Below are 144179 nucleotides of genomic sequence, written 5' to 3'. Positions count from 1 at the left end.
TAGGTTTACGTTAAAGTACGTTAGTGATTCCTGAATGTCTGCATTCCTTCGAATAGCAGACAGAATAAAGTAGGCTACTGACATATACTGTTTCCTATATACAGCGCCACGGCAAAAGAAATGATGTTTTAACTGAGTTGTGACTGTGAGTCTGAATTGAAAAAGAATTCATAGAGCGTAACTTGACAGCACATAATGGGCTTGTCCGTGCTGGTCGCACATATCTACGATTTGTGAACAGATTAATCAAACGCGCCGGTTCTTTTTAATGAATAGAGCGAATGACTCACTCACCGCAAGTCATTTATATATATCAGGATCTCTACTTTAATGTTTAAGGCTATATGTGGTATCATTTAGGCTACTGTCAAATGCAATTACATTTGTTTTGTAAATGTTTCATCTCACAATTTTTTTTTTATATGTTATAAAACTGCTTCTGCTCAGATAACACTGATGGGTTTAGGGGCCATTTACAAGACACCGTTTTAAACTAAAAATGGAAAACTTTTTGTGCGTTTTTTTGGCCGTTGAGTTATACAACAACTGTTTTGTGAAAACGTGCGCATACGCATTACATGTTCAGTTTATAGGCGTGTAATGTTTCTTTACAAAGTGGCATCGCCAACTTCTGGCCTGGCATGCATAATACAGCGTTTTTAGTCATTTTCACAATCATTTTGACAATATTGTTGTCTGTACGCGAAAAACACAAAGGAAAAACGTTTCTGTTTTTAGCACATCGTTGTTGTGTAAATGTCCCCTTAGTTTTGTATGAATGTCCAGATATTCTTTATCCATTTTCATTGTTGCTCATTTATCAGACCATTGAGCTCTGCTATTTTACACCTCTCAAAATAGAGAAGCTAAATGACAGAGAAAAAACCCACAGAGGAGTTCCCCTTTTTCAATCCATTTCATTTAAGTACAGTGTTCTTGTTGACTTCAGCTTGAGCAAATGTGTGAACGCTAAAGTGTTAACGTGGCTTTGCACATTATTCCCCGATTTTATTAAAAGTATCACCATGTGTGGCAGCAGAACTGAGAGACCTCAAATGAACGAGGCTCTATCAGGATCTCTACTTTCAGCATGCAAAATGATTCTCAAGTGTAATCATATACTGTCAAATGCAATTGGGTGTGTTTTGGAAATGTTTAATCCTGCAAAAAAAAAAAAACAACAGCAGTTTTTCAGCACATATCATGATATAAAACTGCTTCTGCTCAGATAACACTGAAGGTTTAGGGGCGTCTAACTGACTTTTTTTTTTTTGTGAGTTGGTTCACAATCTCTGTTGAACAGACCAGTGGGTTTGCAAGCTGTAATGCTGATAGCGCTTGATTTGCAAGTGTTTGTGCTAAAAACACTGTGTTTAAAAGTGGTGCATCCGTTCAGTGAATTTGTCCTGAAATGCATGCATAAGTTTTGCTGATCTTTTCTGATTTTGCTATGGATTATTTGAAGGAATATCAAATATGCCTGCAGTTTAAATATTCCTTTTGAATGTGGCCAGTCTTTTTCACTTGACCAGACTATATAAATGTCCTACTCAGCATTATACTCTTTCAGCATGTTCTTGGTGAGACATTGTCCTGTTGGCCACATGAAGTAAATTCATCACAGTATCTTTGGTCCCATTTGTCTTGAGGTGGCAGCCAAGGACAAAAATATGATGGTTTATGACCTCTAACAGTAAACATAAAATTGCGCAGCCTCTGAAATGGTTTGCTGTCCAGTGTGCTTGGCCATCGGTACGTGGCGCATGGAACACCATACAGCATTTTGAAGAGCTTTTTGAAACTTTGATTCAGAAAGAACTTTATTACTAAATGCATTGAACAAACCTGGAAGTACACTAGATAATATCTCTCTCTCTCTGCTAGTTCTCTTTCTCAGTTAACATGCGCCTTGTCACAAGCGTATAAGTTAGGGATGCACGATGATATCGGCACAATATCGGTATCGGCCGATAAAAGCTTTAAATGACCATCACGGCATCGGCCGATATGAATATTTCTGCCGATGAGCCTTGCCGATAGGGTGGCGTGTTTCCTATGTGCACGTGACGACCGTGAACATAGCACCAGCAACTTAAACTTCCAACATGTGGAGGCATTTCGAGCATGGGCGTCAGTTTGGTTTGAAATGTGCTGGGGACAGAGACGCTTTCGCAAGTGTGCTGGCTACAATGACACAGTCATTTTTTTTTCTCTTTCGTGCAGGTCATGTTTTGAAAGACGATGTCCTGTAGCTTACTAATGTAAGCTCTCCAAGCTACTATGCTCTCCACAGAGCATAAAATATTTATTTTATTTTATTTTATTTTTCGTGTTCGCATTTATGAGGAAAAACAGTGACAGGACGTGAGCGCTCTGAAAGCGGCACTAAAAGAGACTGCTTTAAAACTTTGACAGAGACCTCAAACAGAAAGCACAAAGCCTTTCTAAGTGAATTTCGTTTTGTATTAATTGTATCTTAATTTTAATCAATGTTTCATCAACCAATTGCCTGGATTTAATAAATAATAAGTAAAGCAGATAATATAGATAATAGATATCACGACAAGGAGGCGCCCGCGATTGAACTGGAGCTAGTCTCATAAATGAAACGAAACTCAGCATAGCCTACTTGCCTCACAGACCTGAGAAATATATCTATTATCTACAGAACGCTTGAAATCATATTTTTAAACAGAACAATTCAAAACGAAAGAAAACTATGTAATCCGAAATGTGCATTTCTCTCTGGCGCGTTTACTACTGCGAAGATCGCGAGTCATCGTCAACTTCATCTTTGCAGCCGACACAGAAAACACTTTGTCATAAAATATCTCCTTGCTATATTTGACATATTCATAATCATTACTTTTGCGGTTCTTTTTGACAGCTTTTAGTTGCTTTATTGGCAGCGCCACCCTTACATGTTACATGAACACGTCACCACCGCATCAGCACCGAAAACAGGGAAGCATTTGGTAGACCTGTTCAAGTAGAAGATGTAGCCTATATTTTTTATTTGAAAATGTATTTTTATTTATTTTACTCCTAAGGACTGAAGTTTGAAGTCTGAACTTAAAAATAAAATGTGGCACTGGCATATCATTTATTCTCCAAGTGAAATAATGTACTTATTTTTCAGGGGTGAATGTCTGTCTACATTTGTAAAATTATACATTTATGGTAGAATCAAATGTTGTTTTGTTTGTCTTGTGTATTGCCTTATCTACAACACATGAGTGTAATATGGTAAAGGTACTGGAGAGAGACTTGGATTTCTCTAAAGTAAAATTAAAGTGTAAATATATCAGGGGGAAAATGTGTATATATATCGGTATCGGCATCGGACAAAATTAGTTTGAAAATATCGGCACATCGAATATCGGCCAAAATGCAATATCGTGCATCCCTAGTATCAGTCATCTACATAACTCATAAATCACAATAACTGATCAAATAAGGCGGGACAAAAATTTGCTTTGGCGGCCTCCAAAAAATGTTCATTGCAGGAAAAACCCTGATCTATTGCCTTGGCTACCGTGCCGACCGGCTAAACACTAGTGGCCTAAGGCTATGTTTGCCTTGGCTACCTTGCCTTCTGGCTTAGCACTAAAAATGCATGCTATTTGTTCTCATGAACAACAGATATAATGTTGCAATCTGATATAATGTTGCACACCGCAAATACTCACAACGCAACCAAATACAGAAATGCGCTGCAAATAGCACAGGCCACAATGGAAATGTTTCATGGGGACCCACAACAAGTGACGAACCTGGCTGGGACATGCTTATTGTTCAATGTCTACTCATCAGTGGTGTTGTCGATGACCTGAAATATGAGTTTTTTTGTTTATTTTAACATCCTGAACATATGTGTCTTGCAAGTATTTGCAGCACGTTTGCAGTGCGTTTCTGTATTTGGTTAAGTTGTGCACAAAGCCCATCTTATGTCTGAATGGGCGCAGATCTTCACAAAAGAATCTTCTGTGAGTGGTATGTAAGTTATTTCCCCTCAGGCAGTAATGGGGGGAGGGGGGTCTGACTGTCATTTTGCTGTGAAGGAGGTCATTTTCCTCCAATTACCTCCTAGAGTTGGTGGTCTAAGTATGTAAATAAGGCAGAGAGAAACACGAATCATGTGATCTGTGTTTTTGACTCCATATGGGATTGAGACTGAGAGAGTAGAGTAATAAGGTCTCTAGTGCTCCACTAACCTGCTGTGCAGCAGAAACCAGACAGACTCCAGACAATGCCTTTTCAATATGCTTTAATCATGGCTGGGAGGATCTCAAAACAATTTCAGATAGAATCCCCCCTGACATAGAGTACAACAGTTTTATATAGAAGAAGTGCATGACAGGTGACATGATTCATTACATCATTTTTCTCTAATATGATTGGTCTTCATATGTATAATTATCTGTTACTAGGTAAAAGTGAATTAGCTGTCTAGTTGTTTCCTCTTTTGTTATATTCAGACACATTTTGGCCCAAGTGTTGGGCACTGCTTCTCAACTGCTTCTTCCAGACTGTTTTGCTGTCTTGATTTGGGTTTAGAATTAGGATTATTAATATTCTATATATATATATATATATATATATATGTATGTATGTGTGTGTGTGTATATACAGTATGTATATATCTTTCTTTCAAAATTTTATTCAAGTCATTTTGCCTTCTGCAATTTTGTTTGTGTATTTATTTATTTATATATTTAGCTTTGAGTAATATTCATTTATTTATTTTGCCTTCAGTAATTTTTAATTTGGAGGGAAAATAATTGAAAATAAAAGCTTAATTGAAAAAGGAAATCATGACAGCACATGCACATGTTACAATGTACAATAAAACTTAATATTCCTAAAAATAGTACATTTATTTATTATTTTATATTTATTTTATAAAAGTACATTTTATTTTATTATTTAAGTATTTTTCCTTCGGCAATTTAGTTTATTTGTTTGTTTTAGTATTTTGCCTTCAGCAATTTGAATTTGTAGGGGAAAATAATCATGAAAGTACATGTATATGTTACAATGTAAAAATCTTAATAGTTCTACAAGTAGTATTAATAACTTCATAGTTTTGGACTGAAATATGATTTCTCATGTCATGACATTTCCTTGTGAAATTCTCCCAGTTTGATGATTATTGCATAAATCAGTTTATAATTGAGTCTCTCTGCTCCGCAGGGCATCCCTCAGGTCACCCTGGTGGGCCACGACTGGGGCGGCTCCCTCGTGTGGAACATGGCTCAGTATCATCCTGAGAGAGTGAGGTATTACATTTCAAGCAGAGAATCATTAACAAAATGATTAAAGAATGTATGTCGTCATATTGTTGTGCACATTGAACAGACATTCACACTTTTGCTTCCCATGCTAATCATTTACTTTTGACTTGCAGGGCTGTGGCGTCTCTCAACACACCCCTTTTTCCTGTGGATCCAAAAACAAATCCAATGGAGAAGCTCAAGGCCGTGCCAATCTTTGATTACCAGATATATTTTCAGAAGCCTGTGAGTAATATCACCATTGAATTATGTGATGTTCATTCTAAGTAATTTTTATATACATTACAAATAATATTTATATTATATTTCTCAATGAAGTTGAATTTTTATTAACTAACATTTAAAAAAGATTTGAAAAAATGCTCTATCAAATGTATTGCTCATTGTTAGGTAGTCCATTAACTAATGGGACATTACTGTAAAATGATACCATTTATATGTATTTCTGCATATAAATATTCTTATCTTTTGTGTCAGGGTGTTGCAGAGGCTGAAATGGAAAAAAACCTTGAACGAACCTTCAAATTGATGTTCTTTGCAAGTGCTGAGATTGTAAGTTTCAGACTTTAATTTAACATTAATTTCATTAGAGTTAATACAAAGCAGAGAAAGAACCTTCATGTATCCAAACAATGGCAGTTCATTCATAGTGATCATGTCTGTCAAGCTCCGAACAGGTTTGGTATATGCACTATATTCCTATAAGCTAATAATGGCATTGTCCCAGTAATTTTTTTGTGTGTGTGTGTGAAATGATCCTTTAAAAATGTATTCTTGGCTCAAAAATGATGTTCTACCTGTGAGTATTTAGGAAGTTAAACTAGATTTCCCAAAGATCATAATCTTGCCAGTATCTTAATAAGAGGTTCAAAAGAACCATAATAATTATTGTTGCACTTGCAAACATCTTGCCTGAGCAGGAACCTTGTGCACGAGATCTAAAGTGATAGGGTTATCTGTTCGAAATTTACATTGTTTATCACCGGCATCAAAAAGCCAGTGCTGATGGGGATCAAAGAGCCGAGCCGTGCTGAATGACCCAGCATCTTAATGAGGGCCACATAAAGGGCTCTCATCTGGGACTCTGATCCTGGAGTAATGAATCACGAACGGCCGTCCGGCCATCACTCAGGCGCAGGTCGCACACGCCACATCTTAATGACTGTGGTGTCGGGGCAGACGGGGATCTCTAGACACAATCCCCTTCTGCTGCACGTCTCACCCATAAAACGAGGAAATCACCGCGGAGGAGGAGAGGAGCACGTCAACGGAGACACTAAGCCAATAATTGCATTCACACGTATCAATGCTAAACTGTAAAAAGCGAATACCTTTCATTTTTTTGTTAAGAAGGACTACACTCCTGCGCACATATTCAAACGCGCATACCTATAGACTGAACACGTTAAAGGCGCTATATAAATGAAGGTGACTTGACTTTTATTTTCAGTGTCAAATATTACGATTTTTTTTTTTTTTTGTAAATACTTATTTTGTATTTTGATGGTTGCTAGTGTGTTGTAATGTGGTTGCTAAGTCTTTATATATCCAAGTCAGATTTCTTTTTTAAGGCGGGACCTGAGTCATATTTAAAAACCAGAATATCATATAGTCTTGGGCCATAATAGTAATGTGCCAAAAAAAAAACTCCCAGAACACCTTGGCAACTGCATAGCAACATCCTGGCCAATGAAGTTATTGTAATCTAATACTATTAAAAATTGTGTTAATTAGAATAAAGCTGAAATATTAAGTTTAAAATATGAATAAATACTATAATAGTAAATAAAATAACACTGGCAACCAGTGGTGGACAGTAACAAAGTATTTTTACTTTGTTACTGTATTTTGCAAATTGCACTGAACGATTCATTTATGATTTGGACCAGATTGCATCTGTTCTCGAGTCAGTAACTCACTGATTCAAATGATCCAGTCAGAGTCTGTCTCCAGTTAACAATTCACTGAAGCCTGACTCAATATGAGCCAAGAGCGGGAGATCCTCGGAGCTCGAGTGCGCGACTGATGGTGCGAAAAGTACGTTATTAAAGGGATAGTTCACCCAAAAATTAAAATGATCCCATCATTTACTCACCCTCAAGCCATACTAGGTGTATATACCTTTCTTCTTTCAGACGAATACAAAAGGAGTTTTACTGAAAAATATCCTGACTCTTCAAAGCTTTATAATGGGAATGAATGGTACCTTGTTTTTTGAAGCCCAAAAAAGCGCATCCATCCATCATAAAAGTAATCCATACGGCTCCAGGTTGTAAATAAATGCCTTCTGAAGTGAAGCGATGCATTCTTGTAAGGAAAATGTCCATATTAATAACTTAATGAACTATAATCACTAGCTTCCGGTAACGGCCGTACGCGAGTCGAACGGTTTATGTCCGTTGCATGAAATCCTTGAATGTGCTCATGTTCAAATTTGTGTATTACCATCTGGGTAGGTTTTAGGTAAAAAGTAAACTAGGTAGGGTAGGCAATGTTTTTCATATAAATGTTATACTGGTTGAAAGGCCACCAACTGCAATATCTTCTCTTTATAATCTTCAGGATGCATTTCCTCAGTTTAAAACCTCTGGAGTCTGCCAGAGAGGTAAGAAAGTACATCAAACTATGACTCACATTTGGAATTTGTATTAGTTGATGAACAATGGAGAGTGATTGGCAGCATCATTAGCTTCAGGAATTAAACCTGTTTCTGATAGTCAGTCAACTTTGGATTTGGTTTTATGTTTTTGTATTGAGAAATGATTGCAAGTTTGATTCGAGTCGCACTCGAGAAGAACGGTACAAACTGTTTGTGCATGAGCCTCACAAGCCTGCATGAGTGCACTGCCCTTATCGTTGTGTTTTCCTTGTTCATCAGGTGGATTGTTTGTGGGGCTGCCTGATGATCCGCCCCGCAGTGCTATTCTGAGCGAGTATGCTCTCCAGTACTACGTTCAGCAGTACACCAAGAGCGGCTTCAGGTACACTGAGAAAATGGGCTCCAAAATGGGTATTTGTGTATCTGTGTGTGTTCTTATGCGAACATGATTTACTAAAGTAGGACATGTTAGTCCTGTAACAACCCTATCTGTTCTTGAGTCAACAACTCACTGATTCAAATGATCCTCAAAAGTCTTCAGTAGTGGGCAAAGTGATGTCTAGAGGGGATGTTTGCTTTTTTTTTTTTTACCCAAGTTTGATTAAATCACTACAATATGCTTACAATATCTTTAACAACATCTCTGAATGTGTTTCAGCAAGTCTAAATATGTTTTGATTTCATGAGATTTTCCACACAAAAAAAAGTTATTTTGTTTATTTTTGGAACTAAGAAGAAAGAAAATCATATGGGTTTGGAAAGGCAGAATTTTTATTTCTATCTGTGAAATTTCAGGCACTGCTAAATATATGCATGCTCATGCACCTGGTGGATGACATGTTGTCACTGAGGGTCTTGTTTTGTCCCAGGGGTCCTCTGAACTGGTACCGTAACGGGGAGAGGAACTGGCGTTGGATGAGTTCCAGGCCAAGGGCCAAGGCAAGTGTCCTCACCGTGCTGCGGCTCTCTGCCAGCAAACCAGATCTCTGACACCATCACTGCCAGAAATACCCCAGTGCCCCTTATTCCAGCAAAAACACACCACATTTAGACCTGAGGGAAGCAGATGGTGTCTGTTCTCTTTGCCCCAACATCTGCCCCTCTATGACTTGAGCTCAAGTGTTTTAACTCATAAATGCATCACTCATAAATTTGCATCTTTATTAGGGTGGGAATTAACAACGGGTTCTTCCAATTAAAAAAAATTTATATATATATATATATATATATATATATATATATATACCGTTGCAGATTGCTTGATTGATGCTGTTAAATGTTGTTTCATGCTGCAAATGCAATCAAACTTGATATGCCTTATGAAATTGGGATATTCAGCATATACCAGATTATTCTAATGATAATGGTAAAGGATTTATTTGGGTTATATTCCTCCTCAAAAAAATAAAAAAAATAAAAAAAGAAGATATTTTTGCATAAAGAAAAGTAAGCCTTACATAAGATCATTTTACAAATCTTAATGGAGCATTGGCTTCATTTTCTTCATGCATAAAACATAATATATTGCACATTTATTTGAATGAAATTGGTGCATTGTTTTTCATTCAGTTCCTTAAGACATCATTTAAAATGCTTCTGCCATCACAGATCATGATGCCAGCTTTAATGGTGACCGCAGGAAAGGACCCTGTTCTTCTGCCAGTCTTTGCCAAAGGCATGGAGAACCTGGTGAGACAGCTTTAGTTATTTTTACTCTGAGATGTTCATGTCCACAGACTCACAAATTATTAGCGTCTATGGCAAGTTTAGAATTAAGAGACAAAGATGTGAATTGCGGTGATTCTGACACTTGCCTAAACGCAGAGATGTGTGATGTCATTCAGTAAACTGGATGTCTTGGATGTTTTCTGTCTGAAGGTCCCCAACCTCACCAGAGGCCACATTGAGGAGTGTGGACACTGGACTCAGATGGAGAGGTAAGGGTCACTGGAAACTACTGTTTGTGCCCGTTTACCCACAATTTCTTTTTTTTTATGTCACTTCCTGAAGGATGATGTCATTGAGGAACTGGCTTTTAAAAGGAGGGGATACACCGCTCTGCAGTAATTTGAAAGTGATTGCAGTGCCAGTTTTGGCCACAATCTTACATACGGTTCCTTTAATAAAAAGTAGTAAAGTATTTTAAAAGTAGCATTGCTTTAAAGGCAGGGTAGGTAGGACTTTATAAAAATAAAAGATCCAAATTTGTTAAAACTTTCTATATATATCAATACATAATTAAAATGTAAGTACTCTGAAAAAAAGAGTATAAAAATCAAGTGACTCTAGACCGTTTAATCTGTATTAAACACAGCTCATTATTTCGATTCGGGACGAATCAAAGGATTGGCTTAGGCGACTGTCACTCTCTCGCAACCATGGCAACCACCCTTTTGCCACGGGATCTGCCCACTTGCGCGCGCACGTTTGATTTGAGGAATTCGAGAGGCACGGAACCTAGGAATAGCAAAACAATGGCAGAGAAAGAGCAATCAAAATTCACATTACCGGCATATGCAGTTAGCGAAGGCAAACAAGGCAAAAAAAGAAGACAGTACAAGAAAAGGTAATGAACAAAAAGTCTTTGGATAAACAAAGAAATAAAACGCGTGTCAATATCGGCGTAGCTTTCCAGCGACCACCCCGTCCTCAGCCTCTACTTCCTCGGACCCTAGTTGCACGCCACGGCCTCTTGCACGACCTCCTGCTTCGCCCTAAAATTATTTTTATTTTACAAAAGGACATTTTACAAACCTACGTTTTGCGCATGTGCTCCTGCACGCACTTTTCCAGTCACAACACAGCAATCAGAGGAGGACGCGCTGAAAACTGTAATGCTGTTCTCTTCCTTCATAACTCGTACTGAGAAGGTTTGAGTTGCAGAGGAGTTTGTGACAGTTTCACCTGTTCAACCACATCAAAGTTTCGTAATTAGTAAGTCTGTGCTTTTTCTCTTTTTGTTCTTATGTGCTGAAGTGCTGCTGTGCCTTGGTGAAACGGTGTTTGTAGCCACGTGAAGAGCTCTTTTCCAAAACGCCATAAACCTAAAAAGCTGCCTCAAAGAACCAGCAAAAGTAATGATTATGAATGTGTAAAATATTGCAATAAGACATTTTAATTGTTTATTAACTTCTGTGTCGGCTGCAAAGATGAAGTTGACGATATATTGACTCGCGATCTTCGCAGTAGGCTAGTGAACGCATGCACCGGAGAAATGCACATTTATTAGGCTACATAGTTTTATTTTGTTTTGGATGGTTTTGTTTAGAACCAGATTTCTGTAAATATATTTCACATTTTTTAGGCCTGTGAGGCGAGGCTACGTTTCGGTTCACGATGATATAATCTCCAGTTCAAGCACCTTATGTTGTGATTGATAGCCTATATTTACTTTATGTATTTAATCCAGGAATGAAAATATTAATGAATTAATGAAAAAAAAAAAAATTAAAATTAAGATACAATTAATACAAAACGAAATTCGTTTTAAAGAAAGGCTTTGTGCTTTCTGTTTTGAGGTCTCTGTTAAAGTTTGAAAGTCTTAGTGCAGCTTTCAGAGCGCTCGCGTCCATAATGGAGAACTGTCAAGTAATATTGTTTTTTCCTCATAAATGCAAACACGAAAAATAAAAGACAAAAACTTTTTTAAAAAGACAAACCATAAAAAAAAAAAAAAATAAAAAAAAAAAAGATGGATTTATAGCGTTTTGGGGGGAAAAATGAATGGATTTATACCGTTTTGAAAATGTTTTTTTTTTTTTACTTTGAATTGATCATCAACAATATTGTTGTTTGATTTAATAATCACTGTTGCAAGAAGTGCCTAGTTAAGTTTTTTTTTTTTTTTTTTTTTTGTAAGTGGAAAAAGTAGGGGCTGCCACAGATTATGTTTAGTTAGCTCCTTTATTGTTTTTTTCTATAGCCTACAATAATATAGGTCAAATGCAGCAAGTCAAAAGACCAACTGGACCTTCTTTGCCAGTTTGCTCACATTTCTTTGAAGGATGGCAAAAATATTGCCTGAATATCGATATCTAGATATTGGAAAAAAATATCGAGATATTCATTTTTGTCAATATCTCCCACATCCCTACATGCAGAACACCATATATGTTATGAATCTTACACGAAATTCATCTTCATCACAATGTAACTGATGGTAATGGAAAAAAGTGTATCAATGCAACCTGTTTTTAGCTTATATAACTAGCTCGTTAGCAAATCAAAAAATATATATTTTAAATTGACCAATATCAATATGCTAGCTTGATAGTGAGTACTAAAATACATCTTATTTGTTTATATTCATAAGCAATTAGCGTTAGATTTTTTTATTACATGTGATTCTGACATGATGTCACTACATGCACTGTGCTCCTTCCTCTCTGCTTGTCTCAGGTAAATAATGCGTCTTCAGCTCAGCGGTTGGAGTCGCGCGTTCATGTGTTTTGGGGGCGTGGCTTTGGAAGGAGCCCAGAAGGGAGGGGGTGGAGTGAATGGAAATAATGAACTGTCTTTAAAACAGTCGTGAGAGGTCTACAGACACTCGATTTTTATACTTTCTTTTTCAGAGTACTTACATTTTAATTATGTATTGATATGTACATAAAGTTTAAACAAATTTGAAAAAGAAGTTTTTTAGACCATTCCTACCTACCCTGCCTTTAATTCAAAGTAGTGCAAGTGTTAAATATTCACACTTATGATTGGCATCTTTATAAATTGACTTCATTTTATCCACTATGTGATGGGGATATAAAATGTACTGCATAACAAGAATGACTTTTTACAGATATATTGACATATCAAACGATTACAAACATAATCAAACACTCATATAGCAACAATTTACATGCCTGAACGGCTTTAAAATTACAGGGTTCTGCTGTTTAAATGTCAGCAAGGAATCAGGATTACTTGGTTTCCAGTAAATTGAGAGAACAAAATAATTGACGGACTGTCTGACCTTTAGTACTTTAGTTCACTCTTGTGTAATAATTGATCGAATAAAAAGGTTAATACAATGTCAGGTTAGCTGGCTCAAGTGGGTGATGCATGTTTGAATCTTATCGTTTTCTGAAACTTCATCCTTCTCCCCATCAGTCTCTCGGATCAAATGCTACACCCATTTCAGTTGTAAATACTTAGTATATGATTGTATATGATCACACACCTTGTACCAGGTACTTGTCATGAAAACGGTCAAGGATGTATATTGCATCAGATATATTTCACCTAAAAAAGAATTTAATCATTAAAATTGTATGCTTTGAGACACAGGGTTTCTAGTAAAAAAAAATAGTAAAAAAAATTTATACAAATAAAAATGTTTTGCTTGAAATAAAATAAAATATTTTTTTATTATATAAATATAATTAAGTTACATTTATTTTATTTCAGCTAGTTGCCTTGCTAAGGCAACATTTTTATTTTTCATATAGTTTAACTTGAACAAAAATAACTAAAGCTAAAAAATTATTAAAAACTATATAGACATTTAAAATTAATACAATTGACAACACTCAACAAAGTGTCACTTATAAGCCTTTTAGAGCTTCTTTTGTTGGCATTACACCAGCCCTGAGCATGTAAGACTACTAAAATGAAGGGAGACCAGCACTCTTTACACGTTACCATTCAGTTTATTTTTAGAGGAGAGCGTTTACTATCAGGACTGGTGTAGGCATTTGGTTTTAAATGAAGGATAGATCGAATACAGGGTTTCCATCATTGAACAGGGTCAGGCCAGGATTACTGACTGCACAACACCATCACCTCGGTCAACCAACCAATCACATAAATAACAGTAACGTGACACTGACAGAAACATCCAGCTCACCCCAAGGTTGAACAACCATATAGAGAAAAACATTGCTCAGTTACCATGATTTAAAGATACAAATCCAAAAACACTAGAAGTCCAATCTAATAATGCAGGACGAATCTGTCACAAACCCATCCAGGTCACATCTCACCCCAGAATCAACAAAGACATTGTTGCATAGTATAGGCTTTTATAATAAGGGGCTTCAGTAGAGGAATTTCCAAATAACTGACCAGTTTCCAATGCATTTCCACCAAGTCGTTTATTGTGAAACTATTTTACCAAAAATGAGCCACAGTGTTGGTCGAGGGGTGAAATGCAACGTACACACTTTTTGAAGTGTGAAAAACGACTGGTACAGTTAGCAGATCTGTCAAAAGCTAACCACCAACAGCTATTTCTATTCAGGTCATGGTGAGACTGCGTTTTAAAGCTTTTAGTTAGTTCAACTGGGCTGTTTCAGATCGATTTATCAGATTTTGGTGTCTTCTGTTTTTCACAACACATTTAGTCCCATGGGCCTATACTTGACTGTGGAAAAACTTGACAGAAAAGAAAATTATTTTTGCTGCGTGAATGTGTCTTCTGAAACATTATGGTTATGGCCTTGTCGTGGTTGTTAATGTGCATCTAATTACCCGTCCTACTATCAGAGCAGACCGTCCTCTCCACAATGACCCGAGGGCTCGATAACTCGGCCACATGCAGCCGTAAATTATTTTAATGTCTCTTGACCCATCCACCTCTCCACCCTCCACCGAACTTCAGCAATCAATAGATGAACGCTGACGTTCTGAACCTGTAAGCTTCATTTTCAAATCAGGACATGTGACGTGACCCCCGTGACCCCATAAGACACACGCTCTTGTTAAGGGTAGACACGGATCAGTGTTTTGTCTCTTGTGGAGTTGGTTTGCGGTTAATATCTTTTACTATTGAAGATCTCATTTAAAAAACAAACAAGCAACAGTTAATTTAATCTTTAGACAAAAAGATAAAAAAAGACAAACATATTTGATACATCAGGCTTTTATGGCTCATTTAATATGATATAAAAGAATATGGAGCTCATACTCAAGTTTTTTCAGAGGCCCAAACTGAGCAAAAATATGCAATTTAATGCGGTTGCTGAAATTTATGACCAAAAAGTAAAATGAAATTCTGATAGCTTGTAATGTAAATCAAAGAAATCTTTATTACAGACTACTTGCATAAATGCATATAAATATCAGTTGTCACTATATAATGCAATACAATGATGATCGAGAGATGAAGAAATATAAACGGTCCTCAAAAGCCTGAACATGATTTTTCTAAATAATGATGTATGGATAATCAAGTAAATCTAAGTTTCTTCGGTCCAGTGAGTGTTCACCTTAAAATACAGTGCTATGCATAAGTTTAGACACCCATGCTAAAGTTGACTAAAAAGAGGAATAAAAAATCATATTTTGGAAATTGAACTTAATGCCTTAATTTAAAAAATTAGGAAAAATCCAACCTTTAAGGACACCAATTTTCTTTGTGAATGAATAATGTATCGTAAATAAATAAATGTTCTTCCTTAAAATACAGGGTGCATAAGTTTGGACACCCCTATGTTAAATTCCCATAGAGGCGGGCAGATTTTTTTTTTTAAGTATTTTTTTTTATTTTTTGTTTAGGATACTATGCATCCTGATAAAGTTCCCTTGGCCTTTGGAATTAAAATAGCCCCACTTCATCACATAGCCTTCACCATACCTAGAGATTGGCATGGGGTACTTTCCATAAGATCATCTCTCAATGCAAATCAAACTAGCTATTAGGCTAACTGAAATAAAACCATGCCAATCTCTAGGTATGGTGAAGGCTATGTGATGATGTGGGGCTATTTTAATTCCAAAGGCCAAGGGAACTTTATCAGGATGCATAGTATCCTGGATCCATGAAGTAACTGGCCTTTAAAAATAAAAATCTGCCTGCCTCTATGGGAATTTAACATAGGGGTGTCCAAACTTATGCACCCTGTATTTTAAGGAAGAACATTTATTTATTTACGATACATTATTCATTCACAAAGAAAATTGGTGTCCTTAAAGGTTGGATTTTTCCAATTTTTTTTAATTAAGGCATTAAGTTCAGTTTCCAAAAGATGATTTATTATTCCTCTTTTTAGTCAACTTTAGTATGGGTGTCTAAACTTATGCATAGCACTGTATTACAATATAAACGTTATTCTTCTGTTTACTTAATAAAAATAGTAAAGATTTCACAGCTAAAAGGCACGAGCTGAAGGTGGACATTTTTACACTAAAAAAAAAGTATAAACTACTAGTTTTTCATCAAAGTTTGGATCCTGTTGATAATTTAGAGGCCTTCGAAATGTACGTAACAAAAATGATACAGTAGGCTTTACAGGGTTGATGATTTGTTTGATTCCCTAACACTTAGCATGAGCTATAGTAATCCAAAGCATTAGTAATTATTTTAACGCCAGTCATTTCTGATTCTATCACATGATCTGATTACTAGTCCAATCTCTTCCCTTTTCTCTCTTCAGGCCTGCAGAGCTCAATAAAATCCTCATCTCCTGGCTGAAGGAAACACACCAGAAAACCTCCATCCCTGTTCATCCCAAGTTATGAGATGATCGTCCTGATTTAACTATACGCGGGGGAATGAACCGGCTCGGCTAAAGTGCTCTAATGTCCAGGCTTGCTGATTGCATAATAACAGTCCATTGTCAGTTGAGTGAATTTCAGTAGTCCTCTGACTGCTTTACGTATGAAGTCGTTTGTAATATTCTGCAATAATGAAGATTTTCTAAAGGCAGTGTCTATTTATACTGCCTATATATTTCATCTTTTGTTCAAATATAGAGTCTAAACAAGATGCTGTTTATATTTGGTGCAAACTGTATCGGCCACTGCCTTTTTTTTAACCTAATATTTTTTTTAAATCACATTTTATTATGAATTGTTTTTATTAACAGCTTTGCTAAAGAAAACTAATAAATAATCCTTTGCATTGTAAAAAACTGAATCACTTCTTTCTACAAAAATCATCAATGTTTGCTACAAACATATTGATATTGCTGATTGACATCGGCCAGACCAATTACTGTAATTGGCCATTTTCCTTTGGGGGTTTTCCAATTTGTGTGTAAAATAAAGCCTGTGGTAAACATAACTTGACAATACTTTGACATTTTGCAAACGCAAATTACACACACCCATAGCAAAAATGCACATTTTGAAGCAGTTGTGCTCATATTTGAAAAATGTATGTTATTAATTAGTAACTAGATAAGAAAGCTTGAGGTGTGAGTGTGTGCTGTGTACATTGTAGAACAAAACGTCAAAGTATCATCAAGTTATGTTTACCACAGGCTTTATTTTACTCAATCAAAAAACCCATAGGAAACTGGAAGGGACCAGCGATTCCGGGTTCTGACGTCATACAGTACCTGCATCTCTCTAGAACTTCTTTTAAGCATGTTATCTGCTATCATTACGATATATTGATATGGGGCCAGTGAGGGTTTTTTTTTTTTTTTTTAAGAAATTAATACTTTTATTTAGCAAGGATCCATTAAATTGATCAAAAGTGACAGTAAAGACATTTGTTACAAAAGATTGTTTCAAATAAAAGCTGTTCTTTTCAACTTTCTATTCAACGTATCCTGAAACTATAACTATATAAATATATATGCCGGTATAAACCAGTTTTCACTATTGCGTTTGCAACTGGTTCAAAATGCTGCAGCTCGCATTTGGGGAAGAAAAAACGTGAGCATATCACCCCTATTTCATCACATTTACATTGGCTGCCAGTCAAACACAGAATTGAGTACAAGGTTTTAACTTTTGTATTTAAAGCCTTGCATGGTCTGGCTCCAGTTTATATCTCAGACCTTATTTGTCCATACTCTCCCCAAAGATCTCTTAGATTATCCTCTGACAAATTATTATCCTTTCCACTATCTCGCTTGAAATCTAAAGGTGACAGAGCCTTTTCCGTATTTGGTCCAAAGCTGTGGAATTCGTTACCGCAATTTGTTAGGTTATCTCCTTAGTTCCTTATATGCATTTAAGTCATCTCTGAAAACATATCTTTTTTTCTCAGGCCTTTTCATAATTGTGTATGTAGCCTTAGTATTTTTGTACGACTTTTATTTTTTAATGTGTTTTTGTGAAGCACCTTGGTCAGCAGTAATGTTGTTTTAAGGTGCTATATAAATAAATGTGACCTTGATATATATAAAAAAAAAAAAAAATAAAAAAAAAAATTATATATATATATATATATCTATCTCTCTATCTCTATCTATATCTCTCTCTATCTATCTATCTATCTCTCTCTCTATCTCTACACATAGTATATATCATATAATGGTTTCCACAAAAATAAGCATCAAAACTGTTTTTATAATTAAAATATTTTGATCAGCAAATCATCATATTAGAATCACGCGACACTAACGACTAGAGTTATGATGCTGAAAATTCAGCTTTGCATCACAGGAATAAATGAAAATAGAAAACAAGTTATTTTAAACTGTAGTAATATTATTGTTTTTTGATCAAATAGTGAGCATTTCAGCATTTGATCAGGAACGCTGCTCTAAATATCAGTTGAGCACTAACTCTTAGTCAATAATAGTCTGATTTCCATCTTTAATACATGAACAAACCTAAAGTGTAAAAGCGTCCTGTCTTAGGCCTAGTCTCAGTCTGGTCATTTCCTGAGGCGGAGCTGTGATTACACTCTTTGTTAAAGCAGACTGATTGCCTTGACCTGAGATTACTGTCTTATAATGGAGTTTAGAGAGGAAGGCAGAGCGCCACTGCAACCGCTGCGACTGCTTCATTTCAAAAAGGAAATCATTTCATATACAAAGGAAATCATTTCATATACAAAGGATTCAGTGTTTTGCAGTTACAAGCGCGTCACTGTTTTCAAATGGAATAGCCTTAAATTATGTTCTGAATATCAATGTCAAACTCTCAGAGGGCAGAGCATGGTTTATACATCCTTCCTGTTTGCTAAGATTCAAGTTAAGTTTCTGCTTTTTGTACACTTGTGTAATAGATAATTACACTTTCTTCTTAATGATTATGCACTTTAATTATTTACCATATTCAGCTTTGGATTTAGGCAATTTCAGTAATGATGGAATATTCTGGCCAGAAACAAATGTTTCCTAATTAGCATGGATGGATAACAGGACGAATATAATGTATTGGTCAGTTTTCAGATAGCATAAACATTATAAAAAATAAACTGTTGAACATTCAACCCTAAACTAAACACACCTAAAAGTTGCTTTAGTCTGCTGTCGGCATCTACAGTAGATATTGGTGTGTTTGTTTTAAATAAAGTATTTACATGTATGGTTCCAGTCAAGTCAAGTCATCTTCATTTATATAGCGCTTTTAACAATGTAGATTGTCTCAAAGCAGCTTTACAGAGATAAGCGTATAATTTAAGGTAACAGAGATTGTTTTGGCTTTATAGCAGAGTTAAGTTATTTTCCATCTAAAGTTAGTTTTGATTGATTCGCTTCCGTCGCAACGATCATTTGTTATTAAATTAGGGGCCGCTAAGACGACACCATTCTCTCTACACAGACTTTAAACGCGAACCTGTGAGAAACGCTGATGGCGCTCACATGCGCATTTAGAATGGGTTCTATAGTTATGTGCGTTAGAATATACGCAGGTTTGGAATTCCCTACAAGCCAAGCCTAAACAAAGTACTTGTCTTTCCTTATAAATTTTGATAAGGAATTTTATTTTATTTGTTGCTTTGGGGTAGGACCGCAAGACGAATTTTTCCGACAACGCCTTATCTGTAGAGTGGTAGAGGGATCCTCCATAGGGAGAGACTAGTTGGCACTTCAGCACTGCGTTGTCATCGGTCCAGGTGAAGGTCCTTCATCAGATCTGGATACGGCCCGGATGTTTAATAGGGAGCCAATGCAGTTTTGACAGAACTGGGCTAATATGGTCATACTTCCTGGTTCTGGTAAGAACTCGAGCTGCTGCGTTTTGAACCAGCTGTAGTTTGTTTATTAAGCGTGCAGGGCAACCACCCAGTAGAGCATTACAATAATCTAGCCTTGAGGTCATGAACGCACAAACTAATTGTTCCGCATTTGTCAATGAGAGCATATGACGTAATTTAGATATATTTTTAAGATGGAAAAATGCAGTTTTACAGATACTAGACACGTGACTTTCAAATGAAAGATTGGTATCAAAGAGCACACCCAGGTTCCTAACCGACGACGAAGACTTAACAGAGCAGCCATCAAGTGTTAGACAGTATTCTAGGTTATTACGTGAGGAAGTTTTTTGTCCAATAATTAGAAACTCTGTTTTTTCAGAATTTAGAAGTAGGAAATTACGAGTCATCCAATTTTTTATATCCGCTATGCATTCCGTTAATTTTGTGAATTGATAAGTTTCGTTAGGTTTTGAAGAAATATAGAGCTGAGTATCATCGGCATAACAGTGAAAGCTAATGCCATGTTTCCTAATGATATCTCCTAAGGGTAGCATGTACAGAGTGAACAGCAGCGGTCCTAGTACTGAGCCTTGTGGTACGCCATACTGAACTTGTGATCGATGAGACATCTCATCATTTACTGCTACAAACTGATAACGGTCAGATAAGTATGATTTAAACCATGCTAGTGCATTTCCCGTAATGCCAACATAATGTTCTAATCTATTTAAAAGAACGTTGTGGTCGATGGTGTCAAATGCAGCACTAAGATCGAGTAACACTAATAGAGAGACACAACCACGATCGGATGATAAGAGCAAATCATTTGTTACTCTAACGAGAGCAGTCTCAGTACTATGGTATGGTCTAAATCCGGACTGGAAATCCTCGCAGATATCATTTCTTTCAAGAAAGGAACACAGTTGTGAGGATACTGCCTTTTCTAATATCTTTGACAGAAAGGGTAGATTCGAGATCGGCCTGTAATTGACTAATTCTGAAGGATCAAGTTGCGTTTTTTTAACAAGCGGTTTAATCAAAGCCAGCTTAAAGTTTTTTGGTACGTATCCTAGAGACAAAGACGAATTAATGATATTAAGAAGAGGATCTATGACCTCTGGAAGTATTTCTTTCAGTAGCTTAGTCGGTATAGGGTCTAACATACATGTTGTAGATTTAGATGATTTAATGAGTTTAGTAAATTCTTCCTCTCCTATAGCAACGAATGAATCAAATTTTTCCTCAGGGAGACTACAATGCACTGCCTGATGCGATACTGTAGTAGACGGTTGCATAGTTATAATTTTGTCCCTGATATTATCAATCTTATAAGTGAAGAAGTTCATAAAGTCATTACTGCTGTGTTGCTTGGAAACTTCGGTGCTTGAAGCTTTATTTTTCGTTAGTTTAGCCACCGTTTCAAATAAATACCTAGGATTATGTTTATTTTCTTCTAATAGGGTTGAAAAATAAGCAGATCTAGCAGCTTTTAAAGCCTCTCTGTAAGTAATTGAGCTCTCTTTCCATGAAATGCGAAATACCTCTAGTTTTGTTTTCTTCCAGTTGCGCTCCATTTTTCTGGCTGCTCTCTTAAGGGCCCGAGTGTGCTCGTTGTACCACGGCGTTGGACTATTTTCTTTAATCTTCTTTAAGCGCAACGGAGCAACTGTGTCTAAAGTGCTGGAAAAGAGAGAGTTAAACGTTTCTGTTGTAATATCTAGTTCTTCTAAGCTATCTGAGATGCTGAGATGATGAAACTGATTAGGAAGATTATTAATAAAGCAATCTTTAGTAGCAGAAGTGATAGGTCTCACATATTTGAAACACGGAGTCGGCTTTGCAGCCTTGGCTAAATGTAATTTACACGAGACTAGATAATGATCTGAGATGTCATCGCTCTGCTGCAGAATTTCAACGGCATCAACATCTATTCCATGTGATAATATTAGATCTAGAGTATGATTACGACGATGAGTAGGTCCTGACACGTGTTGTCTAACTCCAATTGAATTTACAATGTCTTTAAATGCCAATCCCAATGCATCTTTTTCATTATCGATGTGTATATTAAAATCACCAACAATTAGTACTTTATCTGCAGTCAATATTAATTCTGATAGAAAGTCCGCAAATTCTTTGATAAAGTCTGTATGGTGCCCTGGTGGCCTGTATACAGTAGCCAGCACAAATCTCAAACGTGATTTATCGTTTACACTATATATTTTTACATTAAGCACCAATGCTTCAAAAGAATTATATTTAAAACTTGATTTCTTAGTGGTTTTGAAACTATTACTATAAATTACAGCAACACCACCCCCTTTGCGTTTCAGACGAGGTTCATGTTTATAACAGTAATCTTGCGGGGACTCATTTAAAGTAATGTAATCGTTTGGTTTTAGCCAGGTTTCTGTCAAACACAGCACATCTAGGTTATTATCTGAAATCATATCGTTAACAACGAGTGCTTTTGAAGTAAGCGATCGAATATTCAGCAACCCAAGCTTTAGCATTTGCTCATCTGTATTATAGCTGTTTTTTATTTGTTGAACATCAATTAAATTTTTAACCTTAGTTGGGTTTAAATGTTTTTTGGATTTCCAAATTCGGGGAACAGACACAGTCTCTATATGATGATAGCTAGGTGAAAGAGGCTCTATGTGATGGGATTTATCTGACCTGGGTGACGCGAGGCCGCTAGCAGACAGTCGGTTTAGCCAGTCTGTCTGCTTTCTGACCTGAGCCCCAGATTGTCATGTTTGAGCTCTAAGACTATGTGCCATATTACTAGAGAGAAGAGCAGCACCATCCCAGGAGGGATGAATACCATCTCTTTTCAACAGGTCAGGTTTGCCCCAAAAACTTTTCCAATTGTCTATGAATTCTATATTATTAAGTTCCACTGAATATTTACATGTAGTACATGACATGGGGTAGCTTTGGACAAAAGCATCTCCCAAATCTGTAAATGTAATTTGTTTTGTATATTATTAGCATATGCAGGTTAAATATCAGATGCATTCATTTTGCCAAACAAAACCATAAAAATGAAAGCCCAACTACTAAATATGTAGTGCACTTATCTTATAGTTATGCAGTTCTCAACTGCTTGTTTTCTTTATATTGTCTTAAAAATGTAAGCTATGAAAGCTTGGACAAATTTTACATTCTACTTAACCTGCAAAATTACAGTATACTCTTATAATGCACTATATGCTGTAATAAATCTCAACTGAATGATTGTTTGCATCATTGAAAAATATAAACTATTATCGCTCAGCTCTTACAGTATCTGCTAATGCATGGAAATATTATAAACATTAACATCATGATTTTCTGTCAAGCTGCTTTGAAACGATGTGTGTCGTGAGATGTGGTGTACAGGTTACAGTGGACAGTTCACTCTCCGAATGACGTTTGACAGTATCGCTCTATACTCATCGGATGAAGGACACAAACAGACAGGCGCTCCATCAGTGAAACTTCTGATACTCGAAGGTTTAGTGTGCACAAGGGACAATTCACCCCGTCAAAATGCTCAGTCCCACAGATGATGCATGAAGATCGCAGGTTAGCGGCAGATTTGGGGGCCACACGTTTCCAAAAATCATTCATCTTTATTGGTGAAACTGTTTGTTTCAAGTGTGAGTTGCACAAATTGATTAGAAATGTTGCATATGCAAGGCAGATTAGTTGTATCCAAATTTCTGTTGTGCACGCAATACAGCAGGGTTCCTTAAATCCGGTGCTGGAGGGCCGCTGCCCTGCAGAGTTTAGCTCAAACCCTGATCAAACTCATCTACCTGTGATTTCTCAGCTTTCTCAGGTGTGTTTGAAGGGCCACATCCCAACAGAGTTCAGCTCCAACCCTGATCAGAGCAAGATTTGAGGAACCCTGCAATAGAGGATTTCTATGAGCTGCATGCTCAAGATAGTAAAGTCAAATCTAATATTTATATAGCGCACAATACACACTGTCAAGTGTCACCATTATTTATATAGCGCTTTACAATACAGATTGTTTCAAAGCAGCTTTACAGTGATAACAGGAGAATAATGCAACAAAGATTGGTTTGGCTTTACAGCAGCTCTAGAAGAAAGTCATAGTCCAGTTTAAAGGGTTAGTTCACCCAAAAATGAAAATTCTGTCAGTAATTACTCACCCTCATGTTGATCCAACCCCGTAAGACTTTCGTTCATCTTCGGAACACAAATTAAGATATTTTTGATTAAATCTGAGAGCTGTCTCACTCCTTCATAGGCTGCTAGGTAATTGATATCTGCCGGCCCAGAAAAGTTAGTAAAGACATCGTTAATATAGTCCAAGTGACTACAGTGGCTCAGCGACGAGAATACGTTTTGTGTGAACCCTCCCCCAAAAAATAACGACTTTATTCAACTATTAATTTTCTTCTGTTCACGAGACGCCACGACGCAAGCGCGAGAACTGAGAAGATGACGCAGATGGGTCTAGTGTTTAAAATGGTTTTAAAGTGTGCATTTCCTGGATGTCCGTATCGTGAGAAACCAACAAGAAAACGTGAAAGTGCCTTACCAATGCCGCAAAATGAATGGCTTACCTTTCACACTTCCCCATCAAATGATCGTGAGCGTCGTCATCTCAGTTCTCGCGCATGCGTCGTGGCGCTCTCGTGAACTCGCGTCAGAGGCCGACATGGAAGAAAATTAATAGTTGAAGTCGTTATTTTAGGGGAATTTTTTTCCACAAAAAGGAGTCTAGTCGCTTGATACACTTAAGGTTGAGCCACTGTAGTCACTTGGACTATTTTAACGATGTCTTTACTAACATTTCTGGGCTGGCAGAATGAAATTACCTAGAAACCTATGAAGGAGTGAGACAGCTCTCAGATTTCATCAAAAATATCTTAATTTGTGTTCCGAAGATGAACAAAAGTCTTACGGGGTTGGATCAACATGAGGATGAGTAATTACTGGCAGAATTTTAATTTTTGGGTGAACTAACCCTTTAAAGGCCCCCTGAAATCAAAATTATAGCTTTTAGTATGAATATGTTAGCCTTAAGGTTATGAATAAGCTGGTGTGTTCCAAAACAATGACAAAATTCACATTTAGGAGATATAAGCACTCAAAACTTACAGTCTCTCACTTCCGCTAAAATGGATCACGGATTTTTATGACATCACCGCAGACCTTAGTTTCTCATCACATTTTCTGTCCAATCAAATGCTCTCTAGAATCTGAATCGTCCCGCGACTCCCGCCCCCTATGCGATAAATACCACCTGGCCAAAGCGACCGTGGCTTTACGTACGAGATAGTACACGCATGCTCAGCACAACATGTCTCAGTTCAGTCAACTGTTGGAGTTACTGGAGTAACATTTACTCCGGATTGACTACCAGGCTCGTCCGAAAGAGAGTAACTTTAGAATACTGTGGATCAGCTCTGACTCAAGATGTGAACTGTTTTGAACGATTCAGTTCGATTTGGTGAACTGGTTCGACCGGTTCACTAAAAAGAACCGGTTCAAAAGAATAATTCGTTCACGAACCGGACATCGCATTGACACGTCACTGACACGTCACAGAGCAATATGGGTTGGAGATGTGTGTTCTGTTGCTCAAATGCTATACCGTTTTCCAACTGTACTCTGGTTAAGAATGAAATGGCTAGAATTTATTCACTCCTCTACTATTGAATCCAACGTATCATCATTGGCGCTTGGATTCGCTTCCATGGTGCTGTCAAGTACTACTTGCAGTCTGTGAGGTAAACTAAACGCTATTGGCTATTTGAAAAGGGGGAGGAGCCATTCAATATGTCCCGCCTTAGCTTCCTGTTTCAGTGGAAATTACGTCAACGCATGGAGAAAACAGTGATGTCATCATTCAGGTCAGTTCAGTGTTGTCAAAGCAGGCCGTTTCAAAGCAGCTTTAGAAAATCATGATGTTAATGTTTATAATATCTTAATATCAGTGGTGTGCATAGTGTTGGGAATCAAAAATTGATTCCAATTCTGAAATCGAAAACTTAAGGTCAGGAATCGGATACTTGTTATGAAATTTTAATTTGGATATCGATTCTTTTGTGTGCATTTTAATGACTTTAAACCATTCCAGCACAAGAAGACCCACGCACTGTCTTCTGCGCACAAATCTCCCCAAAATAAAAAAAATAAATCCAAATTAATGTGACAGCAACTTAATGTACCTGCTGTTGACTATAATGTTAATCAAACAACAAAAGACAAAGAAAAATTTCTCACAGGTCTTGACTGAATAGCTTGTGTTACTATATTTGTAATGTATTTTTTAAGTGCAGTGTTATTTTTTTTTATTTGATTACAGTTTCTATACCTGAAAATCATAACACACTTTATTTTTTAACACACTTTATATTTGTTCAGTTGTATTTATTTGTACAATTGCTTGTTTGTTCTTTTTCAGTTACTGAGTGTTTATTTGTCTTTTAATAATGCTTTTATTAGTTAGGCTAGTTGTTCTTGCTGTGGTATTTTTAAACCATAGGCAAAAGTTCCTTGTGGGGTGTGTTAAAACTCAATGGTCTCAGGGAGGCAAGAGAGACACGGACTCCCGCTGTAACTGTACCTGCTGGTGTCGCTGTTGGACAGTGTTACTTTAGAAAAGCGAGCGATTTTGACACTTTTTTTTTGTCAATTTCACATTTTGTAATATTTGTGTTGTTTTATTTTTAAAATATGGATTATTTTCTCATCCGTTTTTTTATTTTTATTTTTAGAGGCACTGCCTCCCTTGCTTCCTCAGAGGAAACGCCCCCACTTAATATCTTCATACCTTATACAGTGAGGAAAATAAGTATTTGAACACCCTGCTATTTTGCAAGTTCTCCCACTTGGAAATCATGGAGGGGTCTGAAATTGTCATCGTAGGTGCATGTCCACTGTGAGAGACATAATCTAAAAAAAAAAATCCAGAAATCACAATATATGATTTTTTAACTATTTATTTGTATGATACAGCTGCAAATAAGTATTTGAACACCTGTCTATCAGCTAGAATTCTGACCCTCAAAGACCTGTTAGTCTGCCTTTAAAATGTCCACCTCCACTCCATTTATTATCCTAAATTAGATGCACCTGTTTGAGGTCGTTAGCTGCATAAAGACACCTGTCCACCCCATACAATCAGTAAGAATCCAACTACTAACATGGCCAAGACCAAAGAGCTGTCCAAAGACACTAAAAACAAAATTGTACACCTCCACAAGGCTGGAAAGGGCTACGGGGAAATTGCCAAGCAGCTTGGTGAAAAAAGGTCCACTGTTGGAGCAATCATTAGAAAATGGAAGAAGCTAAACATGACTGTCAATCTCCCTCGGACTGGGGCTCCATGCAAGATCTCACCTCGTGGGGTCTCAATGATCCTAAGAAAGGTGAGAAATCAGCCCAGAACTACACGGGAGGAGCTGGTCAATGACCTGAAAAGAGCTGGGACCACCGTTTCCAAGGTTACTGTTGGTAATACACTAAGACGTCATGGTTTGAAATCATGCATGGCACGGAAGGTTCCCCTGCTTAAACCAGCACATGTCAAGGCCTGTCTTAAGTTTGCCAATGACCATTTGGATGATCCAGAGGAGTCATGGGAGAACGTCATGTGGTCAGATGAGACCAAAATAGAACTTTTTGGTCATAATTCCACTAAACGTGTTTGGAGGAAGAAGAATGATGAGTACCATCCCAAGAACACCATCCCTACTGTGAAGCATGGGGGTGGTAGCATCATGCTTTGGGGGTGTTTTTCTGCACATGGGACAGGGCGACTGCACTGCATTAAGGAGAGGATGACCGGGGCCATGTATTGCGAGATTTTGGGGAACAACCTCCTTCCCTCAGTTAGAGCATTGAAGATGGGTCTTCCAACATGACAATGACCTGAAGCACACAGCCAGGATAACCAAGGAGTGGCTCTGTAAGAAGCATATCAAGGTTCTGGCGTGGCCTAGCCAGTCTCCAGACCTAAACCCAATAGAGAATCTTTGGAGGGAGCTCAAACTCCGTGTTTCTCAGCGACAGCCCAGAAACCTGACTGATCTAGAGAAGATCTGTGTGGAGGAGTGGGCCAAAATCCCTCCTGCAGTGTGTGCAAACCTGGTGAAAAACTACAGGAAACGTTTGACCTCTATAATTGCAAACAAAGGCTACTGTACCAAATATTAACATTGATTTTCTCAGGTGTTCAAATACTTATTTGCAGCTGTATCATACAAATAAATAGTTAAAAAATCATACATTGTGATTTCTGTTTTTTTTTTTTTTTTTGATTATGTGGACATGCACCTACGATGGTGGACATGCACCTACGATGTGGACATGCACCTACGATGTGGACATGCACCTACGATGTGGACATGCACCTACGATGACAATTTACGATGACAATTTCAGACCCCTCCATGATTTCTAAGTGGGAGAACTTGCAAAATAGCAGGGTGTTCAAATACTTATTTTCCTCACTGTAGTTAGTAGAACAGAGCAGCACTGTAAAAAATAAAAAAAAAGTTGAGAAAACTTAAAAGTTTAAGGCAACCAGCTGCAGGACATTTTTGAGTTTTCTCAACTTACGTGTTTGAGTTATCTCAACTTTTTTCATGTTAAATAGTTGATTAAACCTGAATTTGTCATACAAAACGTAAGTTGGATTTTTTACAGTGTGGGTGATAATATAGTTAATGTTATGTGGGGATACAAACAATCAAGCAGTTGAGATTTTTTATATAGTACATACTGTTTCATGGTGCTGTATGCATGCAGATAAAGTTGGACATACTTATATAACCAACTTTATATAGTTACATTGTATGGCTAAATATAGATATTTATATTATTTTGTTTTACGTGAGTGTACTGTATGTATAAAGAAAAAAGTTGGCTTTATATAGCCTATATCCAACTATAGAGCTGAGCAATAGATAATACAGTTTACATATTTGCGACAATATAAAGAATGCAGATGAGATTTGCAATGTACTCTATATATATTGCTTTACAAAAGTATATTGTATGTATGCTTTTAGCTCAGCAATAATGTAGTTTACATTTTGTAACGGGAAAAAAAAACTATATTCTTACATTCTCTATTTTTACATTGAAATGTGAGAGGTTGCTACGTAGTCAAATTCAAAAGTGATCAGGATCAGGCCCTTCGATGCAAGTCTGTGGGATTTTTTGTATTATTTTTTTTATCGTTATTTTGATCTCTTAGAGATAGACCAGATGCATGATTTGAGGAATAATTTTTAATAAAGTTTTAAAATATTGCTGATTACTTAAAGCACTAAATGATTTAGCTCCGCAGTACTTGAGCGAGCTCTTAACGCATTATAGTCCTTCACGTCTATTGCGATCTCAAAATTCCGGCCAGTTGATAATACCTAGAATATCAAAATCGACTGCTGGCGGTAGATCCTTTTCCTGTTTAGCACCAAAACTCTGGAACAGTCTTCCTACCATTGTCCGGGAAGCAGACACACTCTGTTAAATCTAGACTAAAAACACATCTCTTTGGCCTAGCATACACATAACACATTATAGACTTCTATAATTCAATGTTAGGCTGCATAGATCTAATCTATGAAGATTATTTAAGTCATAAATGGAAGCCTTTTGGCTTCTCTGGGACAAAGAACAATTTGACCTGCCCAGGGAGGTAGAAGCCAGTCCAAACCGGTTAAGATACGGGGATATCAGTAAGGAAAGTTACAGAAACTGGGGAGGAGGAGTATAGTGTCAGAAAAGACACTATAAAATGTCTGTTTTTGTTGAGTCTGTTAGGTTCTGTCTTCCTGATACCGGGTAGCTGCGGTAACTGTGAACAGAATTCTCTCAGAGAATAAACTTTTTCTCTTTATTACAATTTGCCTCTGAAAGTTTTCTTATGCCTTTTGATGCTGTTTGATTAACCTTTGAAAATTGCCATTACAATTGGATCTGCATAGAACTGTCATAAGTCAGCCAGAACTGGGAACACTCCCCATAAATCCCAATAAAAGTCAAAACCCAATAAAAGTCTCTGTTTATCCCGAGGTTAACCGCAGTCCGCCGGATCCAGGCCGTTCAAATGTTCAAGGTTTGCACCTTGGAATCTATTTCAAGGTTTGCGTTCTCGAGCCACCAGGCACTGTTGTGTGCACCAGGCGACCGGAGCGCGTCTGTTAGAACGGTGTCGTGTTAGCGCCCCCTAAGTTAATAACTAATGATCTTTGCAACGGAAGTGAATCAATCAAAACTGACTTTAGCTGGACAATAACTTTATTCTAGAGCTGGTGTAAAGCCAAAAACAATCTGTTACTGTAATTTCCTTTGAAACAATCTATATTGTTAAAAGCGCTATATAAATATAGGTGACTTGACTACTGAAAAGTATTTAGTTTGCATTTATGAGTGTGCGTGATTCATCATTTCTGTCCATTTATCCTGAAACAAGTCATCATGTCAGTGTGAATTACCATACTATTAGTCCTCAAACACTCAATGCATTTTCTATATTTCTTTTTGATATTAGGTGTAAAGCTGTTTTTTTTTTTTGTGCTTATAGGAGCTATAAGAAGTGCAAGTGATTAGTTGTATTTATATTCATCCAAAAAGCAGCAGTAACAGTTTCTTCTTTTGCGTGTGCTGGTTTAATTATTTCCAGTGACGTGAGAGATTTCTTTGAGCTCTAGCTCTGCTGTTATATGTGTTAATGCTGCTCAGTAAATTAATTTTGGGATTCAATCTAGCATTCATATCGCAAACAATAGAGAAGAACCTTAACAGATGAAACTGGGTTTCCGGTTCGGTGATTTTCTTTTGCTCTGATAAGCCTTTCTATTCTCAGATGGATTTCTTACAAAGAACTGATGCATATACCAGATGAGTATTTGCCGACTGTTTATTCTTTGCTTTTATTTAACTTTCATATAATTACCGGAAAGGATTTTCACACAAGTTCTATAATATTTAAAAAGGAAGCTGTCAAAACAGTGAGTATGAGTAATACAAAATCCCTACCTTTATCAAAGTCTTCTGTGTGCTTTTAAATTGGCTTACTCCATAAACAATTATGTATCCTTTGATCGGAATGCATGAAGTGGAAAACTTGTGATTGAAGTCCAGTTAAATAATAGGCCTACAACTTTTTAATAGAGTATCATTCTTAACACAACAAGACAGCTAAATTACACAGAACTCACTGTGACAGACAGTGTATTTTTGCTGCCACTGTGACTGTTTCAGTTAATTGACTTTCTTAATTATGCAAATTATTTTTGAAGTGCCTGTTAGTTTGACTCTTTCACTGAAGCCTCACCAAAGTAACATGTACATCACAATGACTTAGGTGACTTAGAAAGCAGTTAAAAGCAATGAACATCTAAAGGGACGAGATGGACAGGAAAGATTGGTCTGCTAAATCATTTTAGTGTTAGCTAAGTTTTATTCTTCTTCGCATTTTTTTTGTAACTATTTCAGTTTTAACCACCAGACATACAGCTTCCATTCAAAGTCTTGTAGATAATATTTTGCATGCCGGTTTTATAATTTTTTTGGTAAACATTTTTTAAATACTTGAAAATATAAGTATCTGTGATTTTAGTATCACTGAGATACTATTATACTTTTTTTTTTTATTATGTATCTTTTTATTTTGTCAGTTCAAATCTAGACTAAAAACACATCTCTTTGACCTAGCATACACACAACACATTATAGACTTCTATAATTCAATGTTAGGCTGCATAAATTAGGTCAGCCGGAACAGGGAACACTTCCCATAAATCCTGATGTACTCGTTACATCATAAGAAGAATGGTGTCTGCGCTAATATCAGTCTCTCTGTTTATCCGAGGTTTACCGCAGTCCGCCGGATCCAGGCCGTATCCAGATCTGATGAAGGACCTGCGCCTGGACACGACGACAACGCAGTCCTGAAGTGTCAACTAGTCCCTCCCCTGTGAAGGCCCCTTCTCCTTCCCTTCACCTCTGTACAGATAAAACGTTGTCGGGATAATTCCGGTTCTCGTGGCTTTGCAGAAGGGATAAAAATTCTGTATTATAAATTTTAAGGCCAGACAAGTAGTTTGTTGAGGGTTGGTTTGTAAAGGAGGACTACAGGCCTGCGCACATATATATTCAAACGCGCATACCTATAGACTAAACACGTAATGCGCATGTGCACGCCATCAGCGTTGTCACAGGTTCACGTTTTTAAAGTTTGCGCAGAGAGAACTTAAGGGTTTTCTGTTAGAACGGTGTCGTGTTAGCGGCCCCTAAGTTAATAACTAATGATCGTTGCGACGGAAGTGAATCAATCAAAACTAACTTTAGCTGGACAATAACTTTATTCTAGAGCTGCTGTAAAGACAAAACAATCTCTGTCACTGTAATTTCCTATTATCACTGTAAAGCTGCTTTGGAACAATCTATATTGTTAAAAGCGTTATATAAATGAAGGTGACTTGACTTTGTAACTATTTTGAATTAGTTTACATTTACAGTGTTTTTATTTTAGTTTTTTTAGTTTTAAAGTTGTAGTATTTTTTTTCTTAATTTTATTAGTTTGTTTTTAAATGTCTATACTCTATATAATTTTATTTAATCCATTTTATATCGGTTATTTAAGTTAAATGAAATGAAAATGAGAAATGCTGCCTTGGCAAATGAAAAAATAAAAGTTTAATTTTTTTTTATATTTTCAGTAAAAGTTCTCACTACAACATCTGTATGTATACATACACTATACATACATAATATATAATATACATATATAAACAAAATTATAAACGCAACACTTTTCTTTTTGCCCCCATTTTTCATGAGCTGAACTCAAAGATCTAAGACTTTTTCTATGTACACAAAAGGCCTATTTCTCTCAAATATTGTTCACAAATCTGTCTAAATCTGTGTTAGTGAGCACTTCTCCTTTGCCGAGATAATCCTTCCACCTCACAGGTGTGGCATATCAATCTATCTATCTATCTATCTATCTATCTATCTAGTACTGTGCAAAAGTCTTAGGCATGTTAATACCAAAAAAAAAAAAAAAGGTTTTACGTCAGTTATTTATATCTTTTGCTATAGTGTGTCAGTAGGAAATATCAGTTTACATTTCCAAACATTCTTTTTGCCATTAATTGTAATAATCCAGTGAGATTTGTGTATGCACAAGGAGTCTGACAACAGCCAGGATGATCTGATCTCACCATCATCGAGTCCGTCTGTGATTGCATGAAGAAACAGAAAAAACTGAGACAGACTAAATCCAGAAGAACTGCGGGAACGTCTCCGAGATGCTTGAAGAAACCTTCCTGCAAAGCTACAGTACTGTGAAAAGTACTGGCACTTGTGTAAAAATGCTGTAAAGTGAGAATGCTTTCAAAAATAAAATCACAAATTGAATTTATTTATGATTGAACTTCTATTAACTAATTCAAATCAATAAATGGTGTAACGACCCTTTGCGTTTAAAACGGCTTTTGTCCAGGTACACTTGTGCATAATTTTTCAGGTAGCTTTGCAGGAAGGTTTCTTCAAGCATCTCGGAGACGTTCCCGCAGTTCTTCTGGATTTAGTCTGTCTCAGTTTTTTCTGTTTCTTCATGCAATCACAGACGGACTCGATGATGGTGAGATCAGATCATACCGGCTGTTGTCAGACTCCTTGTGCATACACAAATCTCACTGGATTATTACAATTAATGGCAAAAAGAATGTTTGGAAATGTAAACTGATATTTCCTACTGACACACTACAGCAAAAGATATAAATAACTGACTTAAAACCATTTTTTAGGGGGGGGGGGGGGGGGGGGGGGGGGTACACACACACACACACACACACACACACACACACACACAGAACACTTAACTTAGTGATTGCTATCAGGATGTGAAGAGACTTTAAACCAGCATAAAAACAAAAATTCTAGAACAAATCACAAACCCAGCCTTTAAGTGTTAAACCCGATTTGAATAATTAGCTGAAATTTTTAAGTAGCCAACATGGCGCAACATAAGCGATTGCACCTTTAAGAATGGGAGGCTTCCCTTTATGTTGATTTTTATAGTTAGTCTTATGACCTTTTTCTATCACCCTCTGTTTAGGGAACTGTCCCTCTCACACATACTGTACACCTGCATCCTTTTCCGTCATGCCACAGTGAACACCGAGATCATCCAAAATAAAGCAACAAGAGGCTCTTCAGTCATCATTGTTTCCATGCATTCTATCCATAAATCAATCAGCATGATGATTATTCGCCCCCTGCTGGGCAGATGGTGTTTATCTGCTTGTCAAAATTCTAAAGTCTTCAATATAGATATTCTCAGATATTTAATATGAATTTCTAAATAATAATAATAATAATAATAAAAATTAGGCTTTAATAAAATAAAATAAATGAAGCTTTAACTAAAGTGGGGAAAAAATGAACAGAAATGACTCGGTTTTCGTGGAAGCCATTTTAATAACTTTCTAGTTTTACAAAATGTTAGTTGGCTTTTGTACATGAAAATCTGTAGATTATTCATCACGTTTATAGTATAAATCCATAAGGTCAGAGACATTCAATTTAATTTCTATACTATGATGAGATGAGACACAAAAGTTTGTTGGCTTTTGAACATGATTATCTGCAGATTATTTATCACATTTACATTAATAAAAAGGTCAGAGTCATTTATTTTTTTCAGTTCTATATTAGTTATATTAGTTAGACACTTAAAAAAAAATTATATGTAAAAGACATTTTTACTGGTTAATGAAGACATTTTATCATACCTGTTGTTCAGTGCAATGTAAACTTTTACTGTCTGCCGCCTCCTTGTGGAGACATGCGAGACTTGAACCAGAAGATTCAATACACATTACAAAACATTCAATCCATTAAAGAGTATTGTGGTTTTTCCATTTGTTCAGACTGTACGCAACATCAAATAATTTTGCATATTTGACATCAGTAGGTTCCAATATTTTGTTTCATTTAAGAATTATTTAAGAAAGAAAGTGTGTTTTTGTATGATGTTGAACTCTTGTCTTCATGCAGCACGAGTCCCTTAAATCTTTTTCTTCTCAAATAAATCTTTCCAGGTGGGAACTATCTTGGAATAGACTTTTTCAATCTGGAAACAATTTTCAAAAATGTTACTCAACTGCCAATGTTTTCCAGAACAAGTGTAATAAGTCGACTCTACAATGAAAAAGATGATAATCATGTTTAGAATTAGAAAACATTTCTTACCTGCTCTGACTTTTTAACCCCGTATCGAAACATTGTGGCCTGATGTTCGCTGTTGTTGAACAGGATGTCAAAGGTGATGGGTTTCGCCATGATGTCATCAATCTCCGGCTTGATGAGAGTGTAGAAATCTCGAGGTGGATGCTTGTCATCCAAGTAGTTTCTTACCTTGTATCTCTTCCCGACCACATCAAGCGGGTCAAGCTTTACTGCGGCGTTTATAGCTCGGCCGAAAAGGAGGAGTTTGGTGTCTGAATCTTGAAGAGAGATGATGAGAGAATGAGTTATGAGATTTCAGATTTCACACTAACAGATCGCACACACTCACCTCTGATGGTCAGATGGGCCACGTAAGGAACTCCGTCCCGTTCACCATAGTAAACTCCAAAATGAGAAAAGTAACTGTTTCCGGGAAACTCAAGAATATCTCCGGGGTAAAGCTTCGGATGAGAGTTATGCTGAGAAGAAGAAAAAAAGTAAAGATATCAGGAAACTACACTTTAAAAGCACGATCACATCACACTCTTCAAAAAGAAAAGGGTTCAATGGGGATCTATTGTCCCAGTTTAGCTGTAGTGATGAACCAACCAAAGATGCATGATGCAGAAAAACTATGAAATAACATTTAATAAACACCAGGAACAATATAGAAATACACACTAGAATGTAACTTCAACACAAAACCTAAAACTGAGGAAGACTGTCTAAATACATGAGGAAGGTATTCAACAGAACAGGGAACAGGTGAGGACTAATCTGACACTATGACAACTAATGAACGAACTAGAACTAAGGCAAGACAGAAGGGCCGTTTAGACGACAACGTTGTACTTAAAACGTGAAAAAGTTTTTCCTTTGCGGTTTTCATGTAAAGTTCACACGGATCTGTGAAAACGGCTAAAAACGCTATATTCTGTACACTTTGTAAATGTAACTACACTTTGTAAAGAGAAACTACGCGCCTATAGACTGAACATGTAATAAGCATGCGCATGACATACCCGTTTTCACACAGAGACGATAACAGTATTGTTTTCAGAAGTTTGCATTTTCAGGCTCCCCAAAATGCTGCTGTCGTGTAAATAAATGGCCAAAACCCATAAAAAGTTTGCTTTGTTTAGTTGTAGGTGCCACCGTTTTCAACTAAAAATGGAAAAGAACTAAACTTACAGAACCCTAGGGTTCTTGACTCAATGCCAGAAAGGTTCTACATAAAGAGAAATGTCTTAAATGATTGCTTAATACTTTCATGTTTATGGGTTCTTTAAAAAAATTCTAGTGATAAAGTATGTTTACAAGCTATTTAATTCATAACATTTAATTATAATTAAAAATGAATTAAAACTACATAAACTAAAACTAAATCAATAAAATGACAGGAACCCCTAAAAGGTTCTACATAAGGTCTGACAGAACCTTTTAAGGTTCTATATAGAACATTTTTTTCTAAGAGTGCAGAACAAAAATAATATTTACCAGTCCCATTTGTGTTCGCTGCGCTATCGATGCCTTTGCCGTCGAAAACACTAGACGTGTACAGAGAGTCCTTCATTAAAAGAGCAGTGAAGCATTAATAACATCTGATATCACAAACCTCAAAGGGGAGATTTATGGGGGAAGCCTATCAGATTCTAACCTACAAGAACAAGCAATGTGCAGGTTATGCTCTCCTCTTTAAACACACCCAGGAACTATTCTTCAGTGCCTCATTAAAAGACATCCAAAAAAAAGCCCTTCATTATCTGTGAACGTGATTCTTTGTATAGGATATGGATATTTCAATGTCTGAAAGAGTACTAAGTGAAAGGAAAGATAATAAATAAATTTTAATGCTTTTTATTTATTTTAGCTTTTGTCAGAGGCAATAGGTTTCGAAAGACATCTCAGGTTAACTGATGCAGCAGCTTCTCAAGGGAGTTAAATTAAAGCCTAACTTCTCTTTTTATCAGGAAACATCTGCTCATCAAGTTGAAGCAAAGTGCAAAATGCAAATAAGCTGCTAAACGCATCACGCCCATCTCTCTCTTAAAGCGTAACTCTCGCCAAAATGCAACCTAGGGTCTTTTTGGGGAATCTACCCGAGGCAAACTTTCGCTTAAAAGCATAATTAAAATGGAAACGCCACTTTTAAGATTGACAGTATTTTCGTTTTCGGTCAAATTGCCTTTTGTATGGGAGTGCTTGCTTGGGGCACTTCTATGAGTCATTTTTAAAACACTAAGAAGGCTGGACACAACATGAAACTTTACTTGAAGTATCACCAGGGGCTCTACACATGAACTCGAGCATTGAGAACATTGTTTGTGTACACAGAGTTTACTAAAAAATAAAGTTTTTGAACAACTTTCCAGCCGCCGGCATTTTGTCAGTCAAAAATAGTAAATTTCTTTTAAATTGGGTGATGGAGATCTGCAAAGCGCTGGTTGTCGAGGAAGGGCAAAACTTTGTGGTGAACAATGTTGACATTGCTCATTGCATTGGAAGACCTAGTGCAGACAGCGGCAAAGGAAAGAAACCAGGGCCTGTGCTAAGATTCGCTTTCACAACAGCTCGAAATCTCAAAAGTTTTCTTTTGGCACTTCAAATAGAACAGCAGGTGTCAATATTTTAAAAGATAGGTTTTCAGGGCAGGTATAGTAATAAGTCGAAAATCAGATGATCAATCTTCTTATTTATATAAACTGGGTTAAAATCATCATCATCATCATCATCATCTTAAACAGTAATTTCCTACTACTTATGAAAAAACTGTTTCTAATTATTGGACATAAAAACCTCCACACGTAATAACCTAGAATACTGTCTAACACTTGATGGATGTTCTGTCAAGTCTTTGTCGTCGGTTAGAAACCTGGGTGTGCTCTTTGATACCAATCTTTCATTTGAAAGTCACATGATCTAGCATCTGTAAAACCGCATTCTTCCAACTTAAAAATATATCTAAATTACATAATATGCTCTCAATGACAAATGTGGAACAGTTAGTTCATGCATTAGATTATTGTAATGCTATTATGGTTGGTTGCTCTGCATGCATAATAAACAAACTACAGCTGGTTCAAAACGCAGCAGCTAGAGTTCTCACTAGAACCAGGAAGTATGACCATATTAGCCCCGTTCTGTCAACACTGCATTGGCTCTCTATTAAACATCATATACATTTTAAAATATTGCTGATTACTTATACAAAACACTAAATGGTTTAGCTGACCAGTAAGTGAGTGAGCTCTTAACGCATTATAGTCCTTCACGTGATATACCTAGAATATCACAATCGACTGCTGGCGGTAGATCCTTTTCCTATTTAGCACCTAAACTCTGGAACAGTCTTCCTAACATTGTTCGAGAAGCAGACACAATCAGTTTAAATCTCGACTAAAAACACATCTCTTTAACCTGGCATACACAACACATTATCAATTACTATTATTAAAATCAGTTAAATGCTTGTTAAGGCTGCATAAACTAGGTCAGCCGGAACCGGGGACACTTCCTATAACACCAGATGAACTCGTTACATCATAAGAAGTGTGGCATCTATGCTAATGTTAGCCTTTCTGTTTATTCTGAGGTTTACTGTAGTCAGCCGGTCAAACCGGATCCGGGCCGTATCCAGATCACATGGAGGACCTGCGTCTAGACACGACCACAACGCATCCCTGAAGTATAATTAAATGTTAAAGGGGTCCTTGATTATGATTTCACTTTTTAACTTTAATAAGTGTGTAATGTTACTGTTTGAGCATAAACAACATCTGCAAAGTTATGACGCTCAAAGTGTCAGCAGAGATTGTCAACGAGATTCTCCCCTGTGGCCTCATCGACACGACAGCCATCGGCACTGATCCTCCTCAAACTCGTCTACATACCGGCGTGACTCCGATCTTCAACCAGATGGAACTGGATAAATATTCTGATCCAATCTGACTTCTGACCTGTAATGCTGCCTGAATCATAACCATACACTGTTCGTTCGTAGGCCAGAGGAGAACTGGCCCCCGACTGAGCCTGGTTTCTCCCAAGGTTTTTTTTTCTCCATTCTGTCACTCGATGGAGTTTTGGTTCCTTGCCACTGTCGCCTTTGGCTTGCTTAGTTGGGGGCACTTAATATTCAACAATAAAGAGTTTAATAAAGGCAAGGAACTCTCATCACGGTAAAACGCAACGTGCGTCATCTCTCTCTCTCTCTCTCTCTAAATATAAAATAACTAGGGAATCACCAAAACGTGAGAATGATTCAGATTTTATTTCATTCAATGTAAGTGGCAATTGATTGTTGATAATAATATATAGCCTAGGCCTACCTAATGTACTGACGGTAACAAAGTTGCGCTGTGAGGCTCACGCAGCCTCTCGAGGAGAAATCTAAACAAATAAGCTCAGTACACAAAGAAAATCTTGCGGTAAAAATTTAAAATGTGGAGTGTTTTTATTTGTAACATATTATAGCACATATGCAGTTAAGCAACATCACACGACCAAGAGTGCGGTTTCTCTGAATTCCATCACGATTGAAAATGTGACACTGATTATATAACAGTTCAATAAACACATAGTTACAATTAAGTCACTTACATTTTAGACGCAGTATTGACTGTTTATGTTCTGTTTCAGCAGCGAAAATAGTTCCAAACATCTCAACGGGAACACTAACCGCTTTTTCATTACTTAATGATTCAGTGTTTTGAACGAATCGGTTGAGTCAAAGATTCAATTGCCCATTCATAAACAACCGCCTCATTCTGAATAAATCAGCAGTTTGAAAGAATCGTTTGAATTAATGACTCAATGACTCACTCATCAAGACAGTCACCTACAGCTACCTACAGGCGGTTTAGTTTTAAAGTATCATTCTTTTCAACATTTCTTGTTTGTATATTATTATTATTATTTTCCAAACAATCTCATAATCTCATTTAATACAGTTGAATTTTTCAGTGTAAATGATTTCATTTGATTGGTTACAGCCATATAGTGCCTTATTATCCTAATTGAATTTCAGATATAAGAATTTGAAATGAAAGATGAAGCATACATTTAAAAAAAATAGGGGGAAAATGCCCTTTATAAAGGTATAAAATAATATTCTGATAAGAGTGTTTTCCAACAGTGATGTAATGAAACAAGCTTCCTCAAGTTTGAAGGGCTATTAAGGATATGTAATTTTGCCAAAAGAACTTTTATATTAAATACATTTTCATTTTAAAGCAGCCTACTTCAGTGTGATATGTTACCATCTCATCATGCTTAACACTGAGAATTTGAATAATTGTAATGTGATGATCAGGTGCAGATATCTAAATCAGAGAATATCATATGTTTGAGCGGTTGGCGTGTGGATGATTTATTTTTAACAGCAGATTAAGGTGAAGCACGAGCGCTAGAGCCCCCTTTAAAGTTCAGGTACAAGTCAATGCACTGTCTTCCTTTGTTCAATTTGCACACTGAACATGGGTTGGAGCTCTTAATTTTGAACTCTCAAAGTTCTCTAGATTAATAATTGTATCTTTAAATTGTACAAAATTTTCTCCCGGGGTCGTATTGCCCCCGGACCCCCCTACAGGTACCACGGTCCACCAACGCAAATAATGTGGGAAAGACAATATATAATAGCCTTCTAAAATTACAAATCTTATATTCTAATCTAATATCTTACTATTAAAATACGATCAGTAAATATGATCACGGTTTTACCACCTCTGCCTTGTTTTGAGCCAGGAAAAACCCTGTAATACATGATATTTACTATCTGAATCTAACCATGTCATGTCAAAAAAGTCAGCCATCTGTTTATCATCATGTTTAAGCTGCCGTCGGCAAGATTTTTTTGATCATATTCACTGAAACCGACACTATGCTCTGACAGAACAACATAAATCAGCCGGTTATAGAAAAAAACCTGCGCTTCTACCTCCACCTGGAGCCTGTTATTTGTTTAGCAAAAATCCAGGTAAAAAAAACCCGGTTCTGTTTCATTCTTACTGACCGCCAGAGGCAGTGTAAACACTATGGATTATCGCAGCGCCAGCTAGATAGGTCGAGAGAATATACCAACAAAGTCACGTGGCGTGACGTATGCTGAGCCCTGGAGGTTTATAGGCTACAGTACCTATTTTGCTTTCTCGCCTGGTTGAGATAGGTTGTATTTGGTTGAGTGATTATTCACGCTGTCAGGTGCAGCTTACAAGAGCAGCGAGATTCGTCCTCACAAGCTGTGACAGCGCGCGTCTACGCCATTTCAAAGTATTTGGATTAAATTAACAGCGCTTGGTGAGTTTTGTTTTTCTATTTGAGTTATATTGCTTCGTCGGTAACACTCTGTGCCTCTCGGTGCAATCTGGTGACTTGTGTTTTTCCGCGCCTATGAGTTAACGGTCTCCCGTTGACATATCTACTCAAATTTTTTGTTCCTCGGTTCAATCCGCCGGCCATTTTAGACATTTTCTCTTTTTCGTGAGATATTTGTTGGTATTACCTGTCGGTTCACCCGAGGTAATTGTTTTATTTTATTTTTAATTTTTCATCCCGCTTAACTTAACCTTACGGTGCTATCCGAGGGTGTTATTAGCGAGTAACTATGGCTCACAGCTCGATCGCCACTGGTTTTCCACTGACTTGTAAGCTGTGCCCTAATAATCTTCTCCCTGATGACGGTCATGACATCTGCCCGTCGTGTCTGGGTGTTCAACATCTGCGAGAGGCTCTCACGGACCCGTGCATGCACTGCAGCCTTTTGCCTATGTCGGAACGACGGCTCCGTCTTGCCGAGTTAGACCCTAATTCAACAGTGAAACTTGGGCAGTTAGATGTAGCCCCTTCGCGCACTCGGAAGCGCAAGGTGTCGGCGGCAGCTGGTGCTCCCCTCCCATCTAAGAAGGCCAAATCGCGAGGTGATGAACAGTCACATGTAGAGAAAAGTTCACTTTCTATGTCTGCGCTTTCTTCAGAGATGGCAGAGCTGAAACGCCTGCTTCACTCGCTTCAGCCTGTCACATCTGCTACACCTGTGAAGATGACACAGGAGGATGAGAATGTTCAGAATCAGGGAGCTGGGGAAGAGTCTCTTGATTCCCCTTGTTTTTCTCATCGTTCAGAGTTTGATGTGCTTTCTACAAGTGCTTCAGATTCCTTTTTTCACGATCATGGGGTTACTATGGATGTTGCTGCACAACCATCACCTCAGGCTGTTTTCACTGGTTACCCAGCAGCGGAGGGATCTAGTGGGGGGTCAGTTCAGTCGTCTGGACAAGCCCAGTCCTCCTCCGATGATACTTTGGCTGTGCTTCGAATGGCAGTTGCTTGTCTAGGACTTGAGTCACCTGTCCAATCTGCCCAAACAAATGTGTTTTTCAGACAGACCACAGCTGCAACTTCTTTTGCCATGCCACCATGTAAGGATTTTGTGGCTGAATTCTTAAATGCTCTCACTGGTTCTGGTCCGCCTAAATGGCGCTCAAAGATTGCTCGAACGCTAGCATCTATGGCTGAAGCAGATTCTATCGGGATGGGCTGTGCTCCGGAAATAGAGCAGCCTGTGGCAGCTTTGGTGGTGTCTCCTGATGAGGCTCTATGAGGGAATGTGCGATGTCCCAGTGCGCAATGCGGTCGTACAGATTCCTTGCTAAAAAAGGCATATGAGTCTGTTGCCTACATTACTCGAGCAGAAAACACAATCTGCCAGTTACTTCTTGCTGCCACCAGTACGCTGGAACCTGCAAATGCGGATCCCTCTATTTCACAATTTCTGCAAACTGCTCTGTTGGCAACAGGCCATGTGACCCGCGAGCTGGGTAGTCTTACAGCCACGCTTCTGGCAGCCCGCCACCAAGTGTGGCTTGCCCAAGCACGACTGCCGGAGGACTGTAAGAAAACCTTGAGAGATCTTCCATTTGTTCCTGGGCATCTTTGGTACAAATGTTCCGGAACTATTGGAAAAGAGGGTAAAGCTGTCTGAAGCCACTCGTCAACTGACACAACTGACGCGCAACCCTACCTTTAGGATGCCAACGGTTCAGACCCGACATCACTATGCCACATCGGAGCAACGTTTCCGCCGGCACGCTACACCTCAGTCACAGCCCCCTCAAAGACCTCGTGTTCCTGAAGATGCGAGAGTTTTTCGCCCACCTCATCGACAGTTTCCAGGAACACTAAAAATCGCACACAATACCTGAGACAGTCAGACCGGCGGTCGATCGTTTTTCAATAGATCAACTGGAGTACTGGAGATCCAACACAGCAGACTCCTGGGTGTTGGCGACTCTGAGCAGGGGATATGCTCCACAGTTTTGACGCCGGCCTCCCAGATTTTCAAGAATTGTTCCTACGATTGTCAGAGACGCGGTTCGCGCAGTAGCTCTCTCTCTGGAAATTTGTTCACTGTTAGAGAAGGGAGCCATAGAAAAAGTTCATCCCCTCGTTCAGGGAGACGGGTTCTATTCAACATATTTTCTTGTTCCGAAGAAGGACCGTGGTTTCCGCCCAATTCTCGATTTGAGGCTTCTGAATTTGTTCCTGAAGGTCCTTCCTTTTCGAATGCTGCGCACAGCCGATGTTCTTCGGTCTGTGACTGCAGACGATTGGTTTGTAAGTGTCGACCTGAAAGATGCATACTTTCACGTCCCAATTGCTGTACATCACAGAAAGTTTCTGCGTTTCGGTTTCCTGAATCAAGCTTACCAGTTCAAAGTGCTACCCTTCGGCCTTTCCCTTGCTCCTCGCGTCTTCACAAGGTGTGTGAGCGCAGCTCTGTCTCCTCTTTGGATGAGAGGTATGCGTATTCTTCCTTATTTGGACGACTGGCCTCTGTGTGCCCCAACAGAGCAGCAGGCTGTACAAGACTCCAGACAGCTTTTGAGACATGTGCAGAAGCTGGGGTTTTCTGTGAACGTGAAAAAGAGGCATCTGATTCCATCACAGACCACTACGTTCATAGGAATGACCCTGAATTCCTGTCTAATGTCTGCCTCCCTGTCTCAGGAACGTGTGACGAACATTCTGCAACTTTTGGCTCGCTTTCGCCCGGGGGTGTCTTTGCAGTACGAGGTGGTCCTACGACTGATAGGGATGTTAACAGTGGCTACAGTGGTGATCCCCCTGGGTTTACTCCACCTCAGACCACTCCAGTTTGCGGCTAGATCCCACCAGGAATCGCCATCGATTGGTTATAATTTCTCACCGTTGCATATGTTCGTTGAGGCGGTGGAGACAATTAGAGTTTCTGAAGGCAGGAATGCCTCTGGGTGTTGTTCCCTCTCGTCGGGAGTTGGTCACGACAGACGCTTCCCTCACGGGATGGGGGGCAACGTGGAATCGGAGGGATATTTGCGGGCGCTGGACACCGATCCAGGCCACAGAACATATCAACCTGCTGGAACTAAGGGCAGTGTTCTTGGCTCTAAAGCACTTCATGCCGGTTCTGGCAGGCCGCCATGTTCTCGTTCGGTCCGACAATACCTCAACAGTGTTCCATCTAAACCACCAGGGCGGCACGAGATCCCGCAGGTCTCTACGGCTCACGAGATCCTGACATGGTGTCAGCCACGACTCACTTCACTGAGGGCAGCTCATATTCCAGGAGCGTGCAACCAGACAGCGGATGCTCTTTCCAGGGATCAAGTACATCCAGGGGAATGGAGGCTTCATCCAGATGTAGTGCAGGAGATCTGGCTACGATTTGGAAGAGCAGAGGTGGATCTTTTTGCTTCAGAGATGACCACCCACTGCCGATTATGGTTCGCAAGGACAGAAGTGTCCAGCCCCCATGCGTTGTCTCACGAATGACCGAACTGCCTGCTATATGCGTTTCCACCTATCCCTCTGTTATGGGAGACGTTGCACAGGATCTCCCTGTGCAAGCACACAGTGTTACTTGTGGCACCACAGTGGCCAGCCAGACCATGGTTTCCTTTGTTGCTGAGACTTCTGACAGGAAATCCATGGAAGCTTACCTCAAGGAAGGACCTCCTCTCCCAGCTGGAGGCCAGTGTCTTGCACCCGGACCCGGCTCGTCTGCAGCTTTGGGTCTGGCCATTGGGCTAAATCCTTCCCTGGAGCGTTGTGACCCTGCTGTTATTCACACCATCTCTAATGCTAGGGCTTCTTCCACACGACAGATTTATGCTTCCCTTTGGAAGCTTTTTTCTGCTTGGTGTGAGGAACAGGGGCTCGATCCTGCAACGTGACATTCCGAGTATCTTAAGCTTTCTTCAACGTTTACTGGAGGAAGGAAAAGCAGCTTCCACATTGAAAGTGTACGTAGCTGCGATTTCTGCATATCATGTTCCAGTTGGTGGCTCTTCTCTTGGCTCTCACAGTCTTGTCTGCAGTTGTCCGCCGTCTGAACCCTGCTCGGAATCCTCATTTTCCTGTGTGGGATTTGTCACTCGTGCTTGCATTCCTGTGCTCACCCCAGTTTGAGCCCTTGCAAGGCATTGACATTAAAAGGTTGTCCTTGAAGACTTCTTTTCTGTTAGAATAGAATAGAATCAGGCATTTATATAGCGCTTTCATATGTACTACTGTACACCCAAAGCGCTTTACAATCATGTCAGGGGATCTCTCCTCAACCACCACCAGTGTGCAGCATCCACTTGGATGATGCAACGGCAGCCACAGTACAACGGCGCCAGTGCGCTCACCACACACTGGATATAGGTGGAGAGAGGAGAGAGAGTGATAGAGCCAATTCAATGTAAGGGGATTATTAGGAGGCCATGATTGGTAAGGGCCAATGGTGGAATGTGGCCAGGACACCGGGGTTACACCCCTACTCTTTACGAGAAATGCCATGGGATTTTTAATGACCACAGAGAGTCAGGACCTCGGTTTAACGTCTCATCCGAAGGAAGTTAGCTATTGCTACTGCGAAACGAGTCAGTGAGTTGCACGCGCTGTCTGTTAGCGAACTGTGCTTTGCGCTGGTTACCGGATGACTCCGGGGTGGTTCTACGACCCAATCCTTCTTTTCTTCCTAAGGTCCTGCTTCCTCAGTTCATAAATCAGCACATTGAACTGGCCTCTTTTCAGACTTCTTCAGGGTCCGATTCAAGTGCCCAACTTTTGTGTCCTGTTCGTGCCTTGAAGTGTTATGTGAACTCTACTGTTCAATTTAGACAGTCAGACCAGTTATTTGTCTGCTATGGTGGTGTGAAGAAAGGTGCTCCAGTGTCGAAGCAGAGGTTGTCGAACTGGATAGTAGAGACCATTACGCTGGCTTACAAGGCAGCAGGGAGACCACTGCCCTGGGGACTAACTTGCCATTACACTAGGGCCATCTCATCTTCATGGGCTGTTTTTAGAGGAGTTTCCCTGGTGGATATCTGCACTGCTGCTACCTGGGCTTCTCCATGCACGTTTTCCCGGTTTTATAAGGTCAACGTTGCTGCTCATCATGCCGTTAGTTTGGCAGTTCTTCTGGAGCAGCCTTAATTTCATCAGGTGGGTGGCATTCCTCATGACTATGTTGGTATGTGTCATCCATAGTGTTTACACTGCCTCTGGCGGTCAGTAAGAATGAAACAGAATGCTAGTTACGTATGTAACTGTGGTTCTGTGAATTCTGGATGACCGCCAGAGTTCTCAGTCACTTGGAATGCGCGAGAAAGGCGTACCGAGGTAGAGTGCTGAGCTACTGTAGCCTATAAACCTCCAGGGCTCAGCATACGTCACGCCATGTGACTTTGTTGGTATATTCTCTCGACCTATCTAGCTGGCGCTGCGATAATCCATAGTGTTTACACTGCCTCTGGCGGTCATCCAGAATTCACAGAAACACAGTTACATGCGTAACTAGCGTTCTTCTGGTCCAATCAGCGCAGGGCTCATCACAGTTTGTGCACACGCCACAGATCCCCCCTCCCCTCTCGCACACGTTACAATATCACATGCACACGCCTGAAGTTCGCAGGTGTGTCGGATTGTACGAAGCGTGATGGCGGAGAGAAAATCTACTAACAAGCTTCCAATTCCTCGGTTAACAACCAGAGCTAGGAGGTCCAAAACAACCAAGAAAAAGAAAATGATGCTTCGATGCTGAAGAGACGGGTGCGTTCACAGAAAATCTGGTGCACACGCACTGACGAGCACGAACTCGATGGGAAGGTGCTCGGTGGTAGTGGGGGAGGGGCATGAGAGTTGTAAACATTCACGATTTTGGCTAAGTCCCCTCAATCTCATAGACAGTATATAAACTGGACACAGCGACCCCATAGGTTTCAACGGAGAAAAGTGAAGCAAATTTGAAGCACTCACTTCCTGATGGCTGAGCGTACTGCGCAGACTCAAACTGAGCTTGATGACGTAGATGTGACGTGAGCAACCTGTCTGACAGTTGTAAGTCTTCTAGTAGCGGTGCCAAGAGAAATCCTTTACTGTCTATCTGAATCATTGAATCAATGAGCTAAGAGAAGGAGCAACTTTTGGTAAGTTTTCTGATTAGTTATTTTGTCATTTTGCATAGTATTTATTTATTTTAAAATGTAACGCCAGTACGCCATATTAAGTTAAAGGTATAGCGGAGGATTTTCTTTTTCCGGGTGGATCATCAAGACTATTGGTCCTCCTAAGTGTCAATCATTCTGGTGATATGTTTACGTAAGGCCGTTGTACGTGCTCGTGCACACGATGGCGTGCGCTCAAAACACAGGTTGGGCTTCCCACTGATGCCTCAGTCGCGAAGTTTCTACTTGACAGGTAAAGTTTGGCATGCTATTTGGAGAAATCCATTTAAAATCACTGCTAGTAAAAGTTAATGTAAGTTATGATTAGCTTGTGCATGCTCTCTCGTGCACACGTTTAGTAGGCGTTCCCTCTCGGGAGCAGGTAGAGTGTTGCGCATGTGCATTTTTTCAAAAAGTGGAGAGGGCGGTTCTTTTCAAAAATTCGGGAAAATCCTCCGCTATACCTTTAATGCATAATATTAAGGAATTATGTAAAATTATATTCAAGACCTTGTGATATGAATTCATACCCAATAGGTATATGTGAGGAGATAACATACTAGGCACAGGTTAATTATTGCTAACTAAATGCTAGTTCACATTATTAATTAAACTTAAACAGCTAATGTAAGTCGAATGTAAGTTAAATAAGTCATATTTATTTAACCGCCCAGGGAGCGCATATTTTAAATATCATTTAACGTTAAGCACGATGGAATTAGGCATTGGTAAAGATAACGTGCTTGCTGGGCACATAATTAACATGGTTAATTGATGCACATGATGTTGTATAACGTTAATGGTCGCCGAATATAACCACAGAATGGCGTTAACTTATCTACATCGCAAGAGAAATGGACGAATCAGTCATATAAAAAAGTTATTCAGTAAATCGCTTCAGACAAAAGCATCTGCTTTGGCCTGTTAAATAACATATAGATAATAGATGGACAATGACGAATGTCAACAATAACATCTATAACTAATGGTTGCCCTTTCCATTTTTCTTTCCTCATAGGTTCAAATACTAATAGCTGCACTGAAGTAGCACTACACCATGCCTAACAACAAAGGTAATCCATGTAGCTATAGTATAATTTAGATTAAAGTCAAATATTGAAAGCAACACATTGACCGTAAGAGAGAATAAAATAATAAATGAACCTTGTACCTATATTGTCATTTTATTGACCGTAAGAGAGAATAAAATAATAAATGAACCTTGTGTAATACCTACAGTATATTGTCATATTATTATTTCAATGAACAGATAAGAGCAATTAATTTGGGTTTTATTGTATATCTGCATAGACTTTTTTTCTGTTTTGTTTGGATAGAAAGAAATCAATGGCCCGATACAAGTTACTTGTGTGTGTTAAAATATGTGTACTGACACTGACAAAACAACGTTGATGGCTACCTCCTTGTTGCCCCTGTCAAAGCAGCCCCATGGACATGGTTCAGCTCATCAGGCACAGGCAAGGAGGTGTCGGTGGGCTTGCTCTGAACCTGCTGGTCCGGGTGCATAGAGACCTGTAACGCATCCTGGAGGAGAATGGGGTGAACAGTCTGGTTGAGGTGAGATCAGTCTTTGGTGATGCTGTGCGCCTTACTCAAGCATCGCTTGCCCTGGATGGCCTTGATGGAGGGATGTGAGGAAGCAGTGATGCGTTGGGCAGTTTTCACCACCCTCTGCAGTGCGTTCCGGTCAGAGGCATAGCTGTTGCCATACCATACTGTGACACAATTGGTGAGGATGCTCTTGATGCTGCAGCGGTAGAAGTTCACCAGGATCTATTACACCTGTAATAGCAATGACATAATATTAACATAGCTGAGAAAATAATTAATCTCACTTAATTGCTTTGGTCTGATAGGTGGCTATAAACATGTTGGCCAGAAAGCATATAATACAGTAAACTACAGATGTTGTCTGAGTTATCTAACTTAACTTGGCTTAACAGCCAAGTGACTAAGTATAACTAAACTTTGTATGTGTGCTTTGTATGTGTGCTGCTCTTCACTGTCCTAAATCTGAGTTAAAAGTTCTTTCATACTTAGCAGTGTTCGTTACTGGAAAAACTTGGAAACAGCAACCACCAGCATGTCTGAAAAAGAGAAAGGATGACCAGCATCTTGGCTTTAACTCTCAACATCTAGCCTGGCTTAGTTAGAAGCCCACTCACCACGTCAAGGTGCAGGCTCAGAGTGGGTAGACAGGACAAGACAAACATAACAAACAGACGCCACAAACAGATAACACTGAAAAATTTAACAATTGAACATTTTAGTGTAACATTTGAACAGAACGTACTGTATAATAACAAAAAATAACAGTTTAACCTTAAAACTTCATGTAATTTGTTGATAGCATGTGAGTAACAGCGAACAAAAATGTTACTTACAGGTTTTTCTCATGTAAAGGCAGGTTTCTTACAGCAAGTGAGAAGCGTGATAGCTGAACATAGGTAAAGTCAGGTTTATTCAGCAAATGCTTATGCCCCGTTGATGCGGGCTCTAAGCAAAGCAAGTGTGAGCGATGTATGAACATGTGTAAAGTCAGGTTTATTCAGCAAATGCTTATGCCCCGTTGATGTGGGCTCTAAGCAAAGCAAGTGTGAGCATTGTATGAACATGTGTAAAGTCAGGTTTATTCAGAAAATGCTTATGCCTCGTTGATGCGGGCTCTAAGCAAAGCAAGTGTGAGCGATGTATGAACATGTGTAAAGTCAGGTTTATTCAGCAAATGCTTATGCCCCGTTGATGCAGGCTCTAAGCAAAGCAAGTGTGAGCGATTTATGAACGTGTAAAGTCAGGTTTATTCAGCAAATGCTTATGCCCCATTGATGCGGGCTCTAAGCAAAGCAAGTGTGAGCGATGTATGAACATGTGTAAAGTCAGGTTTATTCAGCAAATGCTTATGCCCCGTTGATGCGGGCTCTAAGCAAAGCAAGTGTGAGCGTTGTATGAACATGTGTAAAGTCAGGTTTATTTTAAATGCCCCGTTGATGCGGGCTCTAAGCAAAGCAAGTGTGAGCGTTGTATGAACATGTGTAAAGTCAGGTTTATTCAGCAAATGCTTATGCCCCGTTGATGCGGGCTCTAAGCAAAGCAAGTGTGAGCGATGTATGAACATGTGTAAAGTCAGGTTTATTCAGCAAATGCTTATGCCCCGTTGATGCGGGCTCTAAGCAAAGCAAGTGTGAGCGATGTATGAACATGTGTAAAGTCAGGTTTACTCAGCAAATGCTTATGCCCCGTTGATGCGGGCTCTAAGCAAAGCAAGTGTGAGCGTTGTATGAACATGTGTAAAGTCAGGTTTATTCAGCAAATGCTTATGCCTCGTTGATGCGGGCTCTAAGCAAAGCAAGTGTGAGCGATGTATGAACTAGGGATGGGAACGACACGGGATTTGGGAAATCGACTGTCGAGGCCCATGTGTCGACTTTTTGTCGGATTGTCGGCCTTTTTTTTCTTTTTTTTTTTAAAGAGCAGCAGCAATGCGGAGGGTGGAAAATATTCTACATCAGGGTCCGAAATTAACACCTGCCAAGCGCCAAATGCGGGTAGATTTTCTGTTTGGCGAGTAAATCTCAAAAGGCTATCCGCCACACTGGCGGGTGAATGTTCATAACAAAATATGAAATTTAAAGCGCGCACGCACGAGCAGAGAGAGAGAGCGAGTCCCGGCCGCGCGCGCGCACTCACCATTCAGAGCGGTCAAGCTTCCCCGTACTTTTTGACAAGCGTCATTGACAGGGCGGCCAGAGCTTCTTTGCAGTTCAAGTCGGCGGCGGTGTGTACGTACCTACAGTTAACGCTCTTTCTGTTGACGGCACTGAGGAAAAAGCTCCCGCCACTGTAAGAAGCTGTCGCCGCCCATTTGTGTCCTCCTGCGCACCCATCAAAGCCGTGCATATTTCCGCTGCTGCTTCTGTTTACACACCATGGTCGTTCTTTTCTCGAGAAAAGGAGTTTTCTCATAGCGTTTGCAACGCAATACTCGTTCCCTTATCTCTCAGGGAACCGAGGTTAAAGTAACCGAGGAAATGTAATAAATTAAAAGCCAAAAAAAATAAATAAATGCAATTTGGAAATCCCACAAGCCCCGCCCCCTCGACATGTCGACACTCTATTTTTTTTGTCGAGTGGAGCATGTGTCGAATGTCGGTCGTTTTGTCGAGAAAAAGTCCCATCCCTAGTATGAACATGTGTAAAGTAGGGGTGACCCCGAATAGTCGAAGATTCGATGCTTCGATAGGAGGAGCCTGATTCGACTACCGATCTCATGGTCGAATCTTCGCAGAGGTGTTATGAAACGAGGATCATGCCCCTTTGGCTATATGAGGGCGCTCAATTTCACATAGAACTAGCTTTTATGTCAATATGTTAATATTCAGCCTATTATGATAATGCTGTATATAAAAATGTGCAAAGAAAGAAGCTTTTAATAAATATTTTTTAACGTGCGTGAATAAATCCAAACACCCCGTGACAGATTTAAGTTTCACTTTCAATCCGTGACCGACAGAGGAGCGTCTTCGCGGCAAGGATTTAAATCTTTAACAATGTCTGGGATAAGAAAATCTAAAGTGTGGATGTACACCATCAGAAAGGATATTCTCCAAGGCTGGATTTAGCATCAGGAAAACCATTATCGCACTTCTGCCTTCCAACGTTAACACGTTTCACGCATAGACTGGGTTTCACGTTAGAATGTATTTTATCCGCGCGCACAATTTGAAAAGACTCCAACGGACACAGAGTGAAAGACTGGATTTGTTCTCGCGATCAGGTAGGGTACAAGTGAGTTCAAAACTTTTCAGCCGGTTCTAATTTGATTTTTGGATGCTGTGAACATTTTTAGCTAAAAAGACTGCCTCCAGTTTAGCATTTATTGTTGTTTCTGCAGTTAAAAAGACAAAGTTGAAAATTCTGGCTACTATCGTTATTTTAATAATTTCTTTATTTTTATTTTATTTATTAATCTGTCAGGGTTATCTAATTAACTATTTGTGGCTTGTGTTTTGAATAGGCTATATGCTCCCCTGCACTTTAGGCATTTTGCACACATTTGCTCCTCATCTTGTGACTTGATTCTAATTTATTTCGTTTTGTATTTTTTATTTATTAGAAAGGTATAGGCCTATTCTGTTCTAATTTAATTTGAGTAAATTAATTGTTTATTTTTTCGGTGCATCGATGTTGTGCTGTAGGCTAGCCTGCTCGCACAGGTAATTTAGCCGATTTAATTTGATTTGCATGTGAAATGCAAATCCTGTCTGCAGTGTGGCCTTTCTGGAGTTGTTATTTCTTAGTTTTATTGATCCAAAATGTTTTTTATACATTTTCTTCTATATCTTTGTGTGATTTTCTGTACATCGCGGCTTTGAAACGTTAAAGCCCCGCCCCCATACACATGATTCGACTATTAGTCGACTATAGGCAAGACATGACGATTCTGATTCGACTATGAAAATCCATAGTCGGGGACAGCCCTAGTGTAAAGTCAGGTTTATTCAGCAAATGCTTATGCCCCGTTGATGCGGGCTCTAAGCAAAGCAAGTCTGAGCGATGTATGAACATGTGTAAAGTCAGGTTTATTCAGCAAATGCTTATGCCCCGTTGATGCGGGCTCTAAGAAAAGCAAGTGTGAGCGATTTATGAACGTGTAAAGTCAGGTTTATTCAGCAAATGCTTATGCCCCGTTGATGCGGGCTCTAAGCAAAGCAAGAGTGAGCGATTTATGAACATGTGTAAAGTCAGGTTTATTCAGCAAATGCTTATGCCCCGTTGATGCGGGCTCTAAGCAAAGCAAGAGTGAGCGATTTATGAACATGTGTAAAGTCAGGTTTATTCAGCAAATGCTTATGCCCCGTTGATGCGGGCTCTAAGCAAAGCAAGTGTGAGCGATGTATGAACGTGTAAAGTCAGGTTTATTCAGCAAATGCTTATGCCCCGTTGATGCGGGCTCTAAGCAAAGCAAGTCTGAGCGTTGTATGAACATATGTAAAGTCAGGTTTATTCAGCAAATGCTTATGCCCCGTTGATGCGGGCTCTAAGCAAAGCAAGTGTGAGCGTTGTATGAACGTGTAAAGTCAGGTTTATTCAGCAAATGCTTATGCCCCGTTGATGCGGGCTCTAAGCAAAGCAAGTGTGAGCGATGTATGAACGTGTAAAGTCAGGTTTATTCAGCAAATGCTTATGCCCCGTTGATGTGGGTTCTAAACAAAGCAAGTGTGAGCGATGTATGAACATGTGTAAAGTCAGGTTTATTCAGCAAATGCTTATGCCCCGTTGATGCGGGCTCTATGCAAAGCAAGTGTGAGCGATGTATGAACATGTGTAAAGTCAGGTTTATTCAGCAAATGCCCCGTTGATTCGGGCTCTAAGCAAAGCAAGTGTGAGCGATGTATGAACATGTGTAAAGTCAGGTTTATTCAGCAAATGCTTATGCCCCGTTGATGCGGGCTCTATGCAAAGCAAGTGTGAGCGATGTATGAACGTGTAAAGTCAGGTTTATTCAGCAAATGCCCCGTTGATTCGGGCTCTAAGCAAAGCAAGTGTGAGCGATGTATGAACATGTGTAAAGTCAGGTTTATTCAGCAAATGCTTATGCCCCGTTGATGCGGGCTCTATGCAAAGCAAGTGTGAGCGATGTATGAACATGTGTAAAGTCAGGTTTATTCAGCAAATGCCCCGTTGATGCGGGCTCTAAGCAAAGCAAGTGTGAGCGATGTATGAACATGTGTAAAGTCAGGTTTATTCAGCAAATGCTTATGCCCCGTTGATGCGGGCTCTAAGCAAAGCAAGTGTGAGCGATTTATGAACGTGTAAAGTCAGGTTTATTCAGCAAATGCTTATGCCCCGTTGATGCGGGCTCTAAGCAAAGCAAGTGTGAGCGATTTATGAACATGTGTAAAGTCAGGTTTATTCTGCAAATGCTTATGCCCCGTTGATGCGGGCAGGGGCGTAGTTTGTGGGGGGGATGGGAGATAACCCCCCCCAATATTTAAATCTATGCATTACCCCCCCCCCCCCCAATATTTATACCATGATCACAATATCAGGAGGCATACCCAAACTTCAACCCCCCAATGTTCAAACCAAATCTACGCCCTTGGATGCGGGCTCTAAGCAAAGCAAGTGTGAGCGATGTATGAACATGTGTAAAGTCAGGTTTATGCAGCAAATGCTTATGCCCCGTTGATGCGGGCTCTAGGCAAAGCAAGTGTGAGCGATGTATGAACGTGTAAAGTCAGGTTTATTCAGCAAATGCTTATGACCCGTTGATGCGGGCTCTAAGCAAAGCAAGTGTGAGCGTTGTATGAACATGTGTAAAGTCAGGTTTATTCAGCAAATGCCCTGTTGATGCGGGCTCTAAGCAAAGCAAGTGTGAGCGATGTATGAACATGTGTAAAGTCAGGTTTATTCAGCAAATGCTTATGCACCGTTGATGCGGGCTCTAAGCAAAGCAAGTGTGAGCGTTGTATGAACATGTGTAAAGTCAGGTTTATTCAGCAAATGCTTATGCCCCGTTGATGCGGGCTCTAAGCAAAGCAAGTGTGAGCGATGTATGAACATGTGTAAAGTCAGGTTTATTCAGCAAATGCTTATGCCCCGTTGATGCGGGCTCTAAGCAAAGCAAGTGTGAGCGATGTATGAACATGTGTAAAGTAAGGTTTCTCAGCAAATGCTTATGCCCCGTTGATGCGGGCTCTAAGCAAAGCAAGTGTGAGCGATGTATGAACGTGTAAAGTCAGGTTTATTCAGCAAATGCTTATGCCCCGTTGATGCGGGCTCTAAGCAAAGCAAGTGTGAGCGTTGTATGAACATGTGTAAAGTCAGGTTTATTCAGCAAATGCCCTGTTGATGCGGGCTCTAAGCAAAGCAAGTGTGAGCGATGTATGAACATGTGTAAAGTCAGGTTTATTCAGCAAATGCTTATGCCCCGTTGATGCGGGCTCTAAGCAAAGCAAGTGTGAGCGATGTATGAACGTGTAAAGTCAGGTTTATTCAGCAAATGCTTATGCCCCGTTGATGCGGGCTCTATGCAAAGCAAGTGTGAGCGATGTATGAACATGTGTAAAGTCAGGTTTATTCAGCAAATGCCCCGTTGATGCGGCTCTAAGCAAAGCAAGTGTGAGCGATGTATGAACATGTGTAAAGTCAGGTTTATTCAGCAAATGCTTATGCCCCGTTGATGCGGGCTCTAAGCAAAGCAAGTGTGAGCGATTTATGAACGTGTAAAGTCAGGTTTATTCAGCAAATGCTTATGCCCCGTTGATGCGGGCTCTAAGCAAAGCAAGTGTGAGCGATACACACAGAAAGTGCTGTAAACATTATTTGAACAGGAAGATGTGCACTAAAAACACCATACTATTGGTGATGGAAAAGTATTAATTTGTTCATCCTCCTCCTCACAAGAGCCCCTGTTACTTTCTCAGTTTCTCACCTTGCCAAATGATGAAGGCGTATCTTGCAGTACATGGAGGCTGCCATCTTAACCCAGGTGTGAACATGATTGTCCTCAACACTGGTCTCAAACATGTGGTTGTGCAACTCTGAAAAAATATTCTTGTCAGCACAATCACTCAGAACCTGAATTATAATGGCAGCTGTCACTCCTTTTCCTTGAGGAAGCTTTCCTCCACTAGTATTCAGTAGTCTTTGAAAGCACCTTTCAGAGGCTTTACACACCTCCACAATGCTTGTTGATGGATTCTGTAAGCCTCCCCTGTTCTTCAGGGCAATGAAAGCATGCATGCTGGAATCAGAGCTCAGTGCAAGAGAACAGGGAATGCACAAGATTTTCTCCTTCATCTTTTTTATCACAAATCCAGCAATGTAATGGATAGCGGCGTCCTTGAACTCGGATATTGAATTGACATAAGGTAAGATGCTGTAGTCGTGGTCAGAATCCAGAGGGAGTGCTGGTATGACATCAAATTGACGAGAAGCTGGACCAACTGTCACTGCCAACATGTTGGTTCCATCTCTAATGAGACAGTTCCCTGTTCCATTTTTCACTTGATGTCTCACTAGGGGGCGTTTGTACGCAGCTTTGAACTGTCGGGCAGTTGGGTTGTTGTTGTAGCCTCCGCGTGCCCTAACTGCAGAAAAGAACAGCTCAAGATGATCCTGACTGAGTTTGTAAGTGAGGAGATACTTACAAGGTGCATCCTGTGCTTCAATCAGCTCTTTAAAAATGTTGGAAATGCTTCTGGAACTGGCAACAAATCCAATGGGACACGTTTTCCTAGGACCTGCATGAAGATGTCTCCCAGAGCTATCTCTGAGCTGCAGAAGGAAATTTTCAGCTCTCTCCAACAGACTCAGCATGCGAAGTTTATTACAACTTCTCAAAGGAGCTTTGGAACCCTTTGTGAGAGGGTTCCTGCTGTTGAGAACATCAAAAGCTAAGTCGATTGTTCTCAGAAATTCAACGGTTTCCTCTGAACCATGAAACTGAGGCAAGTGAAGTTCCTTGTTGCAGAATTCAAGGGCATCTGCAACGCTGCTGCTGAAAACTTGAGCAGCAAGATTTACCTTCATCTTCTGATTTATCCATAGAATATGTGCCATCTTCAGCTTATTACCCAGCCTCAAGCCCTCAGTCTCCTGAAGTTTGTTGAGGTCTTCTAGGTATTGCCACCTAATCTTTTTGCCACTGCCTGTCTGGAAAACACCTGCCTGTACCAAGACCTGATTGTTTGAGGATGAGGCAGAACACAATCAAAGCTGTCACAAACAAACTGATAAGCTTTTACAGAGTAGAAATGGAGAGTCATGGCAAAAGATCTCAAATTATCAGAGATTCTAGCAGATTTAGTCTTACACTTGGCCCTTGTAAGAATTTCTTTAGCAACAACGCTAAAGGAAGCCTCCAGCATATCGCCACAGCTGGTGGAAACAAGCAGCTTCTCTTTCAGATCAGTGACAACTGAAGAGTCTTCTGACTCTGCTTTTGAAGCTTCAATTTTTTCATGCAAGAACGCAAGCTACTTTGAACAAATGACACCTTCCTCTTTAGAGGACTGGGGGAGTTTTTCAGTGTGTATGCACCATGATCTGCAGAATGGCTATGGCTGCAGCTGGCTACACATCTCGACTGTCTGTGGTTCACTGTGAGTGAAACTGATGTAATCATGGTCATGACTGACGTTCCTGCGTTTACCAGCTTGTATGTCAGAGTAAGTCTTACTAACCGTTGTGTTCTTACTGACTCTGGTGTGCCTCACCTTGGCCTTCACCTGGCAATGGGGGTAGAAGATGGTTGGCACCGCGTCTGGTTTAAGGGTGTTTTTTCGTCCCTGGACAGGGATGAAACAATCCTGTGTGAAGTGAAGGGAGCAGAGGCGAGAATGCTTGTTTGGTGTCCAGCTCTTTCTCTTGACATTGTGTATCCACTGCTGCAACTTGTCTTTATCATTGAAGGGGAACCTGACAAGAAAAAAAAAAAAAACATTGTTCAAGAAAATGAATTAAATGGAAATTAATGTAATTTCCATTTAATGATTGTTGTGTCATTCATTTCATCAAATGAATTTAATGGAAATTAAACCAAAAGGATGAGGAGTGATGGAGTTTTGGAGTTTTTCTCTCTCAAAGAATCTACATGCCACCCTAAAATTATCTCACTACCCCCCACCTCAGTTGAGAATCGATTGCAGTGACAAGGCACAAGCTGATCTGTCACTCACATCCAACCAAACAATAAAATGTGGCTGTGGTGGTATATTAAAATTGGTAGTAAGCATTCAACAGCGCACTATAAGCTATTGTATGACACACACACACACACACACACACACACACACACACACCCACACCCATATGAATGTGCACGTACAGACATGCACACATAAACGCACACGTGCGCATGCACAAACACACACATTATGCACATACTGTGCTATATTACATACTAATATGTAATTTAGTATACATAATATACTAACATGTCATACTAACAATTACATTGTGCTACATACTGTGCTATATGAATACTATATTCACAAATATTTTATTGTTGCAGCCATTTATTTAAAATAAACCTGTTGTTGTGGTATATCACTTGCAGTACACTTAGTTTTTGTGCTTGGTTTCTGAATCGCAGGTGTTGGATTTTGGAGATGAGGTCATGACTGCAGCTGCTGATGAGGCCGAAACCAGCACATCCAGTGCAAGTAGACCTTGACTAGTTAATTTTAATTAACATTATTTTACATATCCTCTACAGTTTATTTACAAGGTCTTTTTGTATGATATTGGTTTACTTATAGCCTTTTTGAGCACTTGAGCTTAACTGGGAGTTTGTAGACGTTTATAAGGCTGTTGTGTCTACCTTGATTTATTGCAACGTCACTCTTTACACCTCTGCTTAGGATCATCACCTTATAATGATGATTCAAATAATCATAATCTTGTGTGTGTGAGAGAGAGTTTGGAAATTAAATCGTATAATATAGTAATAACATAATATAATGTATATTAATATATTACAATTAATACACTGCTCACAAAAATTAAAGGAGCACTTTAAACAACCACATTAGATACATCAGATCTCAATATGAAGTTGGATATCTATACAAATAACGACAGGGCAATGTCTTAGGAACAAAAGGATGCCAAGTCTTTTAATGGAAATAAAAGTTTTCAGCCTACAGAGGGCTCAAATGTGTAGACACCCTAAAATCAGAGTGAAATGAAGATGTGGCAGGCTAGTCCATTTTTTCAAAAACTTAATTTCTGCAACTCAAAATGCTTTTCAGTATCTTGTGTGGCCCCCACGAGCTTGTATGCATGCTTGACAACGTCGTGGCATGCTCGCAATGAGGCGACGGATGGTGTCTTGTGGCATTTCCTCCCAGATCTGTGTGAGGGCATCCCTGAGCTGTTGTACAGTCTGAGGAGCAACCTGACGGCGCCTAATGGACCGAAACATAATGTCCCACAGATGTTCTATTGGGTTTAAGTCAGGGGATCGTGAAGGCCATTCAATTGTTTCAATTCCTTCATCCTCCAGGTACTGCCTGCATACTCTTGCCACATGAGGCCGGGCATTGTCGTGCATTAGGAGGAAACCAGGACCTACTGCACCAGCGTAGGGTCTGACAATGGGTTCAAGGATTTCATCTTGATACCTTATGGCAGTCAGAGCACCATTTCCTAGGCAGTAGAGGTCTGTGCGTCCCTCCATGGATATGCCTCCCCAGACCATCACTGACCCACCACCAAACCTGTCATGTTGAACGACGTTGCAGGCAGCATAACGTTCTCCTTGTCTTCTCCAGACTCTTTCACGTCTATCACAGGTGCTCAGGGTGAACCTGCTCGTCTGTAAAAAGTACAGGGCGCCAGTGGCGGACTTGCCAATTCTGGTGTTCTTGAGCAAATGCCAGTCGAGCTCCACGGTGCTGGGCAGTGAGCACAGGGCCCACAACAGGACGTCGGGCCCTCAGGCCATCTTCATGAAGTCTGTTCCTGATTGTTTGGGTAGAGACATTCACACCAGTGGCCCTCTGGAGGTCATTCTGTAGGGCACGAGCAGTGCTCAGTAGGGCTGGTCCGAATACCATTTTTTGAGCTTCGAAGCTTCGGTCGTAATGAACATCGAATATTCGAAGCTTCGGAGAAGAGGGTGTTGAACATATTCTTCTCTCTAATAAAGGCAGGAATCTCTATGTGTCTGTATGTCCGTTTGCATTTTGATTATTTCGAGAACCATTCATCCAATCGACTTCACAGGGAGTGCAGTGTCGCTTTGGTGCAATATAGATTGACACGTGAGACGCAACACGTTCAGAATTAATAAACTTTTAATAAACTACAGAACAGCGCGAGCGGGAAGCGCGCGCCGGCAGGGCTTATGCTCCGAGAACGGACACTGCACTGTAGTGATATAAAACGCACACACACAGGTCTGTTAACTTAAGCAATACTTTTAAGGTAGTCTAATTTTTTCTGACTAACAAATTACTGTAAAGGGCAGATTTAAATAAAGAAAAACGAAATTTAAATAAAGAAAAACGAAATTTAAATAAAGAAAAAACGAAATTTAAATAAGAAAAAACGAAATTTAAATAAAGACAAAACGAAATTTGAATAGAGAAAAACTCAATTTAAATAAAGAAAAACGAAATTAAGTTAAATTAAAAACGAGATTAATTTAGATTGATAATAACGGGTAAAAAGTCTAATACATTTTGTTTCTATTATTCTATTTTCCACAATGTCAAAGCAACGCAGCTTAACCCAAAACACAAGCTCAGGCACGCACTTCCACACACACTCCGCTGTTCTCATGCACTTCTGTCCACACACACTCCGCTGTTCTGCTTTAGCCAGAGAACAGAACACTCCCGTTGCTGGAACACAAGGCGTTGGTTCTATTTCTAGCGTGCACGCGTTTTCCGCGTGGCTCACGCAGGCAGTGTGCAAACTCCAACCTGTTAACATGGGAGCCGAAATAAAAACGGACCACGCAGCTGAGACGCTCACGCCACGCAGCCAGTGTGTCGCTGGCCTTATTCAAGCACGAATGAGAACCGTTTCGCGGGGGATCCCAGGTGTGCAAAAAAAAAAACAAAAAAAAACGAATATTCGATTGTCAATTTTTCAAATCGAATACCAACCCACCGAACGAATATTCGATTATTCGAATATTCGGGTCCAGCCCTAGTGCTCAGCCTGTTCCGCCTTGCACAAAGGAGCAGGTATCGGTCCTGCTGGTGGGTTGAGGACCTTCTACGGCCCTGTCCAGCTCTCCGAGAATAACCACCAGTCTCCTGAAATCTCCTCCATGTTCTGGAGATTGTGCTGGGAGACACATTAAACCTTCTTGCTGCAGCACGTGTGGATGTGCCATCCTGGAGAAGTTGGACAACCTGTGCAACTTCTGTAGGGTTAAGGAATCACCTCATACTGCCAGTAGAGATAATTACTCAAGCCAAAACCAGCACGAGTGGAAAACCAGCCAAAAAAGATCAAGAGGGAGAAACTTGAAATGACCTCCACATGTAAAACCAGTCCTGTTTTGAGGGTTTTCTCATTGTTGCCACTGTAGTGCACCTGTTGTTAAGTCCATGAACACCAATACAGCTGAAAGTGATTAACAATGCCCTCAGCTGCTTAGCCAACGAGAAAATTATCAGACAGGTTTAATTGATTTCATGCCAGGCCCAAATAAAAAAGTGTTCCTTTAATTTTTGTGAGCAGTGTATAACATCTTACGCTATAGAATTACAATATGACATCTTACATTAAAACATTCTAGGCCTGACAAAAGTGAAGTGGCTAAAATCGCCTTTAAAATATAGCTATAATAAATATAATAATAAACTTTTGGATTGTAATCGTTTGAGTAGCCTATGGGCAGTTCTTAGTAATTTTAGTTAGTTAAGCTTATTTTGAACATGTTTATATATATATATATATATATACACACACACAGTAAAATAAAAAATAACAGGTAAAGTACATGTCAGCACAATCTTCCAAAATTATTAAATGTGATTCAAATAGGCACAGATGCACACATACTATATAGGTGTTAAATCATGTAAGTTTGGCTAATAAATCATGGTCAAAAACACTTGAACAGAAACGTTTTTCTTTATTTCACATTAGGTAGGCTAAGACATGTTGTAGATGGCTACCAGGATGAAAGGGATCACATTCATCTTCATGTAAATGTAAATGTAAATAAATAAAGGAATAACGTTAACCGCGATTGACATTGAGATGTTTATTTTTTTTCATTGCCTGTATAATTTCCCCATCCCCCGTTAATATAGGTATGCCCCGTTACCCATACTTCATATTTAATGAAGTAGATAAATTATTTAAAGTTCGTGGATGAATGTTACTTCATATGTTTTCACTTGCCACATACCGAATTATTTACAATTCCTCAAAACGTTGTTGAAATATTTTGTTCCGTTGCTTTTATGGACTCTCTATGGGCTTCTCCCTTGACTTTATCGGACTTTATGCCTCCACGTCCCTCCGATTGACTGCGAGTGCGAGCTTCTCCTCCTGTCTATACGGTAATTTCCAGAGAGTCGCGTGGTTATGACGCAATCGTTAGCCTATTTTTACAAAAAAATGCTTCTATGGGGCCATAACGTAAGATACAAGGTAATGGAGCCTTTTATACATTGTCGTGTTTCTTTAGAAATAAACAATGGACAAATTGAGTGTTTAAACGCCTCAGATATAAAGTTATTCGCTGTCAAAGTGATGCCAAAATGAATGGGAGTCAATGGAATGCTAACAGCAGGTGATGGCTTGTTACGCCGCCTTCACACTGGCAGTTGAAATCAGCTCCGTAATACGCAATACGCCCCCAGCGGACGTCGTACTACACCGTTGAAAAGCATCGGAAGCTTCGGAAGCGAGTAGAACAAAAATGGCGGAGAGATTAGAACAGTTGATTTTGTCAGTGTCAATGTACAATTCTGTATGATCTCTCTGATGAGGGTTATAGAGACATTAATCATTGACCAGCCGACGATTTGCCATCATTTCATTCTCTGGCTGTATGTGAATGAGCGGAGGCCACAATATTTAATTATACATTTTAATTGTATTAACTGCCCTAATAACATTAGAAAATCATGAAAATAAAAAAAATGACATGACAACTTATCGTTTTTAAAGTTAAGAATTCAGGTTTGTTTATCAGTACCATAGCAACGCTAACTTCCGCTGGAATTGTCGGATAGGAACCGTCCGTAGCCTTTCGCAAGAGTTAAATTTCTGGAACGCATCCGGATGACCAACTAACACGATTTTTCTCGCACCGCACTCGTTCGGACCCATTCGCATGCGGTCTGCGAATCTCCATAGGAAATGAATGACTTCCGGTCGTTTCGAAGCCGTATCGGAGCTGATTTCAACTGCCAGTGTGAAGGCGGCGTTAGCCAATGGCGGCCCCCGGGGGTGGTACGGAATTCGAGAGCTCGATTACCCCCCTGCTCAATCTGCCAGACTTGCCGAATGCAGCTTTAATTATTGTGCCTTTTACCCCAAATACCATACTTTTACATATTCTTCCATTTTTGAAAAACTGTTGCTTTATTTACCTTGAACAAAACTGAAAATCATTAACAAAACATTTGTCTCAAAATATAGAGAATATTTTTTATCAATTCTTACTACATAAATCTACAACACTTTTAAAAGCACCATTTAATATTATATCAAACTAGCACAGAATCAACTTTGCGTTGCTGTCCGCGATCGCGTCAAGGATCTGCCAAACTCCCATGTGCATCATCAAAAGCGGTTGTAAAGAAAAAGTGCACAGCAGAATTGTGCCATCTAGTGGTTTAAAAGAGATTAGTCAAATGCACCTTTTACTCCGGTGCCCCGTTGTACCCTACCACTTCTCTAATATTTTTGTTCTTCATAGGAATCCCTAAACAATCAAAGGTCCTGCCGAATGAAGCTTCCTGAACAAGTGAGTGCACAATTGTCATGAAGGACTGCAGGAGGGAGCAGCGGCTGTGACTCTCGGTCAGACAGCAGGACTCGTGCGGCACGTCTGCCATTCAGATAATGTGCGAGAGGCACATGCCTTTCCCTCTCGTTCTCCCGGGAACTTAAAGGATGAGAGACAGGGCCTAATCATATCCCAGCTGAATATCCCGGCCTTGGAAAGAGGGGACATTTCTGCCAGAGGAGAAGTTCTCTGGTCAGTGCCACCTGCCGTGTGGCCCATGTGCAGCCCCCACAATGCAGTATGAGGGAAATTCACCAGCTGCTGCTTCAACTGCCTCTGAGGAGCGGCTGGGATTTCACTGGCAGGTTTAGTCTAGAGCAGGGATTCCCTGGTTTTTCTCCATGCAATTAGTAAAACAAAACTATGACACATTTAAATGTATTAATATTGCATAGTCAACCCAACTATTTGCAACATTACACTGCAAAAAAATGCTTTTTAAATCAAGATAATTTACTTGAGATCCAAAATAACTTAAGATATTGAGTTTTTTTCTGAATTGATCAGAGTTTATGCTTAAAACAATTTCAAATGTCAGTTGAATTCAAATAGAGCCCGGCCGATATGGATTTTTGGGGGCCGATGCCGATATTAGCGAGTAAAAAAGCCCGATATTGATATATCGGCCGATATTATTTATGTGTATATTAATACAGTAGCAATGTTATTTAAGTGTATATTAATAATACAGAACCAGTCAAAAGTTTGGACACACTTTCCCATTCATGTGTACAAACTTTTGACTGCTACTGTATATAGAATACAGTATACACAAACAGAATATATAAACGTGTGACAAAGATATGTAATGGAGGCGGGGTGAATGATAGAATGAGAATGATACATTTGAGCTGTAACCAAACTAGTTTGCATTGCATGTTCTATTCTATATTATATTATAAATACTGTTGCATAATCTTCACTAATGACTTTGTCTTTTTATTTAGTCACGTTATATACAAAAATAACTTGTATCAATAAATATATCAAAAGTGTCACTGGCAAAACCTTATCTTCTATCATTAGTCTTAATTCCTCTAGTCTCTACCAGTGGAGGAAGTACTCATCTTTTAACTAAAGTAAAAGTAATAATACCATAATGAAAACATGTTTAATTACATATGTACAGTACTTTTACTTAAATACTATTTTAAATAAGTCCGCAAAATGTACTAAACGTGAAACTACTTATTATGCAAAATGGCCCTATATAAAGTGTTATAATTATATAAATGATTGGAATATTGCTTGATGTTGTAACATAGCATTATAGGCAGAATGGGCTTTAACACTGTGTCTAACATTACACCGGACGCGGCCATTGTTGCTCACGTCGCAAGTAAGTAAATAAATAAACAATGTCCCCGTCTTTTACTCTCACAACAAACTTATCATACTCGTTTGCTACATCAGCTAGCTAGCCATGTTTCATACCTTGTCAGTGGAGTGGAAGCTAATGTGTACGCATCTTACACCTTATCTGAAGAAAAGACCTCCTTTTACTGAAGTGAAAGGGTTGTCTGGTGTCACTACAGTAACCTGGGTCGCCAGTAGCAAACAATGGAGCCGCTCTGCTGGACAAACTACGTAATTACACAATTTACAAGCATTTTATCCACATTATATGTTCTGTAAAAAAAAAAGTTCATATCGGCTGCGTCATATACACCGATACCGATATATCTGCAACAGGCTCATATCGGCCAATAAAAATCGGCAGACCGATAAATCGGTCAGGCTCTAATTAAATTCAACTTAATTCAAAGGGCTAAATTCTATTTAGAAACTCGAACTGAGTAAAAATATACAATTTTGTGCAGCTGCTGATATTTATGACCAAAAAGTAAGATGAAATTCTGATAGTTTGTAATGTAAAAAAACAAATACAGAAACGCACTGCAAATACTCACAACTCAACCAAATACAGAGACGTGCTACAAATAGCACAGACCACAACGGAAATGTTTCAAGGGGACCCCAAACCTGGCAGGAACCGCAATTTGAAATTAATTGAATTTGCCAGTGGTTTTTTTTTTCTATTTGCATGTGTTTTCATCAGTTGCAGAGCATTGAGCTCTCTCGGCCACCGTATAAAAGGCCTTTTACTAGCCAAAAAATATGATCTATCAATCTGACAACAGAAGGAATGTATTAGATTGTGAACAACAGGTTTTTCAGCCATACAAAACGTGATACAGTAGGCAATATGGTTAAAATGATAATTTGCATGTATTTGGTCACTATGAGTTGGCTAGCTGTTTCCCACACCTGACAGCTGTCACTAGCTTGTAGAATCTGGATGTCTTCAGCACTTACTTGAGCATGAAGTCATTGAAGCACTCATGTCCTGTCCTCACTTACATTTGCTCACCTTTCATCCAACAAACTCCCAGAGTAAATATCACTAGGGTTTCAGCAGAACATTTTGATTTCAGTTGTGTTTCTGCTGACTTTTGTTTCCAGTTTTGATGTTAAAGGGATAGTTCACCAAATAAAGAAAAATGTATTTACTCACTACAAAGCTGTAAGACTTACTTTCTTCCGTGAAACACAGATGATGTTCAGGACAATGTTAACTGCTTATACTACATATGTTTTAAATGAACTAAAAATAATTAATAATACTTAAAAAAAACATTTTTAGTAATCAAATACATTTAATTTTATTTTTATTTAATTTAATAAAAAGAAAATGCATGACAATAATAATGTGTCTCATTCAGTAATAATTGAGTGGATTATTTCGTATTTGTACAGGATAACTTCCCACGAAAAACCTCTGCCTAATTCACAACACATGAATGTGTTAACATCGTTCTGATGTTAGTGAATTTGGAGTACTCTAAATGAGTGGTCGTGTGCATGAGAGGAGTCATTTGCATAAAACACGTCCAAACCAACTCCATATAAGCGCTTTCCGCACACGCTTTCCTTACAGCCTTTCATCACTCTTGTCTAACTTGCCGCTGTTTCCAATCCTCGAACAATGCCAAGTGTGCCATTCTCACAACATATTTTATACAGACCCAGATTACAGACCTCTCATTAGCCATCTACATACCCGTATATCTGCGTTATTCAGAGAAACCTCGACGCTGAAGCTATAACACCGCTTTTCTTACTCTTTAACTGTATATGATGGAATGTATTTAAGATGAAATTCAATTGTATTATTATTATATAAAGCAACTTCAATATAATTATAGTCGTGTTAGGATGAAATATAATTTCTTAACACGATTATAAGGCCGTAGAGAGCAAGTGCTTTTTGTGTACGTGTAGTTTCAGTTGTTCCTGTATTTTTTTCATAAATTTAGAATACATTTTATCACAAAATGTTTGGTGAAAATATTGTGATTTGTTCTTAACATCGTTCGTTTCACGCACAAATTTGTGTGTATGCATGCTTAGTGAATGAGACACTAAAATCTGAGTTATTGTGATGTGTCCAGATGTTTCACTTATGATATTTAGTAGTTATCGTTAGATTCTCATTTATGGGTAAACTGCCCCTTTAAGAGCTGAGAATGGCTCTGTCACGACGGTCACATTCCATGAAATCATTTCATTTCACATACTGTACAGTACAAAATATTATCAAAAGCTCTGTTTTGAGGGAGATCTAACCCAACTTTACTCAAAATGTCACTATCATTATTCAGCTGATCCTACAACCCTTGCAAACAAAGAATCTGTGTCTTCATTGTCATATAAAACGGTCTCGCTGAGGCCAGAGCAGCATTTGCCATCTCCTGTCAGAATCCCCACCTGTTTCTTAACCGTTGATTACGGTACCTTTGACCTCGCTGATAGAAACGTACACAATGGCAGGTCTTTCAGGAGTCTGCTCGTGTGGCCCTTATGGAACAGCTGTATCAACCACAGGAACGGCAACTGGTCGGCAAACACAGGCCTCTTACTTTAATGGCTCAAACGCTAATGATGCAGCACCAACATGTGAGGAAGCCATTAGCTGATCCCCCTCAACACTTCATGTTGGATTTAAATCAGTCAGGGTTGATATAGAAATGTAATTTGGTAGTTCATGATCTAACATTCTGAAGAAATTATCTATAAAAAGCCTTCATGAATTCCACAGAGATATTTTTAAAATCGAATTCATCTTACATGCACAGAAGACATTCATGTTGAATGTAGGAATGGTTTTCCAAGCAATGTCATGTTAAATAACTTATAAAACAACCAAGAATATACAATAATAAAGGGGCAACATCTAAATGGATGTACGTAACAGTCTCAAAAATGAAAAACTATACACAAACTGTATCTGTGCTTAAATTAGGTTAATAATTTTACACATTTTAAATATTTGTGTATGCACACACAAACATATAAATGCAGTATTTATATACTCTCTGTGAGTGTATGTATGTATATATAGAGTCAAACCAAAAATTATTCAGACACCAGATACAGTTTTTGATTTTTTTTACTAGTGGGTGCAGGACACTAGTTAATTTATGTAAGTGAGGATGGGAAAATAAAGTAAACTGTGACATATTATACCCAAAAATTCTTCATACAGTGGACCAGTAAAATTTATAAAAATTTATAAACACTTTGACCTGACCATGGTTTACTTAAGTGTTTTTTCTTTAATTGTTAATGCGACCATTTTACACCACAGACTGAAGAAAGTTAAGCATTGCTTGGTAATTGGTTGACCGAAATTGGTCTAACAAAAGGATGGACAAAACCAGTGAAATATCAACAGAGTTCTTGTCATATTTTATTACCATTTTCTAAACTATAGTGAATAAACTGTGAGAAATGTTGAAGGTGTCTGAATACATTTTGGTTTGACTGTGTATGTGTACAGTGTGTGTATATAATTGATTATATAGATTAATTTTGACATTAGTTAGCCGAATTTTTTTTTATTATAATTTTGTTCCCTTAAATGATAGTATTTAGGTTGTTTGTTTTGTTTCATGGTTGTTTACGGTTTAAATTTAGCTGAAAATCTATTATATATATATATTTTTTTCCAATACTTTAATAAAATGCAACACAATACATTATACATATATTGTGTCAAATGAACTCTGGAAATGTTCAGTTTTTTTTTTTTTGTGAATAAAGTTTGCACCTATTAAAAATAAGAATCTATTGTGTCTATTTTAAATATATAAACCTTTACTTGTTCCTGTATTTTTTAGTTTTTTGCTGGAGTAAAACAGCGACTGCTAACCCCAGTGTCCCGCATCTGCATGTACTGGAAAAAGTTCTAAAAGAATAATCAATAATTCAATGATGAACCAATATAAAGAATAATCAATGATTTTGACTGAAACAGAGAGTTATGAGGTGGCCTGCTTCCACGATCATGTCATGGAGCGATCTGAAGGCACGCACGCAAAGCAGCCAAGGCTATTTACAGCTTCTGTGTGCAACTGAAATAGACTGAGAGTTGGATTTCAATAGGAGTCTTACAGCTCGACCGCTCTCTGTCTCTAAATCTATCTATCTCTCTCCACTCCAGCTGATTTTAGAACACAGGTGTTGACCTTAGCCATTATGAGCTTCCACGTTCACATTCCCCAGCAGCTCCTGTTTCTGTCCGTGGAGCAGCGGTCTCACATGTGATCCCAGAGTCAAGCAAAAATAGGCAAAGGTATAATAAATGTGCGTTTCAATGTCAAGAAAGAGATGTTCCAGGATCATTATCCCTGTTGGTTGATAACATTCAGCCAATCAGACTTCAGACTGTAAGATAGACCTGAGCTGAACAACATTCCCCTCTGACTGTAGCAGCGGTTAATAGTTAGGATTAGTGTTTGACCTGTCATTTGTAACCTTTTTTTTTTTCTTTTTTTTTTTTAACCCACAGCACCAATCTTTCACCTTTCAGTAATTTAGCATCTGTTGCACTTTCAGCATACATTTTATTTCGGTCTTGCATATGTCACTTTTTCTGGGTCTGTATGTAGCCTATATATTTAAATGAATTAGTTTACACTTGTGCCAAATGAGATGAAATTCCATATAATAAATGTATCCTATCCTTTCAAGGAATTTCATACACACACATACACACATACATACATACATATATATATACACACACACACACACACATATAACCCATCACATCTGCTCACCAAGGCTGCATTTATTTATTTAAAAACAGTAACATTGTGAAATATTACAATTTAAAATAACTTTTCTAGTTAGTAATAAATTAAATAATAATAGGATACATTATGTATTATTTAAATGCATATATAATTAGTACATAATATATATATAATAAGATTAAATAAGGACATATATTTAATATATAAATTACATATTACATTTAATTAATTAAATTGTACATAAATGTGTGTGTGTGTGGTTCAGGTATTCTCTATGTTATGAGGACAAAATGTCCCCAAAAGATGGCAATATCTGAAAACCTTGCCCTTGTGGGGACATATTTTGGTCCCCTTAAGAAAACAGCTTATAAATCATACTATAAATCATACATGATGATTTTTAAATCTAAAAAAGCAGAACGTTTTCTGTGATGGGTAGATTTAGGGGTAGGGGATAGAATATACAGTTTGTACAGTATAAAAAAACATTAAGCATGAAAACACAACGTGTGTGTGTGTGTGTAATTAAATTGAACTGTTAGATCTTAACCACACCTAAACCATAATTCTACTGAACAAGAGAAAATTATTGTTGTACAGTTGCATGCTAAAATGGCACATTTGGTTCTCTAAACTAGTTTAAACCAAAATCAGACAAACTTACTTATGCAGAGACATGTGACCAATATAAGTAGGCAAACTGCTAATGCACAATCAATAAACAATAAACAAACAGATTACGGAGTCAAGCTCAGCACAGAGAAAACAAATATTAAAACACAACTAAACATATAATCCAAAAGATATTAAGAAAAGACATTAGCAGAATTAAATGCTACTCATATCTTTAGGTGCTCACCTCAAAGGTTGTGTCCAGTCTCACAATTCAGACTTTTTTTCTCTCAGAATTGTGAGATATAAACTTGCAATAGCAAGAAAAATGCCAAAATTGTGAGAGAAAAAGGTCGCAATTACCTTTTTTTTTTTTTATTCCCTGGCCGAAACAAGCTTCTAGGCTATATATAGACACTACTGAAATGAAAGACAAAAATGACATGAGCATGTTAAATCTGTCCTGAAGCCCTACTCTGAGAAGTTTACAGAAAGACCAAAAGAATTATTAACATTAATATCACCGAGATATATTTCTGCATACACACCAAAAACACGAACTTCTTTGTCAGCTGTGCACCAGAAAACATTTTCTGTCATGCTGTCTCCCAATAAAAGCTGGTGGCAGTTGTCTTTTTGCCCACCCCATGCTTTTTTTAAGAAGCCATTGACATTCAATGGCAGCTCTCGCTGTGGGTGCAGTGTGAACAGCTGAGAGGTGTGATTTCACAGGCTGCTGGCCCTGTCAGAGCGCTGAGGGCTGCGAACAGGAGGTCTAGGAGAGACCCCGGCCTCTAAAAGACACCAACAGGTGGAAGGCCGCCAGCAAGGGGGAGGGCGACCCATAGAAAAGGACGGGAAGCCAAGCCAGGTCTGGACACAATCCAGGAGATGGCAATGGACGAGGATACGCACAGAAGAGAGGAGGACAGAGAGCGCGCCGGACCTGTGTTTGTCCCGTCTGACGGACTGGGCGCCAAGGGACGGGCAAGTAATGTGGGAAACCTGTGCTGAAACTGTCATTGCTGTCGGACTGCAGGGCTTTTCGATGCAGAAGCAGATCTTGATTGAGTCTCTCTTTACTGCTTCGTTCTGTTTAAGAGGTTTGGTTTGTTTACTCAAGCGCATTTCAGAACGAAAATGCCATTTTAAACCATTTTACTTTTTATAAAGGCTATGCAAAAGCAGCATGCAATTTTCTAGACAATAGCCTGTTATTCACTAAATGCATGCCAGGCCAGAATGGGATATGGCTTGACTTTATGGAAAGTTGACAGGTCCTGTGGTGTGACGAGCTGAACTCCATCTAAAGTTATTTTAAACTGCTTAAAGTTAGCATTTAAACAACATCTAAAATCAATCCAAATGATTTTTAACAGCAAGCATTAGGTTTTTATGACCTAAGGCTAATAACACATAGAATATTTGTACTTTTAAAATGTTAATGTGTTTCACTGCAGGGATGGTTAAAATGAGCCAGTGAAGGGAAAAAGGTGATTTAACACTTTCCCTAGATTCATCAAGTCTTGTCTATAGAAAAAGTCCATGTTGTGTGTCAACTTCCCATATGCCTTAGATATTGGCATTAGTATTGGACTGTTTTATCTGAGTTGTACAAACAAAGTTGTGATGTACTGTGTGTTTAACAGATCCGGCTGTTGCTCGTTGAGACGACATACTTCCTTATATCCCCATATACGGAATCAATCTATGGAATGTAAGGAAGTGTGTGGCCTCAGAGAGACATCATCATCACCACCATCCACACAGCTCCCTAAAACTGTAAGACAATATAAAACTGAATTATATTACGTATTATGTACTCAAGAGAACATTATCATCCATCTTAATGGACATATTGCAGAAAAACATATTTAATGTGTGTGTGTGTGTGTGTGTGTGTGTGTGTGTGTGTGTGTGTGTGTGTGTGTGTGTGTGTATGTATGTATATATATATAAAGAAATAAAACATTAAGATAGTTAATTTGTTTTATAACTGTTACATTTGCTGTATAAAAATAAATTTAAATGTATAGCAAAATATAAAATATAATTTATTATATTTAATTATACAATTTTAATCATATATACTGTGTGTGTATATATATATATGTGTGTGTGTGTGTACGTGTGAAAAAATGTAAATTATTACTTATACAAATTGCATATATATATATAACAGAAATAAAAAACAAGATAGTTAATTAATTCTAACTTTGTTATATGAAAATGTATAAAATATAAAAACGATCATTTTAAAGATTATTATAAATATATAATCTTTATTTATAAAAAATAAATAAAACATTAAGATAGTTAATTTGTTTTATAACGTTGTTATAATTGTTCTATCAAAATACATTTAAAAGCATCAAATATTATTTTTTATTTTGTTTATATTTTAATTATAAAAAATTTGATATATATATATATATATACAACGGCGGAACAAATACTGAATATTATAGGAAAATGTTTTAATGTTAGATATAGAGATTTTCCAAGAATTGAGCATTTTATTTTAAAGTGCCCCTGGTTTAGAAAGTGTAACATCTTCTGTTTTAAAGTATGAATTGGGATCTTCTTAACAACCTTACAAATGTGGTTACAAATGACTTTATAAAGGTTATGTCAAAGTCAAGCACAGGCTATTGTTAAACACATGTTGATGTTCCTGAGCTCCTCCATGATGACATGAATACTGTATGGCTCTGAGTGACAGAACAGCTGCTGGTGGACAGGTGGAGAAGAGCTAATTCTGACCTGACACCCCAGAATGAGGACACACCGGCTCATCCACACACTCTCTGTGTCATCGTCCTGCAGGAGGAAGAAGATCATGACGTGGATGGACGTCTTCTGCTGACATGATCCTACATGCAAAGCAAAAAGTTAGATCTGAGATTAATCAGACAGATGACTGGATAATTGCCCGTGTAAAATGTTGATGTGCGAATGACACTGAGGAAATCGATGCTTCTCCTCCTCACCTCTATAAATATGATGATGAATTAAGCTGGAAACTCGTCTGTCCTCAGAAACACGTCTTAGTTGCTGGTAAAACGGAACCAAGTCAGGTGTTTGAGAGAGGTTTGGTCCCTTTCAACCAGCTACTGCGCCGTGAATTCAGCCAGCAACAGCAACAACACAAAAAAACAGGTGGATTAGCATCCAAAATGAAAAGTATATTCAATATGTGCTCATTGCATTACTGCCATGTCACAAAAACACTGGTGTTGTGTATTATTATTTTTAATACCAATGATAAAATATGTGCAGTGGTCTGGTTTTCAGTTCTGCTCTCTACAGGAAAAGGTAAATGTGCATCAGCCAAATGTTTCTTTATTATAGATATTTTCTAAATGCATTAACATACATTCCAATAATTTTTTTTTTTTCAAGCCAGTCCTGTGTTTTCCATCTTGTCTTGTAATATGAGCACATTTCGATTAAAAATAAAAGCTGGCATTTGTCTTTATTCTTTCTCTAGTCTATCAGTGTTTGTTGCATACATTTTTGTTGCCATAATGTATTAATAACATACATTTATTTAAAATACATTACTTGAACATAGGCTAGTGTTTTAAAATACTTTATATGTTTTGTTGAAAATGTTAAAATGTCAACCCTATTACATGGTTTTGTAAAGGGTACAACTGATTTGAGCATATATCAGCATTATATTCTCTATCTGATAAGCATCTTGTAGTTTTATGTTAAAGGCACACTGTGTAATTTCAAGAAAAATCAAGAAAACGAGATTTAAATAAAAAAGACTAAATGTGTTGAGCTACCGTGTCATACCGGATCACACCCGCGTTACCCACAATTTCTGGTTTTATTTTGTAGAAACCATGGAAACCATTATATATATTTTTTTTGTGTGTTTTATTAGATAGGTGAGCAACTGTTTGGATACATTCATCGACAGAAAACTTGTCATTGTTATACAGCTCAACACAGTTAGTCTTTTTGTTTAAATCTCCTTTTCTTGGCGAAAAATTACTGTGTGCCTTTAACATAAAACTACAAGATGCCTATCAGATAGAGAATATAATGCTGATTTACTAAACGGATAGTTCCAGTCCTTGATTCTGATTGGTTGAGCCGCTTTTGAAGCGGTTGTAAATTACTCCACAAACACACACCTGTGACCGCACGACATTAGTGTTACTGCGCAACTGCCGTTTGTGATTCTTTGTTGCTGCATGTGTTGCTTAGCAACCTCTTTGGAACTACATTGCTCGGCGGAGGAATAAATGTGTTATAACGTTATTTTTTTGTTGCTGGTGTTTATTTTATGAAAGTAAGCCCCTTGCAGCAGTGTTTTACAGTGGATTTAGAACAGCTAAGGGGCGTTGTTAGGCAAAACGCGGAGCGGAGTTTCGCGGGGCTTGTCACATTTAACACATTTATTCCTCCGCCAAGCAATGTAGTTCCAAAGAGGTTGCTAAGCAACACATGCAGCAACAAAGAATCACAAAGGGCAGTTGTGCAGTAACACCAGAGAATGTCTAATAAGGCGAGAAGTTTCACTCTCAGTACACTTCCGGCTTCTGAAATGGTTGCAGTTCCACTTTGATTCCATATGAGGGCGCTCACAGGACGAGTGCAGAATGAATGGAGGTCTATGGCAATATACCCATCAAAATCCACTTTTCTCAGGATATAATTTTTTATCTAGTAATTTGAATATTGTATTTGAAAGGAGATGCAAAGAAATTACACATTGCTGGGTGTTAGATTTTAGTGTTAGAGTCACTTATTTGCTTTAAAAAGTCTTTTAAAGTGTCAATGACGTCATACACATCGTACGACCAGAGATACTGCTTTACGGCAATCCTTCAGTCACTTTGGTGCTTTCGCGCTCTGCACTTTCTTTTCTCTCCAGGCATCGACAACACAGCTGACACAGGTAAATACACGTGCTAGACGAGTTTTTGTTTTGTTTGTTTCTGGTCCCGCTTCGGATGCCACGATGCCATCAAGCGGTATCTCTGGTCGTAATCAGTCCTTCACTGACCAATCAGCGTTCATTAGCAGAATGCTAGCGTGTTATGGGCAACAACAACTCGACCTGTAAGAAATCGAAAGGACATAAGTACTCGTTCATTCAACTTTCGACCTATAACCCATGTTGAACTTGCAAAACCTACAATCAAAGCTGAGATTTCTCAACGGCAATCGGGTGAAAGAGACAAATTTAGCTGTCTAGCCCCATAGACTCCCATTCATTCTGCACTCATGGGCGATCGCCCCCAGTGGAACTACAACCAAAATTCGGTACAACAGGACTTAATAGGGAGTGGGCAGGCTCTCCGTAGACGGGCTCTGGTAACACTAATGTAATGCGGTCACAGGTGTGTGTTTGATGAGTAATTTACAACGGCTTCAAAAGCATCTCAACCAATCAGAATCAAGGACTGGAACTATCCGTTTAGTAAAATATCAAGTTATGTTAACTGTACTTGTTCAGCTCCCATATCTGGGTATTTCGACATACTTCAGACAGGAAGGAGACGCGTTTTCACACATGCGCAGTACAGATCGTGTTTCCGGTACGGATCGAGTAGTGACAGGGCTTATTGCTTAAATATATATATAAGCTTCTTTGGTGTTTCCATGGTTTCTACAAAATAAAACCAGAAATCGAGGGTAACGCGAGTATGATCCTGTATGACACGGTCTGTGTCCTGGTTAAAACTGCTTATTTAAACTTTCTTAGATACATTTGGGATAATGCAAGTACACAAATCAACAAAATATATAACATTGTTTTAGTTGTTTTGGATATTATGATCCAAAGATATTACATAGTGCGCCTTTAAATAAACTGTTAAACTGCTACTCAACCCTGTTAGTGTTCCGAAATAATTATGTCCCAACATATAACAATATTGATGGTACAATAAAATTGTGTATCTGGAGGGGCTGGGTTTAAAACATTGATTTCTTGATTTAAATTTAATCTCATTTTGATTAACCGTTATCGATTCTTAAATCAAAGCATCGATCTTTTAGGCTATATTGTTAAGTTGATGAATGAACAAAATTTTGAACAAACCATTGTCGAAGAGAAAAGTCTTGTCTATTTTACAGATTTTATTAAAATCAGCATTTGCAAGTAAATATTCTTCAAGGTTTTATTTAATTTTTTTCCACTGCTGTTCACTAACTTGAATTAGTACAAATCTGACACTACAAAAATCCCCCCCCCCCCCAAAAAAATGCTCAAAATGAATTCCAAAAATGCTAAAACTTAACCAAAAATTATTTTATAATGTCTAAAATATGTACCTGCATGCATACTGAAGCAACTGAACCCAGGGCCAGGGGAACAGTTCATTTGCTCCATATGGAGCCATAAGGCCATCTAGTGGTAAGTAGTATGTATGAAAAAATTATAATAATAATGTATTTACCCCACAAGAGGTCGGCAGAGACACCCAATATGAGAGTTTGTGCATGAAATGTTATTTTGTATATTAAGTTAAAGATTGTGCTTACATTTTATTATTAAATTAAAGATACAATATAATAATATAAAAAAATATATATATAATATAAAATAAATAATAAAATAAAATATATCTCCCAAAAATGTTGCATTAAAAATATAAAAATTAAATGATACAAGTGAAATTTCTGGACAATAATAAATAAAAAAGTATAATTTTAGGGCTTGAATGATTTGGTACAGATACGGGAAGAGAGGATGAGGGTTTATATTGCTGTTTTCTTTGGTTGGCCGACTGCCTACTAGTCAACAAAAACATATTATTGAGTGATTATTAAGTGTTTTTGACTCATTATTTTGATCAAGAGCACATGTTGAAGGCCATGTGAACCAAAAGAGCAACTTAGTATCAGTGCAGAGATGCCAACCGCAAACGTTAGCTAAAATCCCATTCTTTCCCGCCTGATTTCCCTCACAGTAGGCCTAACATTACTTCTACAGTTGGTTGATGAATGAAATATTTCATCACCATCCTATAATTCACAATAAGCTTTGTTACTTTTGATATGTAGCAAAGTCTCAGTTTTCAAATTGTCAACTGTATTATGAAATTCAAACAATAATTACCGTTTTGGCGCTGGTTAACCATGACATATCGCCGTTGGGTCCTCCTCCTCGAAATTAGGACCCCAAGCAAATGCAATTACATTTAAAAGGCACCCTCTTTCACGCCTGTTTAAAAATCCTACAAAATCATATGATAAATGCTGATTGAATTACGTTATAATGACCATTAATGTCTGTATTTAGCTTGTGTACTACTAACACTGTTCGTCTCCTCCGCTTTACTACTAGTTACAGCACGAAATAAACATGAATGAACACGGGTATGATGAAAGATACAGAATCTGTATCTTGTCTCATATAATCACCCAATCAGCGTTTCAACCACAGACAGATGTCAATAAAACAGCTTGTTACATTTACACCAGAAAAAAAAAACTAACTTTAGAGGAGTATTTTGTTAAAGTACATTGCATATTCTTTGCATTCGTCAATATTTAATGGATGTTTGAATAAATCTGCCATTTATGACAGACACCATTTAAATGTTTATATTTCAAAAAACAAGTAGAAACATAATTGTGATAAAAAGTTATTACAACAATAGTTGTATAAAAAATTCAGTTTGTGTAATTTAAATGTAAGTAGCCTATAGCAATCAGTTAATTTTAACCTTTAATTTTATAGTAATGTATAGTTTACAGCATTAGTTGAGAGATGTTTTTCCTTGAGAATATTTCCCCTGTACCTGATTGGCCCCAATTAATTGATATTGAATCGAATCGCAAGCTTGTGAATCGATATAGAATCGAATCGTGAAATGTGTGTCAATACCCAGCCCTAGTATCTAGCATAATATGACCAGCAATTCTGTTTACTTTTCCTAACTGTTTTGCATTTGTTGAGAAAAGTGAACTAGTGGAGTGATACAATGAAACAAAACATCAGCATTGTTACAACTCTAGTCCAATCAAATTAGCGCACAGTAATTAAGTGTTGTACTAAATATTTATTCTTCGGAGCTCCAATTTTGTTCCATTTGTTGTTACAAATGTCTTAACTCAGCTATTTTAATAAAATGTTATAAACATCTTTATTATGAAACCAAAGGCCACTTGACAGTTCTGAAGACCAACAATTTGTGTACAAAAATCAGAAAGCTAATGAAACCCACAAAAATACAGTACATAAATAATCATATTACACTATATGGCAAATCAAATGTCATTGGTTTCAGTGCTGTGCTTCTATTTCACTAATTCCCTGATTGCACTGAACTCTTGCTGTGTATTTCAGTGACTGTGCCACTTCTGTAACAGAGCAACATTGGACAAAAGGGAGGACCAATTAATATCCTATATGTATAAAAGTGACTGTGTACAAAATGTTTAGATGTTTGTTTTGAACGTGATCTGTTCGCTGTGTTTCAATAAAGAGATGATTAACGTGTGGTCCCCACCTTCCTCCTCCTGAACTGGTTTGCACAACCAAAAGAAAAAAGCAAAACAGGGTCTTTCCCACTAAATGAGTGAAGAAAAAAAAGAACCTTTACAGGTTTCCATGATTACTTTTCTTAAGAGAAAATCTCACAGTAGGCATCACACTTTAATCTAAATAAAAAATTTAAAGTCAACCAAAAGACGCACTAACGCACACCCACATAATTGTGAATCTCATCGAAACATTGATTCATTTTGAACACACACACTCACACACACAGAATGCATAAAGAAAATGAGACCTATTTTAGGACCATTATGACTTTTTTTTTTTTTTTGCATTGTGACAATTTCAAGACAGTTAATCATTTATTCTGTAATGCAATAAAAAAATCACTTACTGTAGTACAGTAATAAAAATAAAGGGATAGAACATATACTACCACAATATATACAATAACTGTACAATTTATATACTTTTTTTTTATATTACAGTAATGAACATTGTAGAGGGGGACAGTAATGTCACAATGCAAAAAAAGAATACCTTCGTATTCTTCATGCAAAACATTCCCTTGATTATGATTTTGGGGTTCAATACGACACTAGCGTTTGCGAACAGTTTTCGTGAGACTCACTCATCATACGTGTCCCTCTAATGCCCTGGAAAAACTATGAGTGTGCTGGAGGCGGATGAAACCCCCGATCAGTGCAGCATTTTGCAGTGGCACCAGGAAATCCATGTACAGTAAATGAGGGAAGGAGGTGCAGCACCTCCTCAAGACAAGGCAACATCACTGTCATTGTGCATAAGTGAACATACAGTAGCAGCCAGACATCTTCAGTGTCATCGAATCCCTCATGAAACAACTACAGCTGCTGACCCGTTGCTTTTATTTCAGTCCTTTCATTCAGCAATTCAAAACAGCAGAGGTGTGAATCTATGGTGCCCCTGAAGGGACATGGTGATGGGAGGAAAAATTAAGACTCCAAGCTTTGCTTTCCTCCAGAGAAACCGGGGAACGGAAACATTTTGGAGGGCGAAAGCAAAGTTTCTCGGGGGGAAAGCAAAGACAACGCAAAAGAATCGAAATATACGTTTTCCTCCCATCTCATATTTATTTTTTCCCATTATGTCCCTTTAGGAGCTCTGTAGTAAATCTCACAAAACGCATCAAGAATATATTTGATCCCAAATTCAAAAGAAAAAATTAAGAAGTTGTATTTTGCATGAAAGAAAATGATCGGTTTTAGGATTTATATTTATTTTCATGACAGCAAACAAAACAAAAAAGACTTATGTTATGCTGCGCTGAAATTTACGTCCAATTTATTTTTAAATTAGTTTTTTTTTTTACTGCAATAGAGTAACTACAAAAAAATTAATAATTTTTTTTAATAAATGTAAATAATAATAACAAAAATTGTCAAAAAGATATTTTCACAATGCAAAAAAATCTTAATGGTCCTAAGAAACAGACCTCATTTTCTTTATGCAAAATATGGGTAACACTTTACAATAAGGTTTCATTTGTTAACATTAGTTAACTACATAAGTTAATAAACTAGAATTAAACAATACTTATACAGCATTTATTAATCTTAGGTAATGTTATTAAAATCAAAAGTGGTATCTGTTAACATTAATGAATGCACTGTGAACTAACATCAACAAATGTTGTAAAAACATATTGTTCATAGTTAGTTCATGTAAACTAATGCATTAACTAATGTAAAACAAATGAGACCTTATTGTAAAGTGTTACCAAAATATGATTTCTTATTTGTCCTTTTGTTGTTTTGTGAAATTCTCCCAGTGGTGCATAAATGTGCCCTTTGAGTTTGAGATGTCGGTCTTAAATAACAAACCTGTGATTCTGTGATCAGCTGCTGTAAACAGTTGGACCAAATACAAAATACAATCAAATTCCATGTGAAAAAAACAACAACAACAACAAAAAACAGCACGCCGGCCATGTTACCGCACGGATTCCTCTGATAAAAATAAGGCAACTGGAGTTAGACATCAACAGAGAGATCCCGCTACATTTCACCTTCCTCATCCTCGTCCTCTTTCTCCGGTAGCTGCATCTTGAGCCACCCCTCGGCGGAGTGGCCGTGCTTCTTCTGGTGGCGTTTGTAATTGTCCCAGTGTCCTGTGGTGTAGCCGCACTCCTGGCACTTAAAGGGCTTCTCGCCGGTGTGCCGCAGCATGTGGCGTTTCAGGTTCATGCTCTGGTTGCAGCTGTAACTGCACACGCTGCACTGGAACGGCTTGGCGCCCGAGTGGATGCGCTCGTGCCGTTTCAGATTGGCCAAGTTCCCGCAGGCGTAGTCGCACGCGTGGCATTTGTACGGCTTCTCGCCCGTGTGCACGCGGTGGTGCCGCTTGAGGTTGTCGAAGTGGGCGGACGCGTAGTTGCACTGCGGGCACTTGTAGGGCTTCTCGCCGCTGTGAGTCTTCATGTGGCGGGCGAGGTGGTTGGGGTACTGTGTGACGAACGGGCACGACGTGCACGGGTACAGCTTGTCGTCTTTCTCCGGGCTGGTGGGCGAGCTTTTGGACAACATGTCTAATGTGCATTTGCTGCAGATTTGCGCCGTCGCGCCCTCCTCGTCTTCCAGCACCGCGCCGCACACGCGACACGTGAAGGGGAATAGCAGCTCGGGTAGAGGGTCCGACTCTTTGGCCAAACTCTCGGTGTGCAGCAGGGCGGGGGGATGGCGGTCCGTTCGAAGGGTGTCGTAGCTTTGGAGGAAGTCGGAGTCGTTGCTGATGTGCAGAGTGAGGTCAGACACCACCGACTCTGAAAGAAGAGGAAAAACAACACAAAAAGCTGAAGGGCTATTTTCCTCTTTTGAGCGAACCCAGTTTTAGGAACCCAACACTTTCTACTTCCCTTTACTTCACACTCCACTTCCTCTTTTTTTCTTGCAGCATGAAGCGCTCAAAGTGCAAAGTGTCGTAAGCAAGTGGAAATACACCAGCAAGAAACCTGCAGTTTTGAAGGGAACAGGTGCTTCTTTGTTCACTTTGAAACACTCAAAAGCCATCAGAAAAGCAGAGATGTTTCCTCAAGGAATCTGTATTCCTGTTTAGTACTGATAATCGAATAAAGGCAAATAAATGAGTAGTTAAAGTTAACAAGAAATGGCATTCATAACCCATTTTACTTCTGTAATATGACACATTTGTGGTTGTGGGGGAACACCACCAGCACACACTTTTGTGTATGTTTTGAACCGGGATTGAGAGTGAGTTTCATCCTCCTAGAGTATCTCCACATATGCCAGTGCTAACTCTTCTTGTTCACATCTGTCCTTATTTAACATTATTATAACTAGTATTTTGTTATATTTTTGCCATTTATACATGTATTATGAAAGGTCAGTAGAAGTGAGAGGGGAACAGGATCAGGAAACGTCCAAAAGCTGGGACTCAAACTCAAATTTGGGTGAGTGCAAATTTTCTGATAAAATCTAAATTGTAATTTTAAAAGAGGATTTAAAAAAAGCTCCAGGTTTGCTGTGCTTGTTTATAAGGCTGCACAAATGTGTCTCTTAAAGTCTGTGATTGTATATCAATAAATATTACTATAATATATTAATAATAATAGTAAAATCAAACATATAACATTATTATTATCGTATATTTCACATTAAAATCTAGCATTTACGTTTTTTTGTTTTTTTACAAAATTGTGTGATTATATTTCAATATGTCTATTATATTACTAAATAAAAAGATAAAAATTACTGAATAAAAACAAAATAGGGTCATTCCAAGTCAAATCAATCAAATTTCAGAAACTTCACCAGCTCAAATGTTTAATTTTGTTAATATTTTTTCTGAAGAAAGACAAACATAAATAGCGATGAAAGCCAAAATATTAAATGTATCCACTACTTTGTAGAGGATGGGGGGGGTATTAAGATTTATTTAATACTTCTTGAGTTACAGGCATGAACAGCACAAGAAGTGCTTTTCCCCATTTTTGAACTGTCACCGTTGGCATATAATGCGACAAAGATTGCTAAAGTGAACAGATTTTACTAATAGACCAACCAATCTCCGTATACAAATAAAATAATGATGCTGCCATCTTTTTAAAGTCATTTTTACTCCCCTGTAATTTGGCTTCAAATCTCAGGTGAAAATTGTTATTTTGACCCCCCTTTTGGCTTTCTTCTTCATTTATGTATTTCTTTCACCAAAAAAAAAAAAAAAAATTTAATTATCATAAAGTTGAGCTGACACGGAATGACCCAATAAGAAATCACTACTATTACATGTTACAGTAAAAAAGAACTAAGCCAGATTTGATAAAGCTATATCCCAATTTCGGTTTTACTTCGATTATTCGTGCAGCCCTAACGTGCACTGACGAATCATTCACAATAACAGCAGGAGCATTCATTGTAAAGTAAAAACAACGTGGTGGATTAAACAAATACCTTCCGTTAAGGCTGTAGATTTGTCCTCCTTGTGGCTCATCATGTGTTTCTTTAAAGAGTGGCTGTTGTTCCCTCGGAAGTCGCACTCGCCGCAGTTGAGCTCTTTCTCCTGCGTGTGCATGCGCTGGTGTCTCTTCAGGTTGCCCAGAGAGTTGCACGCGAACGTGCAGAACTCGCATTTGTACGGCTTCTCGCCGGTGTGTGTGCGCACGTGTCTCTGCAGGTTCACCAGCTGGGCGGAGGCGTACGAGCAGTGCTGGCACTGGTACGGCTTCTCGCCGTTGTGCGTTTTCATGTGCCGCTTCAAGTGATTAGAGTAACGTGAGCTGAAACTGCACAGTTTGCAGGCGTATGTTTTACTGGCGCTCTCATCGGTCGCGGATCTGCCTCGGTGGATCCTCCCCTGCGCGCTGTGGGCCGGGTGGGCCTCCTCTAACGGCCTGTCCTGGCGGTCGGCGTCTCCGCCCTCGGCTCCGCACTGGAGGCAGTGCAGGGCGAGGTCCAGCGTCCCGCTCAGGGGGTCGGCGAGCAGCTGCCCACACTGCCTGCAGGACAGGTACGGCGTGAACGTGGCGTCCGGGCCCATCTCCTCCCGCTCGCTCTCAGTGTCTCGCGGGTCCTCGAAGTCGCTCTCGATGCCGAGGCGGTTGTAGCTGGAGCAGTCCTCGTCGCTGAAGCCGTACACCGGCATACCCATGTCGGCAGTGACGGAGTCTGTCGGGAGATCACAAGATGCTGTGTTATGCAGTGCTTTTCTGTTTTAAAACCGTTTTCTTTACATGGGAAGTTGAGGCAAAACATATCAAAAGATATATTAATAATATAACATAATTAGTGCTGGGCAACGATTAATCGCATCCAAAATAAAAGTTTGTGTTTACATAATATATGTGTGTGTACTGTGTATAATTATTTTGTATATATAAATACACATTTAAGAATTTTTTTATATTTATATATATATATAAAATAAATTGTGTATAAATATACAGTATATACATGCAAATGTTTCTTAAATATATACAGTACCAGTCAAAAGTTTGGAAACATTACTATTTTTAATGTTTTTGAAAGAAGTCTCTTATGCTCATCAAGCCTGCAGTTAAAAAAAACAACAACAAAAAAAAAAACAGTAATATTATGAAATATTATTACAATTTAAAATAATGGTTCTCTTTTTTAATATATTTTAAAATTTAATTTATTTTTGTGATGCAAAGCTGAATTTTCATCAGCAAATACTCCAGTCTTTGGTGTCTTATGATCCTTCAGAAATCATTCTAATATGATGATTTGATACTCAGTTATTATCAATGATGGAAACAGTTGTGCTGTTTAATATATTTTTTTGGAATACTTTTTTCAGGATTCATTGATGAGTAAAACGTTAACCGCATTTATTCATAAAAACAGCATTTATTCAAAATAAAAACATTTCTAACAATATAAATCGTTACCATCACCTTTTATCAATTTAACGCATCCTTGTTGAATTAAAGTACAAATTTCTTAAAAAAAAAATAGTTATTGTTCCCAAACTTTTGAACGGTAGTGTATATTGTTACAAAAGATTTCTATTCTAAATAAATACAGTTCTTTTTAACTTTTTATTCATCAAATAATCCTGAAAAAAGTATCTCAGGTTATAAAAAAAATATTAAGCAGCACAACTGTTTCCAACATTGATCATAAATCAGCATATTAGAATGATTTCTGAAGGATCATAAGACAACAAAGACTGGAGTACTTGCTGATGAAAATTCAGCTTTGCATCACAAAAATAAATTACATTTTAAAGTATATTAAAAAAGAGAACCATTATTTTAAATTGTAATAATATTTCATAATATTACTGTTTTTTTTTTTTTTTTAACTGCAGGCTTGATGAGCATAAGAGACTTCTTTCAAAAACATTAAAAATAGTAATGTTTCCAAACTTTTGACTGGCACTGTATGTGTGTATTTATATATACAAAATAATTATACACAGTACACACATATATTATGTAAACACAAACTTTTATTTTGGATGTGATTAATCGTTGCCTAGCACTAAATATAATGTAATAATAGTAATAATAAAATATTAAATTCATTATTTAATAATAATAATAAAACATTTTTTTTTTTACAATTTAGTTTGGAATAAAGTATGGAATAGTATATCAAAATACAGAACACTCGTATATAGATGACCTGAGATGAACTATAAGCTGCAATAATTTATGGTGTTTATTCATAAAATTACAGTGAAGTAGAGCTGCACGATTCTGGATAAATCGAGAATCTTTTTTTGTTTTGTTTCAAATACAGATCACGATTCTGAACAGACAACTAAACAAAATAACATGTAATTTACTAGAGGTTCTGATTAAATGTTAATTGCTGCACTCTGTTTAAAAAGTTTAATTAATCTGAATTCATTCTTTTTAACATCGTTAAGAAAGAATGATTCAATGACTCTTAAATTCTTCACTTGTTTCATTACTGGATGAATCAGCTATTTTGAACGAATCTCTTGAGTAAATGATTCAATGACAAATACATGTTTGAAGCGCCGAGTTACTTTCAAAAGTTGATTTGCTCTATTTTGATCGCTATTGTATACTATAAACTTTTATACCAGTACTTCTGTGATAATATGAATATTTGTAACACAGAAATAACAATAATGTGTGTTTTAAAAGACTGCTTGCGAAGCTGTTTCATACCTATACATGGTAACCGCTCTCTCTGGGTCAACACAGATCTGAAAGAAGATATTTTGAAGAATGTCAGTAATCAAACAGTTGAGGGACCCCATTAACTTCAATGGGATCCATCAACGGTTTGGTTACCAACATTCTTCAAAATATCTTCATTCATTCAGGTTTGGAAAAAACTTGAGGGTGAGTAAATGATGACAATTTAAATGTTTGGGTGAACTAACCCTTTAATCTGGCAAATGCTTGGCTGAACTATGCAAAATACTGTAATTTAAGATGAATTAAAGTAATTAATGTACGTCACTGACCTGAGTCCCTCTCAAAACCAACAATCCTGTAGTCATTTTCTCCAAAGCCCAGCTCCTGTCCGAGGAGGAAGTCACTCTCCAGGACGAGGTTTTCCTGATTGCCAACCGCTGCACCATCTTCAGCTCCCACTGCAATAAAACCAGTACAACATCACAGCCTGTGTTATACAGTTATAGCCTACGTCTTTACCACGCTGGAATCAGTCTGATAATCACATCACTCTTAAACATGAAACTAAAAAGAAAGTAGCCTGTTTATTTTGAGATTCTTAGTATTGGGAAAATAACCATGTCCACTTGGATGACTCCTGAGTCGTAATCCACTAAATCTACCAGCAAACGTGTCAAAGGATGGCACACATTTGGTTCCTAAAAAGCTTTAGTGGATTTTTCAGACTTTCAGAGTGAATATTGTGTAAAATATTAATTTGACCATTATATTGGACGTCATTTAGCAGCAGTTTTATTCCGGCATTGGCAATTGAACACTAAATTAAAAAAATTATTCTGACTAACTATAAATATAACATAGAGGACATCTCAGATGCGTTTGTCTGATAATTATTCTCAGTCATATAAAAGGGGGTCAGCCAATGATAACGGGATTTAAACAGTGACGAGACTGATGGTTAACAACACTAGAGCTACATGAGCTCTGGACAGAGGAAAAAATATGATAGAAATGAATGAAGGAGGAAGGAACAGTGAAGAGACACTAGATAAACAGAGTGATTTGGGTCAGAGATGGGTCAAGCCCGAGTCCCGCAGCAGGAACAGGGGGATCTGTCCAGAGGAAACGGAGTGAGGAAAGAATGACGACAGAAGAAGGGGAAGCCGATGTGTTTTCACTGAGATAGAACCGAGCTTGGCTGATTCTTAAAGACACGTAAATCAATATTAAACAAGAGCTTTTGGAAATAGATTCTGCTCACTTAGTCAAGGCATCTCATTTAAACATTATATAAAAGCTCGAGAGGAACTGAAAAGAGCTGTGTTTTCTTAACGGACACAGCAAAAGGAAAGACATGCTCAAGGTTAAACTTGTGTATATTCATTTTTGAAAGAAATGAAAATGAACACTTAGGCTATTTCAACAGAAAGTACTGAAAAAGCAAGTTAACAAGAGCGAAAATACAGTGGATAAAAATGCAAACCAGAGTAAAAAAATAATAATAGAAACCAAGGACATAGGTATGACTCAATAACAAAACATATCTACAACAAAAGTGTTTCATAAACACATTCTGATCTGACATTACATTGATAAGTCTAAATGTGTGTCAATATTGTAAAAAAGTGTGTCAGTATGAAAACTACATTATGAGATTAATGTCAAATAGTCAATTTATTGTAGACTAGTCATGGTTGGCCATGTGAATAGTTATAGTCTCAAAACAATGTCCATACACACACACACACACACACACACACACACACAAATGTATGCTCTTGTTGATTATTGTCAACAGACATAAAAATCAAGTTAATAAAGAAAATAGAGTTAAACTGTGAATTGAGGTGAAATCAAGTGAGATAGAAGTCCAGACTTACATTTGACAGGCTGTGGGTTGGACTGTTTTCTTCTGGGCATTTTTTCTTAATGTGTCTGTTAATAATCAGCAGTTCCCTGTTGAGCTGGTCTTCATCACCATCACCTTCCTCTTCCTCATTTTTCTCTTCCTCCCTCGAACAAAGAGTTCCTCAATTCCCTCATAAACCCCGAATTAAACACGTTTTATCATATGTGTCCCCAAAAATCATATTCAAACAGCCAAACAACTGAAACTCTTGTTATTATTTATGTTAGCGTGAGCTAAAATTAAACTACATACATAATACAGAGACAGGACTGTAGAAACACTGCCATTTACGATTATATGATCCTCACATCGCAAGATGACGTCTGTAGCCTGATTTTAATCCACATCGATGAAAAAAATAGGATATTTTGGATGTAATTCGTGTTTATCCTGATATCAGTCGAAGGCTAACTAGCATTACTAGCTAGCCCAAAAAGAGAACATACAATAAAAGTCCAGTGTTTATAACCACTGGACAGCCAGCAGCGGGAACATCAACGTCTCTCCATGAGAAATTATTCGTCCATGTCGATTTGTATCCCTGTGAAGTGTCTCCATGAGTTGAAGAAGTGAAAGTGTGCAAGTTTCATTGCTGCTGGTGTTGTGATGGGAATGTGCAGCACAGGAAGTGATTGAAAGAGTTCAGTGTGAACCAGAGAAACCGCGACATCTACTGGAAGATCAGAGTATAGCAGCGCTCTATCTATCTATCTATCTATCTATCTATCTATCTATCTATCTATCTATCTATCTATCTATCTATCTATCTATCTATCTATCTATCTATCTATCTATCTATCTATATGTCTGTCTGTCTGTCTGTCTGTCTGTCTGTCTATCTGTCTGTCTGTCTGAAATATAATGTTACAATTTTAAATACTAATATAAATAAATATTATAATATATAAATATTAATTGTAATAGATGTAATATATGTATATTCTATCTATCTATCTATCTATCTATCTATCTATCTATCTATCTATCTATCTATCTATCTATCTATCTGTCTGTCTGTCTGTCTGTCTGTCTGAAATATAATATGTTACAATTTTAAATACTAATATTAATAAATATTATTATAGGCTAAATATTAATTGTAATAGATTTTATATATGTATATATTGTGTCTGTCTGTCTGTCTGTCTGTCTATCTATCTATCTATCTATCTATCTGTCTGTCTGTCTGTCTGTCTGAAATATAATATAAGTTACAATTTTAAATACTAATATTAATAAATATTATAATATATAGGCTAAATATTAATTGTAATAAATTGTATATATGTATATTCTGTCTGTCTGTCTGTCTGTCTATCTATCTATCTATCTATCTAAAGTTTAAACTATAGGCCTATATATATATATATATATATATATATATATATATGATTTAATATAATATGAAATGTCTGCCTCTTTAAGAACCAACAGACAAAACTCATGGTTTTTCCATTTTCCGTTTATTGGAAAGTAGGATTGAGAATAAGAATATTAATAAACTTCGCTTCTAACCTTTGCAGTGAAATACAGTATTTAAACTACATTCTTTATCTATTGGCCAAAACTACAGCGATGTGTAGCTAATTTACTGTACATAACTTCATCAAAACTTCTCACTTAGGGAACAAAGAAGAAAAAAGAAGAAGTTTTTTTTTTAACACATTACAATATCAGGGTAGACATATGCTTCTACTAATAGAAACGTTACTAAGTTTGGTATAGAAATGCCACACAGCAAACCATTTCTACGAACACAGGTGAACTGGTTCTCATGTAAACCCCTCTGTTGAACAATCAACTCTACGAGGGTCTGAAACATTTAATAACACAGTGCTAATACTTAAAGCACAAAACAAGCCATCGATATACAGTTCACTGTGGTTAGAAATTGTTAATGCATAATATAAGGCCACTTTTGTGGCTGACGATGAGTTGATTGTAATAATTTACATGTATTAATAAGAAATGCCACATTTATTATTATTGTTCATCCTCTTTCAATGAAACACATTCACGCATATACACACATCTAAACCTCTGTATATCTGGCTGCCAGTGTTTGAACTCCACAATCATATTCATAGCACCAGTAGCTCCTCCTGTGATTATAGTTTATGTAATAGGTAAAGAGGTATGCTCATTGTCCAGGACATTGTTCTTTATTGGAGTATACTACTGAATACCCGTATACTACCTTACAATTCCCGATTTGGCTGAGGGAGCTGAGAGGTTTACATTAATATTGCCTTTAATGCTCGTCTTGAATATCAGAAGATGAGCTGATATCCGCTGACGGGTCTGATGACAGACCAGGGTTCCTGATGATGCCTTGGTTAAACCTTGATGATGCTAAGGGAGGATGATGTCCTTTGGAACTACAAAAGAGTAAAAATGGTCAGAGATTAGAAAAAAAAAAATCAATAAAATACTGAGGCAAGATTGAATATCTTTATGGTTGAACTGCACGTATAATACTATACTTCTATTTTTACAGCATTCATGTCAATTTTCCATAACACTTTACAATACAATAAAACTGACAATTCAAATATTTCTAAAGCTTTTAACAATTTTAGTCAAAGTTCATTTCAACATTTACTAATACATTATTCAAATTAAAAGTTGTATCTGTTAATATTATTCAGAATTGACATGAACTAACAATGAATGCGTTTTGTATTTGTATGCTATAACTTCTGCTATAATATGAATACATACTGTAGAAAATGTACTATGTACAAATTGTATTAATAAGGTTAGTTAATGCATACCTTGCGAGTTGCGACTGTTAGATACTACGATATAGTTCTACAAATAAATGATATTTTCAACTTGAAAGTACGTATGCATATAATGTAGGTCTTTTTAAGTGGTTGTTTTTAAAAAATAAATTAATAAACAGTTATGCTGTGATGAATCTGCATTTTGGAAGATAACAGCCGAACAGTTTTAAAGCAGAGGGTGAGTCATTTTTCACTCCTTTATTTGCTTAATAAAAAAAAAAAAAAAATTGATATATATATATACATAGCCCTTACAAGTAATCTGCATGCGATGCATCTGGTTAAAACAACTTCAATATTACCATATATAAGCTTACATGGAGTGTGAATATGTAGGTTTACTATAGAAAAGCTCAAATGTGATAAAAATGGCGAATGACCAAAGCGAAAGCCCAGATGTCAAGCTATACGTCCATGACCTCATGTTAACTAATGGGACCTTATTGCATATGAAATACCTGTATGACATCGTCAAATTATGCAGTGTACAGTACTTTATACCACAATTCAAACATACAATTACAGGATGTTTTCTACACTGACGTCCTTTGGAAAGTAGCTGTGTGTTTTGAGAGAATCAAATATTTTATGTTGTGTACTTATGGACAGTGAGAATGAATATCACAATATTATTATAGACTTCCTTATTTAACCTTACATTCCAAAAGTCAATCAAGAGTAATTTAAGGTGTGAATTTTAACATCTCTGCATAACTTGATCAGACTATAGAGTTAAGTCATACAGTATTTACATAAAACTGAATTTAAAAATGCAAAATAATTGTATTTGATTAATATTTGCTGAATGCATAACATTTTTTAACACTTTATAATAGGTATACAGTAATAAAGTACTTACAAATCATTTTCAAACCATTAGTTTGTAGTAAATTATAGTCTTTGTTTCTAATATACTATATGGATAGGATAAATATTGTTTAATTAGCATATGCAAAGAGTTTTTTAATTTTTTTTAAAAATTTTGTTAACATCGTTTTAACCATATAAGTTATGTACAGTATTTCAATCCAGTATAGTAAAGGGAGCTGTTAATGGTTATTATGAGTAAACAGAACTTTCTCACTTTAGATTAGGTCACAGACAATCAGAAAATGTCATTAATTAAGTGATTTAAACTATCCTTTCTTGGACATTAATTACATTAATATGAAGTGTTCCTTAAAATTTGTACAAATACATTAAACATCAGTTAGGATTAGGATACAAAGCATAAAAGAACATCTAACTCTTCACATACAAGCTAAACAATAATTTGTAACTTACAGTGACTGAAGAACTCTATAGTTTATAATTTACTCTGTATTCAATACTTTTATCCCTTAAAATTAATAGTTGATCACCCAAATAAAAAAAAAAAAAGTTTTTTTTCCTATAAAAATAGCTTGAATGTAACTACACCCTTCCTTTATTTACTATCTGCGGATTCATGAATATGCTAATTAGCCCCGCCTCCACTCACTCACTCACACCAGCTCAGAGATCCATTCGGCCAACTTACTGAGGTAAACGCTGCACAATGGTATCACTCTTTACGTCAGACACCTAACGGTAGTAATATGATTACACTGTAAAAAAATTCTAACCTCCCTAACTCAAAATTTTCTAGTGACTGATGACATCTACATTTTTCAATTGGCCCAAGTGAAATTCTGTAAATTTAATTTTATAATTTACAGAATTTCACTTGGGCCAATTGAAAAATTTAGATGTCATCAGTCACTAGAAAATTTTGAGTTAGGGAGGTTAGAAATTTTTTACAGTGTAGCCTTATGCTTTACATTATCAAACAGCTAATAATGTGTAGCTAATGTTAAAATATCCCAGGATAACATGGCTTCTTTAGAGACTCTCCTGCTTCACAGCAGTTAAAGATATGCTAAAGCCCGTCAGCACGTTGACATGATTGGTTACAAGGTAGTTTGTGACCGCGTTTTTGAGACTGTCTTGCAGTTTTAAAGAGAAAATACTCAGCAATTGTGTTGACTTATGAATCTGCACATGGTTTGTCTTAAAGCATATTAAAAACATCACATAGACATATAAACAACATTAAAAACTTTAAGTACCCCCACTACCCCATCAATAAGGCCCCCTTCATTGACACTAAACCAACAAATCAATGTTGTGGGTAAAAAAGACTGGACAAAATACACATTTTAAATTTTAATATTTTAAATACAACATTTGATGGAAAACAAACACTTATTTAAAAATAAAAAAGACATGAAATTACCACTATAACCAGTAGATGGCGACAGAGGAGAACTTATTTCCATTCCCTAATATAGTTTTTTTTCCTCTCGTTTTGCTTTTACATTTATATTTAGACATTATAAAACCACTACGTTTCAAAAAAAATAGTTTTATCAAAGTTCGTCACTTTTTGTACTGAAGTAGCCACCCAAAGTCTCATAAAAAACAATAACTGTTCTTAAATTGACTGGTAATAAATTGGCAATGAATTACACAAAGGGTACAACGAGCGCTCCTTTTATAATCACTGAAGCTGTCAGTCAGTTTAACGCAATGATTTTGGCACAGTTGCGAAAACTCCCGTTTTAATCAATGAATCTAACTAAAGCGCACAATAAATGTCTAATTCACAATGCATTTACGCTTTGTTTGTTATAATGGGTTAGGCATGTAGAACTTAAACTGGCACTAAACATAAACTCATTCAGTGTTTTGAGGAATATTGGGTGGATTCTCACAACTAGTAAATTAAACACTTCTGATTGGACATTACTTTCAACAGACATGCCAGTAATTGGCTACAATACTCAACGTTGAAAATCACGTTGTAAATGGACACATTTGCAGCGACTAATGCGCCAGGCTGAGGTGATGTTGGTGCGATTGACGGTGTTCCTGGCATATGCCTATTCCGCCAATGCAGAACAAACCAAGCAAAGTCTAAATCGCGCACCCTTTGGAACCTGCACACGTACCCCACCTAGGGTACACGCACCCACCGTTGGGAATTACTGGTGTAGATAATGCAGTATTCCATTGGAAACAACAGTCAGGGTTGCCAGGTCCCAGAAAAATTTCCAGCCCAAAGCCGACTCAAACCCCGCCCAAAAGGAATGAAAACCAGCCCAATTTACCCCCTGTCCAATCACAGTTGAAAGCTGCGGGATTCCCATAAAGGTCCTTAATAAACGTTTTGATTTAGTTTATTCTATGGTTTAAATCTTATTTTAGATGTTTATATGTAAATGTGCTTATTTAATATTTTAATATGTATTTTATCCCTCTTCAGTTACTTACTTTTTTAAACTTTGGTACTGTTAATTCTTCTTTTACTCTGTCTTTGATTGTAATTTTCAGCACTTGGCATGATAAATTGTTTAAAATGCAAGCTACAAATATGAATGACATAGCCATCCATAAAAGTCAGTTCAAGTCCAATTTGGGCTATGAATATAGCTCTTTTCACAATACACATCGCCTCAAAGCAGCTTTACAGAAAATCATGATGTTCATAATTAATTTATTCCTTTTTGCCTTATAGTTGCATTTAGCAGATTAAAATGCTATGTCTATAAGATTGTCTTTGCCTTAAAACACGTGGTAACACTTTACAATAAAGTTCACTAGTTAACATTAGTTAACATCAACTAAGAATGAATGCTTCTTCAGCATTTATTAATCTTAGTTAATTTTAATTTCAACATTTACTAATACGTTATTAAAATCAAAGGTTGCATTTGTTAACATTAGTTAATGCACTGTGAACTAACATGAACAAACAATGAACAGCTGTATTTTTATTAACTAACATTAACAAAGATTAATAAATCACTCGCTCTTTCCGCGCTCTTTAGGTGAGATGGTCCTCACTGCAGAACACGAAATCCAGGGGGAGGAGTTGGATCCAGATCCAACTCCTCCCACCTCACATATACCTAAACCTACCCATCTCCACCCCCTGATCCCTAAACACACCCCTAAACCTACCAATCTCCACCCCTTAGATCTGGATCCAACTCCGCCCCCTGGATCTCGTGTACTGCAGTGAGGTGCTACTGCTTTAGGTTGCCAGGTTTCCAAGGATCAACGCACTTTCAATAAAATAATGTATTTTCATTTGTCTTTGCCTACAGATAAACATTTGGCGGCCGCGGTACATTATACAAGTACGCGGTACATTTCCCGTGACTGCATTTTAAAAATAACCCAATTGTGCGGGAAAACCGCGACCCTGGCAACACTGACCACAGTGAAAGCCACAGTGTTGGTCAGTGGTGAAGGTCTCACCTTGCTGCCCAGCAGGCCTCCGTTATGGTACTCTGGGGTACTTTGGCCAGACAGCGGCTTGCTTTTCTCTTTACTGTGGTTGTTGGAATCGTTGTCTTTGATGATATCATACTGCTTACAGAAGAGCACAATCACAGCTGCAGCAAGACAGAGATCAGTTTGATTACGGGGACGCAGATCTGATACGTTTAATTAAAACAAAACACTATCTTCCATCTGGATATCACAATTGAGTTTGAAAGGACAAAAGTTTTCTTAAGGTCACTGTAAAAAAACAACAACAAAGCAATACTTAGGAGAATATTTGAAATGCAGAACAGAGAAAGTAAAAATATTGTTACAGGTTTGATACAACCCTGTAAAGCCTATTGTTTCATATTTGATATGAAAATATCCAAGGCCTCGAAATTATAAACATGACCAAATATTTGCTGATTTTTATAAAGCAAACATAAGAATAACATTTATATTGTAAGTATTATTTCAAATTGAACACTTACAGGACCGAACAAACTTGATTAATTGATTATCCATACATACATTAAAATGTGAGTATCAAATGTGATAAATCCAGCTTTTGAGGAACAGTTATTTGTGCAATAAAAACTACTACTTTAGCATTTAAATATCATGTTACAAAGACATATTATTGAGAGATATAAAGTGACAACTGATATTTATATGCATTTATGTAAGTACTGTTATAAAGGTCTCATTGATTTACATTACAAGCTATCAGAATTTCATCTTACTTTTTGGTCATATAAATATCAGCAACTGCACTAAATTGCATATTTTTGCTCAGTTTGAGTCTCTGAATAATATTGAAATGAGCTCCATATTCTTGTGAATCATACTATATGAGCCATAAAAGCCTGATGTATCAAATCAGGCTTTACAGGGTTAAATGGAGGGACAAGTCAAATTATTTCCTTTGGTAAACAATATCACGAATATCATTGCAACCAGAATATTTTTTTTACTTGTTTATAATGATTATGTTTAATGAAATCCAAGACAATGCCCTTTACCTGCCCACATTAGTAGTACAGTCATTATGATCAGTATCTCTCCAGTCTGAAGGTGTCTGGAAATGTCTAAACCCTCAACCGCAGGGTCATCTGATCAGGTAAACAAGACAACAACACATGTTAGAGGATGAAAGAGATCATTGAAGAAGTGTCAGAATATTTATTAACAAACTCAAGAAATTAGAAGGTTTTGTGGCTTTTAGTTCATTTCAGTCATGGCAACCCTGGGGAGTGTTCGGCATGCTAATGGATAAGATGACAATAGCTACGTTTACATGGACACAATCGGAATGAAATCAATCCGACTGATGAATCCGAACAAGGTGTTTACATGAATGATAAATAAAGTAATCGGGTTGATGTGCGCGTTTATATGTCACAAGTTTCAAATCGGATCTGATGTTTTGACATGCGCACACTGCACGAATATACAGAGTTTCCCGCTTTTCGTGCATAAATATTCTCCTCTATTGGTTCTTTATTTGTTTTAAACGGCAGACGTAATATTTATTCGTCTCTGGTCATAATTTAGAGCATATTAACCGTTTTGCCGTGCTTCTTATTGATCACGCAGTAAAAATGCCCCTCCCCGCGGCCAAAACCAGACGTCTGTGGATGAGAATCCAAAACAAGGACTGGTGGGACGTTGTCCTGCTTGCCTTCACACACGCGCGAGTGAAATGAGAATTTTAGAATGACGGGAAACTTATTAATATGACACTTTATTCAACAGGAAGAACAGCTCGTTCCGCGCGTCATACGTCATTACGCTATTTAACGTCATTGCACATGCGCAGTCCTTTCAGTTTCGGTTTTCAATCCGATCAAGTGTTTACATGTTCTCTCGATCGGATTACAAAAGGGATAAACCACCCCTTTCAATCCGATCGAAATTTCATTCGGATCGAGCTCAATCGGATCGATTAAGGTGTTTACATGAAGGTGTTTTAGTCCGATTGAGCCGTCAATCCGATTACAAGTGTTCATGTAAACGCAGCTTGAGTAGAAAGGATTAATGTACGGGACTTGCTACTTCCAATACACACTCAACACACTGCTGTGTGAGCAAGTAAGACATGCTGCTGCTGTACAATATAGCGTACACAAATTAGCCATATAGCAGATCTATACAGGTGGAGCTGGGGAAGGTGGAGGGTTTCTGAAATGCTTCAAATGCTGACCAAGTATTTGAAGGTTGAGCAGGAAGCTCATTGGCTACTGAAACAGCAGGAACCAATCAGCTGTGCCCTATAGAATGATGTGATTGCAAGCAGATTGAGTTAAGGACCTAAGGATCAGCCTGTGCATCTAGAGTTTCATGACAGAACTTTGTATGTCTGTGAGCTTTGAGCTCATCATGTGCTAATGCACCAAAAAAAAAATCAAAGTTTTAAATAAAACAAAGCTTATTGGATTATGCCATACAAGAAAATAGAATTTAAGTTTTTCTACATCAAACGTTCATGTTTGAGTATTATTTGTAAAATTTACTAGCACTATCTGAGTGAAAATAGTTTCAAAGTAAATCCTACACCAATTTTTTTTTTTTTTTTTTGTGTAAATGACATACAAATCAATGAAACGTGCTGGTTGAGTCACTCAGTAGCATCTTTCACAAAAAACATGAAATGTGCTTTATAAAATGAATGACATTGTAGTAATGCTGATCTACCAGACATGTGTACCTTGATCCATCATGGTGGATTGAAAATGTTCCGACTTTTTAAGCGTCCTGAAGTGAATCTTTTTGCTGGCCAGACTCTCTCCATAGAGTACGGAAGCCCTGAACCGCAACGTAAAAAAAAAAAAAGTATGTAAAAAAAAAAAATGTATGTAAAAAAAAAAAAAGTATGTGTAAAAAAAAAAAAATTGTATGTAAAAAAAGAAAAAAGTATGTGTAAAAAAAAAAAAAAAATTATGTAAAAAAAAATAAATAAAAGCTATCATTTCGAGATTAAAGTCGAAATGTTTCGAGATTAAAGTCGAAATGTTTCGAGATTAAAGTCGAAATGTTTCGAGAATAAAGTCTTCTGTAGAAGTTGTGTGTGTGTGCTTGCCGTTATTTCACATTGCCGCACAGGCATTCATGCGTGTGCGTGCGTGTGTGTGTGTGTGTGTGTGTGTAAATACATGCGCTTGTGAAGTCGAACTGCCGTCTATAATAGACACTGTACGTTCTGGATACATTTTAAGTGCATCATTCTGTATCCAATCATTTGGCCGGATCCCGTGATTTCCTCAAATATGATAACCACTGGTGGTTGAGGAAAGATTCCCTGAAATGATTGTAAAGCGCTTTTAAGTGTAGGCCTACAGTATATGAAAGCGCTAAATGCCTCATTCATGCATTCATTCATTCATTCATAAAGCTGGATATCTTGATCCAGTCTGACAGTATATTTTATAAAGTCCTATAGCCTAATGTCATGTTGGTAGACCTGTAGAATATCCCTTTGTTGAAAGCCCAGATAAAAGTAAAAAGCTATTATTTTGTGTAGATCCAGTTTACACACACACACGCACGCACACGCATGAATGCCTGTGCGGCAATGTGAAATAACGGCAAGCACACACACAACTTCTACGGAAGACTTTATTCTCGAAACATTTCGACTTTAATCTCGAAACATTTCGACTTTAATCTCGAAACATTTCGACTTTAATCTCGAAACATTTCGACTTTAATCTCGAAACATTTCGACTTTAATCTCAAAACATTTCGACTTTAATCTCGAAAGATTTCGACTTTAATCTCGAAAGATTTCGACTTTAATCTCGAAATGATAGCTTTTTTTTTTTTTTTTACATATATTTTTTTTTTTTTACATACTTTTTTTTTTTTACAGATTATTATTATTTTTTTTTACGTTGCGGTTCAGGGCTTCCGTAATAGAGTCCGACGGATTGGACCTGGATAATATAGTCTGTGTCCTCATCCAGATCCCAAAGTATACAAGCATGACTGGTCGTGTTCACCTCACGAATGAAACGCTGCATCAACCCGTCCTGACGCTAAAACACACGCACACACACACGTTTAAAGATTCATTAGAGGGCATATTTATTGCAGATATTAAATGTCAGACTCCCTCGATTGCAATATAATCTCATTGTAATAACTTTGTTTGACCTGCTGTGAGATGGCAAAGCCAATTACGGTCTCTCCGTCCAGAATATTCCAGGACACGGTGGCCGAATCTGCGCGCAGGTGTGCAACAGAGACATTGACAGGAGCAGCAGGGCGGTCTGCGAAACACAAATCACCAGCATGAATCATTTCTTAGCACAACCATCTGATGCACTCAACTGAAATTAAAGCTGAAATATTCAATAAAAGATTCAGGCTCCATGAACGTCATGTTTAACAACATTATATTAAACATGTTACTGTTGTATGCAAATATGCAAGGGATTTTGAGACGCTTTGTAGTATTTATAGATTCATCCTGTCTCTGCTTCCCCGAGACATCCAAGGACCAACTTGACACCGGCTCAATGAACAACTACAATAATGCAGTTCATAAATATGCAACACTTCTGTATTCAGCTGATTCACTCTGCTGGGATTTTATGCAAATGAATTCTAATATTAATTCTTCTCTTTAATGGGATAAGCGTGACTCAGTTGGTACAAATGACTGCCAAACCACAGTGCTTTGCCAAATCTCTGACTTTGTGTGCCAAGGAGAAAAATGTGTTTGACTGAAAAAGGACATGCAGTAGGTTTTGTCAAACCCAACAACATATTCTTAAAATAAAAAATAACAATCCAAACAATCTAGAGAAGATAAAGACTAATGCATTGTGACACTTTTAATCATGTTTTTGCTGAATATGTTCAGTATAGGGACTTTAAAACATTACAAACATTAGAAGCATGACCTTCTGATACAATATAACGACATGTAAATCTGCTTTATATGCACTATACAAAAATGGTTTGTCTTGACAATCATACAACATACCTTAGAGTCAGATAAATTAGAAATTGTGCTTTAAATGGTAAATTGGCTTTTTTATTAAAGTCTGAATCAACTGACAACATTGCTAAAAAGTAATGTTTCAATGGTCAGATAAGGTAGAAATAACTCCTGCACATTTATTTTATAGGTGTATAGATAACATCAAACATTGTAATGCAAAAAATACCAAAGATTTACAGGGAATGGGTTGCAGAGCAAGACTCGTTTGGTCAATAACTTGCAAACATGTAGCCTATATTACATACATTTTTTACATTTGGCATTTTGCTGATATCCAATCATTTCTTATACTGTATATGAAACAAAAAAGCTACTATGGGATATGACCCAGGTCAGACTTGAACCTGTATCCCTGTGAACCATAAGCTCTAATACGTCCAGATCCACATCCAAAGGCATTGACATCTTTGTTGTCTTAAGTATGCTTTCTAACCAGAGCTCATGCATATATTGGCATATATTACTTCAAGAGGTAGACAGAAAACAATTCAATTACTGAGATGACCTTATGAATAAAACAGGCTAGATTGCTAATGTTACATCCTGGAGCAAAAAAATTTATAAAAAAGAAAGAAAGAAAAGAAAAGTGAGACATTTGTTCATAATCAACAGAATGTTTAACACGAATCAGTTTTGAAATAACAGGCTTAAAAAAGCATTTTAAGGTGTCCTTGTTACAGTGTAATTACACATGCAAGTACTGAGTAATATTAATTAACTACATGTACTTACTACAGGGTTAGGACTAGGTTTGGTTTAGGGTTGGTTGCATGTGATTATGCTAAATTTATAGAAATTACGGTTACACTTTATTTTAAGGTGTCATGGTAGTGTAATTATATATTTAAGTACTGATTAATACTAACAACATGTACTTACTCTAGGGTTAGGGTAGGATTAGGATTTGGTTGAGGTTTAGTTGCATGTATTTATGCATAATTTACTGTTATTATATGGTAAGTACATGTATGTAACAAGGACACTGTAAAAAAGTGCATATTGATCATAAGTACAAATATACAACAGAAATAAATAGAAAACGCATTAACGTTTAGTTCAGTTATACAGTATGGTACAGCTCAAAATATCCTAATAGAGCCCTACTATATCAGCGGTACATTAAACCCAATCTATGTTTCCATTTCAAAGCTAAACACCCCCTTGAAAATAATTGAGTCCCCAATAAGGCATGACTGCAACCCTGGCAGGGCAATTCAGCCAGTGTTTTAGGATCAAACACAGTCTCAGAGCTCAGCAAGAGAGCAAACATTGCGTCAGTATCCGCACCCATCCTTTTTATCTTGTTATTTGCCAAGAAAAGAGAAATTAAGCTAATTGTAATGTACCAAGGTCAATGCTTCATGAACATGCATCAGCTTAGAAAGCACGGTACGCTTTCTGGTAAAACGGTCTAATTAAGAATAAGTGCATTGAGAGAGCTGCCAGTCTTTCAATTAGCTGTGAACTTTGATGTAAGGTTTGGCAGGAGATGGATGGCAAGCACTTTAAAAGACTTTTAGTGCATCGAAGGGTGTGCAAAATGAGATCTTCAATGACTGTAATCTATTAAGAAACAAAAAATAATAGATGGATCAAATCATCTTTAATACAAGAAAGCATAATAAAGACCGTTATTCCCCTTAAGAACATACCATATATCGCACTGGCACTTAAATGCCATGAATTGACATGCTCTAGCACAGGTCATTCTCTCAGCACTATCTATTGGCCCATTAAATCAAAGACAACGACTAACAGAGAAAAGGCAATTTCCTTAATGTCTTCCTCTGCTGGCTCGAAAGGACACTGAAAGGATTATATAACACAACATGCTTATAGACTGTAGTCATGATGATCAACACATGAGCGCACAAGCATAGAGAGATGCATGTTGCATTTGAGTCTTTATTATTAGTCATACTATTCGACAGAAGGAACATAAGTTTACTTACTCGCCCCTGCAAAGCAGATGTGGCATCCAAACAGAGATAGAACAAGGCTCATAAAAGTGAATAGGTGAATCATATCTTCCTCAAGAGTTATTCCAGATGAGTGACGCCAATTTCCAAGGAAAAGTAACCTGAAGTTAACATCCCTCCAATTATCACATGATTATCAACAACGCATTTTCTTTGCTACACTGTGACGATGATAAACAGTCTAATAAACCAGCAGCATCTTCTTCTTCAGCATCCACGCAGTCTGATGTCCAACGCACCTCAATCTGTTGCCATCCGAATCCGCATCAGCTGGAGAGAAAGAGCAAGGGAGACGCTTCCTTTTGCGATTATTTGCAGTGATTTAAGAGCTAATGAAATCACACTTTTTATGTTTACACAGGGACTCGAGAATCGTCAGCCTCGCCACCAGTTACATGCTCGCTGCGCGTCTAATGTAACGCGTAAGCGCGCATGGCGTCCATCACAAAGCTCGCGTTCGCCTTCCTCACTTTATGCGCTCGCTCGAGTAAGACGCTTTGAGAATACCAATAAATCTGCGCTGCATCGCGGGCACATGACCCACAGGTGGCCAGTTACTGATTGATTCTCAGCAGTCACTCATTCACCTTCTGTAGCCGCATGACGCACGAACCCGCACCGGGATGAATGCAGTAAAAACACCCTCACCAGATCTGTTAGACGCGATTTATGACGCCATTCAAACTTGCACGTCGATAGACCACGGCAAACATCAAGATCAGGAGAATCTCACACCGAACTGTGCGAGTGGAACAGAAGAGGCAACATTTTGACTTGACCATTTAAAATACTTTCACATCAGATGTGAGAAAAGAATAGTATTCATGATTACAGAATAGAATAGATCAGGAATGGAATAGTAGGCCTACTGCAATAGTGTTATTATATTATGAACAAACAAGAATTTTTCAGATAGACGGAATAATATGAATAAAATAAAAATGGCTGTATGTATTTAACTGATTCCCTCTGCTGGGCTTGGGAAATTATGCAAATGAATTATAATTAAGCATGACTCAGTTGGTCATAATTAGTGACAATCCAAGGTAATTTGCCAAGTCTCAGATTTTGTGTTTGACAGAAAAAGGTATTTGTTTTTAAACCAACACCCAACAACATATTCGGTAACACCTTACAATAAGGTTCATTAGTTAACTACATTAGTTAACTTGAACTAAGAATGAAAAAAACATCTACAGCATTTATTAATCTTAGTTAATATTAATTTCAACATTCACTAATACATTATTAAAATCAAAGGTTGTATTTGTTAACATTAGTTGATGCGCTGTGAACTAACATGAACAAACAATGAACAGCTGTATTTTTATTAACTAAACATTAACAAAGATTAATAAATACTGTAACAAATGTATTGCTCATTGTTAGTTTGTGTTAGTAAATATATTAACTAATGTTAACTAATGAACCTTATTGTAAAGTGTTACCACATATGCTTAATATAAAGCATGATTCTAAGACAAAATTGATCAAATTTGTAAATAATGGAATAGTCTACTATGATTAAGAATACACAACCAAAAATGTGAATAAAAATCCTAAAATGAATAAAATAATTAGAAAAAAGATGGATATGTGCAATTAAAATAAACATGAAATAACCAGAATATACAGTATTGAATATACCATAATAGAATAGAATAGAATAGAATAGAATAGAATAGAATAGAATTGAAAACTGCCTTGTCTACTGATCATTATATGCAATCAAACACAGTTGACACAGCTTTTTTTTTTTTTTTTTTACAGCTGATGAGTCAAAGTTCATTTGGTGAACTTTGTTATGTTCACTATGTTCTCTGTCAGTGCTTTTCCTTTCAATGCATTGAATTTCATGCTTTTACACTGTGCATTGTTTGCGCTGAAACGCTGAATTCCTCATACTGTCTGATAAACATGGATCACTTGAAGGTGAGTGAAAACTGAACACTGTTACTGCCTGTACTTTCATTTCAAATGTCCTTTAGCTGGTAATAGACCAACAAATCTTCTTCCCCTGTAAGCCTAAATGTAATTAAAGGAGCTCTTGAGTGATGCTGGTAATCTTAAGTGCTCGGTTTTCTGTCTAACACAGCAGTCGTGTTACGAGCTCTCTCTACCTGTGACAGAGAAAAGCAACCCCATCAGCAGAGATATTGACAGAGCGCACAGCAAACAGATGGTGCAAATACTGAAACGATGCGACGCTGAGATTTTTGAGAAAGAAATAAATCATGACCCATTTTATCAGGTTTGGCCTATTGGGTGTAAACAGGATACTAATTGCGTTTTCTTAAGTCGTTACGCTCCTAACAAGAGTTTCCCATACAATGCTGACCTGTGCATTTTGTTATTTAGAGACTGTATAGTTCACCTGTTATCCAAACGATGGTGGATGTTGCAAAGAGGGTTGAAATGATTCTGAGGGTCAGTATTTTTTTTTGTGTGTGTGTGTTTGTATTTATATGTACAAAATAATTATACACAGTACACATACATATTATGTAAACATAAACTTTTATTTTGGATGCGATTAATCGTTAGCAAGCACTAATATACAGTGCCTTGCAAAAGTATTTGCACCCCTTAATTATTTTTCGCAATATATCCTAAAACCTGCTTTACATTTTCTACATCTTACACTCCATACACCGTGATATCAAAGCTAAAAACAGATTTGTGAAAACTTAGCAAATTTATTAAAAAGAAACTTTTGAAATAATTCTATTGCATAAGTATTCATACCCTTTTCGGGGACACTTGAAATTTAGCTCCAATTTCACTGGATCATCTTTTGAGATGTTACTACACTTCAAGTGGAGTTACCGGTAATCTGTGGCAAATTCAATTGAATGGGTATGATATGGAAAGGCACACATCTCTCAATAAAAGGTCTAACAGCTGAAAATGCATATCAGCAAAAACCAAGCCAAGACATCAAAAGAACTGACTAAAGAGCTCAGAGACAGGATTATGTCAAGACACAGATCTGGGAAAGACTACAAAAAACAAACAAATCTGCTGCATTGAAGGTTCACAGAAGCATGTATCCTCCATAATCCTCAATGGAAGAAGTTTGGAACAACCAGGGCTCTTCCTAGAGCTGAGCAAATCGATCCATTGCAAACTGAGCAATTGATGGAGAAGGGCTTTGGTTAGAGTGGTGACCAAGAAGATGATGGTCACTCTGGTTGAGCTCCATGATCATACATGCAGACGGGAGAAACTTACAGAAGGACAAACTTAGAGAAGGATATCACTGCAACACTCTTTATGGCAGAGCGGCCAGACTCAAGCCTCTCCTCAGTGAAGACACATGAAAACCCACTGGAAATTTGCAAATAAGCACCTAAAGGTCTGCTGAAGCTCAGTTCCAAGCATCATGTATGGAGGAAACCAGACACTGCTCATCGCCTGCACAACACCATCCCGACAGTAAAGTGGTGGTAGCAGCATCATGTGTGTTTTTCAGCAGCAGGGACTTGTTACAGTTCTGTGTTCCTGAGTTCTGTTTTTGTTTCAGTTTCGGTGTTCCGTTTCCCCCTGTCTTCTGTGTATTTTGGTCTAGTCCTGTTTTCCCCGGTCTGTGTAATTGATTCCTCGTTAGTCTCGTCAGCTGTGTCTTGTTTCCCTGATCTGTTCTCCTGTGTATTTAAGCCCTGTGTGTTTCAGTCTTCAGTGTCGGTTCTCGTTTTTGTCACGTTAATGTAACGTTGGTGTTCAGTTTGAGTTCTGCCCGTTTTCCCTGTGTATTTGGATTCCTTTTGAATTAAACTATTGAATTGAAGTGCTCTGTCGTCATCGCCTCCTTCTACCCACACACAACCGTAACAGAAGAACCGACCAAAGAAAAGACCGTCGATCATGGATCCAGCGGTACAGATCATCCTGCTCTCCCAGGAAGATCAGTCCCTCGAGGCCCACACACAGAGGTATTTGTACTTAAGACCTTATGTTCATTATGATGACATCAGCCTCTGTGTGTTCTACCGGGCAGGTCTCAACGCTGAGACCAAAGCACGCCTGCCCGGTGATGGGCCTCCGGGGAACTTCGTTGAATTTGTGGATTGGGTGCTGTGGCATAACGGATGTTCTTTAGTCGCCTGCCCGCCAGAGCCAGAGCCCGTCGCCTGCCCGCCAGAGCCAGAGCCCGTCGCCTGCCCGCCAGAGCCAGAGCCAGTCGCCTGCCCGCCAGAGCCAGAGCCTGTCGCCTGCCCGCCAGAGCCAGAGCCAGTCGCCTGCCCGCCAGAGCCAGTTGCCTGCCCGCTAGGGTCTGTGAACGACGACACAGAGCCTTCTTCACCGCTGGTCCCGTCCAGCACAGAGACTTCTTCACCACTGGTCCCGTCCAGCACAGAGCCTTCTTCACCGCTGGTCCCGTCCAGCACAGAGCCTTCTTCACCGCTGGTCCCGTCCAGCACAGAGCCTTCTTCACCGCTGGTCCCGTCCAGCACAGAGCCTTCACCGCTGGTCCCGTCCAGCACAGAGCCTTCTTCACCGCTGGTCCCGTCCAGCACAGAGCCTTCTTCACCGCTGGTCCCGTCCAGCACAGAGCCTTCTTCACCGCTGGTCCCGTCCAGCACAGAGCCATCTTCACCGCTGGTCCCGCCCAGCACAAAGCCCTCACCGCTGGATCTGCCCAGCACAAAGCCCTCATCGCTGCCCAGCTCAGAGCCCTCTTCGCCGCTGGTCCTGCCCAGCTCTGAGCCCTCTTCATCGCTGGCTCAGGACTCCATACTGGGGAGCCTCCCCAAGAAAATTTTGGGGGGGGGGCCATACACCCCTGAACCAGCCTGTTCCGCCCTGGACGTCCAAGGGTCCGTCTCCGCCATGGCCACCCGAAAAATATGCACCGCCATGGCCGCCCGAATGGGCTTCCCCGCCATGGCCACCCGAAGGGGTTTCTCCGCCATGGCCACGCCCACAGCCTGCTCCACCGTGTCCACGCCCACAGCCTGCTCCGCCGTGGCCACGCCCTCAGCCTGCTCCGCCATGGCCACGCCCACAGCCTGCTCCACCGTGTCCACGCCCACAGCCTGCTCCGCCGTGGCCACGCCCACAGCCTGCTCCGCCATGGCCACGCCCTCAGCCTGCTCCGCCGGGTCCACGCCCACAGTCTGCTCCGCCCTGGAGGCTTCCTGCCTGGTTCCCTTGCCTTGTCTCCCCCGTCAGCCTCCAGGGCGCCCACCCTCCCACCCCTTTGGATGTTTATTAGGTGCGAGGACGCGCCTACCGGGAGGGGGGAGTAATGTTACAGTTCTGTGTTCCTGAGTTCTGTTTTTGTTTCAGTTTCGGTGTTCCGTTTCCCCCTGTCTTCTGTGTATTTTGGTCTAGTCCTGTTTTCCCCGGTCTGTGTAATTGATTCCTCGTTAGTCTCGTCAGCTGTGTCTTGTTTCCCTGATCTGTTCTCCTGTGTATTTAAGCCCTGTGTGTTTCAGTCTTCAGTGTCGGTTCTCGTTTTTGTCACGTTAATGTAACGTTGGTGTTCAGTTTGAGTTCTGCCCGTTTTCCCTGTGTATTTGGATTCCTTTTGAATTAAACTATTGAATTGAAGTGCTCTGTCGTCATCGCCTCCTTCTACCCACACACAACCGTAACAGGACTGGGGATTTGTCAGGGTAGAAGGAAAGCTCTCAACACAGCAAACTATAGAGATATCCTAAATGAAAACCTGGTCCAGAGCATTCAGAACCTCGGACTGGGCAGAAGGTTCACCTTCCAAAAGGACAATGACCCTAAGCACACAGCTAAGACAATGCTAGGCTTATGGACAACTCTGTTAATGTCCTTGAGTTACCCAGCCAGAGTCTGGGCCTAAACCCAAACCAACATCTCTGGAGAAACCTGAAAATGTCTGTCCTCATCCAACCTGACAGAGCTTGAGAGGATCTATAGAAGAATGGCAGAAAATCCCGATGTGCAAAGCTTGTCGCATCATACCCTGAAAGACTTGAGGCTGTAAATGTGCTTCAACTAAGTGCTGAGTTAAGGGTTTTAATACTTATGCAATACTTGTTGCATTTTTTATTTTTTGTAAAGTTGTCACAAATCTTTCTTTTTTTTATTTTACTTTTTTAGTATATGGAGTGTAGACTGAAGTTAAAAAAGTAATTTGAAAGCAGTTTAACATAAGGAAGCAACACAACAAAATGTGAAAAATGAATGGGTACGAATACTTTTGTTAGGCACTACATATTTCACATTTCGTTTTTAATTTGAGTCATTTTCTTTTTCTTTTAATTAATTTAAGTTCCTTTCTTTAAAAATGTTAAAACTGATTTGTCTTTGCAGGACCCAGAGGAGAGTTTGATTGTGTTAAGTGGTTGTGGAACATCAGGCCGTATTGCATTTCTTTTGGTGGTATAGAGTTTAAGAAAGATTTATTGATTTAAAAAGAAAAACAAAAAAACATTGACATTGAATGACATTTTCCTCACTGTGTTAAATTACTTTATACTTTATATTCGTCATAATCAATTTCTATTTTCTATCACCTCAGACGTCCTTTAATGAGATGTTGAACGCCCAAAGACAGAAACAGATCTGTTCGTACATCATAGCTGGAGGTGACAGGTGAATAAACAGTCTGTCTGTTTGATGCATAAGATGAGACTCCAGTGTGACACTGCAGTATTTCAGCCCTCTGTTTTTAAAGGGCCCTGCTGACATCACAGGAGGCTCCAGAGGACGACCCGGGGCTCGGAGCTCGCACGCTGGAGAAGGTGAACGCAAGAGCAGAGAGGGAACACAAACAATGCAATGCAGCTTTACCATAGTAATAAATCAGTTTCCCTGTGTTGAGACAATAGGCTATTCTTTCACATTTTCAGAAGAGCATGTGAGCGGCAACTCAATCGCAATGCCAGAGTGATTACTAAAGTGTTCTAAGTGGTTATTAACAATGTTGTGCGTTTGCTGCTCGTGTGTTGCTTATAGACTCAAGTCAAAATTGCTCACCTCAATCCATCCTTCAATATAAGTCTTTATTTTTTCACCCATTCATCACCATCTGTTAAAATCAACCCTAATTGATTAGAAAAGTAAGTGAGGTACGTTACTTTTAGATATTAAATCATTTGTATTTATATATGAATAATGATGTGATGGTTGCCTTAACAGAAACAATATTTATGACACAATTAAACATACTTAACTTTTCTAAATTCTCTAAACAGGTTTGTGCAGGAAAGAAGCATGTGCTGTTCATTGGAATATCCTGTGGCATATCGGTATGAAGTCTGTTTTCTCAAATCACATTCCATTTAGCAGCAAAAGACAATCAATTCAAATAATCAGTCTCCCCATCTTAAAATGCAATCTCCCCACTAAAAATCCAATAGTTCACACCAACTATTAGCGATAACTAATGATAACAATAAAGATATAGTTCTAAACCATTTTGGTCACGACTCTCATACTTCTTCAAAGAGGCTGAGAGTGTCCTCAGCTGACTCCTGTCCTCTGGGTAAAAGGCCAGTATGCGGGCCGCAAGCCTCTCATTCCTCAGCGCGATCAGTCCCCCCCGGGCGAGTTTTTGGATGAGTTTGGCTGCTCGCCCTCAGGCAAGCTTCATTTCTCATTTGGGGCTCGAGAGGAAGATGAAGTGTCACTTGCAGCATCGGAGGGCGGGCTTATGCCTTCTGACGTGGATGACTCCTCTGTGCTGCCGCCTTTGGGGTGTGGTAGCGCAGTCTGAGGCTGACGCAGAGTTGGCAGCCGTGCTTTCCTACACTGTACAAAGAAAAAAAAAATCTGTTTAATTGTTAAAGTGGCGTTACGTTACGAAAGTGCGGACTCATTGGAAGACCGCAAGTAAGCTACTTAGGGTGCCAGTTGGAACAGGGCCTAAACCCTCCGGGCTACGAAGGTGATGGCGCAGGCTCTCGGTTGGGCGATGTCCACGTTACTGGTCCAGGAGCGCCACTCTTGGCTCAACCTTGCGGAGATGTGGGATTCAGTGAAAGTGCACTTTCTAAATGCCCCCATCTCCCAAGGTGGCCTGTTCACAATTAAATTCTTCAGGCGCCCACCCAGGGATAGTGCAGTGCATGTGTTGAAAATCAAGATTGCGGCGATAGACCTACGGTTCGCCTTTGAAAGGTCGAGCATCAAGGTAGTTGATGCTTTACCAAGGGTTGCGACCTTCGTAAAGACGCAAGGAAAATTCTCTCTTCTTGACTGAACAGCTTTTGTAACTATATTTGTAATGTACATTTTATTTATAAAGTGCAGTGTCATTTTATATTCTATTACAGTTTCTGTACCCGAATAGGCCTAGACCTATACCTAAAAATCCAAAAAACACTATTTCATTTGTTTGTGCTATTGCTGCTTTTATTTGTTCTTATTTAATTACTGATTGTTTACCTATCCTTTAATAATGCTTGAAATTTATATTAGTTAATTATTTTTTCTGTGGTATTTTTGTTTAAAACCATAGGCAAAAGTTCCTTGTGGAAAAGTTCTTTAGCCTGTTTTTGTTCATGGAATTCAGCTGCAACTAAATGTTTTGCAAAAAGACTTTTGTGTGTGTGTGTGTGTGTGTGTGTGTGTGTGTGTGTGTGTGTGTGTGTGTGAAATGTGAATGATTTTTTTTTTTGTTACTTATTGGAATCAAAACTAGGAATCGATAAGAATTGGAATTGATAAGCAGAATCGGAATCGCTAAATTTCACACAATACCCAACCCTACATATAATGCATGCTCATATCAAAGCCACCTGTGAGTGTGCTTCATGATGCTCTTCTATTTCAAAGGCACCATTTGTTGCTGGGCAACTGGATTTTTGTCTGAACCACTTAGACATCTTCACCCCAGTGCTTCTGGGATTCAATCCCGTACATATGGCGAGGTAAGGCTAATCAAGACAAAAACAAATGCCTTTCTGTTTATTACGAACTTATAATTCAATTTATTTTTTATCAATAACAACAACAGATTGCTAACACTCATGCCATCCTTACAGGAGTGAGCTAATGCAGGACTGTTCGTTTCACTTTAAAGATGTTGCAGAGAGGATGGCTGCAGAGCAGAGACATAAAAAAGCATACGTGCTGAATCCTGTATTGGGGGTTTGAGAAATTGCATTGACATAAATATTTAAATGAACATAAACAATAAATATCAATGTTCTTACTCCTTCCGCCAGTCATACGCAGTAATGATGCTGTTGTCGTAGTTGAAGAACCTCTGGTTTCTCTTCAGGCTGAGGCCATCAGTGGATCGTCCAGGATGAAAGGAGGCAGTGCAACAAAAATCATTCTGGAAACTATTCTTCTGGCCGGACATGAAGCTGCATTTAGAGACAAGATGATGACACCTGAGTATGTTTTCAATTTCAGTTATGTTTTAATTTCATGTACACATATATATTTAAAATATTAAAATATGAACAGTATTATTTTGTTTTGTATATGCACAGTATCTCACAAAAGTGAGTACACCCCTCACATTTCAGCAAACATTTAAGTATATCTTCTCAAGGGACAATACTATAGAAATAAAACTTGGATATATTTTAGAGTAGTCAATGTGTTGCTTGTATAGCAGTATATATCAACTGTCCTCTGAAAATAACTCAACATACACCCATTATTGTCAAAATACCTGGCAACAAAAGTGAGTACACCCTAAGTGATAATAGCTGTGTGTCGTTTCACCATGCAAAGTCACATGTCCTATTCATCATGTTCATGGTTCCCTTTCAAGGGAACTCCCGTTGCGTCGAGAATGACGCTATGGGGAACGCTTTGCGTGATGACGTCTTGAAGCACATGTAAAATCAGTCCAATGGTGTAGCGGGACGTCAGAGGCGGGTGACGTCACGTACCAGGAAGCTATAAAAGCCGGCCCGAAACAGAAAACGAAAGCTTTCTGAGTCTTCAGTCGCGCTCTGTGTTGAATCTGTCCTTGTTATTTGGTGTTGTCTGTCTATATATATATATATTTATTCAGATATGGCGAGCAAGCAGCAGTATCGAGTGTGTGTCCATCCCTGCCCGCGTTATTTAACGGGAGGTGACACACACACTCTTTGTGTTGTTTGTTTGGGAGAGGAGCATGCCCAGTCAGCACTCGAGGGTGGTGACTGTGTGCATTGCTGTGCGCTTCCATTGCGGACGCTCCGATCCCGGTTGGCTCGGTTCAATCCCGACCACGTTCCCCAGGGCTCGGGTCCCGCCGCGGCTGAGGCTCGGCGGCGATCTCAGACCTGGGGTTCGCAAATGGATCTGTCAGTGGATGTTGAGACGGGCTCTGCCTTATCTCAGCCTCTTACTGACAGATCCAGTGCCTCTCATCAGGGTGTGGAAGCACGCGCTGCGGTTTCTTCCCCCCCGATAGAGGCACCAATACTGCAACTATCCAGCTCTGAGGAGTTGGATGTTGTAAGTATTGATGCTGAGTCTGAGGATTCGCCACCTCAGTCTCATGCTTTTGAGGAACTGCTCGATGTGATCACGAGAGCAGTTGACAGATTGTCTATTGAGTGGCCAGAGGATAGGCAGGACGTTCGTTCAAAAAGCAAACTCGACGAACGCTTCCTGCCATCTCGTGCTCAGCCCCAGCGTAGGAGCCTGCCGTTTTTCCCCGATCTCCACACCGAGGTGTCGAGATCGTGGGGGAGACCAGTCTCTTACAGAGTTTACACACCACACACCTCTCTATATTCCACTATTTCACAATATAAAGAGCATGGTTATGGGGAGATGCCGAAGGTGGAAGAGACGCTCGCGGGCTATCTCTCTCCAGCAACGGCATCTTCCCTGAAGGCTCCTACACTTCCCTCAAAGCCAGTAAAGTTGACATCTTCCCTGATTAATAAGTCGTATGCAGCCGCTGGTCAAGCTGCAGCGTGTCTGCATACGATGTCTATTTTACAAGCCTATCAGGCAGAATTATTGGGGGATTTAGAGGAGGGCGGGGGAATCGGTCCCGACACTGTGGCTGAACTGCGCAGAGCCACGGATGTTTCTCTCAGAGCCACCAAGGAGACCGCTAAATCTATCGGGCGGTCTATGGCAGCCCTGGTGGCTACTGAGAGGCATCTGTGGCTCAACCTGAGCGATATTAAGGACAAAGAAAAGCATGTTCTGTTAGACGCTCCGGTTTCCACTGCCGGGTTATTTGGGGATGCAGTAAATATTGCGGTTGCAAAATCACAAGAAGCCGCTAAACAAGCATCTGCTCTTCAAAAGCTTCTTCCCCGCCGTTCTTTCTATGAGGCTGCTGAGCGGGAGCAGCCTCACTCCTCTAAAAAGGGTGCTGAGCATCGTGCCACTCAGAAGCAGAGCGTGTCCTCCCGTGCTCCCCCACAAAAATCTCGGGGACACGGAGGGCGCGCTCAAACCCAGCAGTCTTCGAGGGGTAGAACGGATCTGCGGACCGTTATTACCGCCAAGAAGGCTGCTGGGAAAAAATCCTGACGTCCGAGGGCTCAGGATTAATGAGGGTAGTCCCCCCCGAAGCAGAGCGGTTAACACCTCTTTTTACGGTGCCCGTCTCTCTTCGGTACCCTCAGGGGACCGTTCTGCCAACCCTGCCGCCATCGGTGTTACAGGGCGCAGCGGTCTCCGGCGAGCACATATCTCAAGGACCACCCGGAAACGTAGTGGCCTCGGGATGCCCGCCCCCTCCGAGGAGGGTGTTAGAGCAGTCTGTTCGGTCGCTCCCTGCCGGTGCGCCGTTACAGGGCGTCGAATTGACTGCTCAACAACAACAAAATCCAGAAACCAGTCTCGAGAGGCTGGTACCTCTAGTAGAATCTTTGACAGCGTGGAAGCTACTGTCAAATGTTTCTCGTTGGGTCCTGCAGACCGTAGAAAAAGGGTATCAGATACAATTCAAGAAACGCCCACCTCGGTTTATGGGGGTCCTACCCACAGTGGTGGGCCCCGAGCAGGTTCTGGTTATGGAACAGGAAGTAAACACTCTGTTAGAGAAAGGGGCCATAGAATATGTACCTCCCTCCGACAGGGAAACCGGGTTTTACAGCCGGTACTTCATAGTTCCAAAAAAGGACGGGGGATTGCGTCCCATTTTGGATCTTCGAGTTCTGAACGAGTCAGTCATGCAGCTCAAGTTCAAAATGTTGACATTGAGACAGATCGTGCCACAGATCAGGTCCGAGGACTGGTTTGTCACGATAGATCTCAAGGACGCATATTTCCATATTTCCATCCGTCCGTGTCATTGGAAGTTCCTGAGGTTTGCTTTCGGGGGCAAAGCATACCAATATCGTGTTCTTCCATTCGGCCTAGCTTTATCACCCCGCACTTTCACGAAATGTATGGATGCAGCTCTGGCGCCTCTGCGCCTTCAGGGGATTCGCATCATGAACTACATCGACGATTGGTTGATTTTAGCTCAGTCGCATCAGTTGGCGGTTCAACATCGAGATGTTGTTCTCGCCCACATGAAAGAGCTGGGGTTACGGCTGAACGCCAAAAAGAGTGTGCTTTCTCCACTCCAGAGAACCACTTTCCTAGGCGTGGTTTGGGACTCAGTGTCGATGCAGGCGCGCCTGTCACCGCCACGTATAGAGTCCATCCTTGCAGCTGTGAAAAGTGTAAAGCTAGGCCAGCTACTCACTGTCAAACAGTTCCAGAGACTGTTGGGTCTCATGGCAGCAGCTTCCAACGTGATACCTTTTGGACTGCTACACATGAGGCCCCTGCAGTGGTGGCTCAGGACCAGGGGGTTTTCCCCGAGGGGCAACCCATTTCGCACAATCAGGGTCACGCGGCGATGCTTACGTGCCCTGGTTATGTGGAAGAAACCTTGGTTCCTGTCCCAGGGCCCAGTGTTGGGAGCTCCTTGTCGTCGCAAACTGCTAACGACGGATGCTTCCCTCACGGGTTGGGGAGCGATCCTGGAGGGTCGCTCAGCTCAAGGTCTGTGGGAAGACCATCATCGTTCCTGGCATATCAATCGCCTAGAGATGTTAGCTGTCTTCCGGGCTCTGAGGAGCTTTATCACAGATCTCAGGGGACACCATGTGCTAGTACATACGGACAACACGTCGGTAGTCGCCTATATCAACCATCAAGGGGGTTTGCGCTCGCGCCCGTTATCCAACTTGGCACGCCATATCCTCTTGTGGTCCCAGGGGAAGTTACTGTCACTCAGGGCAGCTTACATCCCCGGGGTACAGAATATAGGAGCAGACACTCTGTCGAGGCAGGGGCCGAGGCCCGGGGAATGGAGGCTCCACCCCGAGGTGGTGGAGCTGATATGGAGGGAGTTTGGCCAAGCACAAGTGGATCTGTTTGCGTCTCGAGAGACGTCTCACTGTCCACTCTGGTTCTCCCTCACGCATCCAGCTCCTCTGGGACTGGATGCTATGGTACAGACGTGGCCGAGGCTACGTCTGTACGCCTTTCCCCCAGTTGCTCTGCTCCCGGGAGTTCTGGAGAGAGTTCGCAGGGACCGGGTTTGCCTGCTTCTAATAGCCCCGCGTTGGCCGGGCAGAGTATGGTTTCCCGATCTGGTCTCCCTCCTCGACGGGCATCCTCTGGAGTTACCCGTCAGGAGAGACCTTCTGTCCCAGGCAGGGGGCTCAATATTTCACCCCCGCCCAGAACTGTGGAACCTGTGGGCTTGGCCTCTGAGGGGGCCCAGCTCATAGAGTCAGGTCTCTCAACTGAGGTTGTTGAGACCATTCTACAGTCCAGAGCTCCCTCCACGAGGAAACTTTATGCCCTGAAGTGGAGAGTATTCACTTCTTGGTGTAGTGACCGTCGGTTGGACCCAGTCCACTGCCCAATTGGTACAGTGCTGGAGTTCCTGCAGGACCGGTTCACTGCAGGTCTGACCCCGTCCACTTTAAAGGTCTATGTGGCGGCCATAGGTGCTTACCACATTCCTTTGGGTGGAATGTCTGTGGGGAAGGACCCTCTGGTATCTCGTTTCCTTCGTGGCACTTGGAGGCTGAGGCCTGCAGTCCGCTCTAGGGTGCCGCCATGGGACTTGTCCATTGCTCTACAAGGCCTGTCCCTGGCCCCCTTTGAGCCCATTGAGGAGGTTTCGGAAAAGTTTCTGACTTTGAAAGCTATTTTCCTTCTTGCCATTTCTTCTCTTAAGAGAATTGGGGATATTCAAGCATTGTCGGTTGCTCCGTCCTGCTTAGAGTTTGCTCCGGGTATGGTGAAAGCTTTTCTCCATCCCAGACCGGGTTATGTCCCCAAGGTCCCCACTAATGTGGCCAGACCTATTATTCTGCAGGCCTTCTGTCCTCCTCCCTTCCAGAATGCGGACCAGGAGGCTAATAATTTGCTTTGCCCAGTTCGGGCGTTAGACGCCTACGTCCACAGAGCTGCCCTGTGGCGCAGAAGTGATCAGTTATTTGTTTGCTTTGGCTCCCCTAACAAGGGAGGGCCGGTGTCTAAGCAAAGAATGAGCAAGTGGGTGGTCGAGGCTATCTCACTTGCTTATGAGGCGGCTGGGCAGCCTTCTCCTTTGGCTGTCCGGTCGCACTCTACAAGGAGTATGGCGGCCTCTAAGGCCCTTATTTCAGGAGTTTCTCTACAGGATGTCTGTGATGCGGCAGGCTGGTCCTCACCGCACACTTTCGTCAGGTTTTACTCTTTGGATCTAGACTCTGCTCCAGGGTCTCATGTTTTGTCATCCTAGTGCTGCTCTATTAGATTACACACAGGACAGACATTCGTAGCTATGGAGGCGTTGGTATAGACGTTCCCCATAGCGTCATTCTCGACGCAACGGGAGTTCCCTTGAAAGGGAACGCCTCGGTTACGACTGTAACCTCGGTTCCCTGAAGAGGGAACGAGCGTTGCGTCGCCTTGCCATATCTCCTTCATGCCTGTCAGCTCGACTTCAGACTTTTACGAAGCTTTCGTTTTCTGTTTCGGGCCGGCTTTTATAGCTTCCTGGTACGTGACGTCACCCGCCTCTGACGTCCCGCTACACCATTGGACTGATTTTACATGTGCTTCAAGACGTCATCACGCAAAGCGTTCCCCATAGCGTCATTCTCGACGCAACGCTCGTTCCCTCTTCAGGGAACCGAGGTTACAGTCGTAACCGAGGCGTTTTGTCTGCTTGACAGGACCATACAAATTTGTGTATCTTGTATTAGAGTAGTTACAATTTGTGCTTTCTCTAAAGATTTGAGAATTAGAATAGTTGCTCTCCACAAAGATGGCATAGGCTATAAGAAGATTGGTAACACCCTGAAACTGAGTTACAGTGGCCAGGGTCACACAGAGGTTTTCCAAGACGAGTTCCACTTGGAACAGGCCTCGCAAAGGGTCGATCAAAGAAGTCGCGTCCTCGTGCTGTGCGTCAGGTGCAGAAGCTGGGTTAAAAAAACAGACGCATGAGTGCTGCCAGCATTGCTTTAGAGGTTGCAGAAGTGGAAGGTTGGCTTGTCAGTGCTCAGACCATACCTCACAAGAAAGCCCACAAACAGTTTGCTGAAAGCAACCTGCCCAAGAGCATGAATTACTGGAACCATGTCCAGTGGTCTGATGAGACTATATAAACTTGTTTGGCTCAGATGGTGTCCAGCATGTGTGGCGATGCCCTGGTGAGGAGTACCAAGAAAACGGTGTCTTGCCTACAGTCGAGCATGGTGGTGGTAGCATCATGGTCTGGGGCTGCATGAGTACTGCTGGTACTGGGGAGCTGCGCTTCATTAATGGAAACATCGATTCCAACATCTACTATGACATTCTGAAGCAGAACATGATGCGCTCCCTTCAGAAACTGGGCCGAACGGCATGAGAACGACCCCAAACACACCGCCAAGATGACAACTTTTTGCTGAGGAAGCTGAAGGTGAAGGAGATGGAGTGGCCAAGTATGTCTCCAGACCTGAACCCTATTGAGCACCTGTGGTGATCCTCATGCGGAAAGTGGAGAAGCACCATGTGTCTAACAGTCATCAGCTCCGTGATGTCATTATGGAGGAGTAGAAGAGGATCCCAGCAACAACCTGTGCAGCTCTGGTGAACTCCATGCCTAGGAGGATTAAGGCAGTGCTAGATAACAATGATGCTCACACAAAATATTGACACTTGTTTTGACATGTTCACTTAGGGTGTACTCACTTTTGTTGCCAGCTATTTTGACAATAATGGCTGTATGTTGAGTTATTTCAGAGAACAGTAAATATATACTGCTATACAAGCAGCACATTGACTACTCTAAAATATATCCAAGTTTCATTTCTAGTATTGTCCCTTGAGAAGATATACTAAAATGTTTGCTGAAATGTGAGGGGTGTACTCACTTTTGTGAGATACTTTATAGATCAATAAGTCAAGACACCATGTGTTTTTGCTTTACTTTATATCATCAAAATAATTTAACTTTAATAGTGTGAACTTTTTTTTATAAGTTATACAAGATTCGACTAGTTTTTCTCTCGCTTTTACTGTCACCCATTTTTGAGCATAGACATGAAATTGCACTATCCAAACTTAAACGGTTGCAATCCATGAATGCTTTGGAATACAGACATAAGGTTGTTGTTTTTTTAAAGAAGATTATTGCTCAAGTTAAAAAAAGTGTAAAAAAGTTATCGAAGTTTAGGTTTACTGTAAAGCAAATGTACTGCACTAAACATTTTTAATTTTAAACGAAATATACTCTAAAATAATATTTACTCTAAAAATGCTATAAAATCAAAGACATACGGCTAAGTTGTGTTCCAAATTTAAAGTTGATATCACAAAAATTGAAGTTCCTATGATTTTTTCTTTTTTGCCGCTTTACCAAAAATAGCCACCGGGTGACACCCACATTACATTGAATTCTTTTTGATGCGTTCTCCTCTAACAAATTAATACATTTCTGTCACAATATCACTTCTATCACAAAACAGTAACGATACATTCACCATAATGTACCTCAAACTGAGCAGCGTATCACTGAGAAAGGTCCTGCTCAAATCGTCCTTGCGATGGAGGTTCGGGATGAATAACTAGTTCTTCCAATGTTTCATCATCGGACTCGTGCTCGGATTGATATGGTAAAATCAACATCATCGTTACTGTCTTTACAGTGTGTACAATCCCTGAGGACTGAGGAAGCCTCCTGAGCTGAAGTTCAGTTCTGTCAGGACGACTATCGTCAAATACGATTGACAATTAGCATACAGTTAGGATTGGCGGTATGGTTCTGTTCTGGGCAAGAACTCCCTGTGCATCCGTGCAGTCTAGCATGGATAAGAGCAGGGAGAGCAGCAATACCCGCCCTTAGGGTTATTAGAACAGAACCAACATGAATGTATGCAGATATCATTAATTCAAGATTTTAAAGTACAACATATTTCGAGAATTTATTGTGATTCAAAGGGGAATCAGAATGCCAAATCCTGACTGACGAGAGGAGGAGCTGGGGATGGAGGAGGGTAATTAGCTCCTGAGAAACGTGATAGCTGCTGATAATACTGAAGGAGCTTGTATATATATATATGGTGATAGGTGTCGTATAGGTAGACGTGGATCAGCTGAGAGTCAGCTGATGCGAGCTTGACTAACGTGACCTGCCAGAACTGATGCTACGCTTAATTTATGGTAATTTATGTTTACCTTCAGACAAGCTCTGTAAGCGGTAGACCAATCGTAACAGACTGGGCCGTCTGACCAATCATAGTAGAGCAGGCTCGTGGAAAGGAGGGGTTTAGAGAGACTGATTCATCCGACGAGTCGTTTGAGAATCATTGAAAAATGTGGTGATGTGCAATGTGTATTATAAGAAAATGAAAGTGTGTTTTGACCTTTGATGCATGTAAACCTAGGAAAACAAAATTAGGAACCTTTAAAGGGGTCATATAATGCCATTTTTGTACAAGTTAATATGATTCTTTAGTGTCTAAATTAAAAGTTTGTAATATACTTTAATTAAAAATTCTCATTAGTATTGTAAGAAAACACTCATTTTACCTGGTCAAAAACAGTTCTGTTTTCAGCACGCCATTTAAGTGCATGTGTCTTTAAATGATAATGAGCTTTGCTCACCCCGCCCCTCTGTTTCTGTGGGGCGTTTTGACAACACATGTGGAGTGTTGCCTTGTGGAGGACACATCTGTGCAACCGTATCAATTTGAACTTGAGTCGACCCGGAACAAGATGACGGCCCCAAAGAAGTTCGACAATTAAGGCTCGTTTCTGAATGGTTGGTTAACGTAATGTCACTTTGATCTATCTTTGTATGTACTGGCAGGGTAGAGTAGTGAGATACGAACGCTAACGTTATGTGTTTACTGATGTATACGTTAGTTCATTGACAGATTGATGTTACAGCTAATGGTCATGAAAACCTTTTTTCTTTAGCTTTATACTGACCCTCGTTTATAAAGCAGTCTGGTGAGAAATGATTCGAGCAAACATGAAAGCATTGACGTTGATCGCGGGGAATATTCCCTTCAAAAACAAAACTCAGCCACTTCAGCGGTTCGGATTTAGGAACATCAAAATAACTGCTGTGTTCGTTATTACACCCAAGAACAGAACACCACAATCGCTTAGACGCCATTCTGCACCAGCGTATCAACAATGGCGGACTATGATGACAGCTCGCTCACGAGCGAGGGCGGGTCTGTGTTGAAACGCTGCTGTCAACCAACAATCGTGGGAGGGGCGTCCGACCGTGTGACGTCAATTTGAGACGGGGGAAAACATATAAGGAGATTTAAAAAAAACCACTGGATGGATTTTTATTATTATATGATGGTTGTGTACAGGCACTGCCAACACACATTTCAGTACAATCAACTTGTAAAAGTGCATGTACCATTATATGACCTCTTTAAAATAGCATAATAAGGGCACTTTAAGGGCTTTGTCAGTATAATGTAATTTAAGTTGATATAACTTGTACAGTCAATTTGATTATACTTAAAAAATGGCAGTAAGGCAGTAACTGAACTGAGTAGGTGAAATAGTTTTTGTGTGTATATATTGCACATATTAAGCATATATCAGTATTATATTGCATATATGAATGTGTGCGTGTGTGTGTGTGTGTGTGTGTGTGTGTGTGTGTGTGTGTGTGTGTGTGTATACATATCCCTCATGAGTAATGTACTAAAATTTAATGTGTCATCCAGATATATGTCTGCCTGGATCTCAGCGAGTGAGATGGTTTATGACACTACTTACTCACGCAGTGATGAACTTGCAGCCCTTATTCACAAAGCAGGAGAGAGGTAGAACCAACATTTCACTGCTTTCTAACACATAAGCCTTGGAGTTTTCCCATGCACATGAATAGGCTGAACTACAGGTGCATGTAGTAAAAAGTGGAGAATTGATCTCAATAATGAAGGTTTCATCATAATGAAAGGCTCACGTATGATTTATTTCTGTAAATGTTTCAACAGCCTTCAAATGAAAGCACATGTGTACTATCTTGGATGGAAAACTCTTGGCATAATAGGAATGACTGATGCCAGTGAATGTATCCCAACATATGGAGCAGGTGCTGTTTACAGTGTCATTTTATTATGATATGTTATTTCAATTTGTTAATTTGACAAATGGGTGAATTAATAACAGCGCAAGCATACTCATATTGGAAAATGTTTTAACCAAGAATTTCATTTTTTCAGATTTTGGTGACATCAGAGGTTTCATCAACAACGGTTTCAGCGAAATGAAAAACAAAGAAGGAGATCTATCTTATTTGGTGAGCTCAAAGCAATTGATTTAACAACAAAGAAGGGATAGATTGTGCAAAAAATATTTTTTTTTACTGCATAATTTACTCATTCTCATGTCGTTTTAAACCTGTATGCATTTTTGCATGCATATTGCAAAAGTACTGTATCCCTTTAAATGTGAAACAATTGCAGTAATCGAACACCATTGGCAATACATGTATATGAATATTATAATAACATTTATTAACAGCTATTAATATATTAACTATTTTAGGGACCAGAATTCATAATTGGTCACAAGGATTTTGTGGACACCATCTTACATAGCCTGAGTCAAAATGACATGATCTTATTTCTGTTTACAGTGAATGGTGAGCAAACATGAATCAGTTACGATTTAAATGCATTTGACAATATGGTTAAATTGGAAAATGAGCAGTTCCTTGAGTATGTTTTAAATATATTTTAATGTCTCTCTCCAGATGACCTAAATGAGGTGACTGTGCTGGCCAATCAACTGAGGCAAAGGACATCTAATTTGCATGCAATTGCTCATGACCTTGAGAAATTCACCATTCCTGTGAGTAAAATGAGTGAGCTGGAATTTTGCCTGGAACAAAAACTCACTTCCTAACACAGTTCCCTTCCACTACATTTCTTACAAATGCATAAGGTTGTTTATGTAATCAGGTAATATTTGCATCGACTTAGCATTTTATTTTTGAGTACAAATAAGTAATAAACTAAGTAAACTAAGTAATAATAATAATAATAATAATTATATATATATTGTCCTACTGATCCTACTTTGTGTATATATTCCAACCTTTAGAAGGATTTCAGTACAAAAGGCATTCAGATTTTAGTTTTTCACAAAAAAAAAATTGTTTTATTTCTCATATATTTTTAGAAATCAATTTCAGACAGGTTTGTTAGGTAAGAAGTTAACAAGTTGCAAAAGGATGAAACCAACTAATATTTTGTGAAAACTGAATAGAGATTATCGAAGTGTCAAAATACCGCAAGCCCCCCCCCCCCCGCCCCCTCCCCCACTTAATACAATTAATTTGCTTGTTTGACAGGTACTTATATTTATTGTTTCAGGAAACAGTTTGCCACATGTTTGAAACAGTCCTGAATATCACATGGCCTTTTTCTTCAGCGAAGGACAACTCAGTTGTAATGGTAAGTAATATTTAGTTGACATACTTGTATTGTAATACCTAGCTGTATACGTAAAGATTTCAATCCTCCTTTTATTTAACAGAGACAGCACTGGGAGCTTTCAACCAAATTGTGTCTTAATGCAATCAGCACAGGAGCTCATGTACTGAAGGGAAAAGTCTACATGAATTACATGATAGATCTCAGAGTAACTAACAGCAAGTTGTACAGGAGAGCCATCAACATTTTACAGGTATCAGTAATGCATGTTTCTGTACTGATCTCTTAAAGAAACTATATAATGAATGTCATGCCTTATCAAACCACAATGCATCATGCAAAAACTATTACCTGGAAAATACCTTGGTAACCACATACCAAAACCCTGACATGGTAACAAAGAGTTATGCAAAGACCAATCATAATTTTCTTCAGATCATTTGTATGGTGAATTTTAGCTTTCAATTTTGAAAAGTAATTGAGCTGGAACTGTAATATGACCCCTTTGTGCTTGGTCGTTTAATTATACACCATCACTGTCAGCGGTTCACAGGCTGCTCCAAAACCGAGTGTGAAAGTGCTCTGCTGAGAGCCGTCTACAGCACAGATGATCTGACTGAAGACATGACCGCAGCAGATGTCCACACACACACAGATGCAGCTAACACTCGGGAGCGAGTAAGAACTGGTTTATTTATCTTGAACATCTGTGGAGGCAGACAGAAGTTTGAAAGATTTTAAAATTGTCAGGTTACATAGCCTAACACTTATTGTTAAAGTTTTTTTTTTTTTTTTTTTTTACACAAACAAAGAATAGTAGATAACATTTTACAATAAAGTGCTATTAGTTAACATTTGTTAACGTTAAAGTCCACGTGAAACGAAAGTTGCAACCAACTTTACTTCAGTGTTGTGACGTATTTCCAAGTGAAACGGAATATTGAATAGAGGGCAGGGTTTTACTTTAGCGCACCTCCTCTCCATCCCTCGCTCAAGGAATTAAAATTAGCCCATGAATTACTCACCCTCAAGTCATCCAAGGTGTTTATGACATTCTTCTTTCAGACGAAAACAATCGGAGTTATATTAAAAAATGTCCTGGCTCTTCCAAGCTTTATAATGGCAGTGAAATGCTGTTTCTGTTTTGAAGTCCATAAAAGTGCATCTATCCATCATAAAAGTGCATCTATCCATCATAAAAGTGCATCTATCCATCATAAAAGTGCTGCACACGGCTCCGGGGGGTTAATAAAGGCCTTCTGAAGTGAAGTGATGAGTTTGTGTAAGAAAAGCCATTATAAAGCTTGGAAGAGCAAGGACATTTTTTAATATGACTCAGATTGTATTCGTCTGAAAGAAGAATGTCATAAACACCTAGGATGACTTGAGGGTGAGTAAATCATGGGTTAATTTTCATTTTTGGGTGAACTATCCCTTTAAGGATACTCAACCCAAGCTGTCAAACTGACTGCATCAGAGAAGGAAAACCATTCCAGAGCAGAAGCAAATTTTCAGATTTGTTTTATCACGACAAACAATTTTGTTCTGTGTGTGCAGGGGTTAATTATTCACCACTAGACTAATGTGCGCTGACAAAGTAAATAGGGTAAATTTGGAATGGGTCACTGGTGTCCAACACTCAAATGATGATTTTTTTCAGTTTACCCAGGCAGCAACATAGTGTCGGCCCACATCTGGGGCGTGTGGAATCCAGGTGTACCAGATGTGGGCCGGATCTGAGCCGAGAATGTTGCTGTCTGGGTAAAAACAACCAACAAGACATCAACATGGTGACATTGAGTGATTAAAGATTAAAGCTTCTAGAGTCACCATGCAGAATTGCAAAAAATGTGAAACATTTTTTTTAAACAGGTGTTGCCAGACAAACAACTAGCCCCGCCCCAAACGTACACCACTGGTTGAGTAGAGCAGAGGTTTGATGGAACCACATTGTTTACACTTTTGCTCCGAATGGCTTAGTTGGCTTTGCATATTAAATGAAGCAATGTGTTATTTCACTCTAAAAACTGCTGGGTTGTGTTAACCCAATTTTGGGTCAAATATGGTCTCACCCAACGTTGGGTTAAAAATTCAATTTAAAAATGGACAAACCCAGCCGTTGGTTTACATTTTTAATGTAACCAATGCAATTTGTCCATTTTTAAATAGCATTTTTGTCCATTTTTGATTTTGTCCAAAATGCAATTTGTCCATTTTTAAATTGCATTTTTTAACCCAACGTTGGGTGAGACCATATTTGACCCAAAATTGGGTTAACACAACCCAGCAGTTTTTAGAGTGTTATAAAGGCAGATTTAACTGTAAACCTGATATGTCAACCAGGTTGTCCCGACTGCACTGTTGATGATCCAGAGTGGCTGCACTCATGCTGAAGCACAGCGTCATTTGGACTGTCATCCTGTGATTCGAGATGCAGTGAGCGCCTGCCTCAACTCCTCAAAAACAAGAGCACTGTGGACTGAACACACGAAAAAATGATGCATAAATGTTACAATTAAGTATGGTTTCATTTATACTTTGCAAGTGTGCAAATTTAATAAAAATGTTTAAAAAGAATGATCCATATTTTTTTCTGTGAGGTTTACCTATAAAATTGTTTGGAAATTATGCATTCTCACAATGAAGGGCCATTTTTTAAGATACAGGGCCCTATTTTAACGATCTGAAACGCAAGTATCAAACATGAAACGCAAGTAACTTTGTGGGCGGATCTCGGGCGCTGTTGCTATTATACCGGCGGGATAAATGACTCTTGCGTCCGATGCAAATCTAAAATGGGTTGGTCTGAAGTAGCTACATTACTCATAGTTTGGGTGTAACGTGAAATAAACCAATCAGAGCATCATCTCACATTCCCTTTAAAGGTGGTATCAGTGATTTCAGGCCCCAAAATATTTTGATCACATTCATCTAATCTTTCCTAACGATCCGCTAGCTGCCCGCCCCATAAGCATGCCCTCAAAAACCCGCATCTCTGTAGGCAGCCTCTGAGATCTGCACACAAAAACAAATGGTTTAGCCAAACACTCAAAACCAAAACAAATAGTGTTCCAATCAATCACCGACAGGGGGAGGGTGTTGTGAGGTTTTGAGCCAGCTTCTTCTTCAGCTCTGACTTCGCGTGCAGCCGTGCACAAAACCTTTAAAAAACAGCTGAAGACACTTCTATTCAGACAAGCTTTCAGTTGATTGAGCTATTACGTTTTATGTTGTGTATGATGTTTCTTAATTGTTAAAATTGTTAACTTGCTACATGTAAAGCACTTTGTGATTTTATCTGTGATAGGTGCTATATAAATAAAGTTTACTTACTTACTTCATTAGTTAATATATTAACTAACATAAACTAACCATGATGATCAATACACTTGTTAATGTATTTGTAAATCTTTGTTAATGTTAGTTAATAAAAATACAGCTGTTCATTGTTTGTTCACGTTAGTTCACAGTGCATTAACTAATGTTAACAAGATTTTAATAAAGTAGCCTATTACTAAATGTTCAAATTAACATTAACAAAGATTAATAAATGCTGTAAAAGTGCAGTTCATTATTAGTTCATGCTAACTAATACTTATGTTAACCAATGAACCTTATTGTAAAGTGTTATCTACAAAGTATCTACAACAACAACACCTTGTCATACAAATGAAAAGCTATGCAAGCGTGCTACAGCCTTTTGTTTTTGCTAAAGTAAACCCAACTGGATGACATCAGGGAAATTCTGATCATTTTTTTCACCAAATACTTCCTTGACCAAAATGTAACCAATAGGATCTTGTCTGGCTACAGTGAGTTGGTATTATAGTAACCTAGCCATGCCATTGTACCATCATTCTGCTCTTATGCACACGGCATGAGAAGATATGACTGGTGAACATGGGGAATTCTTCCTGTAAGCGCTGCTGCCGGTGTTGCCAAACGAAGAAAGAACAGCCGTCCATCAACCGTCACAGGGTCAAGTCAATCCACGACTATCCCTCACGCACAATATGGGATCTAAATCTGAAGAAAGGAGATGTTCTGGAAGTGATATCAGAGACCGAGTACTGGTTGTTCGTGAGGAGACATACAGCTAAGGGTGACGGATCTAAAGTGCAGGAACATGGATATGTGCCTAAAGACTTCGTCAAGCCGCTGGATAGCGTAGAGGCCGAGTTGTAAGTCCTTGTGTTGTTCTTTTGATCATTTTGAGCTTGTGTGAATGAATAATGTACAGAGTTATCTCATGCTTTGTGTTTTGAATCCTTGCCCTGAATGAAACTGGAATCCCATCTTTCCAGTTTCACAAGTTCTGGTGAAACAGCTACAGTGCTGTTATTGCTCAGTTTGTGTTTCTCGAAATTACTCATAAGAATGATCACAGAGATGGGGTTTGGAAATTACTGATAGAACACTAAGATATATGCTATTAGGATGAATCTCATGAAAACTGTCATGAGACAAGTATAAGAAATAATAAAATAAAGATCATGGAACATTATTCAAATATCAAATAAACACATTTCCTCCATATTTAATTAATAATGTTGAAATTTTTTGTTTTTCCCCAACCTGTCAAGACAAAATCATTTTAAAAAATAAAAAATCAGCATAAATATTACCGTTTAGTAAACTTAAAATGATACTTTACAAATCAATACATTTAATAATAAATAAATAGTACATTTATTTTCCAGTTTTATTTATCTATAATTGTATATGCCTATATATAAATAAAATTGCATATATAAAATTGTACATGTATATCAATATGTGAAAGAGTTTTTTTTCTTCGAGATTCATATTGTTTACTTTATTGTTCAGTTAATCTGTGGTAGTAGAATGTTGTTACACCACATACATTGGACACAAATAAAAATGAACGTCATAAAAACTAGTATCAATCTATTTTCAGATGGTATTTTGAGAATGTTAAAATGCGTATAGAGGCCAGGAGATGTTTGCTGAGACCCCAGAACCATGAGGGTGCATTTCTCATCTGGAAGTGTTATGAGAATAACAATTACTACTTATCAGGTACATGTGATTCACACACACATCATGTCTCAAGCCTCTACTGCTTTTCATTTAACTGTATTTTTTGCACGCTAACTACGTTGAAAAGATATCATTTAAAAATGAACCTGCCTTAATCTTAACTTTCAGAGCAGCTGAATAACATTTTCTGTAATTATTTAATTTAAAGTGAGGAATGGACCTCATGTACGACATTACCGGATCAAGCAGAGGGAAAGCGAAAAGCAGTTTTTCCTTGTTCATCATACAACTTTCCAGACCTTGCGTGAGCTGGTAGAGTTTTACTCTAAAAATGAAGGCGGACTCTGCACAAAGCTTCATGAACCCTGTGTGAAGGTCAGTAAAGAGTTTGAACCTACAGATTATTGAAAGCAGGGCAGCATCCTATAAATACGTTTTTCAGCTCACTTCCAATCTGTTCATTACTCTTCTAGCTGGACCAGCCAGCTCCTCTTACTCTGTCATTTGACTCCAAATGGGAGGTAGAGAGAAGTTCACTAATCAGAATAAAGAAGCTCGGCAGTGGGGAGTTTGCCGATGTGTGGCAGGGGCTCTGGAACAAGACAACAGATGTGGCCATCAAAGAGTTCAAAGGTAATTAATAAATCGGTTAATTCAGTGGCTCTCGACGGGTTTTACTTCATGTCCCATATCTTACGTTGGATATTGACTGGCGAACCAACATGTTTATCATACAAAAGCAAACAAAATGCACAACTTGGTTAGACATAAACATGGAATTCCATCATTTTTTTACCCTTTACATTTAACTGTAAAGGGTAAATAAATAATCTTCTTAAAGGATCAAGATAGTTAAAATTTGGGATAGTTCATCCAGATAGTTCATAAATTAGGTTGTTTCAAACCTGTTTGAGTTTCTTTCTTCTGTTGAACACAAAATAAATTATTTCAAAGAATGCTGGTTACCAGAAAGTTGATGGCACCCATTGACTTCCATAGTAAGTATATTATATGCCTAGTTCTGTCATGAAACTCTATATGGCGCCGGCTGATCGGTCCTTAATGCAAGCTGATGATATTTGACAGTGTCAGCTACTTGGCACAAGCTGATTGGTTCATGTCGCATCTGCAGCCAATGAGCTTGTTGCTCAGCATTTAAATGGCTGGTTATCATTCACGATAGCAGTTTGCAGCGTGCTTTCAGAGTTCGTCTAAAACCCTCCACCTTCCCCAGCTCCACCTGTAAAGATCTGCTAGGGGTAACTAGTATATGCTATTTGTGCAGCAGCGTATCAGATATGTATTGGCAGTCGCAAGTTCCTGTACTTGTTCTGCAGCAGCAGCAGCAGCAGCAGCAATAATCTACAACAACAGCAATAATCTACAACAACAGCAGCAATTCAGCAGCCAAGACCAAATACATTAACATAGTAAAATCCATAAAATGCTAAAAATCTTCAGAGAGTTGTCATGATAGAACTTATTTTGTGTTCAACAGAAGAAAGAAACTCCTACAGGTGTGACCATCTGCCTAATAAGCTGTTGGTCCTCCGCATGCGGCCAAATCAGCGCCAACCTACCAAGGCATGGACTATACAAGAGCCCTGAATGTGTCCTGTAGTATCTAGCACCAAGCTGTAAACAGCAGATCCTTCAAGTCCTGCAGGTTATGAGGTGGAGCCGCCGTGGATTGAACTTGTTGGTCCAGCACATCCCACATATGCTTGATTGGATTGAGATCTGGGGAATTTTTTGTTCTTCATCATCGTCCTCAAACCATTCCTGAACAATGTGTGTAGTGTGGCAGGTGCATTATCCTGCTGAAAGAGGCCACTATTGTCATGAAGGGGTGTACCTGGTCTGCTACAATGTTTAAGATCGGTCGCACCTGTCAAAATCCACATAAATGTCCAGACCCAGGGTTTCCCAGAAGAACATTGCCCAGAGCATCACTCTCCCTCCACCGGCTCGTCATCGTCACTTCTCCAGGTAAACGGCGCACACGTACACGGCCACATGATGTAAAAGAAAGCAGGACTCATCGGGCCAGGCAACCTTCTTCCACCTCACCAAGTTCCAGTTCCAACGCTCGCGTGCCCATTGTAGGCTCTTTCGACGGTGGACAGGGGTCATCATAGGCACTCTGATAGGTCTACGTCTACACAGGAGAATGATGTACTGTGTTGTGGTATTCCTCCCGTAATCATCATTTAAATTTTGTGCGACTTGTGCCACAGTAGTCATTCTGTTGGCTCGGACTGGACGGGTTAACCTTCCTTGCCGTTGTGCATCGATGAGCTCTGGGCACCCAACACAACTGTAACTGGTTTATGGTTTGTCCCTCCTTGGATAACTGCTGGTAAATTCTCACCACTGCTGAACGGGAGCAACACACTAGCCTTGCCGTTTCAGAGATACTCTGACCCATTCACCTTGCAATAACAAATTGGCTCTTGTCAAAGTCGCTCAGATCTTTATTCCCATTTCTCCTGCATCAACACATTGATTACGAGAACTGATTGTTTGCTTACCATTTACTCTGCCCAGACCTTAACATGTGGCCTTGTTAGGAGATTATTAATGATATTCGCTTCATCTGTGACTGGTAAATAATGTTTTGGCTCATAAATAATTTTCCTTGGTTTGTTTTATGATGCAACTTTTTGTCTGTACCATTTTACTTGCAGTTGTCAACTATCCATATATCAAAACAGAGATTGACATCATGAAAGAGCTGCATCATGAGCGTTTGCTGAGGCTCTATGCTGTGTGTACCACTAGTGAACCTGTCTGTTTAGTGACAGAGCTCATGAAAAATGGCTCTTTAAAGACATTTCTCATCAGTAAGTGAACTAATGTTAACTTGTATGCAGATAATAAACACCACAGATACCTTTGCCTTAATCTTGATCTTAATTAACACATTGCTTTTACTTAAAAAAAAACTATACTATTTATATATTCACATAAGCTTATATCTTTCCCCAGGCCACAAAGAGAAACAAGATCTAGAGTTTTCGCTCATGATGGATTTTGCTGTCCAGGTAACTTGATTTCTTTGAGAGTAATTGAGATCTGGAGAACTTTTAAACCAGGGCAAATATCAAATATCAAAATTCATATGACCAGTTTTCCTTAAAGGGATTGTTCAACTTAAAATTCTGTCATAAATTACTCACCCTCATAGTTCCAAACCCATTAGTCTTTCATTGATCTTCAGAACACAAATGTAAACCTGAGGGCTTTCTGTCCCTCCATTGACAGCTACACAACTACCACTTCATTCTCGTGTTACGCTGCACGTTTGAGCTTCTGCAAGAACCAATGAGGTTCATTCTTGTGTTCCGCAGCACGTTTGAACTTCTGTAAGAACCAATGAGGTCCATTCTCGTGTTACGCAGCACGTTTGAGCTTCCTCAAAAACGTTTGTTCTGTTGCGTCAAGAATGTTCTGTTAAACTTCGGTTTATGTCCACTGATCAATGCTTAAATGTAAATAAATGCCTAAATTCAATCTGTTCATCATATAAAATGATCATGATTAGGATTGTGAAAAGTGTCTTTTGACAAATAAGGGTGGTTGGAAAAGGGTTACATATAATCAATATTTATCAATATAATATATTTGTATCTTTAAGCAGTTCATAGACTTGTTGCTCTGTTGGTTTAGGCGGCCGACACAACAACACTGATATTGATGTTAGGGAGGGTGAATGTGATTTCACCATGTACCAAATGTTCCTGGATCAACAACTTTGTTGATCCTGGAACAACTTTCCAATCAACCAATCAGATCTGAGGGACAAGTTTACAGTTTATGTCAAGTTTAGGCTAAGAACCAGGATGAGGTGCTTTAGCATCAGTGTTATTCACCTATCATTTCCCTCTGATTTTAGGGAAAAGTTATGGGTAGGGTTATATTTAGGGATAGGGATAGGGTAAGGACTCAATTTTGAGGTTAAATTAATGTTGATCCAGGAACATGTCTTACTTGGCGTGTTCATTATTTTTGCAATTCCGTTCGGTGCTGCTGTCATGCAAGATTGGCTGCTCCTCAATATTAATTTTGATGTCTCCTCATTTCCTCGCTCCTCCGTCCTTCAACCCATGACCCGAAAATCAATCATCATGAAGGACATATTAATTCTCTAAATGCACTTATGGAGGTGAGGAATGAGGAAAGATGAAGCCCTCATCGTACACATGCATTAATACTTATTTACATCTGGCACAACGACAGCCGTGCATCTTGCTTTATAAAGGCTGATTTAACCATAGCAAGATAAAACAGCTGCACAAAGACTATCAGCCCAGTCTCCTTTTTCATCAGGGACTTTTTTTTTTTTTTTGATGCTAAACCAAGGCCATGTCTACAGTACAGTATGTCTTGAACACTAGGAGGGGGGTTCAAAAATGCTGGGATTGATTTTGATTGGATGGTTGTGGTTTGCTATTGGTGGATCTCATGTGAGTGACAGGTTGTCCCGCCCTCAGGCCAGTAAACACTCATCAGAGAAGAGAAGTCGGCGTAAATTATTTTAATTAAAGATTATGAGGGCATAAATACTGCAATACTCTTTATATTTTTGACATTGATGAGTACTGTAAAAGCAACAAAAAGTTTGATTTTTAAAACTTTTTGTCAAATATTGGCAAGTATAAGAAATTTGGGGAAACAGTTTAACCATATCTAATTATTGGGGCGGACTTTCCCCCTCAATGTTTATAGTGATTAAGGCCCTGTGGTAAACTAATTCTTTATTTTGCTGAATCTCTCAGATTACAGAAGGAATGGCTTACATTGAGAACAAAATAGTTCACAGGGATCTGAGAGCTGAGAACATTCTGCTTACCGACATGCAATGCTGCAAAATAGCCGATTTTGGACTCGCTCAAATTAATCTACCAGGAAACAGGGTTTCATCAGGTGAGATATTTGATATGTATACGTTCATGCAAGCAAATGATAAGACTAACAATAACTACAACAGTTCTTTCTCATGTACCTGCAGATGTTAGGGTCCCTGTAAAATGGATGGCCCCTGAGATTTTCCATAACCAGGAGTACACAAGCAAAAGTGACGTCTGGTCTTTCGGCATCCTTTTAACTGAAATTGTCACGTATGGAGATGACCCGTACCCTGGTAAACATGCTTAATACATAAATATTAAAGTAAAAAAACACTAAACATAATACATAAATGTTCTAAGAATGCTTTGCTAATGCTCCCATAATGAAAACATTATTTCGGTTCAAAACGTCCAGTTTTTAAAAAAACATTAAAGAACATTAAAGAAAACATTAAGGGAACATTTCATTTTATCATTTTGCAAACGTGGGAACGTAACTTTTGAATGTTCTCAGAAGGTTCTGAAGCTAGTAATAACGTGCAAGTAAAACGTTTCAGAAAAAAGTTCCATTAGTGATGTATAAATAACATTTTTGTGCTAATGTTCTGCAAATGGTATTAAAACTTTTGTTCATTGCACTTTGAGAGAACCTTGCCAGAACATTAGCCAAAGTTCCGAGAACATTCCCTGTTTGCTGGGATTGCATCTTACCCAACTCTGGTATATTTCTTCCTTTTACAATCTCAGGTCAAGACAAAATGACATGCGTTCGAGCCATTCAGAGAGGAGAGCGTATGCAGCGACCGCCTGGCTGCCCCGAAGCGCTCTACGACATTATGCTGCTGTGCTGGAGGCCAAACCCTGAAGAGAGGCCAACATTTACTGAGCTGCAGGAGAAGCTGATGGCTCTCATACATGAGCCTGTTACTGAACTGGAGTAGACTCTATAGATATGAGAGAGTTGAGAATATTTTGAGCATGTAGTAGCTTATACAGTATGTAACCAACATGAGGTAATCAGACAATCTTTTTTTATTACTGAAATGCATTATAAAGCATTACAATCAAAATTTAAATCAACATAAAGACAGTACAAGAAGTCTTGTATATATATATATATATATATATAATTTGAGTATTACATATACAAAAAGCCAAATTGTGACACTATTTTCATGAAAATTAAGAACATTTAAGTCACAAATTTATGTGTGTAATACAATGTTCTTAATTGTCAAAAATAAAAAAAAATAGTTTCACAATGCAAAAACAATATTATTTAATTTTGGGGTGATGTGACATCTTGACAGGTTTCATGAGATTCATCCAAACACTATATCAAAACTGGTACATAAATCTCTCATGCACATGATTATGAATTACTATTACTAGTAACTAGTAGTATTGCTTATTAGTATTACTTAAGGTGATTATGAAGTTTCTTAGTTTCAATATTCCATTGCTGACTGACCTTTTTGACCAATGTTGCTATACTAAATAATAATGGCTGTTCTGATGTTATGAAATGGCATGTCAACTTTTAACATTTGGTGACAGCAGAGCCTTTGCAAATGAATGTTCGATTTTTTTTTCAACTATTGTTGGAGCATGTATCTTCTGTGACCTGATAAAGAACATTTGAATGTAATAATGTGAATTTTTAAAATGCCTGAACTGTAATTACTGTTACAATTACATTACTGTAAATGCACTTTTTTTTAAAGACAGGTTTCCTTCTTCCTTCTGAGAACATTTCAAATGACTTTTACATTACTAAAATGTTTTAAATGATGCTTTAATGGTTTAAATGCTCTAAATACTTCGTTGACCGATTCCTAATCAATTCCACACTGTGACTATTAGAGAAGCTTTACAGTACTACTTACTGTTATTCTAAGTATAGCCTACACTATTTTCTTTATGTTCAGCATATTAGAATGATTTCTGAAGGATCATGTGACACTGAAGACCAGAGTAATGATGATGAAAATTCACCTTTGCATCACAGGAATAAAATACATTTAAAAAAATTGAAAATAGTTATTTTAAATTGTAATATTCACAATATTAAAGGGTTGGTTCTGGCAAAAAATAGTTACTTATGCAACCGCCACTTTCAAGCCCCAGAAAGATAGTAAAGACATCATAAAATGAATGTGGCTCCAGTGGTTTAACCTCGATTTTATGAAGTCATGTGAGTGCTTTGTTTGCTTTTTTAGCAATCTCCAACATGCATGCATTGTGGTGCTTTCGTAGTGCTTTCGGTGCTTTTTTCAAAGCAAAAAAATTTAGGTTAAAGAGGGACAGAAAGCTCTCAGATTTCAGATTTCATTAAAAAGATCTTCATTTGTGTTCCAAAGATGAATGAAAGTCTTACGGGTTTGAAACGACATGAAGTTGAGTAATTAATGACAGAATTTAAAATGTTTTGGGTGAACTAACCCTTTAATGTTTTACTGCATTTTACTGTATTTTGATCAAATAAATCCAGCCTTGGTAAGCATAAGGACTTTCTCAAAAACATCTTAATTATTCCAAACTGACACTTAATGTTAATGTTTCCAACACAACACAAGGGGGCGTTATATTGGGAGTTAAGTGGATAAACACACAGGCTATGTGAGATTAAAGGTTTCCTGTAAATTTGCTGTAAAGTGCAGGCCAGTGTGACAGCCTATGCACACTGCTGAATTATAACCTATATTTACAGGCTATTGACTAATAGCTGTACTAGATTAATGACTGATGTAAGTCAACCTCAATCCTCTCACTCAGCTAAAGATACTCCCAATGCAAATGCAATGAGATTAGAATGACGCAAGACCTATTCAAGCTGCTGGACTCAAACTCTGCAGCAAGTATTTGTGCTCAAGTATGTGTACCCACCGATGAGGAAGCACGTTTGACAATAAAGAACATCATCATAATAATAAAATAAAAAAATAATTAAAAAACATGTTATAGTGGTGCTTACCAGTGCAAAACTCGCATTTTAATCGTCTGCAAGGTCAAAATCTTCAAGTCTGTTTTGTGGAATTAATTGTGTTTGGAGCACAAACAGGTAGGATAAATTATGCCTGAAACATATGGTAATACAGCCTGACATTCCTGCATCAATCTCTTAATATTTATTAAGGCAAAGCTTTAGCTCAAAGTATGAGTATACTTGTGTTTGTGTGTGTCCAACAGAGACGGCGACGCACACTGATTACCGTCCCTATTTATAAGCTCAAACATTTCTATTTGCAGTTTCTTGAGCTTTGACATTGTGCTGCAGTTGACACATAATCATGGACCTCCGAGATGTTAAATCCCCTCCAACAGAGGCGAAAAAATAAACCACGAGTGTAGAGTTAATTGAGTTTACTTTCCATCCCCCGTCAACGCCTTCGTACGGAGGAAAATGAGATGGGAGTTTAGAATAAACCCCTAACCCTAAACATGTGCACCAACACTGGCCTGTTAAGAAAACAACAAATGACATTCTCAGAATTGAGCATTTATTAAATGATACAATACAATAGCAACATACAACAAACCTTGGTCAAGGATGCTTTAAGTACCACATCTGTCAAGATGTTTTACAATGTAAAATGCAGCATTAAGCACCACTTAGCAGCATAAGAAAATCTTTTCACTTCATGAATAAATAAATCATTTCGAAATATTCAGTCATGGTTGCTGCTAAACTGAACGTCTCTCATACTAATTTGGGTAATAGCCCATTCTTACATCTGCAATTATATATTTTGAAATATAATTGTGCCATTTAGCATATGGAATAAATGTAATGCAATGCTAACACTGGTTGAGGTTTGTCACCTGGCATGTAAATAATAGTACTTTTAACATTCAGCACCCTGAGAATTTAAAAGGTATCAGTCTAATGTTCTGTGACTGTAAGACTCTGCTTATAAAGTATTTCACTGCCTGTGTATATGATTCCATAGGTTAAATAGAAGTCAATAAAATACCTTGACTACATGGAAATATACAGTGTACAATAAATAGAATTGATATCTGTTCAAAGTTTCTCTTTAGCTGTTTAGATGTCTTTGAAGACAGATTAATCATCTTAAATATTAAAGTCCCATCTAAGGGAACATTAGCAATCAAAAATAAAGTGCTTTATTTGAGGGTTTAACAAATGAAATATTAAAATTCTTTATTGTTCACCATAACATCATTGTCAATCCTTCGTATTCTTTTGTTTATTGGCCCTGTTGCTTATTTTAGGAGACACTTGCCATTCAGTCAAGCCATTGCACATGTTCTTTAGGTTTCCTGGTCCATGTGGCTCTTTGTATGGTGGTTGTTTAGTAATCACAACTATGCTGTCTCCTTGACTTTCAACACTCTCCATGAAACTCTGAAGATCTTTCAGTTTAGCTTGCGCTGTTTGATTTGTGCAGTTCTCCACGGATCCTGGTTGAGATTCCATTGACGTTCTTGTTACCTGTTTTGCTAGTGTGCTCTCACAGATAACAGCAACAGTTTCATCAGATTGATCATCATTTTTTAAATCTTCCTCAACAGAGCTACATTTGTCTATTTCATTTTCTGTGTCTCCTTCGACCTCATCCTCGATCTTTACCTTTGGCACATTGGCCTTTTCCTCAGGCTGGTCCTCGCCCTGTCCTGTGTTTGATGTCCCATCTTCCTCGGCATCATCCTTTGCAGATCCATCTTGGCTTCCATCAGCATTCTTCTCACTGGCAGACTCTTCATTTGGTGTCTCATCTGACTTTTCACCTTCAGTAGTTTCAGGAGTATGATCTTTATTTGATTCACTACCATCTTCTGCAGACTTGTCTTCTGTACTCTCTTCCCCAGCCTCAGTTTCTGCTCCGTTGTCACCTGATTCTGTTTCCTCACCAGTTTCTGTCATCTCATTCTCTTTTTCCACCTCCGCATCCATACCATTGTTTTCTGAATTTGCTGCATCTCCTTTAAGACTGTCTTTCTCCTCAACATCCTCTTCTGTATCTCCTTTTTCAGTCTCTTCCTCAACAAACTCTACTTCCTCTTTCCCCTCAGTTTCACCATTTACCACTTCTTTTTCCACCTCCGCATTCATACCACTGTTTTCTGAATTTGCTGCATCTCCTTTAAGACTGTCTTTCTCCTCACCATCCTCTTCTGTATCTCCTTTTTCAGTCTCTTCCTCAACAAACTCTACTTCCTCTTTCCCCTCAGTTTCACCATTTGCCGCTTCTTTCGCATGCTCACCTTCTTTCTCTTCCTCATCTTCACCACCTTCCACATCACCAGACTCTCTTTTGTCATTTGTCTCCTCTTCAATTTGATCTCTTTTCTCAGAGTCTAAAGATACATATTTTATGCTGTTTGTGTTTTCACCATCTACTGCATTGAGAGCACCATCTGGCTCTTCTTGATCTGCCGTCTCAACATCATGGCCTCTGGTAACATCTTTCGTATCTTCTACCTCTTCATGAACCACTTCTAAGTTGTTTTCTTCAGTCAAGTTGGTTGTGCGTTGTTCTTCCAGCTTCAATTCTAAAGGTTTGGCTGGATCCTTTTTCATTTGTAAAATTTTCCGCAGATCAAATTCCATCATAACTGGAGCCAAACTCAAAGCCTGAGCTTGCTGGACTGCCCTTGACGCCATTTTCTTTTTCATGCATGCATCGCATGGGCAGTATTCATCGTCACTGCGCTGATCACTGTATTCAGTACCAGATGCAGTGTAATTTTCCTCACTCCTTGACATGGTGATGGACTTATTGCGCATGACCCGAAAACGCTTGCGTCGCTGCTCAGTCTGGGCCGTAGACTCTCTCGACAGAGTATTTCCCGGAGGTCTCGGACCCCTACCTGCCCGACCTTGGATTTTTTGCAATTCTCTGTGAATACTTGATTGAATCCGTTTGTGTACTTCCTCTTTCAGTTCGCTGATCATTGTATCGAGCATCTCGTTGTCATCCAAATCCCACCTCACTTTGAACTCTGCCATGGCATCTGCATAATGTAACATGAACTGCTTTTCTAGCTTTTTTAATAAGCTCAGTACCCAAACAGGATCTGGGTCCTGTGAAACTCTTTTAATTAGCGGAGCTCTCTGAACAGACGGTGGAGTTCCTGAGCTTGTATTTTCTGGAGATTTCATTGTGTTACTCTCATTCCCAGAGCTTGTTTGTGGTGTTTGATCTGATTCTTTCTTATTATCACTGCTTTCAACATCTTCTTCATGTAATATGCCATTTTCTTTGTCATCATCCAGTTGTGAATTTACTGGACTCCCCTGTACTCGCTCTGCAATGTCTGGAGTTACTGGATCTGAGAGAACTTTGGATGGATCTAAACATTCACATGCAGGAGTTGTAGACTTTTCCTCATTTTCTTCTTCATCTTTATCTTCCACTGATGCCTCTTGTTCGGCAATTGGTGGTATTGTGCCATGAGTGGTCTCTATTTTTCCTACTACGCCATTCATGCTACCTTTAACAGAGCCGGTGGAGCTGCTGCTAACATCAACCCCAGATGAAGACTGTGGGTTGAATTCATCCTCGGCGAAGTGATGTTCCATTGTGTTCTGCTTTTTCTGTTCATCCTCAGAGGGCTTTTGGAGCCAGAGCGACTGTAGGATTATCATGATTTCATTATATTTACGTTGCTTTTCGCTTTTAGAGTCTGAGTCAATCAGTCGTAAATTTGCAAGGCAGTCCAACAGCCCTTGAGCAGACTGGCTTAATTTTCTGCCATAAACAGGGGAGACTTCAGGTAAACTACTGGATCTGTCTAGTTTTGGACCCAGTAAAACCTTCATGACCTGAACCGAAGAATGGCACTGCTTTTGTAAACTGTCTTGTTTGGTTAATGCTTCAGGGTCGGGATCCATTTCATGAGTTTCCAATTGTGCTTTTTCACCGCAACTGTCGTTGGTCTCCTGCTGGATATAATTCTCACCTGCTTGATCCTCCTGAGGTTCCTCAACCTCAATTATGCTTTCTGGTGCATGAGAAGTCTCCTCATCACCTTGAGTCAGGCTCATATATTCAGTGAGTTCGACATCCATTTCATAAACATGGCCTTCAATGGGAATCTTCCTAAGCCAGTCATTCACAACTTCTGTAGGGGAAGCATTCGGTAAGAATGACGGCATCAGTTCCTTGTTGTTGCACTCCAATGATATGCTGACTTCCTCGTGCTTGCTCCTGCTACTTTTTTTGCTTTTATTTTCTACCTTGTCAACATTTTTGCTGGAGACAACTGACTTTGATCCTCTACTCACTGGTCTTGCATTACCAATAATATCTCTCAACAAATCTGCTGCTGAAAGTGCCCGAGATAAAACACTGTTGCTTGAGGAATCAGCATGCTTGACTGATGTTTTTTTCTTGTTTGGCATCTCTTGTGGTAGACTTCTACAATTTTGGGAAATATCAGACATTACCGCTGAATTTGGCCTGGATGTATCATTTTTCACAGATCTTCTGTCTGATGAGGAGGATTTAAGAGACTTAACCATGCCCCTATCATTATCGCAGTTATATTTTAAATTCAGTCCATTTATTTCCAAACATTGGGAAGAACATTTAGATCTTTTATCATTCTCTCTAGTACTTTGGACATTTTTGGACTTCATCGAATGTTCAGAGGCTTTTGAAGAATGTAAACAGTCACTTGCTGGTGTAGCTTTTCCAGATGCTGTTTCACTTTGGTCATGTTTTGAGGATGTTTTAGTCATTTCTGCATGGCTGGTGTTGTTGAGAGCTTCAAAATCGCTTCCTTTCATAACTGTATTTTTAGCACTTCCCTGTGAAACTCTGGAGGGTGTCTTACTTTGTAAAGATGACAGTGACAAAGTGGAGGGCACTCTGATGTTGTTTTCATTTAACTGGCTTCCAGACTTGCTTTTCTTCAGTTCTGCTGACATAATACTTTCAGCTGAGACAGGCGAGAGGGCTTGAACAGGAGCCTTGTAGTTCATGTGATGGGACTTTTGGGGTCTGTCTGAAATTGCAGAATTCACAGACACTTCTGTATTTGGCCTTTCCTCAAGATCCACTCCATTTACATTCTCTATCTTATGTCCACCGTCCTCTGTGGTGGCTGACATGCCACTGATTGATCGTTCATCAAAGTCATCACCCTTGTGTTCTTCTCCTAGTCGGATAGAAACAGACGCTGTTGATGTTGGGCTTAGAGGCTCATCAAACTGGTTGCCTGAAGACTTAATGTTATTGATAAGAGATTTAGCTGACAGTTTTGATTTTCCTGACAAGCTCTCTTCAGATTCATCTTTGGCATCCTCTTTTTGCTTCTCAGGATCTGTCTCTCTCAAATTACCACTTGAGGAGCTGTGACCATTACATTTACTGGATCTTTGGGATTGCGAGGATACATTAGAGCTTACTGACATCCCACTTGTTGCTCGGCTATTAGTCTTAATTTTAGTGTCATGGTTTGATCTAGGAGATGGAGACCTCTTTGTCCTAGGCAATGGAGTGGTCACAGTTAAGGCATTTTGTGTCATGCTTTTGCCATTATCCACTTCCTGGAAGGCAGGGCTCTTTGCACCGGATTTGACGGATCTTTCAGAGCAGGCATTAGACTTTTCTGAGGTCTGAGACATTGTGCTGGTAGCTCTCTTTGACTCACTTTTTGGAGCAGCACATTCATCAGGTGCTGAGGTAACTGTGTTTTCTGAAAAGTTGTGGTTTGATTTGCAGGACCTACAAGACATTGCACTGTTAACTCTTTCCTTAGATTTAGACTCTGTGTGTGAATGCTTTGAGGATGCATTTGACTTTACAGAAGTTTTTGAGCATTTGGACAGTGAACTACATAGTCTTTCCTCTGTGGTGAATTCAGTTTCCGGCTCACACTGAACATCAAAACTGATGGACTTGTCTTGTAAGTCGCAACAAGATTTGACAGACCTAGTTGTTTGCTCTGATGTATGTGATGGATGTTCAGAAGATCGGTCTGATTTGTTAGACATGGCACTAGTTGATCTCACTTCTTGAAGAAACACTGTGTCTTGTTCACAATGATTATCTGACTTCAGAGTGGCTTTGTCTTGTAAGTCGCAACAAGATTTGACAGACCTAGTTGTTTGCTCTGATGTATGTGATGGATGTTCAGAAGATCGGTCTGATTTGTTAGACATGGCACTAGTTGATCTCACTTCTTGAAGAAACTCTGTGTCTTGTTCACAATGATTATCTGACGTAGTATGATTTTGAGTAGCAGCACTTTCTGATTTATCAACCTGAGAATTAAGTAACTTTGATGGCACTACCTCGAAATCATTTGGACTACAAGATCTAGGCGTTTTAGCTTTCTCTGAATGTGCAGATTTTGATTTGTGGGATGTTTTCGATGCAGCTGATAAATTTGAATGGGCAGACATTGCACTGGCAGCTCTTTCTTGGCTTTTTTCTCCAGCTTCATCGGTTTCTGTCTGGACCAAGGCTGGTGTGAGCTCTCTCTCTGAAATAATAAAGTCTGACCTGGCGGACATTGCTGACGTGGCACTTTTGGTTCTTTCTTCAACACTTTCTGTTTCATTATGTTCATATTTCAATGATTTCCCAACAGAACACATGTCATGAGCAGAGCGGTTGGACCTTTTGGAGGTTTTTGAAGTAGAAGAGGCATTTGAATTTTTAGACAGTGCAGACTCAGAGCGTTCCCGTGTGGCTTCCACTTCCAATGTATTATTAACAGGTTCACAGTTTTCATAAGCATTTGAAATGGATGCAGCAGATTTGTTTGACTTCAACATTATGGAATCAGCTTTCTCTGGTTCACTCCCCTCTGGATTCTCAGTCAATATTTTATTCACACCACAGCATGAACATACAGCTGACTTGCCAGATCTTCTTGACACACCTGACGTGGCACTCAAAGATCTGTTTTCAGCTTCACCATCACGTACCTCCATAGCATCTGATGCATTGGATTCAGGGTTGTTTGTTTTGTCTCTAGATTTACAAGATGCTTGGCTATGTCTAGAAATTGTACTACAAGCTGAACTTGGGGTTATGGCTCCACAGTGACTTGGATGGGATCTGGAGGACACTTTTGAAACTGGAGATGTTGTACACATCCCGTCTTGCTCTACTGGTGCTGCAAAAGTGGTTTTATACTTTTTGAGCTTCAGTGAGTGAACAGCACTGCTTGATTCTGTACTGGGAGGTCTGGGGGACAAATAAGATCTTGGTAAAGTCTGGCGACCACAACAATGAACGCAATTGGGTTGATCATCACTCTCAAGATGGTCACTTTGAGACCAGTGTGATACTCTCGAGATGCTTGGAGGCAGCTCATCATAATCATCATCCAGATCTTCCTTCAAAGACGCAAGCACTTTGGACGAATTGCTGACTGCAGAAATCGGACGCTCTTCCATGACTTTAATGACCGCACAATGTGGCGTAGGAGAGATTTCAGGTTCTTTATGAGAACATCTACTTTTAATGTGACTCTCACAGCTGTCCTCACAAGATCTCTTGTTCTTTGACGTGATTCCAGCAGATGATACTTCACTTCGATTGCAGCAATGACTTACAGCACAGTATTCTACTCTGGTGTCCCCTTCCTCCATTGTCTGCTGAAAGCACGAGGCCTTTTCCACCACATGCTCAGTGTATTCCCCACTGGAGCGAGAAATTGTGTGCGTACTATCCACTGATGACTTTTTGCTTACAACTCTGTGAGTTGATCCACTGGAACTGGGTGATTTGCAGGTCCCCGGGTCTTTGTGCATGGGGTTTTTCCAGATGTCGTACTCTTGGCAGTGGTTGCAACAGTTCTGACAAAGTGACTCCTCGAGATGCTCCTGATGCAGCTTTGTTGCAAAGGCTTCATCAGTCTCCTCAGATGCAGAGATGGAGTCTGGGTCTGAATACTCAGCTTTAGCTTGAAGATAATCGCCGTCTTTTACAAAGCCAGAGTCATTCTCTTTTTTTGATGACTTCTTGATCTCGGTGGACCACAGGAGAGTCTCATCATTGAAAAGCCGAAAGCGAACCTTCATCTCCACAGAAAGGCTGCCGTCTTTATTAACAAGCACTCTCTTCTCAATGTCATCATTCACTATGGCTTCTTTAACGTAAGGACAGGTGCTGACACAGCCGGACTGCCCTGGTGTCATGCATAATCCATTCTGATAGGACTTTTCTGAAGAAAGAGAGAATCTTGTAGATCTATTACTGGAGTCGGATCTTGGATGGATAATGCTTTTCTTTGTCTCCAGGCCAAAGTTAACTGTTAAAACAAAATAATAGAATCAATATTAATAAATTAAGATTAATCACATCTTTTCAACAAGCAACTATACCTACGCATATTGGAAACATGCTCTTGATTCACCAGCATTGACAATACATTAACTGCATTTG

General features: G+C 38.9%; 7 protein-coding genes across 11 annotated transcripts in view; 3 read left to right on the top strand and 4 right to left on the bottom strand.

Moving 5' to 3' along the window:
* ephx2 (epoxide hydrolase 2, cytoplasmic) overlaps positions 1 to 16736 on the top strand; it is a 21617-nt gene extending 4881 nt beyond the window's left edge. For both annotated transcript variants that reach the window (XM_084393073.1, XM_084393074.1), the window contains exons 12-20: positions 5194 to 5279; positions 5408 to 5519; positions 5772 to 5846; positions 7857 to 7899; positions 8173 to 8275; positions 8763 to 8832; positions 9502 to 9582; positions 9772 to 9830; positions 16260 to 16736. In XM_084393073.1, the coding sequence (XP_084249199.1) occupies positions 5194 to 5279; positions 5408 to 5519; positions 5772 to 5846; positions 7857 to 7899; positions 8173 to 8275; positions 8763 to 8832; positions 9502 to 9582; positions 9772 to 9830; positions 16260 to 16344 (714 nt within the window). In that variant the 3' untranslated portion in view covers positions 16345 to 16736. The remainder of the gene's footprint in view (positions 1 to 5193; positions 5280 to 5407; positions 5520 to 5771; positions 5847 to 7856; positions 7900 to 8172; positions 8276 to 8762; positions 8833 to 9501; positions 9583 to 9771; positions 9831 to 16259) is intronic.
* A 17411-nt stretch (positions 16737 to 34147) lies between these two features.
* plaat1l (phospholipase A and acyltransferase 1-like) lies at positions 34148 to 36857 on the bottom strand. The gene is made up of 4 exons (XM_084393348.1): positions 36419 to 36857; positions 35271 to 35400; positions 34946 to 35199; positions 34148 to 34826 (listed from the first exon to the last, which is right to left on the bottom strand). Exons 1-4 carry the CDS (start codon positions 36425 to 36427, stop codon positions 34761 to 34763), a joined length of 459 nt encoding a protein of 152 aa, XP_084249474.1. The 5' UTR covers positions 36428 to 36857; the 3' UTR covers positions 34148 to 34760.
* Positions 36858 to 80864: 44007 nt separating this feature from the next.
* On the bottom strand, positions 80865 to 88270 carry znf513b (zinc finger protein 513b). The gene is made up of 4 exons (XM_084392449.1): positions 88082 to 88270; positions 86531 to 86659; positions 83518 to 84231; positions 80865 to 81869 (listed from the first exon to the last, which is right to left on the bottom strand). Exons 1-4 carry the CDS (start codon positions 88119 to 88121, stop codon positions 81106 to 81108), a joined length of 1647 nt encoding a protein of 548 aa, XP_084248575.1. The 5' UTR covers positions 88122 to 88270; the 3' UTR covers positions 80865 to 81105.
* Positions 88271 to 89562: 1292 nt separating this feature from the next.
* fndc4b (fibronectin type III domain containing 4b) lies at positions 89563 to 102783 on the bottom strand. The gene is made up of 7 exons (XM_084392624.1): positions 102144 to 102783; positions 99339 to 99454; positions 99105 to 99220; positions 97894 to 97982; positions 96209 to 96298; positions 95178 to 95314; positions 89563 to 90488 (listed from the first exon to the last, which is right to left on the bottom strand). Exons 1-7 carry the CDS (start codon positions 102214 to 102216, stop codon positions 90447 to 90449), a joined length of 663 nt encoding a protein of 220 aa, XP_084248750.1. The 5' UTR covers positions 102217 to 102783; the 3' UTR covers positions 89563 to 90446.
* Positions 102784 to 103993: 1210 nt separating this feature from the next.
* gckr (glucokinase (hexokinase 4) regulator) lies at positions 103994 to 125552 on the top strand. 3 transcript variants are annotated; one of them, XM_084393266.1, is made up of 20 exons: positions 103994 to 104102; positions 104266 to 104421; positions 104529 to 104597; positions 108462 to 108530; positions 108670 to 108743; positions 108826 to 108892; positions 109346 to 109399; positions 110928 to 111022; positions 111137 to 111242; positions 111376 to 111494; positions 121244 to 121342; positions 121517 to 121614; positions 121745 to 121821; positions 122070 to 122166; positions 122278 to 122375; positions 122900 to 122980; positions 123063 to 123212; positions 123503 to 123637; positions 124832 to 124893; positions 125303 to 125441. In XM_084393266.1, exons 1-19 carry the CDS (start codon positions 104088 to 104090, stop codon positions 124880 to 124882), a joined length of 1710 nt encoding a protein of 569 aa, XP_084249392.1. In that variant the 5' UTR covers positions 103994 to 104087; the 3' UTR covers positions 124883 to 124893; positions 125303 to 125441. The 3 variants fall into 3 exon arrangements, with proteins under 3 accessions (XP_084249392.1, XP_084249390.1, XP_084249391.1); XM_084393264.1 differs by lacking the exon at positions 124832 to 124893 and having other exon boundaries at positions 125303 to 125552; XM_084393265.1 differs by lacking the exon at positions 125303 to 125441 and having other exon boundaries at positions 124832 to 125203.
* Positions 125553 to 126811: 1259 nt separating this feature from the next.
* On the top strand, positions 126812 to 134456 carry LOC311281310 (tyrosine-protein kinase Src42A). The gene is made up of 9 exons (XM_084394155.1): positions 126812 to 127140; positions 127878 to 127999; positions 128169 to 128335; positions 128434 to 128593; positions 130648 to 130803; positions 130949 to 131004; positions 132739 to 132886; positions 132972 to 133103; positions 133558 to 134456. Exons 1-9 carry the CDS (start codon positions 126860 to 126862, stop codon positions 133749 to 133751), a joined length of 1416 nt encoding a protein of 471 aa, XP_084250281.1. The 5' UTR covers positions 126812 to 126859; the 3' UTR covers positions 133752 to 134456.
* A 2543-nt stretch (positions 134457 to 136999) lies between these two features.
* rp1l1a (rp1 like 1a) overlaps positions 137000 to 144179 on the bottom strand; it is a gene marked incomplete at its 3' end in the record, with an annotated part of 16643 nt that continues 9463 nt past the window's right edge. For both annotated transcript variants that reach the window (XM_084392859.1, XM_084392858.1), the window contains exon 4: positions 137000 to 144045. In XM_084392859.1, the coding sequence (XP_084248985.1) occupies positions 137000 to 144045 (7046 nt within the window). The remainder of the gene's footprint in view (positions 144046 to 144179) is intronic.

This window comes from Rutilus rutilus (genome assembly GCF_951802725.1).
Source record: "Rutilus rutilus genome assembly, chromosome: 21".
Taxonomy (NCBI): domain Eukaryota; kingdom Metazoa; phylum Chordata; class Actinopteri; order Cypriniformes; family Leuciscidae; genus Rutilus; species Rutilus rutilus.
This window is presented reverse-complemented; position numbering and strand designations above follow the sequence as displayed.

Bases quoted from the DNA above. Each gene is read 5' to 3' on its own strand.
- plaat1l (XM_084393348.1), bottom strand. The intron at 35,200-35,270 runs GTGAGTGTGTGC...TCTCTCTTCAAG, and splicing joins GGCCCATCTGACCATCAGAG to ATTCAGACACCAAACTCCTC. The intron at 34,827-34,945 runs GTAAGAAATGTT...AATTGTTTCCAG, and splicing joins GGGTTAAAAAGTCAGAGCAG to ATTGAAAAAGTCTATTCCAA.
- znf513b (XM_084392449.1), bottom strand. From the start codon at position 88,121: ATGCCCAGAAGAAAACAGTCCAACCCACAGCCTGTCAAAT. The intron at 84,232-86,530 runs GTCAGTGACGTA...ATCTCCCGACAG, and splicing joins TGGTTTTGAGAGGGACTCAG to ACTCCGTCACTGCCGACATG. The intron at 81,870-83,517 runs GTATTTGTTTAA...CTCTTCTTTCAG, and splicing joins ATCTACAGCCTTAACGGAAG to AGTCGGTGGTGTCTGACCTC.
- fndc4b (XM_084392624.1), bottom strand. From the start codon at position 102,216: ATGATTCACCTATTCACTTTTATGAGCCTTGTTCTATCTCTGTTTGGA. The intron at 99,221-99,338 runs GTCAAACAAAGT...CGTGTGTTTTAG, and splicing joins GCTTTGCCATCTCACAGCAG to CGTCAGGACGGGTTGATGCA. The intron at 97,983-99,104 runs ACTCTATTACGG...CAGGGCTTCCGT, and splicing joins ATCCAGGTCCAATCCGTCGG to ACTCTATGGAGAGAGTCTGG.
- gckr (XM_084393264.1), top strand. The intron at 111,023-111,136 runs GTAAGGCTAATC...CCATCCTTACAG, and splicing joins AATCCCGTACATATGGCGAG to GAGTGAGCTAATGCAGGACT. The intron at 122,167-122,277 runs GTGAGCAAACAT...GTCTCTCTCCAG, and splicing joins ATTTCTGTTTACAGTGAATG to ATGACCTAAATGAGGTGACT.
- LOC311281310 (XM_084394155.1), top strand. From the start codon at position 126,860: ATGGGGAATTCTTCCTGTAAGCGCTGCTGCCGGTGTTGCCAAACGAAG. The intron at 128,000-128,168 runs GTACATGTGATT...TTTAATTTAAAG, and splicing joins TAACAATTACTACTTATCAG to TGAGGAATGGACCTCATGTA. The intron at 128,594-130,647 runs GTAATTAATAAA...TTTTACTTGCAG, and splicing joins GGCCATCAAAGAGTTCAAAG to TTGTCAACTATCCATATATC.